At 43.9% G+C, this 113,083-nt stretch overlaps 3 protein-coding genes and 1 pseudogene across 6 annotated transcripts; 1 reads left to right on the top strand and 3 right to left on the bottom strand.

The window, feature by feature from the left end:
- The first annotated feature begins 5,434 nt into the window (after nt 1–5,434).
- LOC139421569 (guanylate kinase-like) lies at nt 5,435–28,777 on the top strand. 4 transcript variants are annotated; one of them, XM_071172638.1, is made up of 16 exons: nt 5,435–5,515; nt 9,233–9,348; nt 9,718–9,759; nt 10,216–10,312; nt 12,585–12,723; nt 15,302–15,386; nt 15,533–15,618; nt 16,272–16,315; nt 16,474–16,589; nt 16,817–16,858; nt 22,787–22,864; nt 24,158–24,254; nt 24,523–24,661; nt 26,677–26,761; nt 27,915–28,000; nt 28,689–28,777. In XM_071172638.1, exons 2-16 carry the CDS (start codon nt 9,237–9,239, stop codon nt 28,722–28,724), a joined length of 1,284 nt encoding a protein of 427 aa, XP_071028739.1. In that variant the 5' UTR covers nt 5,435–5,515; nt 9,233–9,236; the 3' UTR covers nt 28,725–28,777. The 4 variants fall into 4 exon arrangements, with proteins under 4 accessions (XP_071028739.1, XP_071028808.1, XP_071028891.1 ...); XM_071172707.1 differs by lacking the exon at nt 22,787–22,864; XM_071172790.1 differs by lacking the exons at nt 5,435–5,515; nt 9,233–9,348; nt 9,718–9,759 and adding an exon at nt 10,408–10,535 and having other exon boundaries at nt 10,232–10,312.
- Nucleotides 28,778–29,753: 976 nt separating this feature from the next.
- LOC139372480 (obscurin-like) lies at nt 29,754–83,900 on the bottom strand. Its single transcript, XM_071116146.1, has 70 exons — nt 83,625–83,900; nt 80,065–80,183; nt 79,625–79,909; nt 79,149–79,310; nt 78,945–79,049; nt 78,573–78,839; nt 77,988–78,257; nt 77,562–77,828; nt 77,075–77,338; nt 73,983–74,249; nt 73,598–73,867; nt 72,892–73,161; nt 72,170–72,436; nt 71,757–72,029; nt 71,329–71,592; nt 70,827–71,093; nt 68,642–68,908; nt 68,213–68,482; nt 67,783–68,052; nt 67,251–67,526; nt 66,645–66,911; nt 65,253–65,519; nt 64,793–65,059; nt 64,408–64,677; nt 63,882–64,148; nt 63,395–63,661; nt 62,794–63,060; nt 62,218–62,487; nt 60,827–61,105; nt 60,453–60,710; nt 57,181–60,291; nt 56,967–57,042; nt 56,806–56,891; nt 54,564–54,673; nt 53,958–54,161; nt 52,478–52,560; nt 52,199–52,372; nt 51,902–52,061; nt 51,671–51,778; nt 51,354–51,518; nt 50,879–51,037; nt 50,297–50,474; nt 49,999–50,112; nt 49,413–49,580; nt 45,519–45,621; nt 44,988–45,117; nt 44,621–44,816; nt 41,152–41,293; nt 40,899–41,038; nt 40,679–40,791; nt 39,232–39,400; nt 38,786–38,873; nt 38,447–38,647; nt 38,089–38,149; nt 37,762–37,839; nt 37,366–37,538; nt 37,224–37,250; nt 36,972–37,124; nt 36,820–36,865; nt 36,631–36,699; nt 34,713–36,471; nt 34,459–34,590; nt 34,247–34,369; nt 33,877–34,044; nt 33,627–33,732; nt 33,164–33,403; nt 32,707–32,924; nt 32,454–32,550; nt 30,707–30,856; nt 29,754–30,542 (listed from the first exon to the last, which is right to left on the bottom strand). Exons 2-70 carry the CDS (start codon nt 80,099–80,101, stop codon nt 30,362–30,364), a joined length of 17,256 nt encoding a protein of 5,751 aa, XP_070972247.1. The 5' UTR covers nt 80,102–80,183; nt 83,625–83,900; the 3' UTR covers nt 29,754–30,361.
- Nucleotides 83,901–84,317: 417 nt separating this feature from the next.
- LOC139364463 (suprabasin-like) lies at nt 84,318–85,838 on the bottom strand. Its single transcript, XM_071104975.1, has one exon. The coding sequence runs from the start codon at nt 85,836–85,838 to the stop codon at nt 84,318–84,320; it is 1,521 nt and encodes a 506-aa protein (XP_070961076.1).
- Nucleotides 85,839–87,852: 2,014 nt separating this feature from the next.
- On the bottom strand, nt 87,853–89,483 carry LOC139421809 (E3 ubiquitin-protein ligase TRIM39-like; annotated as a pseudogene).
- Nucleotides 89,484–113,083: the final 23,600 nt, after the last annotated feature.

Below are 113,083 nucleotides of genomic sequence, written 5' to 3'. Positions count from 1 at the left end.
ATAATTATTTAAAATGGCTTTAGATCAAAACAAGGTTGAGATACTCTTTGGACTATAAATTATAAGCGGTATACACTTTTGAAAATAATAGTGGTCTGTTTTTATCAAACAAAAGCACATGTAAATAGTTTTGTGTATGTTTGAAATTATGTACCTGTAAAAAGTTTGGCCACACCTACTCAGTCAAGGGTTTTTCTTGATTTTTACTATTTCTACATTGTAGAATAATAGTGAAGACATCGAAACAATGAAATTACACATATGGAATCATGTAGTAACCAAACAATTGTTAAACAAATCAAAATATATTTGAGATTCTTCAAAGTAGCCACCCTTTGCCTTGATGACAGCTTTGCAGACTCTTGGCATTCTCTCAACCAGCTTCTTGAGGTAGTCACCTGGAATGCATTTCAATTAACATGTGTACCTTGTTAAAAGTTAATTTGTGGAATTTCTTTCCTTCTTAATGCGTTTGAGCCAATCAATTGTGTTGTGACAAGGTACGGATGGTATACAGAATATAGCCCTAGTTGGTAAAAGACCAAGTCCATATTATGGCAAGAACAGCTCAAATAAGCAAATAGAAACGACAGTCCATCATTACTTCAAGACATGAAGGTCAGTCAATCCGTAAAATGTCAAGAACTTAGAAAATTTCTTCAAGTGCAGTCGCAAAAACCATCAAGCGCTATGATGAAACTGGCTCTCATGAGGACCGCCACAGGAAAGGAAGACGCAGAGTTACCTCTGCTGCAGAGGATACGTTCATTAGAGGTACCAGCCTCAGAAATTGCAGTCCAAATAAATGCTCAAGTAACAGACACATCTCAACATCAACGATTCAGAGGATACTGCATGCATCAGGCCTTCATTGTCGAATTGCTGCAAAGAAACCACTAGTAAAGGACACAAATAAGAAGAGGAGACTTGCTTGGGCCAAGAAACATGAGCAATGGACATTAGACCGGTGGAAATCTGTCCTTTGGTCTGATGTCCAAATTTGAGATTTTTGGTTCCAACCACCGTCTTTGTGAGACGCAGAGTAGGTGAACGGATGTTCTCTGCATGTGTAATTCCCACCATGAAGAATGGAGGAGGAGGTGTGATTGTGTAGGGGAGCTTTGCTGGTGACACTGTCTGTGATTTATTTAGAATTCAAGGCATACTTAACCAGCATGGCTACCACAGCATTCTGCAGCAATACGCTATCCCATCTGGTTTGCGCTTAGTAGGACTCATTTGTTTTTTCAACAGGACAATGATCCAACACACCTCCAGGCTGTGTAAGGGCTATTTGACCAAGAAGGAGAGTGATGGAGTGCTGCATCAGATGACCTGGCCTCCACAATCACCCGACCTCAACCCAACAGAGATGGTTTGGGATGAGTTGGACCGCAGAGTGAAGGGAAAGCAGCCAACAAGTGCTCAGCATATGTGGGAATTCCTTCAAGACTGTTGGAAAAGTATTCCAGGTGAAGCTGGTTGAGAGAATGACAAGAGGGTGCAAAGCTGTCATCAAGGCAAAGGCTGGTTACTTTGAAGAATCTAAAATATATTTAGATTTGTTTAACACTTTTTTGGTTACTACACGATTCCATATGTGTTATTTCATAGTTTTGATGTCTTCACTATTATTTTACAATGTAGAATATAGTAAAAAATAAAGAAAACCATTGATTGAGTAGGTGTTGTATGTCACTGGTGCTGTATGTGAAATAGATTAACACTGCCATTGTGTTTACAGTCATGTTCATATGAAGTCGTGGTTTTAGTTAGTTAGGAAGTGTGAACATAACAATTGTAATAATTTGAGATGAACGATTTTGTGTTTGTCATTGAGGTTGTGTTTCTTTGTACTGGCGTACAAAGTGTAATTAGTAAATGTTACAAAAATAAAATCAGGCTTTTAATGATGTTGGTTATTGCATTAATACATAAAAACATACAGGTACATGCACTGTAGATATCATTGAAGATGCAATGTGTGTACAATGTTAAAGATCACCACCACAATCTGTCTTTATTATAACTTTGAACACTGGTTAGCTGTTATAAATGCTTATACACAGTGGTGTAAAGTACTTATGTAAAAATACTTTTAGGTACTATTTTTTTGGGTGGTATCTGTACTTTATTTGACTATTTATATTTTTTGTCAACTTTTACTTTTACTTCACTACATTCCAAAAGAAAACTATGTACTTTTTACAAGTGACATTTTCCCTGACACCCAAAAGTACTCGTTACAGTTTGAATGCTTAGCAGGAAGGGAAAATTGTCCAATTCACGCACTTCTCAAGAGATCCCTGGTCATCCCTACTGCCTCTGATCTGGCAGACTCACTAAACACAAATGCTTTGTTGTAAATTGTGTCTGAGTGTTGAACTGTGCCCCTTGCTATCCGTAAATAAAAATGGAAAAATAAAATAGTGTCGTCTGGTTTGCTTAACATAAGACATTTTAAATGATTTATACTTTAACTTTTGATACTTAAGTACATTTAAAACCAAATACCTTTACTCGAGTAGTATTTTTTTCTGGGTGACTTTCACTTTTACTTACATTTTCTTTTAAGGTATCTTTACTTTTAGTCAAGTATGAAAACTGAGTGGTTTTTCCACCACTGCATATAAATGTTTATAAATGCTTTGTAAATGATTATTGATCTTATGTTTATATACATTTACATTTTTTTACAATTTATTTTATTACTTATTTAGTTAATACATAGTTCATGCTGATTCTGAAAGTTATTATGACGTTTTACTAAATTATCTTTATCTAAATGATGTTCAAAGCCCTGTAGGCAAGAATATGGTCTAAGAATAAGTCCTGACCTGTTGCCCTTCTCTATGTTATGAAATGTCTCATCATTAAAAGCCAAGCAGCCCTTGCATGTTGATTTGGCCAATCCGGAGCCTTGTTATATGTGTTTGTGATTGTCCTTTAAGAAACAATTGGACCACTTAAGGATTAGTCCAGCCCTGGTCAGGTCAAGACTAGCCCATTCAATCCTGCTATTCTGAGCTTTCCTAAGGTTATGACCATCCACTGTTCTTGCCAAGACAAAGGATATATGAGCTAATAGTCTGACCCTCTAGGGCAGGAAGGAGGGATAGAGAGAGAGAAGGAAGACATAGCTGGGAACTATTTTCATGGGCTGAGCTAAAGTAAAAGTATTCACAATAAGGCACAAGTAGCATCAGGACCCATCTATCATTATTGGGGGTTTCAAACCCGGAGGGCCGTCTGTCTACTAGTGTTTGGTTTTTCTTCTCAATTCAGACCTAGATAACCAGGTGAGGGGAGTTACTAACTAATCAATGACCTTAATTCGTCAATCGGGTACAAGGGAGGAGGGAAAACCTCCAGACACTCGGCCCTCTATGATCTGAGTTTGTAACACTAGTGTCACATGTGGCAACACATGTAATACTGTACAATCACCTGACACCTGAGAGAGTGTGTGGAGCATCTGGAAGAATCCTCTATGTGACACCAATGTCACACGTAACTGCAAACAACACAACAGCCACCTCTTACATATAGACTGCAAATCTACCAGATCAAACATGGCCTATACGGCCTATCTCCAAAATATCGCTATTTTTTAAACAAGCAATAGAAATCTGGTTGCAATTTCAGTTTCATCAACCAGAAAAGACAGAAGAAAATGCACTGCTGGTCAGAGTCAATCAGTCAATAATATAATAACAGTCTTAGCAAAAGTGTTTAACTTTAATTCACAATCTATAAAAACTTTGAGAATAGAAAGGTTCAGAACTTTTGTGAAACATCACAGCACAGTAGAAATATACACTATTGTTCAAAGGTTTGGGGTCACTTAGAAATATCCTTGTTTTTGAAAGAAAAGCACATTTGTTGTCCATCAAAATAACATCAAATTGATCAGAAATACAGTGTAGATATTGTTAATGTTGTAAATGACTGTTGTAGCTGGAAACATCAGCTTCATTAAATAGTACCTACAAAAGACCAGCCTCAACGTCAACAGTGAAGAGGCGTCTCCGGGATGCTGGCCTTCTCGGCAGAGTTCCTCTGTCCAGTGTCTGTGTTCTTTAGCCTATATTTTATTTTTATTGGCCAGTCAGAGATGGGGCTTTTTCTTTGCAACTCTGCCTAGAAGGCCAGCATCCCGGAGTCGCCTCTTCACTGTTGATGTTGAGGCTGGTCTTTTGTAGGTACTATTTAATGAAGGTGCCAGTTGAGGACTTGTGAGGCGTCTGTATCTCAATCTAGACCCTCTAATGTACATGTTCTCTTGCTCAGGTGTGCACCGGGGCCTCCCACTCCTCTTTCTATTCTGGTTAGGGCCAGTTTGCGCTATTCTGTGAAGGGAGTAGTACACAGCATTGTATGAGATCTTCAGTTTTTTGACAATTTCTCGCATGGAACAGACTTCATTTCTCAGAACAAGAATAGACTGATGAGTTTCAGAAAAAAAGTTAATTGTTTCTGGCCATTTTGAGCCTGTAATTCAAACCCACAAATGCTGATGCTCCAGATATTCAACTCGTCTAAAGAAGGCCAGTTGTATTGCTTCTTTAATCAGCACAACAGTTTTCAGCTATGCTAACATAATTGCAAAAGGGTTTTCTAATGATCACTTAGCCTTTTAAAATGATAACCTTGGATTAGCTAACACAACGTGCCATTGGAACACAGGAGTGATGGTTGCTGATAATGGGCCTCTGACACCAATGTAGATATTCCATATTCCAGCTACAATAGTAATTTACAGTGGGGCAAAAAAGTATTTAGTCAGCCACCAATTGTGCAAGTTCTCCCACTTAAAAAGATGAGAGAGGCCTGTAATTTTCATCATAGGTACTCTTCAACTATGACAGACAAAATGAGAAAAAAAAATCCAGAAAATCACATTGTAGCATTTTTTTATGAATTTATTTGCAAATGATGGTGGAAAATAAGTTGACCAGTGATTTAAATATATATATATATATATATTTAACCTTTATTTAACTAGGCAAGTCAGTTAAGAACAAATTCTTATTTACAATGATGGCCTGAGGCTGCATTGGTCAACCAATGGATTAAGAGAGGTACTGGCTACACTGTTTTGACAGAGCTGTGAGGCCTTAAGCGTGGGCAAGATGCAGCCAACGGAGCCAGTCATGATGACCTGAAGTAATTAAGCCGCTACCTGTTTAGACACTGCAGATAAACAAGGCCAGCATGCCGGTGTGCAAATGGCTGATGAGCTGATGGGAGGAGGTGGTAATTGATGCTGACAGTAAGCTGTCTCTGTCAATCAGTGTGACAAACACACACCTAGCCACAGGTCACACAAATGCACACACACACACACACACACACACACACACACACACACACACACACACACACACACACACACACACACACACACACACACACCTCTCACACACACCTCAAACACGCGTACAAGCTCTCTCTTCCATCCCAATCACTCTGAGACACCTCCTCTACAGCCACACAGTACTGCCACTGAGAGAAGGTAAGGCAAATATACAACTTTAACAATGCAGGACAGGCATAGCTAATATACTGTAGGACAGGCATAGCTAATATACTGTAGGACAGGCATAGCTAATATACTGTAGGACAGACACAGCTAATATACTGTAGGACAGGCACAGCTAATATACTGTAGGACAGACACAGCTAATATACTGTAGGACAGGCATAGCTAATATACTGTAGGACAGACACAGCTAATATACTGTAGGACAGGCACAGCTAATAAACTGTAGGACAGACACAGCTAATATACTGTAGGACAGACACAGCTAATATACTGCAGGACAGGCATAGCTAATATACTTTAGGACAGACATAGCTAATATACTGTAGGACAGACACAGCTAATATACAGTTGGACAGGCATAGCTAATATACTGTAGGACAGGCACAGCTAATATACTTTAGGACAGACATAGCTAATATACTGTAGGACAGGCGGGGCTAATATACTGTAGGACAGACACAGCTAATATACTGTAGGACAGACACAGCTAATATACTGTAGATATACTGTAGGACAGACATAGCTAATATACTGTAGGACAGACATAGCTAATATACTGTAGGACAGACATAGCTAATATACTGTAGGACAGGCGGGGCTAATATACTGTAGGACAGACACAGCTAATATACTGTAGATATACTGTAGGACAGACATAGCTAATATACTGTAGGACAGGCACAGCTAATATACTGTAGATATACTGTAGGACAGACATAGCTAATATACTGTAGGACAGACATAGCTAATATACTGTAGGACAGACATAGCTAATATACTGTAGGACAGACACAGCTAATATACTGTAGGACAGACATAGCTAATATACTGTAGGACAGACATAGCTAATATACTGTAGGACAGGCGGGGCTAATATACTGTAGGACAGACACAGCTAATATACTGTAGATATACTGTAGGACAGACATAGCTAATATACTGTAGGACAGACACAGCTAATATACTGTAGATATACTGTAGGACAGACATAGCTAATATACTGTAGGACAGGCACAGCTAATATACTGTAGATATACTGTAGGACAGACATAGCTAATATACTGTAGGACAGACATAGCTAATATACTGTAGGACAGACATAGCTAATATACTGTAGGACAGACATAGCTAATATACTGTAGGACAGACATAGCTAATATACTGTAGGACAGGCATAGCTAATATACTGTACACTCTTTGAGAAAAGGGTTCCAAAAGGGTTCTTTGGCTATCCCCATAGGAGAACCTTTTTTGGTTCCAGCTACAACCCTTTTGGGTTCCGTGTAGAAAGGGTTCTACATTGAACTAAAAGGGTTCTATCTGCAACCAAAAACAGTTCTTCAAAGGGCTTTCCTATGGGAAAGGGTTCTCCTATGGGGATAGCCAGGTTCTAGGTAGCACCTTTTTTTCTAAGAGTGCAGGGTAGCAGGGACATGCCTAGAGTACATCAAGCGGTCTGTCTTCAGTAATAAATTTAAACCGGAAATGACTTACTATACTAGTGTTTATGGACTCCATATAGATGTTATGAAGTCAGAAACAGGTGCAGTTAATATATATTATTTGGAGTAACAACTTGTAAACAGTTTGTATGTTATGGTACTGTCCTTCAGTGTTCTTTTGTTGCTGTGCTTGGAAATATAAGTTTTGTGCGTAAGTAAGATGCACCTAAATATTGACAAAGGTTATTCAAGATTTGGTATAATTTCAGGTACCTACATGCAGTACCAGTTTTGTTGTCTTTGGAAAGTTGTGTCCTTTTAGGGGTAGGCAATAGACCCTTTACTTAATTATTAAATTATGACCAATAATCCCATAGCACTTTTCACCAAAAAGCCCAAATAAGGTCAGCAGACAGGAATCTGGGTTGTGATGGTTTATCGGTCTATGAATATTTTAGAGTGGATTCTGGTATCACCTCCAATTAAATAAGTCAATCTGTTTGATAGTCTTTAGTGTGCTATACCCATGCAACATCATTGACTGTTAAGGAACACATTAATATAGAGAGTCAACCAGGACACGAAATAGGTCAGACTGCCTGATTAGCCATTGACTCTGTCAGCAACAACGTCATTTCACCAACAGTATGAAGAGCGATCCGCCTCTTACCTCAAATGTTTTGCCACTGCTGATTGACTTGAAATTCGCCTATTTTAACATGGTTTATATCTGGGAATGTCCTCATTTTCAGAGTCACAATAGAACAACCAATATGACTTTCTGCAGGCAGATATGTGGTGTTGATGCAGACATACAGTGTTGACGCAGCTCAGTGCCGGGTGTTCCATTTGGCCCACTTTCTATTAATCAACCTCATTGGCCCAGATTGACTTAAGTAAAAGGCGTGCATGGTACTTGTCTGTACTGGACCGTGAAATCTATTCCTAATCCCTTTTACAAAGTCCTATCATCCAATCTGCTTCATTAGTGCATTCCTACGTATTTGCCTAATGTTGAGTTGGGTTTTTGCTAAAGTGAGGAATTTTCTATGTCCCCAATGTTGGTTTCATGGAAGAGCTACATAATTTCCATAGTGCTAACAGAGTGTTACTAGAATGGCAGCACATGGATGAGCTACATTATAGAAGTGATTATAACTGCCTGCTAGATTAAACAGTCAGGGCAATTTGCTGGAATTTTTCTTCAGGTTTCTGTGGGTTTTGTGTTTAACCCTTTACCGTCTGGACACTCTTGATGTGTGGTCCCTGTGTGGTCCTGAAGTGCAGTCCCAATGGCTGTCCCCCCAAATATCATTGTGCCGTAGCCATTCCATCAGATGAGTTTATTCCCTGGATCAGTGGATTATCTCTAGCGTCTGAGCCTGGGACCAAAGGAAGAGCTGCTCAGCTTTAGGTTCGCTAGCTGTTTACCCTCCAAGCACTCTAAACAGATTGGCTCCTGAGTTAGCCAGACTTAATCTGGGCAAGAGAGGGTTATTTTGAAGGTTACAGAAGAAGACCTGGTAGTGCTAGATTCCCTTTTGTTTGGTATATCTGTAACGGTTGTGGTAGTGTCAGGCCAGACAGCAGTAGGCTACTGAAAGGCATTGGAGTTCATGAGTGGACGGACTGGTGCAGCCAATACAGATCTCCTAGGTAATCCACGAAGACACAAGGTCCATGTAGAGGTCAAAACTAAAATGCACTGTATACGTATTTATTTTTATATTTGACTAGGCAAGTCAGTTAAGAACAAATTCTTATTTTCAATGACGGCCTAGGAACAGTGGGTTAACTGCCTGTTCAGGGGCAGAACGACAGAGGGGGTTTGAACTTGCAACCTTGCGGTTACTAGTCCAACGCTCTACCACTAGGCTACCCTGCCGCCCCAAAAGTATCTAGTACATAGCTTTCTCAGAAATCAGTAGTGGAAAGATTTGTTTACATACATACCTAAAAAACTGTATAAAGGCATTGTTCACCCAAATTACAAAATTACAATTTGGTTACCCTATAAAAAGTATTTGGACAAAGAGAGAGAGTAATGTATTTTTTTCTGTTTACCTGGCCGCTGGCACAAATACTAACTTTAGCATTTTTGTCCAAAAGTTAGCATGTTTTAATTTAATGCCCAAATGACCCAAAAATGTGTAGCAGATGTATAGCTAAAGGAACACTATGTGACAGTATGAAAGGTTTTTCACTGTATCTTTCATTGTACTTCCTCTCTCCCTCTCTCCTCCAGTGTTATGTCAGGACCCAGGCCGGTTGTTCTGAGCGGCCCCTCAGGGGCAGGGAAGAGCACTCTTATGAAGATGTTACTGAGGGATTATGTTGGAGTCTTCGGCTTCAGCGTGTCACGTACGTTTGTGTTTCTGGCTCCTACCCCAATATCCTGTCAGGGAGGAAGTGGGACAGCATTAAGCCCTATCTATCAGTATCTATCAAGTTTGTCAAAGGATTTTGATGTGGGATAGCTCTGTATCCAATCCATATCCAAGCACAATTATGATGATGATGTTGATGATGGATGTTGATGATTGATGTTGATGATGGAGCTTGATGAATGGTGTTGATGATGGATGTTGATGATGGATGTTGATGTTGGAGGTTGATGAATGGTGTTGATGATGGATGTTGATTATGGATGTTGATGATGGAGGTTGATGAATGGTGTTGATGATGGATGTTGATGATGGATGTTGATGCTCACTGAATGTGTCCTTACAGATACAACACGGGGCCCACGTCCAGGAGAGGTAGATGGCAAAGGTACAGTAACATTCTCTGACTCATAAACACAGTGTCACGCCTGCTCCCGCTGTCCATCTCTGGTGCTCGAGGGCTGCCAGGCTTCCCTTCATTTCGCACACCTGTCACCATCATTACGCGTATTAGCGTTCACTGGACTCACCTGGACTCCTTCACTATTTTGATTGCCTTCCTTATTTCTGTCTGCTCCCCGGTTTGTTCCCTGTGTCAGCATTAATGTCGTTATGTGTTCATGTCTTGTCCTGTTCCATGTCTGTTGCTAAATGAAATGTTCACTCCCTGTCCCTGCTTCTCGTCTACCTGCGTCGATCCTTGCACACAGATCATGTCAGTAAACCAAGAAGGATATCAGTGACGCTCTCCTGGATTTGAATCAAGCTGGTTTTGTAACTTCAAATCTGCTTTCAAGCCTGATTGACAATGAATTGATCATTCTCCTCTCCTGTCCATTTGAAGATTACCACTTCTCAAACCGGGAGGCTATGCAGGAGGATATTGATGATGGGAAATACATTGAGAATGCTGAGTTTTCCGGCAACCTGTATGGAACAAGGTAGAGTACATGTTGATAACCTTCTGTTGACACCAAAATATCTTACAGTTACATGTAGGGTTGTGAATTTCTGATGACTTTCCCACAATTCTCAGGCTTTCTAGAAATCCCAGATGGAGGATTCCTGGAATCAAGAGGGAATAACCAGGAAATACAAGAACTCTCTAACCTGGATTTCTGGAAAACCTGATAATTTTGGGAACATTACTGGAGTTTTGGAACAGTATGCTAGTTAATTTGCTTTTATGTTGCCCTACCGGTGATATTGATACATCAAAATGAACAAGCAGAGTACTTGCTCCACTGGTGACTAGAATCCAGTAGGGTTTTCTCCTGTCATGGCTTTGTAAAGATATCTTTAAATGCAGTTCCAGCTGGATGAGCAAAGAGACAGGCCGGGGACAGAATGAGCTTTATCCTCCATTATACACTGCGTTCAGAAAGTTTTCCTTTTGTCCACATTTTGTCATGTTACAGCCTTACTCTAAAATGGATTAAATAAAAAAATTTCCTCATCAATCTGCACACAATATGCCATGATGGCAAAGTGAAAACAGGCTTTTAGAAATTATTTACATAAGTATTAAGACCCTTTGCTATGAGCTTAGGTCCACCCTGTCTCCACTGATCATCCTTGAGATGTTTCTCCAACTTGACTGGAGTCCACCTGAGGTAAATTCAATCGATTGGACATGATTTTGAAAGTCACACACCTGTCAATATAAGGTCCCACAGTTGACAGTGCATGTAAGAGCAACAACCAATTCATGAGATCAAAGGAAATGTCTGTAGAGCTCAGAGAAAGGATTGTGTCGAGGCACAGATCTGGGGAAGGGTACCAAACATTTCTGCAGCATTGAAGGTCCTCAAGAACACAATGGCCTACATCATTCTTAAATGGAAGAAGTTTTGAACTACCAAGACTCTTCCTAGAGCTGGCCGCCCAGCCGAATTGAGCAATTGGGGGAGAATGGCCTTGGTCAGGGAGCTGACCAAGAACCTGATGGTTACTATGACAGTGTTCCAGAGTACCTATGTGGAGATGAGAGAACCTTCCAGAAGGACAACCATCTCTGCAGCACTCCACCAATCAGGCCTTTATGGTAGAGTGGCCAGACGGAAGCCACTCCTCAGTAAAATGTCAGCCCGATTGGTGTTTGCCAAAAGGCACCTAAAGACTCTCAGACCATGCGAAACAAGATTCTCTGGTCTGATGAAACCAATATTGAACACTTTGGCCTGAATAGTGTCACATCTGGAGGAAACCTGGCACCATCCCTATGGGGAAGCATGGTGGTGGCAGCATCATGCTGTGGGATTGTTTTTTAGTGGCATGGACTGGGAGACTAGTCAGGATTGAGGGAAAGATGAACAACGATTAAGTACAGAGAGATCATTGATGAAAACCTGCTCCAGAGCGCTCAGGACCTCAGACTGGGGCGAAGGTTCACCTTCCAGCAGGACAATGACCCTAAGCACACAGCTAAGACAACACAGGAATGGCTTCGGGACAAGACTCAGAATGTCCTTGAGTGGACCAGCCAGACCCCATACTTGAACCCAATCGAGCATCTCTGGAGAGACGTGCAGCAACGCTCCACATCCAACCTGACAGAGCTTGAGAGGATCTGCAGAGAAGTATGGGAGAATCTCCCCAAATACAGGTATGCCAAGCTTAAAAATCAAATCAAATTTTATTTGCCACATACACATGTTTAGCAGATGTTATTGCATCATACCCAAGAATACTTGAGTCTCTGCCAAAGGTGCTTCAACAAATTACTGAGTAAAGGGCCTGAATACATTTTTTATTTTTTATTTAGAAACATTTCTATAAACCTGTTTTTGCTTCGTCATTATGGGGTATTGTGTGTAGATTGGTGAGTGAAAAAAACACACTATTTAATCAATTTTAGAATAAGCCTGTAACGCAAAAAAATGTGGAAGAATTCAAGGGGTCTGAATACTTTCTGAATGCACTGTACATATCAGGATAGCACTTGATAGCACACAGAACTCAGCACCTGCAGTGTCACTCTTAATCTGAACCACTGAACCCTGATATTAGCTTTGGTGTTATGGTTAATGTTACTATCCTCTTACCCTAGCTATTCTGTAGCATGTGAGGAATAGTCACTGCTCTAATGTCACTCCCCAGCCCCTGTCATAAGCCTATTGTACATACCTCGGTGGAAAGGTGCGTTCTTGTGCTGTTCAATGGGATCCTTAAACAATTAATGAGCATCATTTATGTTGTCTATTTTCTACACAGCAAGTCTTCTGTAGATGACGTGAGGGCCAAGGGCCTCATCTGCATCTTAGATGTGGAGATCCAGGGAGTGAAGAACATCAAGGAGACTGATCTGGACCCCATTTATGTTTCTATCCAGCCACCCTCTATTGAGATCCTGGTAAAGTCCAATTCAGAGTTCAGAGCTGCCATAGTCCGCATGGTCCAATAGAAAACATTTACGAACTCATTTGATATGCTCTTACTGAGGTGCAGATATATGTCACAATGAAATACAGACTATCGTGGCTCTGCGTCTGTAAACTCTGTAACTAGTCAACAATCATACAACGCAGAGTGTTTTACTGTATTTTGCCGTTTCTTAAGGTTTTGAGTTTGGACCCCTATTATTTTCTCTATATGATAATAATCCTTAGACATGTCAAGCCAACCTGGTCTCAGAGCATTTAGTAAATCCGAGACACTCAATTTAGTATGATATGTTATGTTTCGTATGTTATGTATTCGTTTGTTGATGTCCATCACCAATTTCATATATGTTACGAATTACAATTTGTATTATATGTTATGAATTTGCGTAACATACAATATGTTATGAATTAGAAAAATTCACAATATGTTATGATTTTGCAAAATGGATGATATGCTACGAATTCTAAATAGGTGTGTAGCTGACTAATGTTAGCTAGGCTAGGGGTTAGGGTTAGGGTTAAGTTTAGGAGTTAGGTTAAAGGGTTACGCTTAGGGTTAGGTGAAGGGCTAGCTAAAAGGGTTGAAGTTAGGGTTAGGGGAAGGGCTAGCTAAAAGGGTTGAAGTTAGGGTTAGGTGAAGGGCTAGCTAAAAGGGTTGAAGTTAGGGTTAGGGGAAGGGCTAGCTAAAAGGGTTGAAGTTAGGGTTAGGGGAAGGGCTAGCTAAAAGGGTTGAAGTTAGGGTTAGGTGAAGGGCTAGCTAAAAGGGTTGAAGTTAGGGTTAGGGGAAGGGCTAGCTAAAAGGGTTGAAGTTAGGGTTAGGTGAAGGGCTAGCTAAAAGGGTTGAAGTTAGGGTTAGGGGAAGGGCTAGCTAAAAGAGTTGAAGTTAGGGTTAGGGGAAGGGCTAGCTAAAAAGGTTGAAGTTGGGGTTAGGGGAAGGGCTAGCTAAAAGGGTTGAAGTTAGGGTTAGGTGAAGGGCTAGCTAAAAGGGTTGAAGTTAGGGTTAGGGGAAGGGCTAGCTAAAAGGGTTGAAGTTAGGGTTAGGGGAAGGGCTAGCTAAAAGGGTTGAAGTTAGGGTTAGGGGAAGGGCTAGCTAAAAGACTGGAGTTAGGGTTAGGGGAAGGGCTAGCTAAAAAGGTTGAAGTTAGGGTTAGGGGAAGGGCTAGCTAAAAGGGTTGAAGTTAGGGTTAGGGGAAGGGCTAGCTAAAAGGGATGAAGTTAGGGTTAGGTGAAGGGCTAGCTAAAAGAGTTGAAGTTAGGGTTAGGGGAAGGGCTAGCTAAAAGGGTTGAAGTTAGGGTTAGGGGAAGGGCTAGCTAAAAGGGTTGAAGTTAGGGTTAGGTGAAGGGCTAGCTAAAATAGTTGAAGTTAGGGTTAGGGGAAGGGCTAGCTAAAAGACTGGAGTTAGGGTTAGGGGAAGGGCTAGCTAAAAGGGTTGAAGTTAGGGTTAGGGGAAGGGCTAGCTAAAAGGGTTGAAGTTAGGGTTAGGGGAAGGGCTAGCTAAAAGGGTTGAAGTTAGGGTTAGGTGAAGGGCTAGCTAAAAGGGTTGAAGTTAGGGTTAGGGGAAGGGCTAGCTAAAAGGGTTGAAGTTAGGGTTAGGGGAAGGGCTAGCTAAAAGGCTTGAAGTTAGGGTTAGGTGAAGGGCTAGCTAAAAGGGTTGAAGTTAGGGTTAGGGGAAGGGCTAGCTAAAAGGGTTGAAGTTAGGGTTAGGTGAAGGGCTAGCTAAAAGGGTTGAAGTTAGGGTTAGGGGAAGGGCTAGCTAAAAGGGTTGAAGTTAGGGTTAGGTGAAGGGCTAGCTAAAAGGGTTGAAGTTAGGGTTAGGGGAAGGGCTAGCTAAAAGGGTTGAAGTTAGGGTTTGGGAAGGGCTAGCTAAAAGGGTTGAAGTTAGGGTTAGGGGAAGGGCTAGCTAAAAGGGTTGAAGTTAGGGCTAGGGGAAGGGCTAGCTAAAAGGGTTGAAGTTAGGGTTAGGGGAAGGGCTAGCTAAAAGAGTTGAAGTTAGGGTTAGGGGAAGGGCTAGCTAAAAGGGTTGAAGTTAGGGTTAGGTGAAGGGCTAGCTAAAAGGGTTGAAGTTAGGGTTAGGGGAAGGGCTAGCTAAAAGGGTTGAAGTTAGGGTTAGGGGAAGGGCTAGCTAAAAGGGTTGAAGTTAGGGCTAGGGGAAGGGCTAGCTAAAAGGGTTGAAGTTAGGGTTAGGTGAAGGGTTAGCTAACATGCTAAGTAGCTAAAAAGTGTTAAGTAGTTGTAAAAGTTACTAAAATGCTAAAGATGTCAATGATGAGATTAAAACTCGCAACCTTTGGATCTCTAGACAGTCACGTTATACACCCACCTATCCACCGCCATCAATCAACATACTTTTGTTTTTGACTTAGGTAACCATAGGTCTTATGTAAAAATACCAAACGTAACATAACATACTAATTTCAGTGTCCTGGATTTCCGTTGACTATGTTACGTCTAGTCTATAAGACTGGGCTGGTCATCCTTGAGCTTGTGACTTGAGACTCTTGAAATGTACAAATTGTAATACATTTGGGGACCATTGATGTTTACAGGAAAAGCGTCTGAGGGACAGAAATACTGAGACAGAGGAGAGTCTGCAGAAGCGTCTGGAGGCAGCCCGAGTTGACATGGCGCTCAGTAGGTCCCTCTTACTGTCCCATATAGACATGGCCATACTACAAATGTTTGAAGAATATGGATGGAACAATGAATTATCCGTGCTATGCCTTTAACAATGATTTGAGAAGAGCTTTCACAATTCATTTATCACTCTCCTATTTCAGGCAACGAGCCAGGAATGTTTGACGCGCTTATTGTCAATGAAGACTTAGAGGAGGCGTATGAGAAGTTGCAAAGTGTTCTTATTGAGGTGAGTCTGAAGAGGATGGTTGTCTGCATGTAGTATGGGGACAAAGTATAATTGTCAGTCAGTCGGTAGCAGTGGAGGCTGCTGAGGGGAAGATGGCTGGAATGGAGTTAATTGAATGGTATCAAACGTATTGAAACCATGCATTTGATATCATTCCAAATATTCCGTTCCAGCCATTACCACGAGCCCGTTGTCCACAATTAAGGTGCCACCAATCTCCTGTGGTCCACAATTAAGGTGCCACCAATCTTCTGTGGTCCACAATTAAGGTGCCACCAATCTCCTGTGGTCCACAATTAAGGTGCCACCAATCTCCTGTGGTCCACAATTAAGGTGCCACCAATCTCCTGTGGTCCACAATTAAGGTGCCGCCAATCTCCTGTGGTCCACAATTAAGGTGCCACCAATATCCTGTGGTCCACAATTAAGGTGCCACCAATCTCCTGTGGTCCACAATTAAGGTGCCGCCAATCTCCTGTGGTCCACAATTAAGGTGCCACCAATATCCTGTGGTCCACAATTAAGGTGCCACCAATCTCCTGTGGTCCACAATCAAGGTGCCACCAATCTCCTGTGGTCGGTAGTAAGTGTTGAGTCATATTTATGTGATGGCTTTGTAACTAAACTTGATATTCTTATACTTGTCTCAACAGGAAATAACGAAGGTTCAGTCGACCAAGAAAGAAAGATGCAATTCGTAAGAAGCAATTTGTTATTATGCATATCACAGCCACACATTTTCAATAGAAAACGAGTTAGTTCAATTGAGAACAAGTTTTCACTATTCAATGTAAAGTATAGCTTTTCACATGCTTAATGTTTTTCATTTTATTGAACCCTCTCCCTCTCCTCCAGTGTTATGTCAGGCCCCAGGCCGGTCGTTCTGAGCGGCCCCTCAGGGGCAGGGAAGAGCACTCTGCTAAAGAAACTGCTGAAGGACTACAAGGGAGTCTTCGGCTTCAGCGTGTCACGTACGTTTTGTATCACCAGATGGAGTTTCCAGCAGCAGGGCTGCAGTATCTATTCCCGCGGGTGCGCCTGGACCACGAGGAAGACCAATGAACACTAAAGAAACCATATACAGTCAGGGTTGTCTTGCATAGCATTGACAGGTTGAGGCTATTGATATCATTCTGTATCATATGATCACAGAATAGGATGGATGTTGAATTGATGCTCACTGAATGTGTCCTTGCAGATACAACCCGGGATCCACGTCCAGGAGAGGTAGATGGCAAAGGTACAGTAAAAATGTTTTCAGTCACAACACAGAATCATGTCAGTAAGCCCAGAAAGATTTCAGTGGCGCTCTCCAGGCCCAGAATGAAGCTTCCATCTTTAGTAAGAAATGCCTACTGTATGAACGCAGAGACTGGAATTCAATATATTACATTTTGACATTTTAGTCATTCAGCAGGCACTCCAATACAGAGATAGCAACCACATGTCATAGTAAGTACATTTTTCCTCAATAAAGTAGCTACTGTATCAGCAAAGTCAGAGCTAGTAAGGGGGGTCAACTGCGAGTGTTACCTCACAAAAGGCATTACTTTATTATTCTTTTTTTGGGGTGGGGGTATTATTTGGGGGTGGTGGGGGGCGGTAAGGAGTGGGTGTGATGGGGGTGCTGTGGGATTATTTAAGGGTGTTTTCACATATAGTCCTCTTTAAAAGAACTGATCTCAGTCCTCTTTAAAGTGAACTGGGGTACAAAAAAAACAAAAAACAGAAAGAATTCAGTTCTCTTTGTATTCACACTGTATTCACATTGTATTCACATTGTATTCACACTGTATTCACATTGTATTCACACTGCCTTTGAATGAGGACTCAACTCTTTTGCCAGTTCACTTCACCTAGTTTGTGGACCGAGTCCTCTTTGCATTCACATTGCTATGTTTAGAAAGGAACCAAGATCTTTTTCCTACATGCACTCTGGATTTTTACAAAATGTTGTTCCTTTGGAGTGTTCACACTGCACACAAAAAACGATAGGGGTGGGAGGGCCAAGAAATCAGTGGTGGCAGAACGAAATGCTCAAGTTGAGGTGTAGGGTTTGAGCATAGTCTGAAGGTAGAGATGGGCAGTTCCTCTTGCTGCTCCGTAGGCTTGTAACATGGTCTTGTAGCTGCAGTGCCATGACAACCTGGTCTCAGATCAAAATGTATTATATTTTACAAAAATCTGTGCCACTCCATTTAGGATAATAGGTTACATTACATTGGCCTAAGAATGTAATAGCAGTCATACAATGTAATGAATTGTATATACTGTATGTCCCATGTATTGATAGTTTAGTATGATATGCTACTTTTGACTGATTTAGTATGATAAACTACATTAGGTTAGGGGTTAAGATTAGGATTAAGGTTAGGGTTAGGTTATAGGGTTAAGGTTAGGGGAGGGCTTAGCTAACATGCTAAGTAGCTAATTGTCCTTGATGAGATTTGAGCATGCAACCTTTACGGTTGCTGAACTTTCACTCTATGCAGCCACCCAACCACCATGACCAGCTACTCTCCTTTAATTTTTGCCTTAAGTAACCTACTGTCATACCAAACATAACATATCATACTAATTTAAGTGTCCCGGATTTACGTAGGCCAATGTAATGTAATATAACAAAGTAACATACAGTACCATACCAAATGGAATGGCCCGGATTTTAGTCAAATTTCCTAAGTTTTTCTCAGACCTGGCATGCCATGTTGAGTGTGGTGGAAGCTGCTCACTACTGTTCAGACGACAGCTGACTGAAGAGCCAAAAGTTGTGTTTTCTATCGTAAATAAGTCCTAGCAAAGACTGGAGACAATGATTAACCTTTTACTGCAGTGATTTCTTGGTAGTCTTAAACAAATCTACTTTGAAACAAAAGTACACACCTCACACACATCGTTATGGGCTTAAAAAGTCATCTGTACGCTCTTATAAAAAAAGATGCTATCTGTCTCCAAGGAATCCCCTTTGAAGAACTCCTTTTCTTTCCAGTTAGAACCCTTTTGCATTCCATGTAGAGGGTTCTAAATAAGAATTTGTTCTTAACTGACTTGCCTGGTTTAATTTGGTTTTTTTAAACATCTCTGGAGAGACCTGATAATAGCTGTGCAGCAATGCTCCCTGTCCAACCTGACAGAGCTTGAGAGGATCTACCCAAGAAGAACCCTTTTGGTTTCGTCATACCCAGGTAGAACTCTTTGGGTTCCTTGTAGAGGGTTCTACATGGAACGCAAAAGGGTTCTCCTATGGGGACAGCTGAAGAACCCTTTTTTCTAAGTGTACCATGTCCGACATACAGTGCCTTCGGAAAGTATTCAGACCCCTTGACTTTTTCAACATTTTGTTACATTTACAGCCTTATTCTAAAATTGATTAAATCATTTCCCCCCTCAATCTACACACAATACCCCATAATGACAAAGCAAAAACCCTTTACTCAGTACTTTGTTGAAGCAGCTTTGGCAGTGACTACAGTGTCAAGTTTTCTTGGGTATGACGCTACAAGCTTGGCACTCCTATATTTGGGGAGTTTCTCCCATTCTTCTCTGCAGATCCTCAAGCTCTGTCAGGTTGGATGGGGAGCGTTGCTGCACAGCTACTATCACGTCTCCACAGAGATGTTAAAAAATGTATATATTTAACTAGGCAAGTCAGTTAAGAACAAATTCATATTTATAATGACGGCCAACCAAACCTTAACCCAGACGACACTCGGACAATTGTGCTCCGCCCTATGGGACTACCAATCATGCCCAGTTGTGATACAGCCTGGAATCGAACAAGGGTCTGTAGTGATGCCTCTAGCACTGAGATGCAGTGCCTTAGACTGCTGCACCATTCGGGAGATGTTCAATCAGGTTGAAGTCTGGGCTCTGGCTGGGCTACTCAAGGACATTCAGAGACTTGTACTTTGCTCCGTTCATCTTTCCCTCGATCCTGACTAGACTCCCAGTCCCTGCCACTGAAAAACATCCCCATGCTACCTCCACCATGCTTCACTGTAGAGATGATGCCAGGTTTCCTCCAGACGTGATTCTTGGCATTCAGGCCAAAGATTTCAATGTTGGTTTCATCAGACCAGAAAATCTTGTTTCTTATGATCTGAGAGTGTTTAGGTACCTTTTGGCAAACTTCAAGCGGGCAGTCATGTGCCTTTTACTGATGAGTGGTTTCTGTCTGACCACACTACCATAAAGGTCTGTTTGGTGGAGTTCTGCAAAGATGGTTGTCCTTCTGGAAGGTTCTCCCATCTCCACAGAGGAACTCTAGAGCTCTGTCAGAGTGACCATCGGGTTCTTGGTCACCCCCTTGACCAAGGCCCTTCTCCCCCGATTGCCAAGTTTTTCCAGGAGGCCAGCTCTAGGAAGAGTCTTGGTGGTTCCTAACTTCATCCATTTAAGAATGATGGAGGCCACTGTGTTCTTGGGGACCTTCAAAGCTGCAGACATTTTCCCCAGATCTGTGCCTTGATCCTGTCTCTGGGCTCTACGGACAATTCCTTTGACCTCATGGCTTGGTTTTTGCTGTGACATACACTGTCAACTGTGGAACCTTTTTATAGACAGTTGTGTGCCTTTCCAAATCATGTGCAATTAATTTAATTTACCACAGGTGGACTCCAATCAAGTTGTAGAAACATCTCAAGGATGATTATTGGGAAAGGGATGCATCTGAGCTCAATTTCGAGTCTCATAACAGTGTCTTAATACTTGTAAATAAGGTATTTCTGTTTTGTTTTTTTGCTAAAATTGAAAACATTCCTAAAAACCTGTTTTCGTTTTGTCATTGTGTGCAGATTGCTGAAGGTATTTTTATTAATACATTTTAGAAAAATGTTGTATCATAACAACATTTGGAAAAAGTCAAGGGGTCTGAATACTTTCCGGGAGGCACTGTAGAGTTGAAATGTATTCCATTTATAGTTTTCATCCCAATATTACAATGTATATACATCACAGAACGCTTTGACATGGAAACATTTAAATCATGTTTATTAATTATGAAATTATGAACAATTTTAATAACGTTTCACCTATGAGGCCACTAGGTCATTTGACTGCAGGAAATGCAGGACAGATAACGCATGTAGTTGCATGACATATTACAGAGATACTTTACATTACAGTATCCAGTCATTTGTGTTGACTAGATTCTTATGGCTTTTGGGAATCAAATCCACAAACCTGGCGTTGCAAGCACAACAATCTACTAACTGATCCCCACGGGACCCCCTGTATACAGTTGAAGTCAGTTGAAGTTATACAGTTGAAGTCAGTTGAAGTTATACAGTTGAAGTCAGTTGAAGTTATACAGTTGAAGTCGGAGTCATTAAAACTCGTTTTTCAACCATTACACACATTTCTTGTTAATAACAAACTATAGTTTTGGCAAGTCGGTTAGAACATCTACTTTGTGCATGACACAAGTAATTTTCCAACAATTGTTTACAGACAGATTATTTCACTTATAATTCACTGTATCACAATTCCAGTGGGTCAGAAGTTTACCTACACTAAATTGACTGTGCCTTTAAACAGCTTGGAAGATTCCAGAAAATGATGTCATGGCTTTAGAAGCTTCTGACAGGCAATTGACATCATTTGAGTCAATTGGAGGTGCACCTGTGGATGTATTTCAGGGCCTACCTTCAAACTCAGTGAATCTTTGCTTGACATCATGGGAAATCAAAATATCAGAAAATCAGCCAAGACCTCAGAAAAACAAATTGTAGACCTCCACAAGTGTGGTTCATCCTTGGGAGCAATTTCCAAATGCCTGAAGGTACCACGTTCATCTGTACAAACAATAGTGTGCAAGTATAAACACCATGGGACCACGCAGCCATCATACCGCTCAGGAAGGAGACGCATTCTGTCTCCTGGAGATGAACGTAGTTTGGTGCAAAAAGTGCAAATCAATCCCAGAACGACAGCAAAGGACCTTGTGAAGATGCTGGAGGAAACGGGTACAAAAGTTTCTATATCCACAGTGAAACAAGTCCTATATCGACATAACCTGAAAGGCCCGTCAGCAAGGAAGAAGCCACTGCTCCAAAACCGCCATAAAAAAGCCAGACTACGTTTTGCATCTGCACATGGGGACAAAGATCGTACTTTTTAGAGACATGTCCTCTGGTCTGAAGAAACAAAAATAGAACTGTTTGGCCATAATGACCATCGTTATGTTTGGAGGGAAAAGGGTGAGGCTTGCAAGCCGAAGAACACCATCCCAACCTTGAAGCACGGGGGTGGCAGAATCATGTTGCGGGGGTGCTTTGCTGCAGGAGGGACTGGTGCACTTCACAAAATAGATGGCATCATGAGGGTGGAAAATTATGAGGATATATTGAAGCAATATCTCAAGACATCAGTCAGGAAGTTAAAGCTTGGTCGGAAATGGGTCTTCCAAATGGACAATGGTCCAAAGCGTACTTCCAAAGTTGTGTCAAAATGGCTTAAGGACAACAAAGTCAAGGTATTGGAGTGGCCATCACAAAGCCCTGACCTCAATCCCAAACAAATTTGTGGGCAGAACTGAAAAAGCGTGTGCGAGCAAGGAGGCCTACAAACCTGATTCAGTTACACCAGCTCTATCAGGAGGAATGGGCCAAAATTCACCCTACTTATTGTGGGAAGCTTGTGGAAGGCTACCCTAGAAGCTTGACCCAAGTTAAACAATTTAAAGACCATGCTACCAAATACTAATTGAGTGTATGTAAACGTCTGACCCACTGGGAATGTGATGAAAGAAATACAAGCTGAAATAAATAATTCTCTCTTCTATTATTCTGACATTTCACATTCTTAAAATAGTGGCGATCCTAACTGACCTAAGACAGGGAATTTTTACTTGGATTAAGTGTCAGGAATTGTGAAAAACTGAGTTTAAACGTATTTGGCTAAGGTGTATGTAAACTTCCGACTTCAACTATATAAAACCTGTAACTTAAAGCTTTTCTGTACCTACAGAACTCCATCACTACCTTGTTGTCCTCTTAGGTACACAACCTTCACACCACCTCTTCACCTACATAACCCAGCCTACTCCATTCCGACTGACACTGAAGCTCCCATGCTCAAGGGAACTGCACCAGTGGCTCTCCAAATTATCCCCCTATAAGATACAGCAATAAACATTATTTGTTGTGCCTTTTTTTTCTTTTCTCCGTAGGCCTGTTCTGTCTACCTATGCTTCTGGGGGCTACATTACTGCCCCTAGCAGACGTCCTATCTTCTGTTTCATCTGCAGGTGTAGCTATCTCCTCTTAATTTTGTGTTCTATCCAACCAAGTCTGAATGCCATTCATAAAAACATTGTGAAGAGAGATTGATGGGGGTTACTTTCATCTTCACAGTATAGAGTGACCAAACTAACAATACCAAGTGCATACTAGTTATGCCAGTTTGCACTTTGTGGAAAAAAGCTTTTGAAAATAGCCCCCTGTGATTCCTCAGTGGATCCCCCCCCCCACCCCTCCCCAAAAAGTTGTCACATCCATAAAATGTCTGTTACTGTATGTACCCACCATTAGCATCACAACATTCTGTTGAGATTGATAGGCTTCATAGTAAAGCCTTTTGTTTGATATTTCATATACTCCAGTTCAGTAATATTAATTGAAAGTATGGATCATAGCTGCTAGCACAATCTGGTCCCGTTGTCAAGGCAGATATCCTCACGACTATTCTATTAATTTGATCAATACATCTATGTGATTTCCTATGACTTAAGCAATAACAGTTTTTGAGGAAGATTGCTGGATTCAGTCTAATGTGATTGTCTATTAGTTATATATATATATATATATATATATATATATATATATATATATATATATAATTTTGCCATTAGAAAGCATTACTAGGACCTTCAAGAGAGAATTTCCACCTTTATTTACATCTATCGCAGTCCTCTTTTCCCAGTGAGACATCTATTTTACCAGGACATACTGTATGTGCTGGGGTTCCTTCTCAATCTGAACACACCTGTTATGTTGCAATGCTAATGTGCATGTGTTGATATGAGTAGCTGTAGGTTCATTATGAGCATTGTTGTCCCTGTTGAAGTGACTGTGACAAGGTTGTCCTGTGTTCCCTACATGGTTCCCCCCAATGTGTTAGATCCACTGTGACTGTGATGTTGTAGAGGAATAAAATAATCCCAATGGTACTGAACTGTTATATACTGTACTGTGCTCTGTACTGTGTATATATACTCTTCCTCTTGCATCCAGACAGCGTGTCTTTTTTGCCCGTTTCTAATCACCTTCCACATTTCGTACTTGGGGGTCATTCATTGTGTGATTTGCTTCTAGTGATGTCAATGTTAATTTCCCTAATTGCTTGTACTGATGTGAATAAAAATGTCTATCTACCCATACTTATCCTTGTATTTTTTTCTATATCACCCTTTTTTAGTGCTTGAATACTAATCATTATACATCTATTGTACCCTGTGAGTTTACCCTTCATTAATTTGAGAGAACTCCATCCAGCATGACTGATTACTAACTGTTTTTTCTTCTCTCCTGTCTGTTTAAAGATTACCACTTCACAAACAGGGAGGCTATGCAGGAGGATATTGACACGGGAGAATTCATTGAGACTAATGAGTTTTCTGGCAACCTGTATGGAACAAGGTAGAGTACATTTTCTGAACTTTTGGTTTGCACCAAAATGTCTTAGAGTATTTAAAAAAAAACTTTTATTACACTAGGCAAGTTAGTTAAGAACGAATTCTTATTTACAATGACAGCCTAGGAACAGTGGTTTAACTGCATTGTTCAAGGGCAGAACGAGAGCTTTTTTTTTTTACCTGAATCGGTGATAATCAGTGGTGTAATTTTATAGTTTGTTCAGCGGAATCGTAGATGCAATTAAACATAGCTATGCTTGTTTTCTCCACAGTAAGTGTGCTGTACAGGACGTGAGGGCCAAGGGCCTCATTTGTATTTTGGATGTGGATATTGCGGGAGTGAGACACATCAAGGAAACTGACCTGGACCCCATCTATGTTTCAATTCAGCCCCCCTCCATTGAGGTCCTGGTAAGAGTCTACAACCATACATTGCACAGCGTTCTTCTACTGCAAGGTTCCACAACAGGTGACAAATTCGGCTCGCAAGTATTATTATTTGTCCCCCAAAGTTTTAAGCAAACAAATAGAAGAAATCTGTTGTTGGACAAAGGAGACTGTAAAATCACCAGAAATTCAGCTAATGATTTTCATTTATAAAATCTGTTCCCAACTATACCCATGGATAAATTGAAAGACATATGTGATTGTGTCTCAATGTAATTAAGGTATTAAATTATGTTATTGTGAAATACATAATACATTTGAGATTATTTGTGGCCCATTTGTAGTGTACAAATTATTAGGGGTTCACAGCATAGATTGGCCACTTTTTTGATAATTTGCCACACAGAAACTTGAGTTCATGAGTAACTTAGTCAAAAAAGAATGGCACCAATTGGCTTATAGGTATTGCTGTTGTAAGAAGTCTTACTTCAATCCTGATATCCGCTTCCCCGTTTGACCTGAAACTGTATATGAGGGTGTCTTTCCTCATGTTGAACAAATTTGCCCTGAGGACCCATAAAGACCAGTCTCAACGTCAACAGTGAAGAGGCGACTCCGGGATGCTGGCCAGTGTGTCTGTTCTTTTGCCCATCTTAATCTTTTCCTTTTATTGGCCAGTCTGAGATATGGCTTTTACTTTGGAACTCTGCCTAGAAGGCCAGCATCCCGTGGTCGCCTCTTCACTGTTGATGTTGACTGGTATTTTGCGGGTACTATTTAATGAAGCTGCCAGTTGAGGACTTGAGGCATCTGTTTCTCAAACTAGACACTCTAATGTACTTGTCCTCTTGCTCAGTTGTGCACCTGGGCCTCCCACTCCTCTTTATACTGGTTAGAGCCAGTTTGTGCTGTTCTGAGAAGGGAGTAGTACACAACATTGTACGAGATCTTCACTTTCTTGGCAATTTCTCGCATGGAATAGCCTTAATTTATCAGAACAAGAATAGACTGATGAGTTTCAGAAGAAAGTACTGTGTTTCTGGCCATTTTGAGCCTGTAATTCGAACCCACAAATGCTGATGCTCCAGATACTCAACTAGTCTAAAAAAAAGGCCAGTTTTACTGCTTCTTTGATAAGCACAACAGTTTTCAGCTGTGGTAACATAATTGCTAAAGGGTTTTCTAATTATCATTTAGCCTTTTAAAATGATCAACTTGGATTTGCTAACACAACGTGCCATTGGGACACAGGAGTGATGGTTGCTGATAACGGGCCTCTGTACGCCTATGTAGATATTCCATAAAAAATCTGCAGTTTCCAGCTACAATAGTCATTGTCACGTTCTGACCTTTATTTCCTTTGTTTTGTCATTATTTATTATGGTCAGGGCGTGAGTTGGGTGGGCAGTCTATGTTTGTTTTTCTATGATTTGGGTATTTCTATGTTTCGGCCTAGTATGGTTCTCAATCAGAGGCAGGTGTCATTAGTTGTCTCTGATTGAGAATCATACTTAGGTAGCCTGGGTGTCACTGTGTGTTTGTGGGTGATTGTTCCTGTCTCTGTGTTTTGCACCAGATAGGGCTGGTTTGGGTTTTCACGTTTCTTGTTTTTGTTAGTTTGTTCATGTGAAGTGATTTATTAAAACATGAGTCAAAATAACCACGCTGCGCTTTGGTCCGCCCCTCCGTCAATGGAAGAAATCCCTGACAGTCATTTACAACATTAACAATGTCTACACTGTATTTCTGATCAATTTGCTGTTATTTTAATGGAAAAAACATGTTATTTTCTTTCAAAAACAAGGACATGTCTAAGTGTCCCCAAACTTTTGAACAGTGGTGTATATTTATTATAACGTTCCGGATAAATAACCATTTGCTCAGAAAAAAAGCAGTCTACGGCTGAATCTAGTTGCCTACCATTCTTCTACTATGCAGTTGAACTTTTTGCATGCTTGCTAGACCTCAGATGGCCACATGAAAAGTTTGTTCTTGAAATGTATAAACTGAAAATGCTTGGGGAACATTAATGTGTACAGGAAGAGCGTCTGAGGGGTAGAGCGACGGAGACGGAGGAAAAAATCCAGAGCCGCCTGGAGGCAGCACGGATTGACATGGAGGAGTGTAGGTCCACCATACTGTCCTATGTAAACATGGAGAAGTGTAGGTCCACCATACTGTCCTATGTAAACATGGAGGAGTGTAGGTCCACCATACTGTCCTATGTAAACATGGAGAAGTGTAGGTCCACCATACTGTCCTATGTAAACATGGAGAAGTGTAGGTCCACCATACTGTCCTATGTAAACATGGAGGAGTGTAGGTCCACCATACTGTCCTATGTAAACATGGAGGAGTGTAGGTCCACCATACTGTCCTATGTAAACATGGAGGAGTGTAGGTCCACCATACTGTCCTATGTAAACATGGAGGAGTGTAGGTCCACCATACTGTCCTATGTAATTATGGAGAAGTGTAGGTCCACCATACTGTCCTATGTAAACATGGAGGAGTGTAGGTTCACCATACTGTCCTATGTAAACATGGAGAAGTGTAGGTCCACCATACTGTCCTATGTAAACATGGAGAAGTGTAGGTCCACCATACTGTCCTATGTAAACATGGAGGAGTGTAGGTCCACCATACTGTCCTATGTAAACATGGAGGAGTGTAGGTCCACCATACTGTCCTATGTAAACATGGAGGAGTGTAGGTCCACCATACTGTCCTATGTAAACATGGAGGAGTGTAGGTCCACCATACTGTCCTATGTAAACATGGAGGAGTGTAGGTCCACCATACTGTCCTATGTAAACATGGAGAAGTGTAGGTCCACCATACTGTCCTATGTAAATATGGAGGAGTGTAGGTCCACCATACTGTCCTATGTAAACATGGAGAAGTGTAGGTCCACCATACTGTCCTATGTAAACATGGAGGAGTGTAGGTCCACCATACTGTCCTATGTAAACATGGAGGAGTGTAGGTCCACCATACTGTCCTATGTAAACATGAAGGAGTGTAGGTTCACCATACTGTCCTATGTAAACATGAAGGAGTGTAGGTTCACCATACTGTCCTATGTAAACATGGAGAAGTGTAGGTCCACCATACTGTCCTATGTAAACATGAAGGAGTGTAGTTCCTCTTTACTGTCCTACGTAAACTGGTTTTAAAGCTACAAATGTTTGAGGGATGTGACTTGAACTAAGGACAGTCCATTGCATGCCTGTCGACAATGAGTTTTCATTTTTGTTTCTTCACTCTTCTGTTATAGGCAATGAGCCTGGATTGTTTGACATTGTCATTGTCAACGATGACTTGGATGAGTCCTATGAGAAGTTGCAAAGTGTTCTTAAGGAGGTGAGTCTTAAATGAAGATGGCAGATGGTAGATACAGGAGGTATTGACTAGATACAGGAGGTATTGACTAGATACAGGAGGTGTGTCTTAAATGAAGATGGCAGATGGTAGATACAGGAGGTATTGACTAGATACAGGAGGTATTGACTAGATACAGGAGGTATTGACTAGATACAGGAGGTGTGTCTTAAATGAAGATGGCAGTATAAAGAGTAGATACAGGAGGTATTGACTAGATACAGGAGGTATTGACTAGATACAGGAGGTGAGTCTTAAATGAAGATGGCAGTATAAAGAGTAGATACAGGAGGTATTGACTAGATACAGGAGGTGTGGATGACTAGATACATGCATCCCATGTTGGAGAAGTGTTTGTATATAGTATGTTCTATAACTATATATATTATCAAGTCTTTCTCAATGGGACATGTCAGACATGTTCAAGGCAAAACCTGCAATTTTAATTTCATTTTAAGAGTTTATTGGTTATTACACAATTTGAAAAATGACTCTGTAATTAGATCCCCTCGCTGAAAGTTAATTCTCATGTTTAATTACTCATGATCTACTTTATGTTATTACAAGTCCTTGTTCCAGTATGTAACTAATATACTTTGTAATTTCACCTTTGTATTACCATGTTAAGAGCCCCAACCCAAATGTTGAGCACTTTCTACTCCCTCAACAGGAAATAATGAGAGTTCAGGAGGGCATCAAGTCGTAAGGAACTACAGTAAGAGCGTCCCAGTCTTCCTCTTGCCTGGTCCCTTACAGGCGATACATAAACCAACATTTGACACCAGCTAATTTCGATTTAGCCACAAAAGGGAACGTTCTGAAGGTTGCCATATGACGACTGTTTGGATATCCGCAGAAACGCGTACTACTGTATGCACCTAAGATTCAAGAAGATGGTCTAAAACTCTTAGGTTGTTTTCCACATTTGTTCAGTCTGTCATTTATGAGGAATTTTGAGTAAGACAAAGGGACATTTGAAAGGTATGTATAGAGTATAGTCAAAAGTTAATGTCTACTTCATACCTTACTGCCAACTGGGCTTGAGCCATGTAGACAAATAGAAACCACTGCCAAAGCCATTATAATCTAAACGTTTGACAATATACTTAACATGCCCCTGACTTGACATTTGTGATGAATGCCTTTGACTTGTGCGATGACCATCCAGCATACAGTATGATGGACAAACAACCCGAGAAGTAGTAAAACAAAAGTTGTGCATAAAACGGTGTCTTAGCTGTGAAATGTCATATTAGCGGACTAGCTTTGAGGTAAACACTGCTATGTCTTCATCTTAATCTAATTATATTCTTATTGGTCAAATAGTAAAAACACCATTCTGTGTTCTGCAGTCTCATTTTTCTCTCTTGGTTTTAAGCAATGATAGTGTAGTCTGAATGATGTTACACCAAATGTAAGGATGTGTATGGTGGGGTGTTATACTAATTGAACAGTATTTGTGGATGAATATGTAACTGACTGGGTAAGGACCAAAGCACTCAACACACAGCTTTCATAGGTCAAAGGTCAGACCTGAGGTTGTCAGTTTAACTTGCAGGTCAATTACTGTAGCCATCCATCTGCAGAAAATAAAATGTGTGTGTCTTGTAGTGTATGCTTTTGTATGCAACGGAGCTAGACAAATAAAAAGTACCACTCATACTGTTTCATTTGTCTTTCAGTGCATACATCACCTGTCACAAGGTACAGGAATACTCAATGAAATCAAACGATCAGCAAAAATGCTTGATTTACTCATGATCTTATTCTCCATTTATACAATATAACCAGACAATTGAAAACATGTAAAACATTGCAATCGTGTAAATATTTCACTCCTAAATATCTATACAGTGTATATTTAAATATCTGTCTATATGTATCTACCGATAGGGATTTCAACGTTCCTCTCTCTGTGAGACAAAGCTTTATGCTGGTAGGGGCCCTTGCCATGCTTTGGGCACATGAACCCTCTTATCTGTCGCTTTGGCTAATAAATCACAAAATCTACAAATCTAGCTCATTAAATATTAACTTTTGTCATGTCCAATGCCGCAAATTCAAAGGAACAATGTTTTCAAGTTTTCAAACTCGTGCAACTGTATTTGCATAAAGCATCTAACTTAACATTTCCCTGATATCATGACGCTGTAATTCAACCAAAGCCAAACTCATTCAGACAAACACTTAACTTTAGACAGCCATTAATACATACACATTTGACCAGTTTCCATTTTAGGTTAACATTTGTAAGACATCACATATTTGTGACCAGGATCTGGGCTATGAAGAGGCATCCATGTCCAGTTCATGTATTTCATAACAGTCTACTGGAAGAGCAGATCAATTGAAGAACGGGCCTTGCAGCTTGGTGCGGACCTGGTCTCGTTTCACCTGTCTCTCCTTGAGGAAGGCCTGCAGCTTGTCGGTGGAGAAACACAAGATGGAGTCTCTGTGTTTGGAGGTGGCCCGCTCACCCCGTACCCACGGGATCTGGAGGCACTCAGCCGCTGAGGGTCTGGCCCTGAGGAAACACATCGGAAAAATTCTGAAACGGTTGGTTCTGGTTGTTGTAACGTTAACACCACCAATCAATTACCCCTCAATGAAACAACTTTGGGTGTCCCTTGGCTATCTCAAATAATACGTATAGAACCTGGTTGGCTAAGATGTGGCCAATGGACTCACCAGGCCTTGTTGCTCAGTGTGTTCTTCATGAAGGTGATTGCTGCCTCTGACAGGCCAGGGTAGCATCGGCCAAACTGGATCTTCCCCTTCCGGATGTTTCTGTCCCTCTCCCAGTTGAGGTCTGAGTGGAACGGGCTATCTGCACTCAACCTAGATGGTTAGAGGGAGGATACATCAGAGGACAAAAAGAGGAATACATGGCAGTATTACTCTACACTGAGTATACAAAACATTAGGAACACCTTCCTAATATTGACACAAACCAGTGCTCCTGGCACCTGCTATCATACCCCCTTTACCATCTGAATGGCACACATACAGTACCTTGCAAAAGTATTCATCCCCCTTCCTATTTTGTTGAATTACAACCTGTAATTTAAATTGATTTTTATTTGGATTTCACACAATGGACATACACAAAATAGTCCAAATTGGTGAAGTGAAATGTAAAAAGAAATAATAATAATAATAATAATTGTGATTGCATATGTATTCACCCCCTTTACTATGAAACCCCTAAATAAGATCTGGTGAAACCAACTACCTTCAGAAGTCACATAATTAGTTAAATAAAGTCCACCTGTGTGCAATCTAAGTGTCCCATGATCTCAGTATATATACACCTGTTCTGAAAAGGCCCCAGAGTCAGCAACACCAGTAAGCAAGAGGCACCACCAAGCAAGCGGCACCATGAGGACCAAGGAGCTCTACAAACTGGTCAGGGACAAAGTTGTGGAGAAGTACAGATCAGGGTTGGGTTATAAAATAATATTCAAAATGTTGGAACATCCCCCAGAGCACCATTAAATCCATTATAAAAAAAATGGAAAGAATATGGCACCACAACAAACCTGCCAAGAGAGGGCCGCCCACCAAAACTCACGGACCAGGCAAGGAGGGAATTAATCAGAGGCAACAAAGAGACCAAAGATAAACCTGAAGGAGCTGCAAAGCTCCACAGTGGAGATTGGAGTATCTGTCCATAGAACCACTTTAAGCCGTACACTCCACAGAGCTGGGCTTTACGGAGGAGTGGTCAGAAAAAAATATATAATAATAATAATAATTGCTGTACACCAGCAGAACCCATCCAACTTGAAGGAGCTGGAGCAGTTTTGTCTTGAAGAATGGGCAAAAATCACAGTGGCTAGATGTGCCAAGCTTATAGAGACATAACCCAAGAGACTTACAGCTGTAGTTGCTGTAAAAGGTGGCTCTACAATGTATTGACTTTGGGGGGGGTGAATAGTTATGCACGCTCAAGTTTTCAGTTTTTGTTTTGTATTTGTGTGTTATTTCTTGTTTGTTTCACCAAAAAATATTTTGCATTTTCAAAGCAGTAGGCATGTTGTGTCAATCAAATGATACAACCCTCCCCAAAATACATTTTTATTCCAGGTTGTAAGGCAAAAAAAATTGAAAAATGCCAAGGGGGGTGAATACTTTCGCAAGCCACTGTACACAATAAGGCTTAAAAATCCTTATTTAATTAACCTGTCTCTTCCCATGTATCTACGCTGATTGAAGTGGATTTAACAAGTGACATCAATAACAGATCATAGCGTTCAACTGGATTCACTTTGTCAGTCTATATCATGTAAAGCACAGGTGTTTTTAATGTTTTGTATACTCAGTGTTTTGTATATAAGATCAAACTGACGCATCCTGGGCAATCGGGGCTCTAAACATTCAGAGAAGTGTAATTACTGCTAAATAAATTAATCCTCATGCGTCTTTCTATACTTACATTATAAAAGCTAACACCCCAATAGCCCAGATGTCAGTCTCAGGTCCGACTCCTTGTCCGTCAAGGATTTCCGGAGCTTTAGGAAGGACAATGTAAACTGACAAAACATGATAGAGAGAACATTCTTCATAAGAGTTTTACATTACACAACGTTTCCATCAGTACGTGCCAGTTAATATATAGTTTTGTTCAACACGTCATCCTTCCCAGTCATCCTTCCTGGTAATCGTCCCAAGTCATCCTCTTGCTGTACCTTTCTCTTGTCCCTGAATATGCTCTATGTTGAGTGTCTGTCCGGGCGTGAAGGACTGAGCGGAGCCCAGGTCTACGATCTTCAGCATGTTGCCGTCCGTCACCAGCATGTTGTCTGACTTGAGGTCCAAGTGGACAACGCGGCGGCCGTGCAGGTAGTCCACAGCTCTCAGGATCTGAGCCAGCAACTCTGCTACATGGAGCTCAGAATACAGGTCTCTGTTTGGGGGAGGTAGGGTGGGAGGGACGGAGGGAGATGAAGTATACTCCCTTTTTGTTTATGTAAAACCCATCTTCTGCATGGGGTTTTCACTAACCACCATTGATACTCTGTAAGATGCAAGTCCCCTTAGCCAGCTAACACTACAAACCAACACACACACCACCCCCAAACACTACTAAGTAATGTCGTAATGTAAAGCAGGCAGCGATCATATTCAATGGTGTGTCTGTCTGACCTCTCAGCCAGGTTGTAGAGCAGCTCTCTGCCGGCACACAGCTCTTGGATGAGCACCAGGTAGTAGGGGGTTATGTACGCTGTGTGCAGCTGTACCAGGTTGGGGTGGTTGAGCCTCTTCAGCAGCTGGTACTCTCTGAGCACCAGCTGTCTCTTCTCTGGCCTGCAGGGGGTGATCTTGGCAGCAAACAGCTGCTGGCTCTGGCTGTCCTGACACTGGGTCACCACGCTGAAACGGCCCCTGATACGGACAAAATGTTGCAAGTAGTGGTGAGAGACATTGCACACACATCTGTCTAGGCTACTTGCAGGCATGAAGTAAAGATGTGTAATAACTTTTAGAAAAATATGTGTATGCTGTTGTGCAAGGGTTTACATTTTAATTTAGATATGCTAAATTAGTACACATTCACGTCGTCCATAAGAAACTGCATCTTTCCTAACCCGGTATAGATATTCAGTACCTGTTGATCTCCGAGAGGAAACTGTAGGTCTTGTGGCTAGGTTGACCTCCTGACCTACTGCCCTTTGAACCTGGGGACTCTGTCTGGATGAGGGGAATGTGGGTCTCTGTAGTTCAAAGGAGAAGTATTATGTCTGGCCACACACTCAACAAGGGAGAGGGAGCACTAAAACAGAACATCAAAGACTTTCACCAATAAACATATACATTTACATAAGGAAATCAAAATTCTATATTTAGAATTTTCTTGCCTTCAGGATGGGTTGCCATAACAACAGGTGGAGAAGGGTCACTAAAAGGTCCCGTGCCTGTCTTGATGATGCAGCCAACCCTGAACACGTATCCTGCTCCTCTGGGTAAGTCCTTCACCACGTAGCAACTGTCTGTCACCTCCTCCGACAGGAGCTTCCACTCCACACCTGTGGCAGCACAGAGTACGGACGTTTCAAATATTTAACGTGCAACATGTTGAGATCGTCATCACCAGTTGCCCACTCCAGTAGATAGTGTTGTTAACAAGATAAACTTGTTAAGGTTAGCGTAGCTTCACTTCACCTGGACATATGCATTTTTGTACAAAATTGAAATATTCTGTGTGATCTGTAAGCATTGTTTTTATACCATCTGTGCTGTACTGAACACTGTAAACCACTGGGTCGGTGGACTGCATTGGTCTCCATACCAGCAGAAATCCACCTGCCTCCAACTGGTGCACATCAGGCCTGGTGGGGCGGATAGGCATTTCTGGAGAGAAAACAGAAAGACACATTTAGAATTGCACAGAGACAGTATCCTGCTGAATAGATTGTAAATTGAGTGTATATATACTTGACCTTTGTTCTTTTTGAATGCAGGTATTTTAGGTATTTTGAAGGAGAAGAACTTGGATTTCTTTTTTGGGCTCTCCAAGCCAGGGCTTGCCTCTTGCTCAGGCGGAACAGGATATGAACCCTTTACAATCGGCCCTGCATCACACCAAGAAACATAAAGATTCAGATTCATCAGAACTAACTGAAAAAAGGTTTCCACCTCATGAGAGAGATCTCATTTTAAAAAGTGTACTAAACAAAATTGTACGGTAGCTCACCTCCCTTCGTTAAGTCCTCCTTGCTGGACGATTTAGTGAACAGCTTGGTGAGGCTAGAGGCTGATGCCCTCATCTTTTTCTTTAGTGACATGGTGGGGGTTTGGGGCTCCAATTCCTGTAGTGTGGGTCCCTGCTCCGCGCCCTCCAATTGGGAGTAGGAATGCCCTGCCCAGGACTGCCTGCGGAACAGATTCATTAACCCAACTTTGGGTGACATCCTAGGAGACTTCCCCGTGGGCGGTTTGGCCTCGAGGGCCGGTGTGGACGCATGCCTCTGGAGTCGTGCCTTTGTGTCTCTGGCCCTTGGGGGCCTCTCTGGGGCCTTGATGGACAGACTGGGACTGGGTTTCACCGGCAAGACCTTCCTCTCTACCGGACCCTTATTTCTGTCCGTTGGGTTCTGGTTGGGGTGTGTTGTCCTTCTCGGTGGGATCTGAAGTTGGCCTCTCCGGCGCTGGGGCTCCTGCTCAGCATCCTCAACCTCAGATGCCTGGAGCAGGGAGCAGGGGGATGGGGTGATCAGGGGCTCCTCCTGGTCATCATACTCATCCCCTGCTCTCCCTCTATGTGTGGCAAAAGGGCGGCCGTGGGACATATCCTCACAGGAGCCCAGCCTGCTGGAGGCCTCAGAGCCATGCTCGAGGATGAAGGACTCAGCCAGGGAGCCCTGCGAGCCAGCCAGGTTCTCCACTTCCTCCTCCCCTGGTCTCCCCTGCTCTGGCATAGGGCTCTTTTCTTGACCAGCATGGGGCAATTTTGCACCCAGTTTCTGAAGCTTGGCTATAAGCTGTGCGGGAGCCACTGCCACTGAACCTCTTCTACCTTTGATCTGGGGAGGGGAAACGACTAAGCTCTTGTCCTCCTCTTCATCAGTGAAATCCTCCTTAAGACTCAAAGCACCTTCCTCTTCTCTGCGTTTGGTGGATCCTGGTGAGCGTCGGGAGTAGTCGTCCAACGACCTGCTCCTCCTGTGCGGGGGTGCATTGTGCGAGAGGCCGACCCCGCTGTCGAAGGAGCAAGACTTGAGCATGGACGACTGCAAAGACCCTCGCCTTTGCCCGTGATTGGTATCTCCCTCGTCCTCCATGTACTCAATGAGCGGCTCGTTAAGGCGGCTAGAGAGGCTGCTGCGGTGCGGTTTGCGGCCCCTCTCCTGTTTTTTGGCCTGGAACTTGTCCCTGAGGGTCATGTGGCGGGCGGACATGGGCGAGAGCTGCGCGGAGCTGTCATAGAAGGTGCTGTGGATCAGGCTGCTCCTGGCGATGCGCCCTCCTTCACTCCCGGAAACGGAGCTGTCATCACCCTCGGAGAAGTACAAGGATGGGCTGCTGTCTCGGCTGACCCTCCTCTCCCTCTGGGGGGTTGGCTGCCTGGAGGTGTCCGAGGACCCTACGGACTGCCTGCTTATGCTCCTTTCTAGCACAATCCTCTGTCCTCCCATCTCCTCTTCCTCCATGATCCTCTCCTCCTCTTTGTCCAATTTAAGCTTGGCGAAGGGCTCAGGGATCCTGGCTCTCTCCATGAGGAAATCGAAGTCTTCCTCATCCTCATCTTCATCCTCCTCTGTGGTGGTGCTGTGGTGGAAGAAGTCCCAGGCGTCGGCCTCGTCGTACTCCGAGGAGGAGCCGCTGCTCATTGAGGTGCTGCTGGGCTCGTGGGGGTCCCGCGGGGCTGTGACAGAGGTCTCCCGAGGAGGGGCATCGAGCAGCTCTGGGATGGACCTCAGGGTGAGGACCGAGCCCAGGCAGGTCAGAGAACGCTGGGTTGCGGGGGGAGATAACGCAGGTGAAAGAGAAGACAGCACAGTCATACAAAGCTGACATGAGACAGTTAAGAAAACACTGGATATAAAGAGAGAGATGAGACAAGAAAGACTGCACTGGACAGAGTTGAAAGTCTGCAGGTCTCATTACTGTACCTGCCATTTCCTCCTTGAGATAAAGACTTTCAGAGCCCTTGTGTTGATGTCATCAGTTTCATCCTCGCTCTGTGTAATCAAAATGACAGAATGTGTTAAGCAAGAGTAATTGTTTTTCCTCCATTTATTTCATTAGTCTCCGTCAACCCTGGCTGAGACATACCAGTAAACAAATTGTATAACTCTTACCTGGAACCATTCATGCCCCAGACACTCAAATGCAGTTGGTCGCTTTCTGAAGAGAGAACAAATAATTTAGAGTTATATCCATATGATATATTTTTACGGCGAGGGTGGGGGGGGGGGGATCTTTTATTAATTTCAATGGTTGTGTATCTTACTCTGGGTCTGGCTGCAGGACCATGCGGAGGAAGTCCTGGGCCTCTGTGCTCCTGTAGGTGAGGTCAGGTGCGTCCCAGTTCAGTGTCCCCTCCCCCACCCTCAGCAGAGTGGCCCGGTCCGTCTCCCCCACAAACGGACAGCGGCACATCAGACTGCCAGGACACAGCATGATTTCACCGGTCAACGCTCACTCGCATTACATGTATGATGACAAACCAATATATAATATCAAACCTCAAATCAGTACTTACCATAAATACGCCACAACACCAATGGACCTAACAAAGATAAGACATTTCTGTAGTGATAAATCATCACATTGTACCTTCACATGACAGGAATGTCACAAACAGTAGCATAGATGTACTGAAACAGAGAGTACATTTAGCTTACCAGATGTCACTTGCTATAGTGACAGGGTCTTGATGTATGATCTCAGGTGCTACAAACTCTGGAGTGCCAAACTGGCTATACTGGTGTCTGGAAGTGTCCATCTCTTGACAGAAGCCAAAGTCACAGATCTTGATCTCCTCTCTGGGTGGAAACACCATCAGGATATTGTCCGGCTGTGTGAATTACAGTGGGTGCGGGAACATAGTAGTAGAATTAATAAAACATGTTCTATTCATTCTATTTCTATGTGAGGGAATTGATCATGTCATGACTAAGCTGTCAATTCAAGTGAATGACCATTCTGAAATGTTTCAATGCACACAAAACAAAATGTATATTAAGAATCAAATGAAATATACCAACTGGTTTATGAATATGGATGTAGGAAGAGCTTACTTTGATGTCCAGATGAAGTATGTTCATGCTGTGGATGTGACCAACTCCCTCCAGGATTTGCTGAACGTACATCTGCACCTGGTACATCATACGGGCAGGTTGTAAGCATTCGGACAAAACAGGTCCAACAATGTTGTGTTTTACATAATTTAGCAGACGCTCTTATCCAGAGCAATTAGGGTTAAGTGCCTTGCTCAAGGGCACATCGGCAGATTTTTCACCTAGTCACCTCAGGGATTCAAACCTGTTACTTTTCGGTAACCAGCCAGCACTCTTAACCGCTAGGCTACCTGCCGCCCTTCACAGAATAGAGATGTAATGTTTTACCTCTATCTCACTGATCGATCCCTTCAACAGCAGATGATCAAGAAGACCATAAGTAGAGCAGCTATAGATGGTATTAAGAAGCATATACAGTGTTATACATTGATCAAATTGAGCACATATTTGTTTTTTTGTTGTTGGTATGTTCCATTTCCTACTCCAGGTTTGACGTTTTATTTATTCGCACCAAAGAAAAGATGTGAAAGACAAAATAGTACAGATTTTATTAAAACTCACAAACACGGTGTGCAGGTGAAGTTATTCAAGCTCACAAGCTACAGTATGTTTTATTATTTACATTTCCACTCTTCATCAGAGGACTGCATGTGGAAGGGGCTAAAAGAGCCATGGTGAAGGATACGCTTCAGTGACCAGGACCAGGGTCCTGCGTGTAGAGAAGAAGTCCAGCAGACAGGACACCCTGGGGTGAGCCAACCGGGAGAGCAGGTCTCTCTCCTGGAAGGCCCTGGTCCTCGTACTGCTCCTCAGGGGCAGGAACTTGGCGGCAAAGCCCTCGCCAGTCCTCCTGTGGGTAACCCTCTTCACCACCCCATATGTGCCTCTACAGACACAGGTAGAAGACAACGGACGGAAGACATTTTAGATAATTGGGACACAGCTAAAGGGAGCGTAAGTCTCCACAGTTGCAGATTGACTGCAGACTTGGGAAATAGGATACACCAAAAAAGTCAGTATTTACCTCCCTATCTCCTCATGGACGTCATACACAGAGAGCAGCTTCCTCCTCTTCCCAAGCTCCACCTCCCTCTCCTGCGACTCCAGTGGACCTGCAGAAAAGAGGACCATGGCCATGCAGTCACAGGTAGTCCAGATAGAGAATATCATGTATGTGGTGTTAAGTTGATTTCAGATAAGGATGCACTTCCAAGCATATTGTGATAAAACTGCCGATGGTTTGGCATCAGCTAGCTTGAATGAATGTAACAATAAGGACAGTGAACAGAAAGACATACCCCACTGGGCACAGAGATAAATTCAACATCTATTCCACGTTGGTTCAACGTAATTTCATTGATTCAACCAGTGTGTACTCAGTGGGATGGCTCTAGAAAAAAGTTGTGCACTACTGTAGAAGGGAAAAGGGAATCATTTGAGAAACTGCGTAGGTGTGTCCTGAGGCCTCACCCTCCTCCACTGTGAGCTGAGCCTGACAGGATGTGTGTCCGGAGTCGTTATAGGCCCAGCAGGTGTAGATGCCACCATCCTCGCTCTCCGGGTACAGCACAGTCAGAGAGCAGCGGGCACCATTCTGGACCACCTCCACATTCTCATTGGCCAACAGCTCCTCTCCATCCTCCAATCATATAAGAGTGACACAGTAATAAGGTACAGCTTCTAAGACAACATAGGGGGCCTCAGACTCCCGGCAGTAGAGGAGGATACCAAATATTACAAAGGCAACAGAATCCATATATACTGAACAAAAATCTAAACACAACATGTAAAGCAGGACTGTCCAACCCTGTTCCTGGAGAGCTACCATCCTGTAGGTTTTCACTCCAATCCTCATCTAGCGCACCTGATTCTAATAACTGGCTACTTGAAAAGCTGAATCAGATTGGTTACAACTGCGGTTGGAGTGAAAATCTACAGGAGGGTAGCTATCCAGCAACATGGACAGCCCTGATGTAAAGTGTTGGTCCCATGTTTCATGAGCTGAAATAAAAGATACCCAGACATTATCCATTCGCACAAAAAGCATATTTCTCTCAAATTTTGTACACAAATTTGTTTACAACCCCGTTATTTGAACATTTCTCATTTACCAAGATAATCCATCCACCTAACAGGTGTGGCATATCAAGAAGCTGATTAAACAGCATGATCATTACACAGATGCACCTTGTGCTGGGGCCAACAAAGGCCACTCTAAAATGTAAAGTTCTGTCACACAATACAATGTCTGAAATTTTGAGGGAGCGTGCAATTGGCATGCTGACTGCACAAATGTTCACCAGAGCTGTTGCCAGGGAATTGAATGTTCACGTCTCTACCATAAGCAGCCTCCAGCGTTGTTTTAGAGAAATTGGCAGTATGTCCAACCAGCCTCACAACCGTAACCGCAGACCACGTGTAACACCACCAGCCCAGGACCTCCACATATATCAGATTGTCTGAGACCAGCCACCTGGACAGCTCATGAAACTGAGAAGTATTTATGTCTGTAATAAAAACCTTTTGTCTGGAAAAACTAATCCTGATTGGCTGGGCCTGGCTCCCCAGTGGGTGGGCCTGGCTCCAAAATGGGTGGGCCTATGCCCTCCCAAGCCCAACCATGGCTGTGCCCCTGCCAAGTCATGTGAAATCCATAGATTAGTGCCAAATGAATTTATTTAAATTGACTGATTACCTTATATGAACTGTAAGTCAGTAAAATCGTTGAAATTGTTCCATGTTGGGTTTATATTTTTGTTCAGTATAGATTACTGCTCATTTGATAAGTGTCAGATATGCTGAAATGATATGGCACATGTCATATCATAATAAAGGTTAGTATGAAGTTATTTATAACAGTGAATCAGTTGATGGTGGTCTTAGATTGAGAAGGCACATCGGTTTGAAGCTTCCCTACCTTGTACCACTGAATCTCGGGGGTTGGCCTTCCTGTGATGATGATGGTGAAGGTAGCTGATTGGCCAGACTCCACACACAGGTCCTCTGCCGGCACCTGAGTGGAGGGAGGAGCTGAGGAAACAGGAAGTTAAGTAATTCCGTGAGATTATTCAAGTTTTAGGAACAGTGGCCACTTCAAAAACAATGAACTACAGTGTGAGTGTGCACAGTACAAGTACCTGTTGGCATTTCCTGTATGGTCTCAGGGACATAAAGTTCCTCCTCAACCTCGGGTCTTTCCTCAAGATCATTGGGGAACTGGGGCACCTCCACGTGGCCTCTGGCGGTGGGGTCCCTTTCCTCTGGGCCACCCTCAGCTCTGTATATTATTGTGATAAAATATAGAGACGGTGCATATATTGGGATAGAGAGAGAGAGACGGTGCAGTAGTATGATCATGTACAGTATCACAGTTCTGGCAGGTAGACTCACGGCTTAGCATATCCAGGCTGGAAGAGCATTTTGACGATAGATGTGGGGCTGAAATCTGTCTGTAGCCATTGCTTCACCATGGCAGTGGACCAGCCATCTGAGTCTGGAGGAAGCACAATTGCATCACTCACAGACTGATGTCCTTAGGTTCTGTTAGAGTCTTAGAATCCAAAATCATTACTTCATATCAGTTGGCCTTTAAGTTGAACATATTTTTTGAAGCCATGCCAACTTCTGACTGAGGCGAAGCGTGTCGAGGCATTAACTACTGTCTATTTAAAAATATAGAATGTGAAAAATATGATAAAAGCAAATATTAGGAACATACAGTAAGTACCCTTACCTCCAGACTCACATAAGCATAATTACCAGTGCACGTCTTACCTCCAGACTTGACGGACACCCAATAGTTTGTAAATCAGCCCATGAACAGGAAGACATGGACACATGGGGGGGAGGGGCATAAGGAGCGCCTAATGCCCAGCACATGACCATCTTGTATGGGTAGGAGTGGAGAGTTAGCTGGGCGTGCGTTGGAGAGGAGAGAGGAGGACCCATCCACATGCACTGGGTCCATGATACTGGGAACATGATAAGACTTACATGATGAAGGCTCTGTAAGGTACTTCCTGCTCAGGGGAATACAGAGGAAGTGGGATGGAGAGCAGGGTTACAGAGAATGGATGGAGTCACATGATCAATTGGTGTCCAAAAGTCTAAAGGAAAACTACTTAGAGGTGAAATCATAGCTCATGAAGGAAAGCAATTTATACATACTGCAATGCCAGTGATCTATCATATGTACAGTGCCTTGCGAAAGTATTCGGCCCCCTTGAACTTTGCGACCTTTTGCCACATTTCAGGCTTCAAACAAAGATATAAAACTGTATTTTTTTGTGAAGAATCAACAACAAGTGGGACACAATCATGAAGTGGAACGACATTTATTGGATATTTCAAACTTTTTTAACAAATCAAAAACTGAAAAATTGGGCGTGCAAAATTATTCAGCCCCCTTAAGTTAATACTTTGTAGCGCCACCTTTTGCTGCGATTACAGCTGTAAGTCGCTTGGGGTATGTCTCTATCAGTTTTGCACATCGAGAGACTGACATTTTTTCCCATTCCTCCTTGCAAAACAGCTCGAGCTCAGTGAGGTTGGATGGAGAGCATTTGTGAACAGCAGTTTTCAGTTCTTTCCACAGATTCTCGATTGGATTCAGGTCTGGTCTTTGACTTGGCCATTCTAACACCTAGATGTGTTTATTTTTGAACCATTCCATTGTAGATTTTGCTTTATGTTTTGGATCATTGTCTTGTTGGAAGACAAATCTCCATCCCAGTCTCAGGTCTTTTGCAGACTCCATCAGGTTTTCTTCCAGAATGGTCCTGTATTTGGCTCCATCCATCTTCCCATCAATTTTAACCATCTTCCCTGTCCCTGCTGAAGAAAAGCAGGCCCAAACCATGATGCTGCCACCACCATGTTTGACAGTGGGGATGGTGTGTTCAGCTGTGTTGCTTTTACGCCAAACATAACGTTTTGCATTGTTGCCAAAAAGTTCAATTTTGGTTTCATCTGACCAGAGCGAGCACCTTCTTCCACATGTTTGGTGTGTCTCCCAGGTGGCTTGTGGCAAACTTTAAACACTTTTTATGGATATCTTTAAGAAATGGCTTTCTTCTTGCCACTCTTCCATAAAGGCCAGATTTGTGCAATATACGACTGATTGTTGTCCTATGGACAGAGTCTCCCACCTCAGCTGTAGATCTCTGCAGTTCATCCAGAGTGATCATGGGCCTCTTGGCTGCATCTCTGATCAGTCTTCTCCTTGTATGAGCTGAGGGACGGCCAGGTCTTGGTAGATTTGCAGTGGTCTGATACTCCTTCCATTTCAATATTATTGCTTGCACAGTGCTCCTTGGGATGTTTAAAGCTTGGGAAATCTGTTTGTATCCAAATCCGGCTTTAAACTTCTTCACAACAGCATCTCGGACCTGCCTGGTGTGTTCCTTGTTCTTCATGACGCTCTCTGCGCTTTTAACGGACCTCTGAGACTATCACAGTGCAGGTGCATTTATACGGAGACTTGATTACACACAGGTGGATTGTATTTATCATCATTAGTCATTTAGGTCAACATTGGATCATTCAGAGATCCCCACTGAACTTCTGGAGAGAGTTTGCTGCACTGAAAGTAAAGGGGCTGAATAATTTTGCACGCCCAATTTTTCAGTTTTTGATTTGTTAAAAAAGTTTGAAATATCCAATAAATGTCGTTCCACTTCATGATTGTGTCCCACTTTTTTTTGGATTCTTCACAAAAAAATACAGTTTTATATCTTTATGTTTGAAGCCTGAAATGTGGCAAAAGGTCGCAAAGTTCAAGGGGGCCGAATACTTTCGCAAGGCACTGTATTTAAATAAATGGGCTAATTGAATGTACTTGGTGACTTAAATGTGTTCACAGTGTTTGATATGGATTAAATGTAAGTAGGTCCTGATATGGACTCTGAGGGGAGGTTACCCAGACTCAGATTAAGCCTAGTCATGGACTAAAAAGCAAGATCAATGGAGAATCTTCATTGAAAGTGCATTTCAGTCTTGGACCAGGCTTAATATGTGTCTGGTAAACACTCCTAGATGTAAATGAGCTATGGCCCCTTCTTTCTCCTGTTTGGAAAAGCTTTTTGGAAATCCACCAAGATCAGTCAAATGGGGGCAAATGACCCAGTCCGTTCCAATACTATTCATTTCTGAAAGATGGAAACATGATGAAAACACAAACCAAAACATCCAATACTAAAGTGTATCAATGTCTTTCATGAATATGTACAACTACGAATGATATGATATCTATGTTGATTGCTAATGTAGGTGACTGGAAGTGTTTATGGTTTCAAGGGTTTTTGGAAGGACATGGGAGAGAAAGTGTAACCTAGGTAATGAGACAATCCAAATTGAAAATGAGGAATGGCAATGATGACTGACAGTGTGAAAACAGAGATAAAGTGAAGTGGTTTGAGGTAAAGTGAAGTGAGGTGAAACTAAGGAATAACCATGGCATGTGCTTTCCTAATCCCTCGTCAGTTAACACTACATTTATATTGTCCACAGAATAAAACTGGGATAACACAATACTGATTTCTCATGAGAGACAAGGATAAGTAAGAGTTGGACCTTGGGGATCTTTATCCTATATTATAGACTAGGGTGATTCTAGCTCTGAATGCTGATTGGCTGACAACCATGGTATGTCAGACCGTATACCACGGGTATGACAAAAAAATAATTTTTACTGCCCTAATTACATTGGTAACCAGTTTATAATAGCAATAAGGCACCTCAGGGGTTTGTACTAAATGGCCAATATACCGCGGCTATGTACAGTCCTTAGCAGTGGTATATTGCCATATATCACACCTCCTTGGGCCTTATTGCTTAAATATATTACTGTCATCCTATTAACCATGTCTTATAGTGTAGACAGCCTTCTTCTCAAAACCTGCTTCCTTACTCCCAGGTGGACATTTACCTTGATTGGGTGGAACTCTCCTACCGTTGGTCAAGAGAACCTGTGGTTGGTCAGGCTCACTGTCAATCACTTGTGTGAAGGTGGCGCACAGCTCTGCTTTACTCTTGGCACTACCCAACTGGTTCCACAGCTGAAACATAACAAGATTTCACATTTTAAATTCACTTCTTTATAAGAATGTTCAAAAGCTCCTAGGGTGCTATGACGAAAATCAACAGTATATTGCACCTTAATGTTATACCTACATGTTAGGAAGAAGCATTACATATGTACATAAAGGGGTTTCATACAATATGCATACCTCACACTCATACCGTCCCAGGTCTGTCTCTCCAGGGTTCATTATGGTGAGAGTGAGGATCCCACTGCGGGCGTCACTCTCTATGTGGTACTTCCTCTGGTCTGTCAGCTCTCTGGCATCTTTAAACCACCTGCCCCCAGAACATGCCAGGGCACACAACCAAATAACAACATGTAGGTGGATCTCAATGGGAATCTTAATAAGTATGGTTCAAACTTTGAATCCTGGGAGCCCATGTTCTCTTGACATAGTATGGGAATACTGAGTACAGATGTAGGATCTTAATTTGAGCCAGTTTGCTAAACAGGAAAATAATCCTGCAGCAACAGGAAATGTGAATTATTTCATGGATTATAATTAATGGACATTTTTGTGAGGGGAAATAGAGTCTGACATTTCAAAGTGGAAATTACAAACTTCAGAAGCCTTTTTAAACCTCAAATACATTTAAAGTTGTAAAATTGTCCTGCAACACGGTGATCAAATTAAGATCCTGCATCTGTAAACCCAGTGCAGTTTACTGTACCATACCTGACTCGGGGTAGAGGTGTGCTGTGCGTGGAGCAGGTAAACTGGACTTCCTCTCCCTCCATCAGACATGCACTCTGCAGCCTAGTGATGAACCTGGGGGGTGCTGTTGGACAAGAGGTAATGAGTTAATTCACTCTATGCATTACGAATTATCTTTGCACAATAGGACATGGAGTATACCGTAACATGTTGGATAGCAAAATCATATGTATACGATTTGTGTATTTCAGTGTATTTAAGCTCTAATCTTCATCAGCATGTAATTTGTGCGTGAGGTAGGCTGAATCATAGAATTAGGAATTAGAATACACTAATACATTTAATAATAAATAGTACATAGTCATTTAGTAGGATCTCTATGGACCGAGTGCTCTGTCAGTCCTGATTGTGGGTGCTGAGTTCAGCACCAAAGCGACTGCAAGTGACCGTTGACTCACTGTCACGTCTACTCCTGCTCCTCCCCTCCCCTTCAGGGCACGTCGTCGCAGGAATAGTAACCACTGGTCCTGGGAATCATCTTTACGCGCACCTGTTAATCATTATGATTCACACCTGGACTCCATTACCTTTATCATTTCCTACCCTTTATATGTCACTCTCCAATGTTCACTCACTTCTTGGTATTGTTCCTGTGTATCGGCGTACTGCCTTATGTTAGTGTTGTGTTCCTGGCTTTGTTGTTTTATTAAAATGGTTCATCTGCTTCCGACTTACCGCCCCATCATTACAGAATACCAACTCAAAATATGGAAGCAGCAGGACAACCGGACATCTCCCAGGTGATTGATGAACAAGGTGACCTTCTTCGTCAACACTATGTTCAACTGGGGACGGCCATGGAAGATGTTCTCCGCGGTCTACAACGTCTCAACAGCGGAGGATATTCTAGAGCCAGTCTACCCAACGAGTCAGCGGAGGATATTCTAGAGCCAGTCTACCCAACGAGTCAGCAGAGGATATTCTAGAGCCAGTCAACCCAACGAATCAGCACACCAGCCCATTCAGCAACCCGCTCAGGTCAGCGACGCCCGTCTATCCTTCCCGGAGAAATATGACAGGACACCATCCAAATGCTCTGGCTTCCTCCTTGTGCTCCCTCTATTTCGCACACCAGATGTAAGCCCCCACCACCGAGAGGTCTAAGGTTGCCACAGTTATTTTTTGGCTGACTGGGTGGGCATTGGAATGGGCTATGGCCGTCTGGGAGAGAGGAGAGGAGGAGCTCGAGTCTTATGAGGAGTTCTTGGATCTGTTTTTCAATGTATTTTCGATCATCCCGCGGAGGGATGGGGAGGTGAGTCTCTGCTTCAGCTCCAGCAGGGGAATCAGACTGCTGCTGAATATGGGCTTACCTTCCGGACAGTAGAAGCTTCCGGTGGATGGAATGAGCCTGCCCTCAGCACGTTATTTAGAAGAGGTCTGCGGAGGAGGTCCAGATGGAACTGGCCTGCCGGGATGACAACCTCACCCTGGACGCACTCATTGGGATGGCTCTCCGTCTGGATAACCTCCTGGAGCGTCGGCATCTTTATCGCTTATCTCCCTCCTTCGGCGAGTGTTCGGGATCAAAGCCTGAACCCATGGAGGTAGGGGTCACACGCCTTTCCGCAGCAGACGGATACAGCTGGGGCTCTGTCTGTACTGTAGCCAGGGAGGGCAGAAGTGCCAGCGGTGTCCAATACTTCAGAATCCGGGATCCACTAGAGCAGAGGGACGGTCATGTGATGTTACATCCCCTGGACCAGGAGTGAGTATTCCATCTACTGCTCTTCCTGTTAGACTCTTTTTAGTACCCATCAATCTGGCTGACTGTCTCTCATGCCCTGTGAATTCCGGCACGGCGGGGAACTTTATGGATCAGACACTTGCCTCCTCTCTCAATATTACTACCTACCTGCTCTCCTCTACTTTTCTGGTTCAAGGTCTTGACTGTTGGCCTCTAGGATCCGGAAACATCACACACATCACCCAACCACTCACCCTCACCGTGGAGTCCAATCAGCAGGAGAATATCACCTTCATCACCAGTGCACAAGATCATCCTCAGCCTCCCTTCAACGCCATAACCCCACCATTTCATGGTCGAGGATGAGAATCAGACTGGTCACCTGAATGCCGGAGGACCTGCTTCCCATCCTCACAAGTCGTAGCTCCTATGGTCTGGGACATAGATGTGGAGATCTGCCAGGCTCTGGAGATGGAGCCCGCACCCCTGAACTGTCCTCATGTGCACATCTACGTTCCCACAGTGATACGGGATCGGCTGCTAACCTGGGCGCACCCAGCGGTTGTCGCTGGACATCCAGGTATTTCTCACACCATCCACTCCATTGCTGAGAAATACTGGTGGCCCACCTTGGCACAGGGTGTCACTCGTTATGTCAACTCCTGTTCTGTGTGTGCCCAAACCAAGTCTCCTCGGAATGCTCCAGCAGGGAAGCTCCAACCACTTCCCGTGCCTCAGTGACCCTGGTCTCATCTATCCAATGACTTTGTAACCGATCTCCCCTCTGATGGTTTCACCACCATTCTGGTGGTAGTGGATATATTTTCTAAATCACGTCGGTTAATTCCCCTTCTTGGTCTCCCCACAGTTCTCCAGGTCGCTGAGGCACTCTTCCAGCAGGTCTTCCGATATTATGGCCTTCCAGAACATTGTATCCGACCGTGGCCCCCAATTCATGTCACGAGTATGGAGGGCCTTCATGGAGAAGCTCCGGGTCACGGTCAGCTTCTCTTCCAGGTACTGACCTCAGTCCTACGAGCAGGTGGAGAGGATGATCCAGGAGCTGGGGAGGTTCCTGAGGAGTCACTGTCTGGACTGGCAGGGTGAGTGGGCACGATTTCTTCCATGGGCAGAGTATGCCCAGAATTTGCTGCGTCACTCCTCCACTGGGTTGACTTTCTTCCAGTGTGTTCTGGGTTTTCAACCAGCCCTGGCTCCGTGGACTCTGGGCCAGACCGAGGCTCCAGCAGTTGATGAGTGGTTCCGGCACGCAGAAGTGTGGAGCGACGCTCACGTGAGACTCAAGCGCACCGTCCATCGTAAAAAAAAAACAGGCAGACCACCACCGCAGTGAGACCTCTGTGTTCCACCCTGGGGATTGCGTCTGGCTCTCTACCAGTAACCTCCCACTCCGCCTGCCCTGCAAGAAACTGAGGCCCCGGTTTGTGGGGCCGTTCAAGGTTCTCTGGAGGGTCAACGAGGTGACATATAGGTTACAACTGCCTAGTCACTACCGTATCTCACTCTCGTTTCATGTTTCCATTCTCAGGCCGGAGGTTCCTGGTCCCCTAGCTGATGCTTCCTGGTCCCCCCCCCCCGGATATCGAGGGCAGTCCGGCGTATGCCGTCAGATCTCTGCTGGACTCCCGGCATCGTGGGGTGGGGGGGGGGGTCGGATCCAATATTTGGTGGAATGGGAGGGGTATGGCCCTGAGGAGCGGTGTTAGGTTCTGGTGGAGGACATTCTGGATCCCAAAGTCATAAATTATTTCCAACTTCGCCGCCCGGATCGACCTGCTCCTCGTCCCCGGGGTCGCACGTCAGAAGGGGTGGTACTGTCCCGTCTGCTCCTCCCCTCCAGTCCACGACGGCGCTGCAATACTAACCATCGATCCTGGGAATCATCATTGTGATTCACACCTGTTAATCATTATGATTCACACCTGTTAATCATTATGATTCACACCTGTTAATCATTATGATTCACACCTGGACTCATTACCTTCATCATTTCCTCCCCTTTATGTCACTCTCCCAGGTTCACTCACCAGTTGGTATTGTTCCTGTGTATCGGCGTACTGCCTTATGTTAGTGTTGTGTTCTTGGTTTTGTTGTTTTATTAAAACGTTACACCTGTTTCCGACTTACCGCCCCATCATTACACTCACCGTCCACCACCATTTTGGCCAGTGTGCTAGCATGACCCACGGGGCTGGAGGCATAGCACACGTACTGTCCAGAGTCCTTGGGAGTGACCCCGTCCAGGATGAGACAGCAGGTTCCTGTCCGGTCTGCAGTGATGATGTGGTGAGGGCCGTCTTCTAGGACCAGGCCATCTGGGGAAGTCATGTCAGAGACCGTACTGCTGTTTAAAAACGTCTTATGTCAAAAAATAAAAGGCTAAAGGCTTACTATGCTGCTTACTCTTTTACCTTTGAACCAGCTGACCACTGGTTTGGGTGTTCCTGTGACTCTTACCTTTGAACCAGCTGACCACTGGTTTGGGTGTTCCTGTGACTCTTACCTTTGAACCAGCTGACCACTGGTTTGGGTGTTCCTGTGACTCTTACCTTTGAACCAGCTGACCACTGGTTTGGGTGTTCCTGTGACTCTTACCTTTGAACCAGCTGACCACTGGTTTGGGTGTTCCTGTGACTCTTACCTTTGAACCAGCTGACCACTGGTTTGGGTGTTCCTGTGACTCTTACCTTTGAACCAGCTGACCACTGGTTTGGGTGTTCCTGTGACTCTTACCTTTGAACCAGCTGACCACTGGTTTGGGTGTTCCTGTGACTTTGCATGCCAATTTGATTGTCTGCCCGATCTTTGTTGTGCAGTCAGCCAGGAGAACTTTGAACTCTGGTGGACCTAAAGAAACAACCACAAGACTACTGTAATAATGGGAAGAGACCAGGCAACAGAGCTACTGCTCCCCAGAGCTAACATTGGATACATTTAATGCTGGACAGAGCTAACAGGGGACCGAACCGGTGATATTCCTAGGCAGACTCAACAATGGACATTACCAAAAGACCTAGTCAGAGGAACTCACTAGAAGTAGTCAGGCTGGAGCGTTGCTGCAGCTCTCTCAGGTCTTTGAGCCAGGACAGCTTGAGCAAGGTGGAATGACCCTGCAGTGTGTACCTCCTCACTGAGCCGCGGTGCTCATGCCACAGCTCCCAGGACTTCTCATCTCCCCCCACCATCTCCTTCACCTCCACATCATTCAGCTGTGGAGGGGGAGACGCTCATATTACAAGGACGGTACTCTATATGCAATGCAGATGGTTCGGTAAACCACTCTGAAGCTAAAACGAATAATAATCAGAATTTCTAAAACTAAATATAAATACTTTAAAAATACAATGTAATCAGGTCTGAAATTTAACTGAATTTCTAATTAAAACTAAAATAAAACTATAACCTTGCCACAGTCATAAGATGAGTAGGCTTGCCTAAAGCCTGAACACTTATCTCCCCAAGCTAATGCATTGGTTTAAGCTCAGAGGGATAGTCTTGTTGCTCTCAGGACACCTAGGTTCGAACCCCAGTCGGTAACACAATATGTTTGCTGTGAGGATTTGGACTATACATTTACATTGACTAAGGCAAAGGAGGAGGGCCAGGTTTTTACCTTCATCTTGTTCTTGAAGGCGTAGGTGTCAGAGTTCATGCCGGGGTCTCTCTTGAGCTTACAAAAGAGGACACAGTCCTTAAAGAGAAACACCTGCCTCTGGTGCCCCCGGGAGGACGTCTTGATCTCAGGAGACTCCTCCCACACAGTGAAGGGACCCTGTGAGGAGGAAAGACATGGTATCAAAGCTTCAGGTGGAACTGCATTATCCATGAAGAAATGACGTCATTCACATCTCAAACACGTAATCAAGATGGTGCATTGCAAGTTTTATCCAGTCAGTTAATTGACATTTCAGCTTTCAATGATGCCGTGACCCCTCAACATTTAAAGCAACAACCGTCATGGGTTGTTACGGCACATCTGACCTCAGCTAGACTGGACACTTTGATGTATTCATCTATCCCTTCTCTCTGGAGCAAACAACATCAGCAGGTAGAGCTCAACCACTCTTTGTGGGTTATGGGTGAGTTACCTGGCGGACGGGTTCTCCCAGTGCAGTGAGTGGGGCAGGGTAGTTCTCAATCAGAGACACCTGGTGCAGGTTGTCAGAACGCCAGGGCAGACAGGACACCATGGAGAATGCATCCTCCAGCAGACAGCAGCTTTTCCCACACTTAGCCTTGTTCTTGATCAGCTCCTGTCAACACACACACACACACACACACACACACACACACACACACACACACACACACACACACACACACACACACACAGGGGGAAATCCATGGATTAATGCTTTGGAAAGGTCTCAAAATGGACACTTAGAATCGTATAATGAGCACTGACCTTGAGCAAGGCCTGGTAGGTCTGAATCCTCTCCGCTGGTCTCTGTAAGAAGGTGATGACATCCAGAGCTGTAGTTTCGGAGTGCTCGGGCTCTGTTCTCGTGTTCTGCTGGAACACAAAGGTACGTGAATGTCAGCGTGGAAAACTGGGAGCATGTGAGAGCAAAGTGTTTTTCTTCTGGGTGTGCAGGTCGATTATTTGTGCACTATGGTAAATGATCTGATTGCATGCCTTGAAGTACTGCTGGATGGTCTTGTCAGTGACACAGGCCTCTGCCTGTGTTTGGCCCATCATGTACTGCAGATACTTCTGAAAGTCCTCTGCGTGTTTGACCAGGTGCATGGCCACGTCATCATCAGTAGAACACTCGCTCAGCCTGGGCAGAATAGACCTGAGAGGGGATAGGAAAATAAGGACAGTATTTACCTCGTTTTTCATTACATGAGTTAAAAAATGTATATTAAACAACATTTTATTTGATTAACCAGCTCTCACTCTCGACAAAGAGAACAGTTGTGACGTTATCACCTCTCGTGCAAAGCCATGATGTCCTTGATATTGCGGAAGATAGTTTCTTTCTGGTTGATGATGTTGATGGGGACATGAGGGCTAGTGTCTAAGTGGTGCAGGTAGTGGGATGTAAAGTCCTTCATCTCCTTCACAAACTCTTCCTCCCCATCAATCAGCCCCTGGATCAATTGGCTAAAGACGGAAGAAATATCACATGGAATGCTGACAGTATTCTTTAAGAGACTATACTAATCAAATATGCTGAACTCTGTGATCAAACAATATTAATTCACTCACCTTAATGTTCTTCTGTACTCTTCCTCTGTAGAACCTGATCCATCCATCTCCTGTTGTGGTGTCCTCACTTGTGGGAATGTTTCCTTTACAACATGCAAAACAGTTTGATTAAATGTACAGTCAAAAATTATCATTACCTCTGACAAATCCTGTTTAGGTGAAGAAACATAAAAAGTAGTTGATTGAATGGTAAAAATATGTCCATTTTGTCCATTTTATGCCCATCCTTTACCAGAACATACTGATGACCTCATACCTGTCTCTTCTTCTCCAGGTATGGAGGGGAGACCCATCCTTTACCAGAACATACTGATGACCTCATACCTTTCTCTTCTTCTCCAGGTATGCAGGGGAGACCCATCCTTTACCAGAACATACTGATGACCTCATACCTGTCTCTTCTTCTCCAGGTATGCAGGGGAGACCCATCCTTTACCAGAACATACTGATGACCTCATACCTTTCTCTTCTTCTCCAGGTATGCAGGGGAGACCCATCCTTTACCAGAACATACTGATGACCTCATACCTGTCTCTTCTTCTCCAGGTATGCAGGGGAGACCCATCCTTTACCAGAACATACTGATGACCTCATACCTTTCTCTTCTTCTCCAGGTATGCAGGGGAGACCCATCCTTTACCAGGACATACTGATGACCTCATACCTGTCTCTTCTTCTCCAGTTATGCAGGGGAGACCCATCCTTTACCAGGACATACTGATGACCTCATACCTGTCTCTTCTTCTCCAGGTATGCAGGGGAGACCCATCCTTTACCAGGACATACTGATGACCTCATACCTGTCTCTTCTTCTCCAGGTATGCAGGGGAGACCCATCCTTTACCAGAACATACTGATGACCTCATACCTGTCTCTTCTTCTCCAGGTATGCAGGGGAGACCCATCCTTTACCAGAACATACTGATGACCTCATACCTTTCTCTTCTTCTCCAGGTATGCAGGGGAGACCCATCCTTTACCAGGACATACTGATGACCTCATACCTGTCTCTTCTTCTCCAGGTATGCAGGGGAGACCCATCCTTTACCAGAACATACTGATGACCTCATACCTTTCTCTTCTTCTCCAGGTATGCAGGGGAGACCCATCCTTTACCAGAACATACTGATGACCTCATACCTTTCTCTTCTTCTCCAGGTATGCAGGGGAGACCCATCCTTTACCAGAACATACTGATGACCTCATACCTTTCTCTTCTTCTCCAGGTATGCAGGGGAGACCCATCCTTTACCAGGACATACTGATGACCTCATACCTGTCTCTTCTTCTCCAGGTATGCAGGGGAGACCCATCCTTTACCAGAACATACTGATGACCTCATACCTGTCTCTTCTTCTCCAGGTATGCAGGGGAGACCCATCCTTTACCAGAACATACTGATGACCTCATACCTGTCTCTTCTTCTCCAGGTATGCAGGGGAGACCCATCCTTTACCAGAACATACTGATGACCTCATACCTTTCTCTTCTTCTCCAGGTATGCAGGGGAGACCCATCCTTGGCGTGAGGGGCTGTTTTTGGAGGGTTTGGTACGGACCAGCCACTTCTCAGGGTGGACAGAGTCCAAGACCTCCACATACTGTCCCTCCTTCAACACAAAGCTCTCCTTGTTGCCACCTTGTTGAGAGTTGCAGTTAGCTCTGGCCACATAGACATCAAATGTCTGTGGAAAAAAGTTGGTACAAATTTTAGTTCCAAAATGCTATAGCCACAAATGTTTCGCATTTGTATCTTTTGATCATAAATGACTGCTTATGGTATAATCCAGCAGTCTACCACCCTGCATCCCACTGCTGGCTTGCCTCTGAAGCTAAGCAGGGTTGGTCCTGGATGGAAGACCAGATGCTGCTGGAAGTGGTGTTGGAGGGTCAGTAGGAGACACTCTTTCTTCTGGTCTATAAAACAATTATCTCAATGGCCCACATTGCCCTGTGTAGGGTGCCGTCTTTCAGATGGGATGTTGAATGGGTGTCTTGACTCTTTGTGGTCACTAAAGATCCCATGGCACTTATTGGAATAGTAGGGGAGTTAAAAGGAAGTTTTTCCAAAGTAGACCATACTGTACCTCTCTTCTGTCCTCGTCACCATCTGACTCTGAGCCAGAACCTGTGAGAGCAGCAGGCGTGTGGGCACAGTGGTGTTTCGGGGACAGAGTCCTCAGCTTGGCATCAGTAGCTGGTGGGACATTCAGAGGAAGTGAGAGAAGTGAACAGAAGCGTGCAAATGTCATTGAGTAATGTGTACTGTATGAAGCAAGGTAATGTTGTTCCCTTAGGTTATGAACAAGACAGCTTTCATACCAGACTATTGTCACTCTTATTATTTAAATTCAACTTTGTGATCATAGATTGGACTGGTTCAATGAGGACACTTTATGGGTTATTCTATTTCTGAATTTTACTTATACTGTGGTATTGCCTTAATTATAACCATGACTATTATGAATCTTTATCTGTCATTTGAGTTTAACAAAGGTGGTATAATTATGACAATCAAGACATGTAGAATGGTTTAGCCCAGCTCTCCTGAATCTGTGTTGCATCATCCATTTCAATGTTTGTTGTCTTCTGCTCACATTGGAGAAGGCATGTGTTTTTCTGCTCTGACATTTATAACATTAAAATTGTGTAAATATAACTATATTTATACTAACAAGTAGCAGAATGTGTTCCCTGTAAACTTTATTAATGCACAGAGTCTGAATTCTGTTTGTTTAGAATGTTATCTTTGTACACAATCTTAATGAAATGTTCGCCTTAATGAGCGTCATACTTAGCATTCTATGCTAGCTGTACATTGCATTCTCATTGGTCAGGGACTGAACGTGATATTGCTTTACTATCCAACCGGTGCAGATAACATTTTATTTATTTATTTTACTATTTGTTTATAAAATGATTAATATTATAATTCACTGCAGGTATGTTACCCTTTTCTATTTGAGAATTACAAGGGGTTGTATTCTTTTTAGTTCTATATTACAATGTATTATACAGTGCCTTGCAAAAGTATTCACCCCCCTTGGCGTTTTTACTATTTTGTTTCATTACAACCTGCAATTGAAATGGATTTTTATTTGGATTTCATGTAATGGACATACACAAAATAGTCCAAATTGGTGAAGTGAAATGAGAAAAATAACTTGTTTCATAAAATTCTAAAAAATAAAAAACAGAAAAGTGGTGAGTACATATGTATTCGCCCCCTTTGCTATGAAGCCCCTAAATAAGATCTGGTGCAACCAATTACCTTCAGAAGTCACATAATTAGTTAAATAAAGTCCACCTGTGTGCAATCTAAGTGTCACATGATCTGTCACATGATCTCAGTATATATACACCTGTTCTGAAAGGCCCCAGAGTCTGCAACACCGCTAAGCAAGGTGCACCACCAATCAAACAACACCATGAAGACCAAGGAGCTCTCCAAAGAGGTCAGGGACAAAGATGTGGAGAGGTACAGATCAGGGTTGGGGTATAAAAAACTATCCGAAACTTTGAACATCCCACGGAGCACCATTAAATCCATTATTAAACAATATGGCACCACAACAAACCTGCCAAGAGAGGGCCGCCCACCAAAACTCAGGGACCAGGCAAGGAAGGCATTAATCAGAGAAGCTACAAAGATAACCCTGAAGGGGCTGCAAAGCTCCACAGTGGAGATTGGAGTATCTGTCCATATGACCCCTTTAAGCCGGACACGCCACAGAGCTGGACTTTACAGAAGAGTGGCCAGAAAAAAGCCATTGCTTAAAGAAAAAAATAAGCAAAGACATTTGGTATTTGCCAAAATGCATGTGGGAGACTCCCCAAACATATGGAAGAAGGTACTCCGGTCAGATGAGACAAAAATTGAGCTTTTTGGCCATCAAGGAAAACCCTATGTCTGGTGCAAACCTAACACATCTCATCACCCTGAGAACAACATACATTTTATTTCCAGGTTGTATGGCAACAAATTAGGAAAAATGGGGGCGAATCCTTTCGAAAGCCACAGTAAAATGGATTGCATGTGCATTGCATGTGCTTGTGCACAAATACTTGTATAGGTATATGCATCCCTGTGTCTTCTCCTATTGGAAAAGGTACAGATGCTGTTGAGAGGTACCTGTTATTTTCTACATCCACAATAATGTCTTTACTCAATACAACACAGACCCATTACATGTGTATGATATCAAATTATTATAACATTTACAACAATCAATGTTAAAGTAAATGGATTCAGTACAATGTGAAATACCATAACCACGAAAGGCAACAACTCAATATTTAGGTCTGACGACACAACAAAACATGGCTGACCTTTGACCTTTAAATGCCTCTTTGGTGGTTGAGGGGTGACTTTCTGTTCTTTATCCTTATGGGGTAACTGGTCCTCTTCCTTTTCCCTGTGGGAATATTTTTGCTTATTAACATATGATTAAAAGTCTTTGGATGTTATATGAAGATTGTGAAGGTCTTACCTGCAGGGATCTTTGGGGGTGATGTCAACAGCCTCTATGAAATCTGGAGCTGTGTCATAGTCTGAGGGACTAGACACTGGAGAGACAGAGAAAACAAAATATGATTTTCAGTCTATCAACCAAACAACTCACCCCTTGCAAAGGCAGACACAATTACTGCATATGACCCAGTTCACATAGTAAGGACATCTGTCATGTTTCTAACGTGACTTACTAGAGCTGGCAGAGATGAGTGAGGCCCTCCTCCTCTCCTGCAGGGTATTGCGGGGATCCTCCTCGGTCAGGTTGTAGGCCTGCCACAGGGAGATCTCCTCACCCTCCACAGAATCCATAGTCTCCTTCCCAGAGGTGGTCTGGGCTTGCTGGAGAGGGCCAACAGAGGCCAGGACTGGGTGCACAGAAGGGGTGGAGGGCTGTGCTGGGGCTGCAGGCCTCTGGGTGGAGGGCTGTGCTCGGGCTGCAGGCCTCTGGGTGGAGGGCTGTGCTGTGGCTGAAGGCCTCTGGGTGGAGGGTGGAGGGTTTTGAGGTTGACCCACAGTAATGTTGCCATTATATGAGGTCATACCAAACTTGTTGACCACCTCACATGTATAGACCCCAGTGTCTATGGCTGACATGTTGATGATCACCAGTGTGCAGACGCCATCCTCAGAGGTGTTCATGCGGTGGCGTTGGTCTCCTATGATCTGCTGACCGTTCTTCAGCCAGCGTACTGCGTTGGACTTCCCTTCCACCACGCACGCTAGCTGGATGGTACCGTTGGTCTCAACGTTCTGGTTCTTGAACACCTGCTTGAAGATTGGCCGCATGTCTTTGCGGGTCTTGTATCCCTTGAAAGCTGCCTGGATCTTGATGGCGGCATCCAGCATCTCAGGTTCGTCCTCTACACTGATTTCCATGTCAGGTTCAGTCTTGTCTACTTGCTTAGTCATCGGGAGCCCCTTGGGAACCCCAGCTACAGCAACTACAGGCTTGTTGGTCTTCTGGTTGACTCTTACCTGGGTGGGGGCCTCAGTGGAGGACTCATCCTCTGAGATATGGACTTGGTCACCATCCACTGCAATCTTGTGTTTTTCCATCTCCTGTACTGTAGACCTTGCTGGCTGTTTTTCTCTCTTGTCTACCTCTGTCTCCTTCACCATAAACTTCACTGGCTGTTTGTCCTGATGGTCTATTTCTATATCAATCTCCTTTTTAGATCTAACAGACCTAACTATCTGCTCTACCCCAGCGTCCAACACTATAGATGCTCGTCTCGCTGGTGGAACTGGCTGTTTCCCTACATGCTTTACCCCAACATCCGACACTGAAACAATAGATGCTTGTCTCGCTGGTGGAACTGGCTGTTTCCTCACCTCATCTACCCCAGCTTCCGACACTGAAACAACAGATGCTCGTCTCGCTGGTGGAACTGGCTGTTTCCTCACCTCGTCTACCCCAGCTTCCGACACTGAAACAACAGAAGCTTGTCTCGCTGGTGGAACTGGCTGTTTCCTCACCTCGTCTACCCCAGCTTCCGACACTGAAACAACAGAAGCTTGCCTCGCTGTTGGAACTGGCTGTTTCCTCACCTCGTCTACCCCAGCTTCCGACACTGAAACAACAGATGCTCGTCTCGCTGGTGGAACTGGCTGTTTCCTCACCTCGTCTACCCCAGCTTCCGACACTGAAACAACAGATGCTCGTCTCGCTGGTGGAACTGGCTGTTTCCTCACCTCGTCTACCCCAGCTTCCGACACTGAAACAACAGATGCTCGTCTCGCTGGTGGAACTGGCTGTTTCCTCACCTCGTCTACCCCAGCTTCCGACACTGAAACAACAGATGCTCGTCTCGCTGGTGGAACTGGCTGTTTCCTCACCTCGTCTACCCCAGCTTCTGACACTGAAACAACAGAAGCTTGTCTCGCTGGTGGAACTGGCTGTTTCCTCACCTCGTCTACCCCAGCTTCCGACACTGAAACAACAGAAGCTTGTCTCGCTGGTGGAACTGGCTGTTTCCTCACCTCGTCTACCCCAGCTTCTGACACTGAAACAACAGAAGCTTGTCTCGCTGGTGGAACTGGCTGTTTCCTCACCTCGTCTACCCCAGCTTCCGACACTGAAACAACAGAAGCTTGTCTCGCTGGTGGAACTGGCTGTTTCCTCACCTCGTCTACCCCAGCTTCCGACACTGAAACAACAGAAGCTTGTCTCGCTCGTGGAACTGTTTTTTTGCCAACATGCTCTACCCCAGCATCCGACAATGAAACAACTGAAGCTTGTTTCACTGGTGAAACTGGCTGTTTCACCATTTGGTCTACCCCAGCATCTGAAACTGAAACAAGAGAAGCTCGTCTCGCAGGTGGAATGGGCTTTTTGCCTACATACTCTACCCCAGCATCAGACACTATAGATGCTCGTCTCGCTGGTGAAACGGGCTGTTTCACTATTTGGTCTACCCCAGCATCTGAAACTGAAACAAGAGAAGCTCGTCTCGCAGGTGGAATGGGCTTTTTGCCTACATACTCTACCCCAGCATCAGACACTATAGATGCTCGTCTCGCTGGTGGAACTGGCTGTTTCACCACCTGGTCTACCCCAATCTCTTTCAATATCTTTTTCTCCTTTGGGTCTATTTCAGTCTTTTTCTCCTCTGTGTCCGTCACTATAGCTCTGACTGGCTGTTTCACTGGCTTTTTCTCCCTCTGGTCCAACTGTGAATCCTTCACCATAGTTGCCTCCTTCCCTTTAGACCTCAGTGGTGGTACTAGCTGTTTCTGGGTCTTTTCTGCTATGGTATCCTTCACCATACCTACTGGCTGTTTCACTTTCTGTTTCTCCTGTTGGTCTACCTTAGTCTCCTTACCCATAGACCTTAATGACTGTTTCTTATGTGGGTTTACAATGGTCTCTTTTTCCTCAAGCTCCAGGTCTTCCTCTGACTCCACAATGGATGACCGGGTCATGCCCCGTTTCTTTGGCTCTGGAGGGCCAGTTCGGGCCTCTTCTGGTGGAGTAGTGGGAGAAGCAGCCTTTGTGGGAGGAATTGTCTTGGGAGGATCTGTCTTGTCTGAGGGAGGCTTTACTGTCACAGAGGCAGTGGTCTCCACACCACCTGCCTGGCACGTGTAGCTGCCACTGTCTTCCTTCTTCAGCTCCAGGATGTGTAGCTGAAACACACAGCCGTCCTGCCTCATCTTGTACTTCCTGTTGGTCCTGAGAGGTAGCCGGCCCTTCCTCCACTGAACTGGGACCGCAGGCTTAGACAGCTCACAGGATAGGAAGGCAGTGCCCCCTTCCTCAGCCTCCACAGTCTGCAGCTCATCCTCAAAGTATGGAGGCAGCTCTGGAGAGACGGAAGATAATCAGGGAATTGGAAATCTTCGTTCCATTTGACCAATGTTAGGATGAGTAATGCAAAGAGAAAATTCTGAATATTGTAACCCCCGGAGATAAAACTGAGTTCCTGGTTATGTTACTTCGCTCTTAATGATTAAAAATCCTTACCATTGACAGTCAGATTGGCGCTGCTCTGCATGTCACCAGTGTCACAGGAGTATATCCCAGAGTCTCCTGGTTCCGTGCCATGGATGAGCAGCAGGTTGAGCTTGCCCTCCTTTCGAGTCTCATACTTATCTCCGTTCAGGAGGGGCATCCTGTTCCTTCTCCATGTGACAGAGCCAAAGAGGTCAGAGGTCGTACAGGATAAAGTGGCCATCTCCCCTTCCATGATGACGATGTCCCCAGGCTTCTTCTCAATGAGTACTGACAAAGACAGGAAACAGAGTAAACTACATATACACCTTCTAATTGCATACACCTTAATGATTAAAGTGTATAATTCACATTGTACTGTAACAAAATCAAAAGAGGTGGCAAACCTTTGGGTTTGGGGAGCACCAACAATTGGGCGGAGGTCTTTTCCTCCCCGACCACGAAGGCCACGGTCCCGGTCTCCTCCGGCGTGGTCATGGTCAGGACCAGGCGGTGCTGGTGGCCCAAGCAGCTCATCTGGTTCATTTCATTCTTCTGCAGGAGGCTGGAGCCCAGCCACCACTCGCACTCGCTTACCTCCTTGTGGGACAGCTCGCACACAAACACTGCGTCCTGCCCGGCCATGATCTTCATGTCCTTCAGTCCTGACAAGATCATCACACGCTCTGTAGAGAAAGGGTTAGGATCAGTGTTACGGATACAAGTATCCTGTGTGTATTTGGTTTCTTTCCTTCTGCCCTAGTCACAGCTGTCACTCATCTGTCGCCATTCAGAAGACACACCTTCTCCTTTTCCCTTACCCAATCACATCCCCTTTCCCTTGGTTTAAAAACCCAGTCAGTTGTTTTCCCAAACTCTCTCTCTCCCTCTCTCTTTGTATGCAGTGATCTCTCTTTTGTTTTTGCACCTACATGTCACATTTGTCCATTATTATGTGCGTATGTATTGTTATGGTGTATGACTGTTTGTTTGTTGGTGGGAAAAGGGGGTACAAAGACAAGTAGCCCATGGGCATACACTACCCGTAGGAGACCATTGTCTAAGAACCCTAGTTAGGACTGGGCGGACCACCCACTGTATTTTATTGGTTAGTTAGATAGCGGTTATTGTAGCAAGCAAGACTAGCTTAGGGGTTTTGGGTTATTTATTATTTATTTCCTTGGGTCCAGCTCAGCCCCCCCCCAGTGTTTGAAGGTAAACTTAAGTTGTCTGTGGTTATTAGTTCTCACTGTTCCTTTTCACTGTTATGATTTGCATGAGATATGTTACGGGTCTCGTTTCCACCACCCCCCCCCCCCCTAGACTGCAGGGCCGAAGGGGTTCGTAACAATAAGGATAACTATAACTATATGATGTAGCAAGCCATACAGAGGGGATTACCCATTCAAAAGAATGCAAAGAAGTAAGCAAGGTATAACCTATCCTCTACCCACAATAATCACGTATCAAAAGGGGCCAAACATACTCATTGGGTTCCTTCAATTTTGTGAGTTTAATGAGGATATACTCTACATTTACTTCAGTACACTTTTAGATTTTGCTATCTACAATCTGAAAGGGTTCTTCGGGCTGTCCCCATAGGAGAACCCTTTGAAGTACCCTTTTTTGTTCTACGTAGAACCTTTTTTTGTTCCATGTAGAACCTTTTCCACAGAGGGTTCTATGTGGAACCCAAAAAAGGGTCTACGTGGAGCCAAAAAGGGTTCTCCTATGGGGACAGCCGGAAAAAAAAACTTTTGGAACTTTTTTCTAAGAGTGTAGGATGGGGTTGGCCTACCTTTCACAACTAGCATGGCTGTGGTCTTCTTTCCCCTGGTGATGCAGCTGTACTCCCCGGCGTCCTCCAGACTCAACTTCCGGATCTCCAGGGTGTGAACAGGGCCTTTCTTCTTCAAAGTGAACCTCTCCCCGTCTGTGACCAGGCAGGCGTCCTTCCTCCAGGTGACGGGGACCGTAACGCTGGAGACTTCACAGGAGAGGACCACTGACGTCCCCTCCAACACCACCTTGCTCTCTAGCTCCTTCTCAAAGAAGACTGATGCAGCAGCTGTATGGACCAGAGATGGACATCATCTGAAAATGTCTTGTGCTTCGGGGCCATTGCCCTATACTACCTACAGAGTACGATACTATATAGGTCACAATTTGTTATGAAAAAACATTGTTCTAGAATAGATATGTTGTTTTATTCCTAAAGAGACCAGTTGCATTGATCTCTTACTTTATTGTGTGTTCTATTCCACTTTGGTACGGTTGCTGGGGAGGCCCATACTTCAACTCTTCAATTCCCGGTGAAGGAGCCTTTCATATCCAACAAAAATGACAGCCAGACAACATGTAAGATGTACTGTACCTCTCACGTTGACTTCAGCAGTGGTCTTCTGATCTCCGAATATACAGCTGTACTCCCCCACGTCCTCCGGTTGGATGTTCTTGATGTGCATCTCCGCTACCTTTCCCTCCAGCTTCATCTGGTACCTTCCTCCAGGGCTCACCTCCTCCTTGCCTTTCCACCACTCCACCGGGACTCCAGCCTTAGACAGCTCACAGCGCAGGTTCACGATGCCCCCCTCTGGGGCCTCCTGGTTCTTAAGGCCCATTTTGAAGGTGACAGGTATGGCTAAGGACATGAAATCAAAACCAACCATTTTAGTACTTTTACAAAGATGTCACAAAGTGCTTAAAGGGATATTTACTCAAAAATGACTTGTTCATAAGTCCACTGTTAATACAATCACAAAAAGGTATGCATGTCAGCAATTGATTTGAAGAGATAGAGCACTTTCAGTACAGAGCAGCAAAAATAAGCAGATCGTTTTTGAGTAAAATATCCCTTTAACAGAAACCAGGCTGAACAGAGGGTGCCCGTCCTCCTAAATTACCTTCACTTATTGTTGTGTTTACTATAATAAACTACACAACCCCCTTAAGAAACCAATAGCATCTCCTCTTACCAGTGATGTTGACAGTGGCCGAGGTTTTGGCTTCTGCGTAAACACAGCTGTAGAATCCGGTGTCCTCGAGCACTGCTTTCCTGATGGTCAGTTCCATCGTTGCCTCTCTCTTCCTTATCTGGTACCTCACTCCATTCTTCAGCAGCTCCTCCCCCTTCCTCCACTCTGCGGGCAGTCCTGGTTTAGAGAGCTCGCAGAATAACGTCACACTGTTCTCCTCCTCGACTTCCTGGTTCTTCAACTTCACCTTGAACGTGATGGGAGGCGCTGGGGACAGCAAACAAGTAACTTGTCGACTCATATACAAACATATACAAATTAAAGTCCCTATAGTGGAAAAGTATAAAACGAGGGATTGCATGAATCCATGAAATATCAGGCATGTTATAACACGTCGCTGGTATTTATACACTATTGTTGTTGAATACAACAACTGGGACGAAACAAATGTTATACAAAGTGTAGTACTATCCTCAGTCTGACTCACCCATCACGGTCAGCTCAGCAGTTGACTGGGTGTCTTTAGTCTTGCAGGTGTATTTCCCAGCGTCACTCTCCTCCACGTTATGGATGAGCAGTTTAGTGATGCGTCCCTCTTGCTTCATCTCATATTTGTCTCCAGACTTCAGGATGACTCTCCCCTTCCTCCAGTCCACTGGGGCTCCAGGCTTGGAGAGCTCACACCAGAACTCCCCACTGTCCCCCTCTTTGATCATCGTGTTCTGGACCTCTTGTGTGAATGTTACAGGGAGGGCTGAGAAGAATATGTATTTAAGACTGAGACGTTATCTGGCTCAACTGCTTTGATTTCTACACATCCTCTGACAGATTCATCTCATGTGTATCCCCCATGCCCCCTTGTGGAAAATGTACTTGGTGTCATCCAACGCACAATCCAGAAATTATATTCAAAGATATTTACATTTTCAGAATAACACACTTGCCAACAACCTTAGAAGAATAAACAGTATATCAATGTATTAGCATGTAGTAAACATTTGCAAAGACCATACCCCTAACTTTGATGTCAGCTGCTGTCCTGACATTGCAGGCGGTGACACAGCTATACTCCCCAGCGTCCTGCAGCACCACGTTCCTGATGACCATCTCAGCAGTCCTCCCCTCCTGTTTCATCTGGTACCTCTTCCCTTCCCTCAGCAGCTCCTCTCCCTTCAGCCATTCCACAGAGACTCCTGATTTAGACAGCTCGCAGCGCAACGTCACGTTACCCTCCTCCGGAGCCTCTTGGTTCTTTAGTTTCTGCTTGAAAGTGACTGGGACGGCTGAACAATGATAGAAACACATACTGTTAGATCAACAGCTTCTAGGATTGTGTGGTACACAGCGAGTTTAAAATGTCAAGACTATGCACATATTATTCAACAGCGTTTCCCCTACCAGTGATACTGATGGTGGCAAATGTTTTCTGGTCTTCCAACAAGCAGCTGTAGACTCCACTGTCTTCAGGTAAGGTTTTCCTGATGATCAGCTCCAACGTTGCATTTTTCTGCTTCATCTGGTACTTCTCTCCGTTCTGCAGCAGATCTGTTCCTCTCATCCATTCTACCAGCATCCCTGGTTTAGAGAGCTCGCAGCGCAACGTCACATTGTTGCCCTCCTCAACCTGAACGTTTCTCAGCTCTTCTATAAATGTGACGGGGCGAACTGAAAGACACCGTAGTAGAGGGCTGTCAAACCTTTCTGAAACCTATATTTCCCTTATTTATTAAAAACAACTGGAGTTGAAAACACATTTGTTTCTTACTATTGAAACATACAACCTATTTGCCAAATGCAATATTCAAGCTTTCTCCAACATTTCCAAACTATAACCAAAATATAACCAAAATATACCCACCATTTATTGTAACAGTGGCTGTAGTCTTTTGTTCACCACAAATACAGGTGTAAACCCCACTGTCTTCCAGATGCGCATCGATAATCTTCAATTCCACCAGTAAATCTTTCTTCCTCATCTGGTACTTGTCTACATTCTTCAACAGCTCTGCTCCCCTCTTCCACACAACTGACGCTGCAGGTTTAGACAGCTCACAGCGTAGTGTCACAGTCTTACCCTCCTCAACTGCCATGTTCCTCAGCTGTTCTTTGAAAGTGGGGGGTAGGCCTGAGGAAAACAAGGAACAGTAGTTAGTGGTGGTAAACCCTAAATGTGGAAAGGAGAACGGGCTAGTCCATTTCATGCTTTATGCTTGTGCTTCTGTCACCGAGAGAATCCAATAATCCTGAGTGTGTCCCTTGGGTTCAGTGAACTCTGACATAATGTTCAACAATGACAAAACACAGCTTTTTGATGCAGCGCCAAGATCGTTCTTTTACTGTCAGACAGCACTTTAAAACAATGTTATTCATTCTCAGGCACATTGCTACAGGCACAGAGCCTTGACCTCAACCCCATTGAACACCTTTGGGATTAATTGGAACTTTAACTGCGAGCCAGGCCTAATCGCCCAACATCAGTGCCCGACCTCACTAATGCTCCTGTGGCTGAATGGAAGCAAGTCCCCGCAGCAATGTTACCACATCTAGTGGAAAGCCTTCCCAGAAGAGTGGAGGCTGTTATAGCAGCAAAGGGGGGGGACCAACTCCACATGAATGCCCAGGATTTTACAATGACATTTGCTTTGAGCAGGTGTCCACATACTTTTGGTCATGTAGCGTACCTTCTGATTGTAGGTTTTGTGCCCCAGACGCAACTGCAAGACGATATAGGCCACAGTGATCCATCTTTTCTGCATGCAACAAAGCTTAGATGCATACAGTAACCAGCGACAAACTTGCAGTAAAACTGATCTGAGGACTCATTCTGAGCACAGTGGTTTCAAGACCCTTTCGATTGGAGTAATGCCAACCATACGCAAGTAATAGGGTAACAAGATACAAAAGAATATGGAATATTTTCAGGAATATGCTGAGCACACGTAGTTTCACAGGAATATGTACTGTATGTGATCCAAAGGAGGCTGGTGGGAGGAGCTAAAAGAGGACGGTTTCATTGTAATGGCTGGAATGGAATCAATACAACGGTACCAAACACATGGAAACAACGTGTTTGACTCAGTTCCGTTGATTCCATTCCAGTCATTACAATAAACCCGTCCTCCGAATGCTCCTCCCACCAGCCTCCTCTGATGTGCTCTTTCTTGCCTGATACACACTGGACTGGAGATGCACCTGGATATACAGTATCACAAATACATTTTTATCATAAGTTCATTTTGGTCTGACTCACCCTTCACAGTCAGCTCAGCAGTTGACTGGGTGTCTTTAGTCTTGCAGGTGTATTTCCCAGCGTCACTCTCCTCCACGTTATGGATGAGCAGTTTAGTGATGCGTCCCTCTTGCTTCATCTCATATTTGTCTCCAGACTTCAGGATGACTCTCCCCTTCCTCCAGTCCACTGGGGCTCCAGGCTTGGAGAGCTCACACCAGAACTCCCCACTGTCCCCCTCTTTGATCATCGCGTTCTGGAGCTGGCGCTTGAACGTCACAGGGAGAGCTGTGGAAACATTAACATTGTTTCATATTGTATGACCGCAAGAAGTATAAAATCAAACTCACTATCTGTGTATGGTCTCAAAGCAGGAGTCACTCAACCTGTCCACCTCTAAATAAGTAATGTATTAAGGATGGTGTCAAAATCCTTTTGCCCCAGGGGGCCGCATTCCGTTTTCAATGAGGTCTGGAAGGCCGCACCGATTTAAAAAAACATTTCCTCGCTGTCAAAACGTAATTAAAAAAAATATATCAAAAAATTGAGTCCAACAACCTCCCCCCCATCAAGGATTTTAATTTGTATATATATTTTTCTCGTTTATATAGATCAAATGTTGCTTACCTTGCACTTGAACTAGAGCGGTGGTCTTCTGGCCTCCAGTGACACAGCGGTATTTTCCTATGTCCTCCGGTTGCACGTTGGTAATGGTCATCTCAGCGATCCTCCCCTGCACTTTGATCTGGTACTTTCCCCCTGACAGGTCCTGGGACAGTTCTGTCTCCCCCCTCCACCACTCCACCGGGACGCCAGACTTAGACAGCTCACAGCGCAGGGTCACGTTGCCCTTCTCTGGGGCATCCTGATTCTTCAAACCCACTCTGAAGGTGGCGGGAACAGCTGAGGGAAACAAGAGAGATAGGAAGTCAGCGAAAATAGGATATTTCATCAAAGAATGAACACTGAACACAGTGAAATCTAGAACAGCCTTGAGAAACCTTTACCCTTCACCAGATAAGATGAAGGACAATGAATTAAACCTACACTGGAGCTAAGGGCTCAAGTTAAGTCAGTCATGGAACACTTAACCAAGTTTATGTGCGATGAGCACCAGTGACAATTGTTTCATTAGACCACAAAGCGTTATTGCCCCTACCAAGGACTTTGACTGTGGCCTTTGTCTTCTGATCTCGACACACACAGCTGTAGACTCCACTGTCCTCAGGCAGAGCCTCCCTGATGATGAGCTCCAGTGCCAAACCTCTCTGCTTCATCTGATACTTGTCTCCATTTTGCAGTATCATCTGTCCTCCCAGCCTCCACTCCACAGGGACCCCTGATTTAGACAGCTCACAGTGCAGGCTGATGGTGATCCCTTCCTCAGTCTGTAGATTCCTCAGCTTTTGCTTGAAAGTGATTGGAATTGCTGAAAGAAACCACAGAACTGAGAAACATGGACGTCGTCTATTCACTTTTAGAAAGGATTGTAATTTGATGCTGATGTATACTGCATAAAACATTTTTCACATTTTATATAAAATTCAATGTGAATTTACATATTTTCTAAATGATCTCCAATCCTTTACCCGTGACAGTAACACCGGCTGTGGTCTCCACGTTGCCACAAACGCAGGTGTAGATATTGCTGTCTTCAGGTTTCGCATCCAGAATCTTCAGTTCATTCACCAACTCTCTCTGCTTTATCTGAAACTTCTCTCCGTTGTTCAGCAGCTCCTCTCCTCCCATCATCCATTCTACAGGGACTCCTGGTTTAGAGAGCTCACAGTGTAACACCAAATTGTTCCCCTCCTCAACCTGTGCGTTCCTCAGCTTTTTTTTGAAGGTAATGGGCAGGGCTGAAGAAACATGGAAAATAGTTTCATGAGAATAGTATAAATTGTAATGTATTTTGGCCTTCATGTAAATGACAAAAATGCAAACATATAAAATGTCACTTCAAGAAAGATTAGCTGTAGCTGTACAGGAAAACATAATAAGGCTGAGGAACTTCTTACCGCTGATTTTGACGGTGGCCGTGGTCTTTTGGTCTGCACACTGGCAGCTGTAGACTCCACTGTCTTCTGGCACAGCTTTCCATATCTGAAGCTCCGATATGGTCTCCCTCTTCCTTATCTGAAACTTCCTTCCATGCCTCACCAGCTCCTCTCCTTTCTTCCACTCTACAGGGACTCCTGGTTTGGAGAGCTCACAGCGCAATGTGAAACTGTTGCCTTCCTCAGCCTGAACATTCTTCAACTGTTGTTTGAAGGATATGGGGATAGCTGACGAGTAAATACACATGTTTTAGTATTAAAACCTCTTAAATGTAAAGTCCCCATATTTGGGGACCCTATTAGATTTTGTTTTATTCAGTTCAGTCTGGTGTGAGAACGGTAGCCCCTATCTGCAAAAGCAGGGTGTCTGTGGAAAGCTAAGTGTCTTGGCTATTGATTGATGCCTTCAAATATTTGGTGACATACTACCATATATGGGCATACAAATGTATAAGGTCAGGGCAAGCCGATGACCTCATTTCAAGATGGCTGCTACCTACATTCCGGTTAGCGTTGTGAAACATAAACTAAATAAACACGGAACACGTTGATACACACTGAAAGCTGTGACTCCACAGATCATGAGGATGTCTTATTTGTCTGTCTGTGACCTACCGTTATTGATCACCAGCCCCGAGAGTCAAAATATTTATTTTACACAACGTTTTCACCAAACATCTTACATGGTAAGCTTCGATTTGGTCAGTATTTGAACTATAGCTACATGGGGTGGTATCAAATTAATCCTTAGGTTTGGTAGGAACAAAACTAGCCTGTTGCCAATGTTATCTGATGTATTTAATGTCAACATTGAATGTCCACGGAGTGACACTATCTTTGTGCATCAAAAATATGATGTTGCCTGCTTAGGCATCCATTACACAGGGGATTGGCTACTATGGCATCTTGACAGTCTTGTAGCCAATGAGATAAGCTTTCCAGGGATATGCAGTTGACCCTGATGGAACAAAGCAAGGCCTAGAACCTTTTAACATCCAGTTTGTAAAAACAGTGCAATTACCACATTCTGACATTTTGGAAAGGTTGAAAGGACACACTGGATAGCCCATAACACCACCATAATGTTTGAGTGAGGTTGATATGGTAATCAATTGTGTTTTTATACTGAACAAATAGCATTTAGGTTGGCAAATATGCAATATCACTGGAATGATCTAATTCACAGACCAAGAGGTTTAGGGACACTTGGAAACGTCCAGTGACCACATCTGACACCACTTACTAAAATATCTGTCCATTTGTAGTTGTTAGGTCTATCAATCCCATTTATTTCTGATATTGTTCACATGTTGGAAGCCATCTGTTTCCAGCTCTACTCATCAATAATGTACTTATAGCTTGTCAATGAAAGATGATTTTCAAAATAAATAAAAACTGTTATTTTGTGTGTGCTTGATCTTGTGTTTTCTGAACTATGTAACTCATATCGATCTTCTGATCATTCCCTCCTAATCTCCCAGATGTCTTTTTTTCCAAATATACCACGTTTTAGCATGTCAGAATCATGAAATTACACATGAATAGCAGTTCATTTTGGGTATGTCTATTTAGGCCGAAATCTACATTTTGTCATTCCATTTAATTAACCACCAACAGGCATGACGACTGAATGAAAATAGAAAATGTTTCCATTCATGTTCAGATAGATTATCTTTCATTTATTGGTGTGATAATTAGGGATGTCAAGCGATAAATAAAATGTAATTGAGTTCCTAGCAAATTCAGAATTGGTTCAAATGTTGCTGTAATTTAAGAATTGAATACAAAAAGCATTACACAAACATTGATGTCTTGATTTTGTCCAAAGTAACGGGTCGCAAAATCAGGTAAATTGATAATGCACACTTTGTTAAACCTCAATGTCAACTTGTTTTAAAATCACTTTGTTTTTAGCTGTATTTATTGTGTATTTTGAACCTTCTCAGACAACGTAGTTTTTCACAATAAAAATACAGTTGTGCACTAAAATTATAAAAAGTTAACTTGAGTTATATGATTAACTCTGATAGCACTAGTGATAATACAACATTGTATTTATTGAATTCATTTAATTTCTGTTGGAACTAATGTTACTCCACACGATGCATCGCGGGAATTGAAATGAAAAGCAGGAATGTATTTTTACCGTGGACTGTGAGGGTGGCTGTGGTTCTGTGGTCTCGACACTGACAAGTGTAGTCTCCTGAGTCTTCTGGTTTCAGGCCGGTGATGGTCAGAGAGATGAGGGACTTCTTCTGCTTTATCAGGTACCTCTCTCCAGCCCTGAGGTTCTCCAAGCCCCTCCTCCAGTGGAACGCAACCCCCGGCAAGGAGAACTGACAGGACAGGGTTACATCCTCCCCCTCCTTCACCTCCATGCTCTGCAGCTGCTGGGTGAACTCAGCTGGGATGGCTGGAACAAAAAGATGGACTCATGACAGCCTAATGTACATTGTGGTGTGACAAGAATAAGCAAGGTATAGCTGAAGCAAACTGGTAAAGAAGTAAAACCTGTTCTTTCTCTTTTGAAGACATTTTGATCATATTCCACCATCTCAAATACAGTACTTCTTACATGTGATGCCAAATGCACAGTAAGGACAACAACAACATAATAAAATATCTCTAAACAGAGGTCCTTTGCTTACCTTTCACAGTGACGACGGCCTTGGTGCTGACCGATCCAGCGCTGCACTCGTACACCCCAGCATCGCTGTTACTGACCTCCCTGATTGTCAGCCTGGCCTCATTACCTGAGCGACTGACGTAGTACCTTGAGGAGCTCCACATTAGGCAGCCATCTTTGTACCACAGAATGTGGCATGGCTTAGAGGTGATACACACCAGCACCAAACCGCCTCCCTCAATGGCCTCACAGTCCTCCAGTGCTTTGGTAATGGTGGGACGTCTCTCTTTACCACAGGAAGGGTAGATTACATAGACAACCATGTCAAATACATAAACGCTGGCCAAAAAGGATTCACATATAATTGACATAGTTTCATTTTGTGAATAGTTGTAATAGCACAGTGTTTTTAGATGTTTGTAAAACAAAACAACTTCACGCTGAAGTTACCTCTAACAAGCAATGAGGCGTAGGACCTCTTGTCGCCTGCCTCGAAGGAGATGGTCCCCGAGTCTTTATGGGCCAACTGTTTGAAGGTTAAACTGTGGTATCCCCCCGGGACCACCTGGATCTCATTCAGCTTGTTGATGTACAGTAAGGTCTCATCCAGGTACCACTTGACCCCAACATAGTCGCTGGGACAGATACGGCACCTGAACATCACCGTGTCATTCTCCAGACACTCAACGTCCTCCAACTCATCCATGATCAACACCTTCTGACCTGCACCGATCACGCAAGGGTTTAACATTAAACATTCACAAGCTGTATAGAAAGGAGTACACTCAATATGGCTGTCAAAATCCAACCTATAACAGAACGTTGACTTGTTTGTTCTATTCATTCTATTTCTATGGCCTTACCATGTACGGTCAGTAGCGCCCGGCTCTGCATGGTGCCAACGTCGCAGATGTACACGTCCGTGTCACCCTTCTCCAGGCAGCTGATTGTGAGGGAGAGGGCCACGCCCTTCTGCTTCATCACATACTTCTTGCCCGCCCGGAGCACCGCCATGCCCTTCAACCAGGTCACCCTCTTGGCCGGCAACCTCGTCTCGCACTCCAGCGTCACCTTGCTCTTCTCCTCAGCCCGTGCCTCCCGCAGCTCACGTGCAAACATGTGCTGCAGCTCTGTAGGTGTGGGAGGGGTTAAAAACACTTCCTGTGTGCTACACCTGAGCATGTGTGTGAAGGGGTTAAATACACTTATTGTGTGCTACACCTGAGCAGGTGTGGGAGGGGTTAAATACACTTCCTGTGTGCTACACCTGAGCAGCTGTGGGAGGAGTTAAATACACTTCCTGTGTGCTACACCTGAGCAGGTGTGGGAGGGGTTAAATACACTTAATGTGGGCTACACCTGAGCAGGTGTGGGAGGGGGTAAATACACTTCATGTGGGCTACACCTGATTAGGTACAAAAGCAGCAAAACAAGTAATTAGTCTCAAGTCAAAGTCGAGTCCGGAGTCTTGAGGCTCTGAGTCAAAGTCGAGTCGCAATTAATTTGCATTTGACACGAATACACAACATTGCTAAACAACACTATACCGTTACACAGTAATACTGCAGTACTACCCAGTACTTGCCTCTGACCTCCAGCTTGGCCCGGGTGGCAATTCCATCTGCCTCACAGCAGTACTCTCCAGAGTCTCTGATGCAGGTGTTTGTGATCACCAGCCGTACCAGGTGGTCCTCCACACTGATCTCGTACTTGGGGGGGCTGTGCCTGATCTGATGGCCGTTCTTCAGCCAGCGTATGAAGGCCTCAGGCTTGGTGATCTCACAGCTCAGCTCAGCATCCTCCCCTGGGGTGGCTTTGACGTTCGTCATGTCCCTGAACACATGCACTGGCTTCTCTTTAGGAGGAAGGACATACAGTATAACATTAAAGCAGGTTTTCTCTAGGGACACATACAGTATAACATTAAAGCAGGTTTTCTCTAGGGACACATACAGTATAACATTTAAGCAGGTTTTCTCTAGGGACACATACAGTATAACATTAAAGCAGGTTTTCTCTAAGGACACGTACAGTATAACATTAAAGCAGGTTTTCTCTAGGGACACATACATCTGTATGTACAGGCCTTGAATCTGGACACCCACATGTTGCAATAGGCCCTCCTTAGGAACAAACACACTCTACATAGCAATACATACGGTATAGCCTAAGTACCATCCTGTTGATGTTCTTACAGAGGTTAGATCAAGGATAGTGCGACTGGCCAGGATGACACACAGGTTAGTACACATTTCAGACAAACACGCTTCAGACAAGAGCCAGTCACTCACCTTTGACAAATAGCATGGTCCTGCAGCTGAGGTCTTTGATGAAGAAGACAACGTCCCCGGCGTCAGTCAAGGTTGCATCTCTAATTGTCATCTTGTACTTGCGGCCCTTGTTTACGCTCTGGATGCGGCTGTTGCTGACTACAAGTTGACCGTTCAGGGTCCAGGAGGACTCGTCGATGACATCATGAGAGAGGACGCACTCGAAACTGCAGCTCTCGCCCTCCAGAACAGAGGCCGTCTTCATACGCTGGGCAATGGTGATGTGAAGGTCTGTGGTGGGAAATGTCAGTGAGATCAGATGGACAATTGATAGTCGATAAGATGGGCATTTCTGTTCCAATAATTGTTTGGACCAGACCTTGTTGATGATCTGGACCATACATACCATGTACAGTGACCTTGGCCTTGGTCTGGCTGGTGCCCAGGTCACAGCTATAGTGGCCTGCATCATCCTTACTCAGACTGTGGATGATGAGCGCTAAGGACTTCCCAAACTTGAGCAGCTCATGTTTGTCACTGCTGGCCAGGACCATACCATCCTTCCTCCAGATGGGGGTGACCATTTCCTTAGAGGTCTCGCACTGCAGACACACCTTCCCCTCCTCCTCCCCTGACATGTCTTCTAGAGACCTCAGGAACACCGCTGGCTTTTCTGGAGGATAAATTAAACAAATACATTAGTTCCCGATCTAATCGTTCACATTCTTCCAAGCATCAGTGGCTCCTTTATCTCTTGCTTGTCTAAAGTTACTGAAGGATAGGCCTGTTACAGTGACCGCATTATCGCCACACCGGCGGTTACGAGTCATGATGGCAGTCAAATTCCACGTGACCGTTTAGTCATGGTAATTAGGCTTCTCCAAGCTGTGATGCTGCTGATGGTCATTAGTAGCCTCCCAAACTTGCTAACTCCCTGGTACTCAGCACTCTATTGTCCTTCTCATCACTCTGACATCAATGCAAATGGAATCGAAAATCTAATCAAACACTTCATGAGAGTCCATGAGGTCATGTTGCGCAACATTTCTATAGGCTATGCAGCTGCGGGCTCTATTAAAAGAGGAGGGTGCCATCAGCTTTCTATAGGCTAGGCCTACTATATTTATTTCTCAACTTTTCTAATATTAAGCACAATGCTTCTCTTTTCAACAGGAGTATAGCCTACCTGGCTGGCATGAAAATTAACCAGGGGATAAGTGTCCCCCATTCGCTATTTAAGTGCATAGATGACGTGCATTTTTTCCCGCTGCCCCTGTCTTGAGACAGGTGCATGATAATGGTCCATTCTAAATCAAAACAAATTTCGCACATGTATTATTTAGTATATGGTAAAGACAAGATTAAATCAACAATAGTCTGATGGGGACAATATTAGCCTATCACTTGTGAATGATTCCCAGCTTGTGTGCAGTAAGGCAAGAAACGCATGACTATTTTCTGCGACTTTTTCATATCATAGTCGCACACCTCATGTAGCCTAGCCCATAAGCCAATATGTTTTTGATAAGGTTCGTATCACAACGAAAGTGGCCAAATAACTTCTAAAAATTAAGCACATTAATCCGCTTTACAACAGGTGTAGAACCTAACTGGCATACATATGCAGGACCATGTTTCAAATTTTGGAAAGTTCATTTTCACCATAAAAATTCACCTTTAAAAGCATTTCATGCTTAATAGCATCTCACTTTTGAATGGCGTTTTCCTGCTAATAGAACATTTGCGCGTATAGCCTACTGCCATGTGCGCATTGCTTCGCTTATGTGAAGAAGTAGCCTAATAGTTTATCAACATTTTCAGCTAAACGTTATGATCTGTTGTGTCAGCCTCAGTGCTTAATTTGTTTCTATGCTAGTGGTGGTATTAATTTGGGATCTATCGCATCCCACATCTGTCCCAGACTATGTTTGGAATATTTATTTATCTCACAGAATAGGTCAACTTTTGTACTATGGGAGATAGTAGATTCACATAGGCTAGTACTTTTGCTGTTCGTTAGGCCTACTCGTCTTGTTGGCTGATGAAAAGTAAATGTGTACAGTTCTTCCAATATCTTCAATATGTGCCTCGGAATTGGATAAGGACGCACGCAACCGGGAGAAGGGGATTATAATTATTATATTCAGCCCAAGGGCACAAAGGTCACTGGCTGCAAAAGGCATGTATTTTAGGGGGCATTACCTCCACACAAAGGGGATACCGCCGGGAAATTTGAGGCATTATCAAGTGCTTGTCAAATTGTGAATGAGAGACTGATGAAGTGTGTACAGCCTGTGCAAAAAAACAAAGCAGAGCTCATGCCTTTCATACAACTTCATACAATCATCATTAGAGTCTCATCACGCTTCAAACACACCGACAGCGTCATTGCGCAAAATTACACACAGCATCATCTGGATATGCATGCAACAAACGTTCAACATTCCCCTTCTGCTACCATTTCTGTCAAGCCATCTACGCATACAGTTTGATGCATCGTATGCACCACACCGAACGAACAGCGACTGCCTCTGCAACGCAATACTGCAAGGCAAACCCAGCGTTTCATTGGAAATTAATGTAATTCTGGTGTACCAAAAATGCAATGATGCTGTCGGTGTGTTCGAAGCGTTAGAATGTATTAAACATCAAAACATACAGGCCAAAGTTTGTATCACAACTATAGTTACATAAGTCAATCTAAATGAAGCATATAGAAGGACCCGTCTCTTTGTATTAACCTCTCAACACAGAATGCATGTGAGCAGTCCCTCAAATCATTTGAAGAAAATATCCTTTCTATTTTATTCAGCTATGGTCAATTGTATTCTTCACACTATAAAATAATATAAAATAATGCCATGGAATTCTAAGCAAATCTTGTCTGCTAAATGAACTAGTGTAGCCCACAGCCATTTGGCATAGCCACATAAGGACCTCACATAAGGACAACTCAGAGTATGCTATTCTGTTCTTCTGAAATAGACTACATTTTCTTCATATCATGCTTCTTTAGACCTGTCTAAAATAAATAATGGATTTATTGTGTTGGTGTAGGCGATATTACATGGATTTATTGTGTTGGTGTAGGCTATATTACATGGATTTATTCGACTTTTTAAAATGTAGATGTTCTGAAGGTCTGCATCAGTGGCTTGAAGGCTATGAGTGGAAGCCAAGAGATGCTAAATGTGTTTATGTTAATTAACGGTCAATTACCGTGAGACTGGCAGTAATTTGCTTGACAATCACCGGCTGACAAAATGTCATGACCTCCACAGCCTTCCTGAAGGACATCAGACATCAAGTCTCAGTCAAAATCAAGTCTAGCAGATTTTGCCTTATTTTCAAATTAGATCTCTGTAAGTTTCAGACACTGTGCTTTAAGGCTAAGACAGTACTGACTGGACGCGTACAACCACAAGCATTACACTAGTTTCTCAATTTCTCTTGCAGTGGCTGCTCACAAGTGAGAATTGACAACTGTACAAGGCTCACCTTTGACCTTGAGGGAGGTGGACTCGGTGAGCAGGCCGGCTTGAAACGTGACTCTGCTATCCTGGGGGCGGAGCATTTTGATGGTGAGGCTGTGGATGGTGCCCATGTTTTGGATCCTGGTGACGGAGTTGGCGTTAAGACGGTTGTCGTTCAGGAGCCACTGCACATTGGCGACCACATAGTTGAGCTCACAGGTGAATGTGGCGTTGCTATTCTCCTCCACTTCTACGTGCTCCAGGTGCCTTACGATCTTAAGCCTTCGCACTGAAACAAATATAAATAGCTCATATCCATGGTGTCAGGGTTGGTTTGTGGTAATATCTACTGTTCAACACGGTGTAGATTAAACACAGCATACAGTACTTTGAAGGTATATAAAGACTAAATCAAGCATGAAGCTGCAATTAATTTCCATGATTAAGCATCTGAACATTGAAGCTTTGTCTAATAAAAACACTTGTATTCCTCTTTTATACATCTTCCTCACCCTCCACAGTGACCTTAGCCGTGCTCTTTGACCCTCCAGCCATGCAGCTGTACTGGCCGGTGTCGGTCTCCTTGAGACCCTGGATGGTCAGCTCTGCCTGGCTCTTCTCCGTCTTCATGCTGTACTTGCTGGACGTTTGCAGGGCGGTGCGGCCCCTGTACCAGCGTACCACCCTGGGGGAGGGGGCAAATTGACAGCTCAGCGTGACCGAGCTGTTCTCTTTAGCCTCCACGTCTGGCATGGGCTGGACCACCTTTAGAGGGCGCTCTGGGAAGATACAGAGATGAATAATGATATACCGTAATACTGTCCTGTACAGACCTCTAGCAATACAGTGATCTAGCCCAGAGCCTGGAAGGCCACTGTCAACAGTAAGCAGGGTTTCGTTCCAACGTTCACTTAGTGATAATCAATGAACTACCTTACCCTTCACAGTGAGCTGTGCGGCAGAGCGGCTCTTCCCGGCGTTGAACTGCACAGGGCCGGTCATAGAGCTGTCTGTGCTGCTGAAGCAGAGGGTGTGCATGGTCCCTTCCCGGTCTATGCTCACTTTAGGCCCCTCCACCAGGACCTCTCCATCCAGGGTCCACTTGGGGGGTCTCCCCGCCCGCAGGCTGATCTCCACCTGGAACAAGGCCTCCCTGGGCTCCGTCACCTCCAGGGACCTCAGTCCCCGCACTATGCTGATAGACTGCTCTGCACGCATAGGGAGCACACACTCCATCAGTATCTTCACGTCCAGAGAAACAGAGTAAATGGCAGAGAGAAAGGGTACACTCCAGGAAGGGAGTGAGATAGATAGTTGGATTACTTCATTGTGGATACAGTACATTTGATTGAATGTGGTGTTTTGGTGATTCATCGATTGTAAGTAAGAAGGGACACACACACACACTTTGTATGAAGATTGGCTTATAAACTGTTTATTAACTTTTAATATTAGGAATATATGTAACACTGGAACTGTTAATAATAAGTCAGAACTAATCACAATGAGTGTGAGCGTCTCACCCTCCACTAACAGCTGACAGGATGTCTTGTCATCACCAGCATCACAGGTGTAGGTGTCCTCATCAGATGAGGCCACGTCGTGGATGTGGAGCTGCCTGTAGATGTCATCGCTGACAATCTGGTGCTTCTGGCTGGGCTGGATCTCATTCCTGTTCTTGAACCACCTGACCTGGGCGTTGGCCCGCGACACTTGGCACTCCAGCAGGCCTTTGTGTTTGTACATAGCAATCTTCACTCTCAGAGGCTTCACTATCTGCACAGGCAGCTCTGTGGAGACAGCAGTAACATTGAACGATTGTTTAGTGAACATGAAGCATTTTGAGTCACTGAGGAGCATTGATATTGTTGAATCTCAAAATAGCTGTTGTTTACCTTTTACTGTGAGAATTGCATAGGAGGAGACCCTGTCTGCAGTGAACTTGATCTCCCCAGCATTTGCTGGCCTTACAGACTTGAAGCACATGGTGTGAGTTTTACCTGTATTCAGACAGAAATACGTTTCAATATGTTTCATCAGTAGAATCCTGACCTGTAGACACATGTCCATGACTAGGCTCAGTTGTGTCCCATGCTCACCCTCATGGCTGATCTTAACGTTGTCTCCGTGTTTGACCCTGGTGTTGTCTCTGTACCAGCGCCCGTCCACATTCTCATAGTTGACCTCGCATAGGAAGGTCACACTCTGCCTCTCAGTCACTTCCTCGTCCTCCAATTCCTGCACGATCTGGATGTCTCTGGCTGGCAGACAACCGCAGACAGACAGACAGACAGACAGACAGACAGACAGACAGACAGACAGACAGACAGACAGACAGTGTCCGACATTACCTAGAGATCCAGTATGGGGTTTGATCTGAATACGTACTGATGTATCTGTGATCTGTACTGTGATTTATCTATAAATTGATGTTGTTTCTAGGCCAAGCCATTAGCCTTATTAGCTCGATATCTTCTCACTAACTTGACATCCAAGCTATTACAGAATAATTAAACTATAATAATTGTCCCTGTACTTTGCATTACTCCTCTGTTGTGTCCTGTCATAATATTACCTATGACAATGAGTTGACCTGAGGTTTGAATACAGCTTTGGGCACCATCAGTGTGGAAGGAGAACAGGCCAGTGTCTCCTACGGTGACCCGGGTGAAGGTGAGAGTGTGTTTATTCCGATGGGCAGTGATGCGACAGGTAGGCTTGGACTTGAGCTTGACCCCGTCCTTGGTCCACGTGCCATCTATGTAGGACAGGTTGAGGGTCACCTCGAAGGAGCAACCCTCGCTCTCACACACCTCCACATCCTCCAGACCCTTCACCACCAGTAGCTGGGTCTGTCTCTCTGCAGACAGACGGTCAGGAAGTAAAACACACACACTTGTTGAAACCTTTTCATATTTATATATTGGGTCATTGAATATTGAATAAATTAGAAGGAAACACAAAGGTGAAGAAAAGTAACTGAATATAATGTGTGCTATGGAGTAGAGGTCTTACTTGCAGCAGCTAGTTTTCTCCCAGACCTATCTCCCATGGTCTGTCAGGAGGGATGGCCTCAGCCACTTCTGATTGGCTTTCCCCTTGTCCGTATCCCTAGGTTGTCCCTAGGGCTAAAACTATACAGTTTGATACATCTTTTAAAACATGCTATAAGTCAAGAACATTTTCATGTTGACTTGTAAATAACCTCTCCACTCTGTCATTCTCATTGACATGTGTTAAAATGGAGGACCAATGTGGCCAGAACCCAAGAGCAATACTTTAATATGGTTAAACTTGGATGTGGCGTGGCTGGGCCTGTATAATGAAGTAATCTCTGACACCTCAATACTTGCCTGAGCTCAGCTTCTCTAAAATAGACTCAGCAGTCTGCATGTAAAGTATGTTTGCTAGTGATGAGAAAAGAGGATCCATTAACCTCACAATGGGTTAGATCACGTGTCAAACTCATTCTGAGGGCTGAGTATATGCGTTTTTTCGCTCCTCCCTTGTACTTTAATGATGAATTAAGGTAATTGATTAGTAAGGAACACCCCTCACCTGGTTGTCTAGGTCTTAGTATGGAACTCCCCTCACCTGGGTGTCTAGATCTTAGTAAGGAACTCCCCTCATCTAGTTGTCTGGATCTTAGTAAGGAACTCCCCTCACCTGGTTGTCTAGATCTTAGTCAGAAACTCCCCTCACCTGGTTGTCTAGGTCTTAGTCAGGAACTCCCCTCACCTGGTTGTCTAGGTCTTAGTTAGGAACTCCCCTCACATGGTTGTCTAGGTCTTAGTTAGGAACTCCCCTCACCTGGTTGTCTAGATCTTAGTCAGGAACTCCCCTCACCCGGTTGTCTAGGTCTTAACTGAAAGAAAAAAGGAAAAAAACAGCAGACACTAGGCCCTCCATGGAATGAGTTTGACAAACAAGAGCTGTCAATCATAGAGCTAAGTGACACAACCCAATAGGAAAACCACAATAACATATAAATTAATGGAATCGAGGGGTTATTGAGGCTCCACCAACTACAGTGGCTTGTGAAGGTATTCACCCCCCTTGGCATTTTTCCTATTTTGTAATGGGTTTCAGTCTGCGTTGTGTAGAGTAAAGACAGTCGCATAGATGTAGAAAATAACAGGTATCAGTACCTCTCAACAACATCTGCAACTTCTCCAATAGGAGAAGACACAGTGATGCATAGACCAAAACAAGTATTTGTGCACAAGCACATGCAATGCATGTGGCACAACAATTTACCTCTACTTTACAGTGGCGTGCGAAAGTAGTCACCCCCATTTTTTATATTTTGTTGCCTTACAACCTGGAATTAAAATAGATTTTGGGGGGTTGGTATCATTTGATTGACACAACATGTCTACCACTTTGAAGATACAAAATATTTTTTATTGTGAAACAAACAAGAAATAAGCCACAGAAAAAACTGAAAACTTGAGCGTGCATAACTATTCACCCCCCCCAAAGTCAATACTTTGTAGAGACACCATTTGCAGCAATTACAGCTGCCAGTCTCTTGGGTTATGTCTCTATAAGCTTGGCACATCTAGCCACTGTGATTTTTGCCCATTCTTCAAGGCAAAACTGCTCCACCTCCTTCAAGTTGGATGGGTTCCGCTGGTGTACAGCAATCTTTAAGTCATACCACAGATTCTCAATTGGATTGAGGTCTGGGCTTTGACTAGGCCATTCCAAGACATTTAAATGTTTTCCCTTAAACCACTCGAGTGTTGCTTTAGCAGTATGCTTAGGATCATTGTCGTGCTGGAAGGTGAACCTTCGTCCCAGTCTCAAATCTCTGGAAGACTGAAACAGGTTTCCCTCAAGAATTTCCATGTATTTAGCGCCATCCATCATTCCCTCAATTCTGACCAGTTTCCCAGCCCCTGCCGATGAAAAACATCGCCACAGCATAATGCTGCCACCACCATGCTTCACTGTGGGGATGGTGTTCTCTGGGTGATGAGAGGTGTTGGGTTTGCGCCAGACATAACATTTTCCTTGATGGCCAAAAAGCTACATTTTAGTCTCATCTGACCAGAGAACCTTCTATTATATGTTTGGGGAGTCTCACACATGCCTTTTGACGAACACCAAATGTGTTTGTTTTTTTTAAGCAATGGCTTTTTTCTGACCACTCCTCCGTAAAGCCCAGCTCTGTGGAGTGTACGGCTTAAAATGTTTCTATGGACAGTTACTCCATTCCGCTGTTGAGCTTTTCAGCTCTTTCAGGGTTATCTTTGGTCTCTTTGTTGCCTCTGATTAATGCCGTCCTTGCCTGGTCCGTGAGTTTTGGTGGGCGGCCCTCTCTTGGCAGTTTTATTGTGGTGCCATATTTTTTCCGTTTTTTAATAATGGATTTAATGGTGCTCCGTGGGATGTTCAAAGTTCCGTATATTTTTTATAACCCAGCCCTGTTCTGTACTTCTTCACAACTTTATCCCTGACCTCTTTGGAGAGCTCCTTGGTCTTCATGGTGTTCCTTGCTTGGTGGTGCCCCTTGCTTAGTCTTGTTGCTGACTCTGGGGCCTTTCAGAACAGGTGTATATATACTGAGATCATGTGACACTTTGATTGCACACAGGTGGACTTTATTTAACTAATTATGTGACTTCTGAAGGTAATTGGTTGCACCAGATCTTATTTAGAGGCTTTATAACAAAGGGGGTGAATACATATGCAAACCATTTAAAAAATATAATTTTTTTATAATTGTTTTGTAACAAACACATTTTTTTTATTTCACTTCACCAATTTGGACTAATTTGTGTATGTCCATTACATGAAATCCAAATAAAAATCGATTTAAATTACAGGTTGTAATGCAACAAATAAACACCAAGGGGATGAATACTTTTGCAAGGCACTGTAATGGGGAAATAAGGCAGTAAGTGATTCCAGGGGGGGGGGGGGGGGCACCTTCCATCTAAGGCAGAACATCAAATGCCCTGCCACGTCATATGGTGCTGTACAGAAATACAGACACATTCTCAATCTCAGACAGCACTGTTTTACAGACCATATGTTATGTCAACAAATCCCAATAAAGTTATCAACAAAAGGAGCTCAGACAAAGTCACTTCACATAATTTAGGTATCCAAACAGCTTTGTAGAGAGTATCTAATTAATCATGCATCTAATTTTGCATATCCCACCCGGGACTGTCATTTTCCATAGGAGGTGAGACTAATGTAAAAATCTAAACAACTAGATCACATTCACATTGACCAAATGGGCAACTGTCTGGCGTTATTCAGTCTACTGTAGTAAATGCTGGATGACATACTGACAATCTGTCACTGCAGGAACAGAGAGCAGAACAGCCAATAGATTACAATGTTAAACAGCTTTAAAATTGTACACACAAAAAAATTATGTGAACACCTGTTACGTCACAATTCTCAGAACTATGAGCATTATGTTCTCCAATCATTAACAATTTTTTGATGCAAATCGGTAAGTGGCAGAAAAAAAACTATAGTGCATTGATCTCTTGTAATGCAATGACATATTATTCAAGTCACAAAGATAACTAGAACACCTGCTGTGGTGTACCCACCTTAAACCTGGTTATCTGTATTCTGGGAACATGTATTTCTTCTCACGTCCTCTCAGTATCCGAACTGAAATATCACTTTCAGCGGGACAAAAAAGCAGACAAATGCTACCAAAAAATGTCAGTCCGTCATGAAAGGTATATCCGACTCTTGTCTTCTTTTCCCCCAAATCCCGCAAGATTAACAACAAACGTTTGGCAGGAGAGAGAATTCCCAGGTTGGAGGGCTAGCCTATCTGTCGATCCCCCCGGAGAGGACAGTCAGCCAGCAGACCTCTCTCTTTTTTTCTGCTTTGGTAAAGCCTAATGCTGAGCAGCTGACATATCTCTCCTCTCACACTGTCCTCCAAAATAGACCAGTGTCATTATACACGCCATGATAGCCTTGGCTTTACTGCTGTGATGCAACTTCTGTCTAGCATCACTAGTGTGGTTCAAATATGGTACACATGCTGGATGGTTCTCCCGTTTGTGCTTATGTCAGCTCTCCTCTGACCAACAAATACATTGGAGTTTGTACCTGTTTCTTGCAACTCTTTCGGGGAAACAGGAAGCAGAGACCCAGGGAGAGCTGGCTTTGGCATGGTAAAGGCAAATGGGTATGCCTCTAGTATAATACAAGTCAAATGATCTGCACTCATCAAAAGAAAATCCCTCTTTCCTAAGTCTGCAGCCTAAATGACATGGATCACTATTCTAATTTGACCCACCCCTCACACCAAACCCCTTTCCTGTCAGTGTCTCCACTCCATGACTGATGTGGTTCACTCCATGACTGATGTGGTTCACTCCATGACTGATGTGGATCACTCCATGACTGATGTGGTTCACTCCATGACTGATGTGGTTCACTCCATGTCTGATGTGGTTCACTCCATGACTGATGTGGTTCACACCATGACTGATGTGGTTCACTCCATGACTGATGTGGTTCACACCATGACTGATGTGGTTCACTCCATGACTGATGTGGATCACTCCATGACTGATGTGGTTCACACCATGACTGATGTGGTTCACTCCATGACTGATGTGGTTCACTCCATGACTGATGTGGTTCACTCCATGTCTGATGAGGTTCATTCCATGACTGATGTGGTTCACTCCATGACTGATGTGGTTCACTCCATGACTGATGTGGTTCACTCCATGACTGATGTGGTTCACTCCATGACTGATGTGGTTCACACCATGACTGATGAGGTTCATTCCATGACTGATGTGGTTCACTCCATGACTGATGTGGTTCACTCCATGACTGATGTGGTTCACTCCATGACTGATGTGGTTCACTCCATGACTGATGTGGTTCACTCCATGACTGATGAGGTTCATTCCATGACTGATGTGGTTCACACCATGACTGATGAGGTTCACTCCATGACTGATGTGGTTCACTCCATGACTGATGTGGTTCACTCCATGACTGATGTGGTTCACTCCATGACTGATGTGGTTCACACCATGACTGATGTGGTTCACTCCATGACTGATGTGGTTCACTCCATGACTGATGTGGTTCACTCCATGTCTGATTAGGTTCATTCCATGACTGATGTGGTTCACTCCATGACTGATGTGGTTCACTCCATGACTGATGTGGTTCACTCCATGACTTATGTGGTTCACTCCATGACTGATGTGGTTCACTCCATGACTGATGTGGTTCACACCATGACTGATGAGGTTCATTCCATGACTGATGTGGTTCACTCCATGACTGATGTGGTTCACTCCATGACTGATGTGGTTCACACCATGACTGATGTGGTTCACACCATGACTGATGTGGTTCATTCCATGACTGATGTGGTTCACACCATGACTGATGTGGTTCACTCCATGACTGATGTGGTTCACACCATGACTGATGTGGTTCACTCCATGACTGATGTGGTTCACTCCATGACTGATGTGGTTCACTCCATGACTGATGTGGTTCACTCCATGACTGATGTGGTTCACTCCATGACTGATGAGGTTCATTCCATGACTGATGTGGTTCACACCATGACTGATGAGGTTCACTCCATGACTGATGTGGATCACTCCATGACTGATGTGGTTCACTCCATGACTGATGTGGTTCACTCCATGACTGATGTGGTTCACTCCATGACTGATGTGGTTCACTCCATGACTGATGTGGTTCACACCATGACTGATGTGGTTCACTCCATGACTGATGTGGTTCACTCCATGACTGATGTGGTTCATTCACACTCTGTGTTTGCATTGCTGACCCATATGTGTCATTCTTCCTAGAAGCATAGTTTAGAGGGATCAAATATGGAAGACCCATGGGAAGTTGCCACGGCAGCCACAGTTGAAAGGTCATGAGAGATTAAATTATATTAAGCTCCCATTTCAATGGGCTATCACTCGTTAGCTCAATTTTCCTCCTGCATAACTGGTCTCCATTCTCCTGTGAGGTGTGTATTGTTGTCACTGAGAACACTGCCATTGGAGTGTCTATGGCCTAGTCATTGAGAGGATACATCTGTAATTATTGTATCCCCCAGTAACACCACATTAGGTAAAAACTTCCCAATGACCTCTGAATAGCGGGATGGATGGCTCAGGGTGATACAGGGTGCTAAACATAAAATTCTTCAAATATAACAGTGGAATCAAGCGTCGCAAATATAAAATCTACTTAGAGGACAAAGAGCTGGATGAGTCCCGCCCACACTTCTCCATCACACACCTAGCTCCTCCCACTACTCCCACCCCTACCCGGTATGGCAAACATGTCTGAATAGCATTGTAAGTTTGACAATCCATGTGGTGTTTATCTGTGGGGTTCCCTAGTCCAGAAGTCTGGACAAAGCAAGCCCTATCTCTTTAGAATTGTTTTCTCCCTCACGTTGATGGACAGTGCCATGTGTCCCAGAGCCCCTCCCAGTCCAGTGAAACTCTACCGACAGGATAATCTCCAAGTCATCCAGTCGTTGTAGGAAAACAGCCCCCAATTTGACCTGTCTGCATCAGAGAGTATTCTGATATATCACACTCAGATCTTTCTATGTCACAACAGTATTATGACCATATTATGACAGGTTATTTATTTATTTTATTTTACCTTTATTTAACTAGGCTAGTCAGTTAAGAACAAATTCTTATTTTCAATGACGGCCTAGGAACAGTGGGTTAACTGCCTTGTTCGTGGGCAGAACAAGGCACTCTTTCTGTGTAGTGGTAGAGAAAAAGGCACTCTTTCTGTGGAGTGGTAGAGGAAAAGGCACTCTTTCTGTGTAGTGGTAGAGAAAAAGGCACTCTTTCTGTGTAGTGGTAGAGAAAAAGGCACTCTTTCTGTGTAGTGGTAGAGAAAAAGGCACTCTTTCTGTGTAGTGGTAGAGAAAAAGGCACTCTTTCTGTGTAGTGGTAGAGAAAAAGGCACTCTTTCTGTGTAGTGGTAGAGAAAAAGGCACTCTTTCCGTGGAGTGGTAGAGAAAAAGGCACTCTTTCCGTGGAGTGGTAGAGAAAAAGGCTACCCTGTCCCTTTAAAGAGTGATCCATTGAAGCGGGATCTAGTTCCTGGCTAACAGCTGATGAGCTGATGGACACTGGAGCAACTGATTGTATAAAGAGGTGTATTAATAAATCACCTGACTCCCCCAGGACACATTCGAACTAAGCTTGTGGATAGGCCTACACAATACAACAGGTTGATACATTTCAGCTAAGCTGATTTTATGATATATCGAACCAAAATGTCAATTGTGAGCTTTTTGGGTAGGTAATAATAATCGAAGCGATCTACAGTAGGCGGAATTGCTTTTTATTTAAGATCATTTAATTTGATGGTTTTCCTTCAGTAAATACAAACATTTGCTTTTAATAGGACTACAGAGACAGAGAATACATTAGAATTGAATAACCTTCATTTTCAGATTCTAAGATCTCAAGGATACAGTTTAATGGAAATTAAACATGTAGTATGAAACTTGACTTAAAAGGGACATTTAAAAAATGTTCAACTTCATATTCATCATCATTGGTGTGCATCGTGATTTTAACCAATTTAACCATTGCCTACTAACTGTCTACTAATTGGTTGACAATCTTTTTTTATGACAAAACATAGAAATGCGCCATTTTCACATATGTTGATGTTGGGGTGGTGCTGGAGATTATGAGTATGAAGTAGATTTAATTTTTTTTTAAATTAAAATGTTCCTTTAATTTACTGATTTGTTCCCATTCCAACAACACATCTGAGACTTGTTCATCAGTCTGTGTTATTGACAGGAGAGATGATCAGAGGGGCAGAGTTAACACCATCATTAAAACAGGGGCTAAAGTATGGATAGAGTTTCTCAGTGAAGGTGCAGCCAGTGAAAGAGTAGATATGAGACCTGGCCTCTACATCGTAGAAGGAGACTTGACCCTCCTCAAAATCCACAAACACCCCCACCTTCTGGGGCTTCTCTTTCAGGGATAGCAAGACACGGGGGTCACCAAGAGCCTTGTACTCATTTCCATTCCTCAGCCACACAGCCCAGTATCCATTCTTAGGGCTCAGTGTGATCGGACCCTTCCTGTTGATGGACTCACTGGCCACTCCTAAATCCCACTCAATCTTCCCCTTGACCGTCACCTCATAACAAAATCTCCCTGACGAGAAGCCATCCTTTCCTAGGACATTAACAACTCTTTCAAACCTGTCTGGGTTGTCAGGGAGATTTCTTTGTGTCTCTCCATGTCTCACTTGTTTCCCATCTTCAGAAAGGATAAGTTCAGGATGTGCTGTATCAGGATCCAGAGTTATATTCACTTCATACTGCTGCATCCTCTTCATCCTCTTCAGTTTGACTTCAGGTAGCTTCTCCATCTCTTTATTCAGTGTTTCGTCCAGCTGAAACACAGCTCTCATCAAGGTCCCCACACACAGATTACTGTGAACACTTATCTCAGACCAGTCCTGGGTGTGTGGAGGGGAGCACAGGGTTGGGAAGCTCTGGAGGAGGTGGAGGTGGTCCTCAGTGTGTAAGAGCTGCTCCAGGTCAGTGCTTCCCTTTAGCTCAGTGATTTCCTGCTCCAGCTCTTTAATGAGCCATTCAGCCCGCCTCTCTGTTGCTTTCTGCTTCTCCTCAATCACTTCAATGAGCTCACCCTGGCTTCTCTCAATGGAGCGCACCAGATCAGTGAAGACCTGTACACTGCCTGATATCTCTCTCCTTGTGTCTTTCTTGCTGAGCTCTACTGAGTGTTTGATCTCCTGAACCTTCTGCAGTCTCTCCTGGATCATCTGCTGCACGTCTGCCTCAGTTTTCCCCAGTTTAACCTTCCTCTCTCCACACTCTTCCTATAGAGGGACAGTATTATGAGCTTTGTGGTCTGTTTCAGTGCAGAATTGACAAACACACGTCTGGTCAGTCCTACAGAACAGTTCCAGAGGTCTCTCGTGCTTCTTACACATCCTGTCTTCCAGGTTCTCAACAGGGTCAATCAACTTGTGTTTCCTTAACGCCGGGACTCTCTGATGAGGCTCCAGGTGAGTCTCACAATAAGAGACTAGGCACACTAAGCAGGATTTCAGGGCCTTGAACTTCCTCCCAGTGCAGACTTCACAGGATACCTCTCCCGGTATGGCAAGGGACTCATTTTGAACTATGGACTTTATTTTTAAATTCTCTACAACTTCTCTCAATGTTGTGTTGATGTGAAGCTCAGGTCTCCTGTTGAATTTCTCGTTACACATTGGACACTGGCAGAAGCCAGCGCTATCCCAGTACCTGCTGATACAGGCCTTGCACCACATGAAGTGGTGACTGGCTCAGTGAAGACATCCAGACAGATAAAGCACTGTAACTGATCTTCAGACAGGAGACTGCTGGGGGTGGCCATATCTAGACAGAGACCAAAGGTGAAACTAGGAAACATTTAATGCGTTTAGTCAATTATCGATACTTTAAACTTTCAAGTTATGAGACAAATGCAAGTTTAACCAATCTTTAAACATGGTTTTAGCAGTTTTACAAATGTGATGGATTTCCTATCATTGGATTGATCTTGATCACAAATATTATCAGCTTTAATTTAGTCAATTTGACATAAATACAGTAGTAGTACGCTTCAGACAATTGATAGTAATACACAGAATAACTTTACAATTACATATAGAAAGTATGCCTCGTATCAAACAAGGAAATTATCATAACTGAATGAACCGAAATAGGGCTGAGATTACATTTATCTTTCTCAGGGGCCAGTTTTTCAAAATGTAATCCTCTCTTTTCCTACACAGGATCAGATCAATGTGGTTGTTTTTGAGCCATTTTTTAAGAAAATAATCAGACAGAATCATTCTGATCCAGATCCCACAATATCAAGATTACAGTATCAGGATTGTCAGTGCTTTGAACAGACCTACACCTTGCCATCTACTGGACAGGTGGTGGTACTACTTCTACACTGTCATAGGGAAACAGAGATGAGTAAATTACATGAATAAAGGTTCCTAGATTCAAAATATAGCCTGCATATCACTTATAAGCAATTAGATGCATTTTTTTTTTACGCTTCTCAATATAACAACTAATACTTATACTGCGGTCAATTTAACATAATGAACCTTTGGTTTTTAATTGTAAGAACGTTTTTTAAACCTTAGTTACAATGACAGTTCTTGGTTGTTGTGCCTTCCACCTGTCTAAATCCACCTGTCTAAATCCACCTGTCTAAATCCACCCTGAATCCACCCTTCCAGTGGGACCAAGATAATCCTGATTTTCACCATCAAAACTATCCGTATCACTACCTTTGAGTTTTGAAATGACATTTCATCCTGATTCAAGGTCAGATTTGGATACCCAAAGTCGAATCCCTATCCAGAGGTCTCTTTTTTTACAGTTTTGGAAAAACCCAATTCCAACATTTAATCCTATCCGATTGCCGAAATCCGATCAGATAACTTTTGAAAAACTGGACCCATATCTCTCTCTACTTACCCGATGCTTTGTATCTGAATGTTATTTCTGTTCTTAGATTATCCCACAGGGTTCTATAGTGAGGTTTCAGAGAAGCTAGGGCTCCCAGTTACAAAGCTTAATGCTCAACTTTAGTTTCACTTACAGCAAGTTATACCTTGACCCTGCTCATCAATGCAATGCAGTTTGTCTACTTTCTGTTTTCTGGTAGAAACAAAGCTGTGTACGCCCTTAACTGGTTTGGTCCTGTTTTGTTGTTAGCACACTGTTTCTTGCTCATAGAATGTTTAATCTGCCTAATGTGCTGTTTTGTTGTATGATTGCACAGAACTTAAGTTCGCCACTGTAGTTTTCTCACCAGAGCTCAATGCAGATACGTCTTAAAATCTATTTGCTACTCTTAGAAACTGGAGACACATTTCACTTCTCTGGACTCCAGAGCAAGCAGAATCATACAGCCTACCTGTATGCAGTGGAGGGTGGAACAGCCTGGTCTCATATACTAGACATAACATAATAAACTCAAATCCGGGACACTCAAATTAGTATAATATGTTACATTTGGCATGGTTACATAAGACAGTTCCGGACCATATTCACACCAGGTAGCCCACTTACAGCCCATTACAAATTGGTAAAGGGCCCAATTAGGACCTGTGTTTTAGCCCACATGGGTGTTTCCCATTTATGACCCAGTTGTTATGCCCAATTGATTCCCATAGACAGTCCATGACCATATTCAAACCAAATATATCTGATTTGTTTATAGCCCACATGGGTTTGCCTGTTTGTGACCCAAATGGTTAACCCGATTTGGTCCCAATCATTATTTCTGAAAGAAATCACACCAGTTTGCCCACTCACAGCCCATGAAAAAATTATCCAGGTCATTTCGGGACTGACACTATAACCCACATGGGTTTGTCCATGTCTGGCCCAAAATAAACCCAACTTGGTACCAGCTACGATATCCATTTAGAGCCCTTGCCCAGTTAAAACCCATGAAGACCATATAAAACCCAGGTGGGGCCAACCTCAACATGTTGGCTGGATTTGACAATTGTCACATTAGAGGAAAGCATTGAGACAGCTGGTCAAAGCAAAACAGTACTCTAAACTCTCTGCCATTACCCACTCATTCAAGTGTTTTTCTTATTTGTATTATTTTCTACAATGTAGAATAATAGTGAAGACATCAAAACTATGAAATAACACATATGGAATCATGTAGTAACCAAAAAAGTGTTAAACAATGTGCCTTGTTAAATTAACTTTTAACAAAGCACACCTGTTAATTGCAATGCATTCCAGGTGACTACCTCATGAAGCTGGTTGAGAGTATGCCAAGAGTGTGCAAAGCTGTCATCAAGACAAAGGGTGGCTACTTTGAAGAATCTCAAATATAAAATATATTTGTTTAACATTTTTTGGGTCACTACATAATTCCATATGTGTTATTTCATAGTTTTGATGTCTTCAACATTATTCTACAACTTAGAAAATAGTAAAAATAAAGAAAAACACTTGACTAAGTAGGTGGGTCTAAACTTTTGATTGGTACGGTATACACTACTGTTCAAAAGTTTGGGGTCATAGAGGCCCATTATCAGCAACCATCACTCCTGTGTTCCAATGGCACGTTGCGTTAGTTAATCCAAGTTTATAATTTTAAAAGGCTAATTGATCATTAGAAAACCCTTTTGCAATTATGTTAGCACAGCTGGAAACGGTTGTTCTGATTAAAGAAGCAATAAAACTGTCTTCAGGATGTAAAATAATTTAATTCATTCAATTTGTATGATATGGTACCACTGGGTAAAACATGATGATATACGTCCTCTGACTGCTATTCCGTTCATAACGCAACGTAACATATCATATTAAAGGGAGGATGTATACTATCCTACAAATTGTCCTGAGGCCAGGTTGTTTAATCATGGAGACTGCATTCATACTAAGTGCTGCATATGTCATCTAAATCAGAAATGACCTTAAAATTTTAAAATGGCACTCTGCCAACATAGCTCGATTGGATTCAATCCTGGCCATAATCTTTAGTGCCCATGCCTTCCCTATCTTTTGCCAATGCATTGTTGAACACACACATTTTATATGTAGACTCTATGAAGTGTTGAACATAGAAATTAAATATGTAGACTTTATGAAGTGTTGAACATAGAAATGAAGTATGTAGAGCGGACATTTTTAAGGCCACATTCTTTTCCAGGCATTGACATTATTTCTTGCTCACCACAATTACAGATTATTTAGTCAATCAAATGTATTTACAAAACCACGTTTCATACACTGATGTCACAAAGTGCTTATACAGAAACAAAGCCTAAAACCCTAAAGAGCAAGCAATGCAGACGTAGAATCATAGTGGCTAGGAAAAACTCCCAAGAAAGACAGGAAACTAGGAAGAAACCTAGAGAGGAACCAGGCTCTGAGGGGTGGTCAGTCCTCTTCTGGCTGTGCTGGGTGGAGATTATAACAGTATATGGCCATTAAGGCCAGATCATTTTTCAAGATGTTCAAAGTTCATAGATGATGAGCAGGGGGTCAAATAATAATAATTGACAGTTCAAGAGACAGAAAACATGAGAGGGAGAGAGAGAGAGAGAGAGAGCGAGAGAAAGAGAGCGAGAGAGAGGGAGAGAGAGAGGGAGAGAGAGAGAAACAGAGAACACGAGAGAGAGTGAGAGAGAGAGAGAGAGAGAGAGAGAGAGAGAGAGAGAGAGAGAGCGAGAGAAAGAGAAAGAGAGGGAGAGAGAGAGCGAGAGAAAGAGAGAGAGAGAGCGAGAGAAAAAGAGAGAGGGAGAGAGAGAGAGGGAGAGAGAAACAGAGAACATGAGAGAGAGAGAGAGAGAGCGAGAGAAAGAGAGAGAGAGAGAGAGAGAGAGAGAGAGAGAGAGAGAGAGAGAGAGAGAGGGTACAGAGGGTTTGAGAGAGAGTGACAGTTAGAGAGACAGAGAAGTTGAGAGAGGGGGGGAGTATAGAGTATTTCAGAGAGTGTGACAGTGTTTAGAGAGAGAAGGAGAGGTTAAGAGACAGAGAAGTTGAGAGAGGGGGGAGTATAGAGTATTTCAGAGAGCGTGACAGTGTTTAGAGAGAGAATGAGAGGTTAAGAGACAGAGAAGTTGAGAGAGGGGGGGAGTATAGAGTATTTCAGAGAATGTGACAGTGTTTAGAGAGAGAAGGAGAGGTTAAGAGACAGAGAAGTTGAGAGAGGGGGGGAGTATAGAGTATTTCAGAGAGTGTGACAGTGTTTAGAGAGAGAAGGAGAGGTTAAGAGACAGAGAAGTTGAGAGAGGGGGGGAGTATAGAGTATTTCAGAGAGCGTGACAGTGTTTAGAGAGAGAAGGAGAAGTTAAGAGACAGAGAAGTCGAGAGAGGGGGGAGTATAGAGCATTTCATAGAGTGTGACAGTGTTTAGAGAGAGAAGGAGAGGTTAAGAGACAGAGAAGTTGAGAGAGGGGGGGAGTATAGAGTATTTCAGAGAGTGTGACAGTGTTTAGAGAGAGAAGGCGAGGTTAAGAGACAGAGAAGTTGAGAGAGGGGGGGAGTATAGAGTATTTCAGAGAGTGCGACAGTGTTTAGAGTGAGAAGGAGAGGTTATGAGACAGAGAAGTTGAGAGAGGGGGGGAGTATAGAGTATTTCAGAGAGCGTGACAGTGTTTAGAGAGAGAAGGAGAGGTTAAGAGACAGAGAAGTTGAGAGAGGGGGGGAGTATAGAGTATTTCAGAGAGTGTGACAGTGTTTAGAGAGAGAAGGAGAGGTTAAGAGACAGAGAAGTTGAGAGAGGGGGGGAGTATAGAGTATTTCAGAGAGCGTGACAGTGTTTAGAGAGAGAAGGAGAGGTTAAGAGACAGAGAAGTTGAGAGAGGGGGGGGAGTATAGAGCATTTCAGAGAGTGTGACAGTGTTTAGAGAGAGAATGAGAGGTTAAGAGACAGAGAAGTTGAGAGAGGGGGGGAGTATAGAGTATTTCAGAGAGTGTGACAGTGTTTAGAGAGAGAAGGAGAGGTTAAGAGACAGAGAAGTTGAGAGAGGGGGGGGGTATAGAGTATTTCAGAGAGCGTGACAGTGTTTAGAGAGAGAAGGAGAGGTTAAGAGACAGAGAAGTTGAGAGAGGGGGGGAGTATAGAGCATTTCAGAGAGTGTGACAGTGTTTAGAGAGAGAAGGAGAGGTTAAGAGACAGAGAAGTTGAGAGAGGGGGGGAGTATAGAGTATTTCAGAGAGTGTGACAGTGTTTAGAGAGAGAAGGCGAGGTTAATAGACAGAGAAGTTGAGAGAGGGGGGGAGTATAGAGTATTTCAGAGAGTGTGACAGTGTTTAGAGTGAGAAGGAGAGGTTAAGAGACAGAGAAGTTGAGAGAGGGGGGAGTATAGAGTATTTCAGAGAGTGTGACAGTGTTTAGAGAGAGAAGGAGAGATTAAGAGACAGAGAAGTTGAGAGAGGGGGGGAGTATAGAGTATTTCAGAGAGTGCGACAGTGTTTAGAGTGAGAAGGAGAGGTTATGAGACAGAGAAGTTGAGAGAGGGGGGGGAGTATAGAGTATTTCAGAGAGTGTGACAGTGTTTAGAGTGAGAAGGACAGAGACAGAGAAGTTGAGAGAGGGGGGGAGTATAGAGTATTTCAGAGAGCGTGACAGTGTTTAGAGAGAGAAGGAGAGGTTAAGAGACAGAGAAGTTCAGAGAGGGGGGGAGTATAGAGTATTTCAGAGAGTGTGACAGTGTTTAGAGAGAGAAGGAGAGGTTAAGAGACAGAGAAGTTGAGAGAGGGGGGGAGTATAGAGTATTTCAGAGAGTGCGACAGTGTTTAGAGTGAGAAGGAGAGGTTATGAGACAGAGAAGTTGAGAGAGGGGGGGAGTATAGAGTATTTCAGAGAGTGCAACAGTGTTTAGAGAGAGAAGTAGAGGTTATGAGACAGAGAAGTTGAGAGAGGGGGGGAGTATAGAGTATTTCAGAGAGCGTGACAGTGTTTAGAGAGAGAAGGAAAGGTTAAGAGACAGAGAAGTTGAGAGAGGGGGGGAGTATAGAGTATTTCAGAGAGTGTGACAGTGTTTAGAGAGAGAAGGAGAGGTTAAGAGACAGAGAAGTTGAGAGAGGGGGGAGTATAGAGTATTTCAGAGAGTGTGACAGTGTTTAGAGAGAGAAGGAGAGGTTAAGAGACAGAGAAGTTGAGAGAGGGGGGGGTATAGAGTATTTCAGAGAGTGCGACAGTGTTTAGAGTGAGAAGGAGAGGTTAAGAGACAGAGAAGTTGAGAGAGGGGGGAGTATAGAGTATTTCAGAGAGCGTGACAGTGTTTAGAGAGAGAAGGAGAGGTTAAGAGACAGAGAAGTTGAGAGAGGGGGGGAGTATAGAGTATTTCAGAGAGTGCGACAGTGTTTAGAGTGAGAAGGACAGAGACAGAGGGAGTATTGGATTGACACCCAGTTCAGCATGTGCAGGTGAGAAAGATATCAAATGAAAGATAAAAATGCCTTGCTGTCAGTGGAGGCTGCTGGGGGAGGACGGCTCGTAATAATGGCCGGAACAGAACTAATGGAATGGCATCAGAGCCCGTCCTCCCCAATTAAGGTGCCAACAACCACCTGTGTTTGCTGTATCTAGAACAGATCATTTTCAAGACACGGCTCCTGAAGTAATTTTGACGGTTGCAAAGAAGTTAAATATAGCCGGATAATAAGGGGAACCAATGCAATGTGAGGATGTGTTGAGTGAATGTAGAACTTGACAAAACAGCTGAACACTTCACCTAAGCCTCCGAGTCCTCATTTGGAACCCACTCTGTGTGGCTCACATTTCCTTTGGTCCAGACTCTCCTCACTCACCTGACAGCAGTCTTAGCAGGGAATATTGGACCCATAAATCTACTCTTAAATGTCGCTGCCTAGTTTTAGGGTTGTCTGCTCAGTGGATCTGAGGGACAGTTTGAAATGTCCAAAATAGGGGAGGGTTTTTTCCAGGGGTTTACATTGCCAAATTTACAGATTTGACTATATAATTTCTTCCATATAACCAAATGTCCTTGTCTGCTTGTATGCGCATCACATATCAAGGTGTTTTTGAACTATGCTTTTCTGCGTGTTTCCTATACAGTGAACTGCCCTCTATCCATAGTGACAATAGTGGTAGGTGGATAATCTGCCATAGGTTAACTAACAATCATATCACACATAAAATCATTAAAATCTGCATCAATATTCTATATAAATCCACAAGAACATGGAGGAATAGCTGATGGGCAGCAGAGAGGCCAGGTGCAGCGGAGAGGACAGATGTGGTGGAGAGGCCAGGTGCAGCGGAGAGGCCAGGTGCAGCGGAGAGGCCAGGTGCAGCGGAGAGGCCAGGTGCGGCGGAGAGGCCAGGTGCGGCGGAGAGGACAGATGTGGTGGAGAGGCCAGGTGCGGCAGAGAGGCCAGGTGCGGCAGAGAGGCCAGGTGCAGCAGAGAGGCCAGGTGCGGCAGAGAGGCCAGGTGCGGCAGAGAGGCCAGGTGCGGCAGAGAGGCCAGGTGCGGCAGAGAGGCCAGGTGCGGCAGAGAGGCCAGGTGCGGCAGAGAGGCCAGGTGCGGCAGAGAGGCCAGGTGCGGCAGAGAGGCCAGGTGCAGCAGAGAGGCCAGGTGCAGCAGAGAGGCCAGGTGCGGCAGAGAGGCCAGGTGCAGCAGAGAGGCCAGGTGCAGCAGAGAGGCCAGGTGCGGCAGAGAGGCCAGGTGCGGCAGAGAGGCCAGGTGCGGCAGAGAGGCCAGGTGCGGCAGAGAGGCCAGGTGCGGCAGAGAGGCCAGGTGCGTCAGAGAGGCCAGGTGCGTCAGAGAGGCCAGGTGCGGCAGAGAGGCCAGGTGCGGCTGAGAGGCCAGGTGCGGCAGAGAGGCCAGGTGCGGCAGAGAGGCCAGGTGCAGCAGAGAGGCCAGGTGCGTCAGAGAGGCCAGGTGCGTCAGAGAGGCCAGGTGCGGCAGAGAGGCCAGGTGCAGCAGAGAGGCCAGGTGCGGCAGAGAGGCCAGGTGCAGCAGAGAGGCCAGGTGCGTCAGAGAGGCCAGGTGCGACAGAGAGGCCAGGTGCGGCAGAGAGGCCAGGTGCGTCAGAGAGGCCAGGTGCGGCGGAGAGGCCAGGTGCGGCAGAGAGGCCAGGTGCGTCAGAGAGGCCAGGTGCGGCAGAGAGGCCAGGTGCGTCAGAGAGGCCAGGTGCGGCGGAGAGGCCAGGTGCGGCAGAGAGGCCAGGTGCAGCAGAGAGGCCAGGTGCAGCAGAGAGGCCAGGTGCGGCGGTGAGGCCAGGTGCGGCGGAGAGGCCAGGTGCGGCGGAGAGGACAGATGTGGTGGAGAGGCCAGGTGCGTCAGAGAGGCCAGGTGCGGCGGAGAGGCCAGGTGCGGCAGAGAGGCCAGGTGCAGCAGAGAGGCCAGGTGCAGCAGAGAGGCCAGGTGCGGCGGTGAGGCCAGGTGCGGCGGAGAGGCCAGGTGCGGCGGAGAGGACAGATGTGGTGGAGAGGCCAGGTGCGTCAGAGAGGCCAGGTGCGGCGGAGAGGCCAGGTGCGGCGGAGAGGCCAGGTGCAGCAGAGAGGCCAGGTGCGGCGGAGAGGCCAGGTGCGGCAGAGAGGCCAGGTGCAGCAGAGAGGCCAGGTGCGGCGGAGAGGACAGATGTGGTGGAGAGGCCAGGTGCAGCAGAGAGGCCAGGTGCGGCGGAGAGGACAGATGTGGTGGAGAGGCCAGGTGCGGCGGAGAGGCCAGGTGCGGCGGAGAGGCCAGGTGCGGCGGAGAGGCCAGGTGCGGCAGAGAGGCCAGGTGCGGCAGAGAGGCCAGGTGCAGCAGAGAGGCCAGGTGCGGCAGAGAGGCCAGGTGCGGCTGAGAGGCCAGGTGCGGCAGAGAGGCCAGGTGCGGCAGAGAGGCCAGGTGCAGCAGAGAGGCCAGGTGCAGCAGAGAGACCAGGTGCGGCAGAGAGGCCAGGTGCGTCATTGCACATGAAAGAAGATTTAGGACACGCATCACAAAAACCTCCCCTATTAATCTTGTTTAGGCCATACAAGTATAATTTATTATATTTATTATATAACCCTATAACACATTTCTCAAAATATTCAATAAAAACTAAATAAATAGCAATTAATTTAATTCACATGAACTATGATTTTTAAACAATTATTTTTGACGAATTGAATGATGTTGTAGGTGGGGTTCGGTTAAATCGCATTGAATCGAATCACTGGAACCAAAATAATAATTTGGGAATCGCTAACAGTAAAAGGGAAAGGTTTAGCTGTAGCCTTCCTTTCGAATCGTGTCACTGCAAAACTCATTTTGTAGAAACTTTAAGATGATTTTGACATTAATAAATGTATGAGACATTACAACTCAATAGATGCTAGTAGTCAGCTTGAAGAAAACAGATCAAATTAAATACAATCAAAATGTCATTTTATTTGTCACAGGTGCAGAATAGAACAGGTGTAAACTTGACCGTGAAATGCTTACTCACGAGCCCTTTCCCAACAACGTTAAAAAGTAAGAAGAATTAATTAAATCAAAAAGGAAATAAAATAACAATAATGAGACTTTATACAAGGTGTACAGGTAAGAGCGTCAATGTGCGGAGGAACGAGTTGGTGTAGGTAATTGAGGTAATATGTACATGTAGGTAAGGGTAAGGGAAAAAGTAAAAACAATCAGGCTAGATAATTAACAGAGTGTGGAAGTGTGTCTGTGCGTGTGTATGTGTGGCGTCAATATGCATGAATGTGTTTTGTGTGTGTGAGTGTATGTAGTGTGAGTGTGTGTGTGTGTATGTAGTGTGTGTGTGTATGTGAGTGTGTGTGTGTGTGTGTGTGTGTGTGTATTGGAGTGTCGGTGTAGTATGAGTGAGTGTATGTAGTGTGTGTGTATGTGAGTGTGTGTGTGTGTATGTGTGTATTGGAGTGTCGGTGTAGTATGTGTGAGTGAATGTAGTGTGTGTGTATGTGTGTGTGTGTGTATTGGAGTGTCGGTGTAGTATGGGTGAGTGTATGTAGTGTGTGTGTATGTGAGTGTGTGTGTGTGTATGTGAGTGTATGTAGTGTGTGTGTATGTAGTGTGTGTATGTGAGTGTATGTGTGTATTGGAGTGTCGGTGTAGTATGAGTGAGTGTATGTAGTGTGTGTGTATGTGAGTGTATGTGTGTGTATTGGAGTGTCGGTGTAGTATGAGTGAGTGTATGTGAGTGTGTGTGTGTGTGTGTATTGGAGTGTCGGTGTAGTATGAGTGAGTGTATGTAGTGTGTGTGTGTGTGTGTGTGTGTGTGTGTGTGTGTGTGTGTGTGTGTGTGTGTGTGTGTGTGTGTGTGTGTGTGTGTGTGTATTGGAGTGTCGGTGTAGTATGAGTGAGTGTATGTAGTGTGTGTGTATGTGAGTGTGTGTGTGTGTATGTGTGTATTGGAGTGTCGGTGTAGTATGTGTGAGTGTATGTAGTGTGTGTGTATGTGTGTGTGTGTGTGTGTGTGTGTGTGTGTATTGGAGTGTCGGTGTAGTATGAGTGAGTGTATGTAGTGTGTGTGTATGTGAGTGTGTGTGTGTGTATGTGAGTGTATGTAGTGTGTGTGTATGTAGTGTGTGTGTATGTGAGTGTATGTGTGTATTGGAGTGTCGGTGTAGTATGAGTGAGTGTATGTAGTGTGTGTGTATGTGAGTGTATGTGTGTGTATTGGAGTGTCGGTGTAGTATGAGTGAGTGTATGTGAGTGTGTGTGTGTGTGTGTATTGGAGTGTCGGTGTAGTATGAGTCAGTGTATGTAGTGTGTGTGTGTGTGCGTGTGTATGTGTGGCGTCAATATGCATGAATGTGTTTTGAGTGTGTGAGTGTATGTAGTGTGAGTGTGTGTGTGTGTGTATGTAGTGTGTGTGTGTATGTGAGTGTGTGTGTGTGTGTGTGTGTGTGTGTGTATTGGAGTGTCGGTGTAGTATGAGTGAGTGTATGTAGTGTGTGTGTATGTGAGTGTATGTGTGTGTATTGGAGTGTCGGTGTAGTATGAGTGAGTGTATGTGAGTGTGTGTGTGTGTGTGTATTGGAGTGTCGGTGTAGTATGAGTCAGTGTATGTAGTGTGTGTGTGTGTGTGTGTGTGTGTGTGTGTGTGTGTGTGTGTGTGTGTGTGTGTGTGTGTGTGTGTGTGTGTGTGTGTGTGTGTGTGTGTGTGTGTGTGTGTGTATTGGAGTGTCGGTGTAGTATGAGTGAGTGTATGGGTTGAGTCCAGGTCAATGCAAATAGTACAGGTAGATATTCGATTATAAGACTGTTCAGCAGTCTAATGACTTGGGGGTGGAAGCTGTTCAGCAGTTTAATGACTTGGGGGTGGAAGCTGTTCAGCAGTTTAATGACTTGGCGGTGGAAGCTGTTCAGCAGTCTAATGACTTGGGGGTGGAAGCTGTTCAGCAGTCTAATGACTTGGGGGTAGAAGCTGTTCAGCAGTTTTATGACTTGGGTGTAGAAGCTGTTCAGCAGTCTAATGACTTGGGTGTAGAAGCTGTTCAGCAGTCTAATGACTTGGGTGTAGAAGCTGTTCAGCAGTCTAATGACTTGGGTGTAGAAGCTGTTCAGCAGTCTAATGACTTGGGTGTAGAAGCTGTTCAGCAGTCTAATGACTTGGGGGTAGAAGCTGTTCAGCAGTCTAATGACTTGGGGGTGGAAGCTGTTCAGCAGTTTAATGACTTGGCGGTGGAAGCTGTTCAGCAGTCTAATGACTTGGGGGTAGAAGCTGTTCAGCAGTCTAATGACTTGGGGGTGGAAGCTGTTCAGCAGTTTAATGACTTGGCGGTGGAAGCTGTTCAGCAGTCTAATGACTTGGGGGTGGAAGCTGTTCAGCAGTCTAATGACTTGGGGGTAGAAGCTGTTCAGCAGTTTTATGACTTGGGGGTAGAAGCTGTTCAGCAGTCTAATGACTTGGGTGTAGAAGCTGTTCAGCAGTCTAATGACTTGGGTGTAGAAGCTGTTCAGCAGTCTAATGACTTGGGTGTAGAAGCTGTTCAGCAATCTAATGACTTGGGGGTAGAAGCTGTTCAGCAGTCTAATGACTTGGGGGTGGAAGCTGTTCAGCAGTTTAATGACTTGGCGGTGGAAGCTGTTCAGCAGTCTAATGATATGGGGGTGGAAGCTGTTCAGCAGTCTAATGACTTGGGGGTAGAAGCTGTTCAGCAGTTTTATGACTTGGGGGTAGAAGCTGTTCAGCAGTCTAATGACTTGGGTGTAGAAGCTGTTCAGCAGTCTAATGACTTGGGTGTAGAAGCTGTTCAGCAGTCTAATGACTTGGGGGTAGAAGCTGTTCAGCAGTCTAATGACTTGGGGGTGGAAGCTGTTCAGCAGTTTAATGACTTGGCGGTGGAAGCTGTTCAGCAGTCTAATGACTTGGGGGTAGAAGCTGTTCAGCAGTCTAATGACTTGGGGTGGAAGCTGTTCAGCAGTTTAATGACTTGGCGGTGGAAGCTGTTCAGCAGTCTAATGAGAGAACAGTCTATGACTTGGTTGACTGGAGTCGTTGACAATTTTTAGGGCCTTTCCTCTGACACTGCCTGGTATAAATGTCCTGGATGGCAGGAAGCTTGGCCCCAGTGATGTACTGGGCCGTACGCACTAACCTCTGTAGTGCCTTGCGGTTGGAGGCTGAGCAGTTTCCGTACCAAGCGGTGATGGAGCCTGTCAAGATGCTCTCAATGGTGCAGCTGTAGAACTTTTTGAGGATCTAAGGGCCCATGCCAAATCTTTTCAGTCTACTGAGGAGGAAATACTTCTAAAGGTTAAATATAATGTATAGCCTATCGGATCGATAAAATCCACCATGCAATTAAACGTTGACTGCAAAGTAGGACTACCTGGCAGAATGATATCGTGATGATTTGGATCAATGGCGTGCACATTTGTTTGGCATGTTTCATGTTTACAGTTTTTAATGTCACATGCACAAGTACAGTGAAATACCTTTCTTGCTATGCTCTAAACCCAACAATGCAGTAATTAATATCAATGTAGCACTACAAATAACAAGGTAGAAAAAACACACACGATAAGTAAGTAAGTAAGTCAGCATACTATATACAGGGTCAGTTCCAGTACCATATTAACAATGTGCAGGGATACTGGAGTGATAGAGGTAGATGTGTATAGGGGTAAGGTGACTATATACAGGGTCAGTTCCAGTACCATATTAACAATGTGCAGGGATACTGGAATGGTAGAGGTAGATGTGTATAAGGGTAAGGTGACTGGGCATCAGGATATATGACAAACAGAGTAGCAGGATGCAATAGCAATATGATCATTGTACGTGAGTGAGTGTGTGTGTGTGTGTAGAGTCAGTATAAATGTATTTGGATATTGTGTGTTGATGGAATTGATGGAGTGAGTATTTGTATGTGTGTTGGAGTGTCAGTGTGTGTAGTGTGTAGGGGCCATGTGAGTGTGAATAAGAAAAATAAGAATAGTCAACTCAGAAAGTCTGTGTATCTATTTTGTTAGCTATTTGGTTAGCTATTTAGCAGTCTTATGTCATGGCCATAGTAGCTGTTCAGGAGCCTGTTGTTGTCAGACTTGTTGCTCTGGTACAGCTTGCCGTGCGGAAGCAGAGAGAACAGTCTATGGCTTGGGTGGTGGAGTCTTTAACGATTTTCGTGATTTACTGGGCTGCGCACCCCACCCTCTGTAGTGCCATGCAGTGCTATTGCCATACCAAGCAGAGATGTAGCCAGTGGTACAGCTGTATAACTTTTTGAGGATTTGAGGGCCCATGACAAACCTTTTCTACCTCCTAAGAGGGAAGAGGAACTGTTGGACCTTCTTCACGACTGTGCGCTTGTGTGTGGGCCATTTTAAGTTCCGAGGGATTTGGACACCCAGGAACTTGAAGCTCTCGACCCGCTTCAACCAGGTTGTGGTGCCAGGTCACTGACCTCCTCCCTATAGGCTGTCTCATCGCCGCCGGTGATCAGGCATACTACCATCTTATCATAAGTAAACTTGATGATGATGTTGGAGCTGTGAGAGGCCACACAGTGGTGAACTGTTGTGGTGAACAGAGTTGGTGAACAGAGTACAGGAAGGTACTAAGCACACACCCCTGTGGGGCTCCCGTGTTGAGGGTCTACGTATCAGAGGGGATGTTGCCTACCCTCAACACCTGGGCTCGGCCTGTCAGGAAATCCAGGATCCAGTTTCAGAGGAAGGTGTTCAGTCCCAGAGTCCTTAGCTTGGTGACAAGCTTGGAGGGAACAATAGTGTTGAACACTGAGCTGTAGTTAATGAACAGCATTCTTACATAGGTATTCCTCTTGTCCAGGTGGGTGAGGGCAGTGTGCAGTGCAATTGAGATTGCGTCGTCTATGGATCTGTTGGGGCAGTATGCAAATTGGAGTGTGGCAAGGGTGACTGGTATAATAGAGTTTATGTGTACCATATCCAAACTTTCAAAGCACTTCAAGATTACAGAAGTGAGTGCTATAGGACAGTAGTCATTGTGGCATGAAGCATTAGATTTCTTGGGAAAAGGAATGATGGTGGTGATCTTAAAACATGTGGGGATTACAGACTGGGACAAGGAGAGGTTGAAAAATGACAGTGAATATGCCAGCTAGCTGTTCAGCACACGTTCTGAGAGCGAGCCCTGGAATACCATCGGCCAGGTGTTGATCTGATTAAAGACTTTACTCACGTTGGCCTCAGAGAGAGGCCCTCACACCCGGCACAATGTTGTTATTGTCAAAGTGTGCATAAAATGCTAAGAGTTCGCAAGAGTTCGCATCATTGGGCAGATCACGGCTCGGTCTTCCTTTGTCATCTATAATGGACTGTAGCCCCTGCCACATGCGGCGGGCATCAGAGCCTGTGTAATATTATTCCACCTTATTCCTATATTGTCATTTTGCTAGTTTGATGACTCTACAGAGGTCGTAGTGGGACTTCTTGTACTTGTTCCTGTTTTCAGATACAGCCTCAGGGTTGTCTGTGATAGCCCTGTGTGCCGTAGCCCTATCCTTTAGTTTAGAGCCAACCTCTGTGTTAATCCTGGGCTTTTGATTGGACAACGTCGCTGATGCATTTCCTAATGAATCCGATGACGGAGGTGGTTAGCTCGTCAACGTTATAGGCTGAGTCCCGAAACATATTCAAATCAGCGCTAGCAAAGCAGTCCTGTAGCATAATCTCTGATTCTGGTGACCATTTCTTCATGGTCACCAGAAGTCACGGGTAATTCCTGTTTGAGCTTCTGTGTGTAAACAGGAAGCAGGAGAATGGTAATGATCTGATTTACCGAATGGTGGAGGAGGGAGGGCCTTGTATGCCTTCTTTTGGGTAGAGTAACAAAGTAACATCTTTCTTGTAAGAAATTAAAGAGGATACATTTTGAGAAAATAAAGTAAAAATAAACTACAAATGAATCACAATAGCAAAGCTGGGTCGGAGCTTACAAAACAGTACCTATCCAGTACGGCTCCATCTTATGCAGTACAGAAACCTGGCAGAAACACTGCTAGCCTAACACAAATGCACTGTGACTAAAACTCAGCTGGGACATGCTTTCAATGGTGCTCTCCAACACCTGTCACCAATATAGTGGATTAGAGGGGTACCCTGACTTGGACTCAAACCCTGGTCCCATCGTTCCAAAACCTTTATACTGTCACAAAACTCGCTATATCAGCAATGATGTGGACAACAGGTAGCTTAGCATTTAAGCCTATTGGGCCACTAACTGAAAGGTTACTGGTTCAAATCACCAAGCTGACTAGGTGAAAAAATGTTGATGTGCCCTTGAGCAAGGCCCTAATTTGTCCTGTAAGTTAGTTGTTCTGGATATGAGTGTTTGCTAAAATGTAATGATACTATTCCTACCGAGTGGGTTAACTCTACTGGCATGATGCAAAGAGTGTTTACCTTTCAAGCTAGTGACCTGGATTCACTTCCTTTTCCTTCCTTTGCTACATTGTTGTCAGAGGTGGGATGGCGGCTGTACTGCCATCGGAATGCAAGGCTTGGATGTGCTAGGGGGCTGAGTAGTCAAAGCACAGGGACGTGCCTTCAAGTACAGAGGGGGCAGTGTAGCAAACCTCGCTATATGAGCCACGTTACAATTCCCAGCAAGTGGGTTAACCCTATTGGCACGATTCGTAGGGTGTTTGTCTTTCACACCTCCGACCTGAGTTGCATTTGCTGCCCCATCGTTCGCTAGCATACCAAAAGGCTCAAAACTCTTGGTGTGGTCGCTAGGTGTAGTACAGTTGTTTAGTATTATCACAAGAGGTACAATTATTATTATATATTTGTTATTTTATCCAGTTAATTAGATATGTATGGTCTAAGGGACAATAAAGTGATCCTGCCTTGACAAGCCTATAACACCACTGTCACGACTTCCACCGAAGGTGGCTCCTCTTCCTGTTCGGGCGGCGCTCGGCGGTCGTCGTCACCGGTCTACTAGCTGCCACCGAAGATGGCTCCTCTTCCTGTTCGGGCGGCGCTCGGCGGTCGTCGTCACCGGTCTACTAGCTGCCACCGATTCCTTTTCCCTTTTTCTGTTGGTTTTGTTTTTATTGTTTTCACCTGTACCTTGTTTGTGGTTAATTCGGGGCTAGTTAAGCCTTCAGGCCCACCTGCTTTTGTGCGGGCTTCTTTTCTTTTCTGTCAGGGGAGGTTTGTGTTTTGTTCCATTACGGATTGTTTGGTGTCCCATTTTGTGGTCATTGTGCCTGTTGTTTTTGGCTTGACCATTTTTGGAATAAATCTGTCCTTTTTGGAACCTCTGCTCTCTGCGCCTGACACCAAACCCACCACTCCTAGCTAACGTGACAACCACAATGCAATGATTATTTGCATTATTGTTTTCAAGTGTACCATTCTACTCTAGGCTGTAAATTGCAATGAAAGAGTCATTTAAATAACAAAATAACTCATTCCATTTGGATGAGTTCTGGGTCTACTCTCGACAGATTAAAGGCACAGTACAGGACAGTCTGGCTGTATTTTTACATATGTTACGTGATTGCGCTGTCATCATCGTTCTCCCAAGTCGTCCTGTGTAGCCACATAGGCCTATGCTCCCAGCAGACCCAGTTATTCAGGAAGGCTTACCGTGTTCTGCCTCCTTTCTGATACGAGCAGCTATTCCTTGACCTAGAACCTAACACTATATACATTAGCATATATATTTATAATTTAACTTTTGAAATGTATTACCTTTTATGTGTGGCATAAACACAACCAGTCACAATGTTTAAATCTAGTTCAAATTCGGCTATTTCAAAAGTCTCGTGTAGGGTTTCTGCGCACGTTCAGAGACGCTAATTTCATTCCAGCATCCAAACTGCACACTGGCCCTTTAATGAATGGAAAGAGACATCCGTTACAAAACACAAACATTTAATGACATTCGGAGATTGTCAAGCCAAGGCTTCGATACCGAGAAGGGAGAGATGTCTTTTCTGTTTGTCCAGATTAACGTACTCTATATGATTGTGGTGTTGAAAACGCGGCAGGGTAGCCTAGTGGTTAGAGCGTTGGACTAGTAACCGGAAGGTTGCGAGTTCAAACCCCCCGAGCTGACAAGGTACAAATCTGTCGTTCTGCCCCCTGAACAGGCAGTTCACCCACTGTTCCTAGGCCGTCATTGAAAATAAGAATTTGTTCTTAACTGACTTGCCTGGTAAAATAAAAAAAATAAAAACATGATGATGCGCTTGAAGTTGGTAATCGGTGTTGCTTATTGGTTGTGTGTGGGTGCATTGGCACAGAAACCTGTTGGTGGTAAATCGCTGCATATATTTTATATAATTATAGGTATTAATGTTCTGGTGGAGCTAGGAGTACTCAACCAATAAAACGTGATTTGATTTGACTAACGCCCTGGACCAGAGCAAGATATTGTCCACTTGTTTTTTCACTAAGGAGTCTTGAAGACGTCAGAGCTTCGGTATAAGACCAGACCCAGCTCTCCTGGAATAACTGCGGTCTGCATTTGCTGCCTCTGAAATCCCCCCCTCGCATTAGATGCCCTTGACTGGAATGAGTGGAACACACAGTCTTCACACCTCTATGTATGGTCTGGGGCTGACAACTGCACACTGAGGGAGGGGGGGGGGGGGGGGCTGCCTGGCAGGCTAGGCCCCTGAAGCCTCTTTTGGTTGGCATTCAGACTACTGGCAATCTTTGGACACACTGCAGGGGAGAGAACATGGTAGTCTCCACTGTCAGAACACAAACCACATTGGCAACATAGGTGCATCTACTGAACATATCGTTCCTACAGCCATCAGTAATGTAGAAGGGTTTTTAGGTGTTCACCCTACACACCGCTTTGTAACCAGGAACGTAGTGATAGGATGCTGCTGGAAATTTACAACACATACTTACAAAACATACACTTGCTTATCATCCAATGTGTGTGATAAGTAATGCGCTTGGGTTTTGTAAATAATATAGAAATACTGTACAAAGAACATTCCCAAGAAAGGGAAAGCGGTGATTTTCAGAACTTCAATGCTGGGGGAGAATAGGACCGTCCAGAGACAGGAGTTAGCACCTTTCCTTATAGACTGCCCAAAGACTCATTTGAGTCTGTCTCTGCTTCTGGAGTTAAATTATGGAATTGTCATGCTTAGGTCATTATATCAATGTTTTTTCGCCATAGCAACAGCAGAATTCTCTTAGTACTGTAGGGTAGCTTTAATTTTGCTATTCAGATGGACACCACTGGCTTTCAATGGGTTAAGCAACCCTTCATGTGACACAGTAATGAACAGGAAATGACAGAGCATTAAGAGGAAATTAAATAAATTATGCATTTTTTTATCTTAAAATACAACTTTAAGCAGGGATGGGCAACTTTGATAGGGGTGGGAGCCACAAAAATCTGAACTCATCCTGAGGGGCCGCAGTGGCTCGTGGGCCTGCATACCCACATCCATACCCACACATGCAGTCAGAGCCAGCCCAAGTCTTAAAAGGGGCAAGTTTTAGAGTTACCTTCCTGCAATTGTAGGGGTGGCAGGGTAGCCTTGTGGTTAGAGTGTTGGACTAGTAACTGGAAGGTTGCAAGTTCAAACCCCCGAGCTGACAAGGTACAAATCTGTCATTTTGCCCCTGAACGACCCACTGTTCCTAGACCGTCATTGAAAATAAGAATTTTAACTGACTTGCCTAGTTAAATAAAGGTAATACAAATTGTACTCATTTTGCAATGGGGCATAGAGAACATGATAGAAAAATAGAAAGTTTATATACAGTGTGTGCAAATGGCGTGAGGCGTAAGGCAATAGATAGGCCATAGAAGCGAAATAATTACAATTTAGCAGATTAACAATGGAGTGATAAATGAGCAGATAATGATGTGCAAGTAGAGATACTGGTGTGCAAAAGAGCAGAAAAGTACAAAAAACTAAATGGGGATGAGGTAGGTAGATTGGGTGGGCTATTTACAGATGGACTATGTACAGCTGCAGTGATCGGTTAGCTGATGTTTAAAGTTAGTTAGGGAAATATAAATCCCCAGCTTCAGCGATTTTTGCAATTCATTCCAGTCACTGGCAGGTCTAAAGAAAATAGCGGATCCGTGTCACATTGAGTGAGGCGGGTTACCGGAAGGTATATTTAATTTAAAAATAGAAAAGAGATTGAAAATAAATTGAAATATATACAAAAAAAGACAAAAGATAGAAAAAGTAAACAAGAGGACGACAAACCACGTCTGCACTGCTACGTCATCTTGTATGCTTGGTGTCATTGTCCATTTGGAAGACCCATTTGCGACCAAGCTTTAACTTCCTGACTGATGTCCTGAGATGTTGCTTCAATATATCCACATAACTTTCCTTCCTCATGATGCCATCTATTTTGTGAAGTGCACCAGTCCCTCCTGCAGCAAAGCACCCACACAACATGATGCTGCCACCCCCGTGCTTCATGGTTGGGATGGTAATCTTCGGCTTGCAAGCCTCCCTCTTTTTCCTCCAAACATAACAATGGTCATTATGGCCAAACAGTTCTATTTTTGTTTCATCAGACCAGAGGACATTTCTCCAAAAAGTATGATCTTTGTCCCAATTGTGCAGTTGCAAACCGTATTCTGGCTTTTTAATGGCGGTTTTGGAGCAGTGGCTTCTTCCTTACTGAGCGGCCTATCAGGTCAGGTCAATATAGGACTAATTTTTCTGTGGATATAGATACTTTTGTACCTGTTTCCTCCAGCATCTTCACAAGGTCCTTTGCTGTTGTTCTGGGATTGATTTGCACTTTTGCACCAAAATAAATTAATCTCCAGGAGATTAAATCTCCTGAGTGGTATGACGGCTGCATGGTCCCATGGTGTTTATACTTGCGTACTATTGTTTGTAAAGATGAACGTGGTACCTTCAGACATTTGGAAATTGCTACCAAGAATGAACCAGACTTGTGGAGGTCTACAATGTTTTTCTGAGGTCTTGGCTGATTTTCCCATGATGTCAAGCAAAGAGTCACTGAGTTTGAAGGTAGGCCTTGAACTACATCCACAGGTACACCTCCAATTGACTCAAATTATGTCAATTTGCCTATCAGAAGCTTCTAAAGCCATGACATAATTTCCTAGCTGTTTAAAGGCACAGTCAACTTAGTGTATGTAAACGTCTGACCCACTGGAATTGTGATACTGTGAATTATAAGTGAAATAATCTGTAAATAATTGTGGGAAAAATGACTTGTGTCATGCACAAAGTAGATGTCCTAACCGACTTGCCAAAACTGTAGTTTGTTAACAAGAAATTTGTGGAGTGGTTGAAAAACAAGTTTTAATGACTCCAACCTAAGTGTATGTAAACTTCTGACTTCAACTGTACATGTTGGTTTCCATGTTACACCTGCAATGTTAAACATTACAACAGGCTTGAAGTAGTCTCCTTGATCTTGAATATGGAACCCAGAAATTCAAGTACTGGAATAGGTTTACCTTGAAAATCATACTTCCTCAATTTGGTGCTTAAAAAGCCCTTGTAATTATTGTAGCCAATTTATGTTATCCTACTCCTTTATAATTATCAGTGACTTGAATGTAGACACAAATAAAACACTTTTTTGCATTACAATTATTCTGAAACATTTATTAAAATATGCAAATAAGGCAACATCTCATTAAATATGCACGTTTGCATACCACGCAAATACATTTTTCTGGACACTGGAAAATTCTGGATTCCAGCAGCATACCACCCTACATCCCACTGCTGGCTTGCATCAGAAGCTAAGCAGGGTTGGTCCCTGGATGGGAGACCAGATGCTGCTGGAAGTGGTGTTATATCTATGGTCTAAAAAAACTTTGCCCATTTCCCCAGGGCAGTGATTGGGGACATTGCCCTGTGTAGGGTGCAGTCTTTCAGATGGGACATTAAATGGGTGTCCTGATTCTTTGTGGTCACTAAAGATCCCATGGCACTTATTGTAAATGTAAGGGTGTTAACACCTAAATTCCCAATCTGGCCCTCAGATTGATTAAAATGTCACACATTGGCCCCATTATTTATAGAAGGACACATACACCTCTAATCACTATAGTTATTACAATATTTCAAAATATTGTGTTTTTTATGTATCCTTTATTTAACCATTGAGAATAATTTCTTATTGTATTGAAAACATATAACATAACACACATTCCTTGAACTGTGCGTTACTTTGAACACCATGTGGAGCATCATGGCCAGGCCGCTCTTACCTGAGTATTTCCCTGCCAGATTCAAAGGTTGGTGCCCGTCTCCTGGCAGATGGCATGGACCGACATCTTCTTTCCCATGCCCGCGGGCCCTGCCAGCAGGATGGCCTTGACCATAGGAGCCTTCTCACGGACCACCTGAGGACCTACAAGCAACATTCAGAACTTGGCTAGAACCTTTAGAACCTTGGAGAAGATAGAATTCAAGCTATATTAGGAAGTATTATTTTAGCAGGTGACCTAAATCATACATTTGATCAGATTGGCAGGCTTAGTGGTAAAAAAAGGCACATTTAGGGATCCTTCAAAGCAGTGGCAGTCGGTGTCATTTAATAAGATGAGGGAGGACAATTATTATTTTTATGAGCATGGTCTTATTTCTATTACAGCATATTGGATGGCTGTCATTCATATTAGAGCGTTGGGCCAGTAACCGAAAGGTTGCTGGATCGAATCCCAAGCGCCAAAGAAGTGGATGTGGATTAAGTCATTCCCCCGCACCTCACTGATTCAGAGGGATTAGGTTAAATGCGGAAGACACACCTCACTGATTCAGAGGGATTGGGTTAAATGTGGAAGACACACCTCACTGATTCAGAGGGATTAGGTTAAATGCGGAAGACACACCTCACTGATTCAGAGGGATTAGGTTAAGTGTGGAAGACACACCTCACTGATTCAGAGGGATTAGGTTAAATGTGGAAGACACACCTCACTGATTCAGAGGAATTAGGTTAAATGTGGAAGACACACCTCACTGATTCAGAGGGATTAGGTTAAATGTGGAAGACACACCTCACTGATTCAGAGGGATTAGGTTAAATGTGGAAGACACATCTCACTGATTCAGAGGGGTTGGGTTAAATGTGGAAGACATACCTCACTGATTCAGAGGGGTTGGGTTAAATGTGGAAGACATACCTCACTGATTCAGAGGAATTAGGTTAAATGTGGAAGACACACCTCACTGATTCAGAGGAATTAGGTTAAATGTGGAAGACACACCTCACTGATTCAGAGGGATTAGGTTAAATGTGGAAGACACACCTCACTGATTCAGAGGGATTAGGTTAAATGTGGAAGACACACCTCACTGATTCAGAGGGGTTGGGTTAAATGTGGAAGACATACCTCACTGATTCAGAGGGGTTGGGTTAAATGTGGAAGACATACCTCACTGATTCAGAGGAATTAGGTTAAATGTGGAAGACACACCTCACTGATTCAGAGGGATTAGGTTAAATGTGGAATACACACCTCACTGATTCAGAGGGATTAGGTTAAATGTGGAAGACATACCTCACTGATTCAGAGGGGTTGGGTTAAATGTTGAAGACATACCTCACTGATTCAGAGGGGTTGGGTTAAATGTGGAAGACACACCTCACTGATTCAGATGGGTTGGGTTAAATGCGGAAGACACACCTCACTGATTCAGAGGGGTTGGGTTAAATGTGGAAGACATACCTCACTGATTCAGAGGGGTTGGGTTAAATGCGGAAGACATACCTCACTGATTCAGAGGGATTAGGTTAAATGTGGAAGACACACCTCACTGATTCAGAGGGATTAGGTTAAATGTGGAAGACACACCTCACTGATTCAGAGGGGTTGGGTTAAATGTGGAAGACATACCTCACTGATTCAGAGGGGTTGGGTTAAATGCGGAAGACACATTTCAGTTGAATACATTCATTTGGAAAACTGACCAGTTTTCCCCATTTCCCTTTTCTTTCCATATTCCATTCACACAGTTCAATGTAACAGTGATCGGTTTAGGCTACAACATGATACTAACATTTTCCCTGTACCCATCATGAGGTTGCTACAACCTAGCCTATGAATTAAAG

The sequence above is a fragment of the Oncorhynchus clarkii genome, chromosome 1, assembly GCF_045791955.1.
Source record: "Oncorhynchus clarkii lewisi isolate Uvic-CL-2024 chromosome 1, UVic_Ocla_1.0, whole genome shotgun sequence".
NCBI lineage: Eukaryota > Metazoa > Chordata > Actinopteri > Salmoniformes > Salmonidae > Oncorhynchus > Oncorhynchus clarkii.
This window is presented reverse-complemented; position numbering and strand designations above follow the sequence as displayed.

Excerpts from the sequence above, each read along its gene's own strand:
- LOC139421569 (XM_071172638.1), top strand. The coding sequence starts at position 9,237 with ATGTCAGGACCCAGGCCGGTTGTTCTGAGCGGCCCCTCAGGGGCAGGG. Across the intron at positions 15,619-16,271 it reads TGCAAAGTGTTCTTATTGAG|GAAATAACGAAGGTTCAGTC; the intron begins GTGAGTCTGAAG and ends TTGTCTCAACAG. Across the intron at positions 26,762-27,914 it reads ACGGATTGACATGGAGGAGT|GCAATGAGCCTGGATTGTTT; the intron begins GTAGGTCCACCA and ends CTTCTGTTATAG.
- LOC139372480 (XM_071116146.1), bottom strand. The coding sequence starts at position 80,101 with ATGGGAGATAGGTCTGGGAGAAAACTAGCTGCTGCAA. Across the intron at positions 73,162-73,597 it reads GACCATGCTATTTGTCAAAG|AGAAGCCAGTGCATGTGTTC; the intron begins GTGAGTGACTGG and ends TTCCTCCTAAAG. Across the intron at positions 60,292-60,452 it reads CGCCAATCTGACTGTCAATG|AGCTGCCTCCATACTTTGAG; the intron begins GTAAGGATTTTT and ends CCGTCTCTCCAG.
- LOC139364463 (XM_071104975.1), bottom strand. The coding sequence starts at position 85,838 with ATGAACCACATCAGTCATGGAGTGAACCACATCAGTCATGGAGTGAAC.